Source organism: Neovison vison, chromosome 4 (genome assembly GCF_020171115.1).
Source record: "Neovison vison isolate M4711 chromosome 4, ASM_NN_V1, whole genome shotgun sequence".
NCBI classification, from domain to species: Eukaryota; Metazoa; Chordata; class Mammalia; order Carnivora; family Mustelidae; genus Neogale; species Neogale vison.
In genome coordinates this window covers 208,133,929-208,270,944 of record NC_058094.1, presented here as the reverse complement: position 1 = coordinate 208,270,944, position 137,016 = coordinate 208,133,929, and the positions used below count along the sequence as shown (strand labels likewise).

Below are 137,016 nucleotides of genomic sequence, written 5' to 3'. Positions count from 1 at the left end.
CCATGGGATAGATGCTGTGAACCCTGGGCCTATTAATTTGAATGAAACAGACTCTGAAATTTTTGGTTAAATAAACCTAGTTGAGCCATAAGCCTCTCATTGTCGCATCATGCACGTGAGAGAAAAAGCAAAGAGCCAACGCTTGTTTTTCTGATCGACAGATTTTTCCAAGGCAAAGATCTCTTGGGAATACAGATGTATCAGTTACAACTTTATAACCAGAGAAATAAGTTATCGAGTAAGACAACAGATTAGAATTGTGAGGGGACAGGGGTTGGGGGTTATGCTCACTGTTCGCGGCAATCATTTCTAAAGGCTTGGGAGTCTTATCAGACTCCTTTGTTTGAAAGACATTTTCACAAAGAACATACCCATTTGGTTACTGTTGTGAATATTCACACATCCACATTACATAGATGAAATATTCTTGTGAACGTTCTCCATTTAGGATCTTAAGAAATCAAGTTCTTTTAACAGTTTTAGGGATGCAGAATGACTCTCCTTCCTTCACAGCTGCACGGGAGCAGAGATGTTTCCTATCTTTATTTTTAGAGTTCTTTTGTTAATTATGAAACTTGCAGTTTTTAGGGCAGGCTTCAGCCTAAAATTTCATTTCTTGAGTTTCTTTTGATTTTACTGTCAGCAACCAAGAAAGACCTAAAGAGGATTTTTCTTTTTTTTTTTTTTTTTTAAGATTTTATTTATTTGACAGGCAGAGATCACAAGTAGGCAGAGAGGCAGGCAGAGAGAGAGGAAGAAGCAGGCTCCCTGCTGAGCAGCGAGCCCGATGCGGGGCTCGATCCCAGGACCCGATGCGGGGCTTGATCCCAGGACCTCGGGATCATGACCTGAGCCAAAGGCAGCGGCTTTAACCCACTGAGCCACCCAGGCGCCCCAAGAGGATTTTTCTTAATAACAGCAAAGTAAGGTGCATACAGTGGGTTTCTCGATGGGCCTAGATGGCCCACCAGGAGGAAGTGGGGTGCCTTTATAAGGCACTGACAAGCCTGGCTAACAGACCCTTCCCCCACCCCACGCCCACCCCCCGGCATCCCGTGGAGGTTTTGAGGACAAGGGTGCACTGGTTCTGCTCACGTTCCTCTGAGGTGCTCTGCCTTGGCTGGAAGGATGAGGAAGGTGTGGTGGGCTGTTGGCAGGCCAGTCCAACCAGCTGGCACATGGCAGGGAGTTTAAAGAAAGGTGGACCAATGAGCTGCGACAGCGCTGAAGTTCAAACATCAGTCGTCAGGGCGTCCCCTTCCCCTTATGTGCTGGGGACTCCCTCGTTCAGTTCAGGTGGAATGTGTGTGAGGGGCTGGGACATGACCAGAGGGTTCCTGACATTGGTCTTTCTCCCTCAGGTGGCTTACAAGAGCCGAACCCCACCACCAGCAGTAGCTTTGGGGACCCAGGAAGCTCTAAGTTCAAGGTAAGAGTCAAAATGTTCTGGGCAAAGGCCCTCTCAGATTGGGGATAGCAGGGGTGGGGTCTGCCTTAGAGGAGGCTACTGGGGGGAAGTGATGCCACCTCCTGTAAGCTGGTAGAAGAAGGGGCCCTCCCTGAAGCACCGTTTACACTACATACAGTAGGCTTAACGAGTTCAGGAATCAGGCAAGGGCTGTAATGGAAATGAGGTCCACTGGGACAGCCTCTGAAGTCTCCAGGGTCGCTTGGGGAAAGTGGCCCTGGCGTGGGGATTCCCTCACAAGCCTGGGCCCAAATGCTCTTCCTTCCCAGGACCTGGCCCAGAGAGGAGAGAGAAGACAAGCCCGACCTACAGCCCAAAGGCCATCCACAAGCCTATGGGGGAGGAAGCTCGTGTCTCTAAGACCCTCAGGCCTGCCCTCCCAGGGCCTGTCAGAACCCCAAGATCCCCCTGAGGGGCTGGACAGGAGCCTGGGCCAGGAGAGGGCAGAACTTCAGAAACTGCTGAGGATTGAGATTCCTCAGAGGCAGAGAGAGCAGGAGCCTCTAGAGCAGAAAGAAGAGCGCCCCGGGGGTCAGAGAGGGGAGGCCCCCAGGGGGGAGAGCAAGGAAGTTCTGAGTCCAGGAGAGAAGATACACCAGGGTCAGAGTGGGGAGGCTACTCAGGCTCTGAGGGAGGAAGCCTCCGTGTATCCCGGGGGGAAGGCTCCCCAGAGTGAGAGGAGAGAATGTCTTCAAGGTCAAAGACACAACAGCCCTGAGTGCCAGAGAAAAGAGGTCCTGCAGGAGCCGCAGAAGGAGACTCAGGGTCTGGAAGTGAAGAGCTTTTGGGCTTCCCCAGGCCGAGTCTCACAAGCCTGGGGGGTGGCTGCGGGAGAGGCGCCCACACAGCCCCCAGAGGAAGGCGGTTCCCCGGGAATTTCTAGGGATTTCTGCAAGTCCCCGGGAGAACAGAAGCCTCAGCCTGGGGGAAGGGAGAGCCCTGGCTCCAGGAAAAGGACAACCCAGCTGATGCAGGGCCAAACTGATGGCCCAAAGCCGGCCACAGGAGACCCCAGGGCCGCCCAGGACGGGGCGCGGCCTCCCCTTCCACCGCCCAGGCTCCCAGGCCCAGAGGCCGAGGCGCTAGCGGCCCCAGGCATCGGGGACTTGGGCCCGCAGGGGCACCCCCTGGCTCTCCCAGGGCGCCCAGGGCCGGTGCACGACCCACACGGGCTTCGGGGCCTGGAAGGAAGCCCGGGCACGGAGGAGCAGGTGCCCGGCGGTTCCACTAGGCTCCTGGGCACTGTCGGGGAGCTGAGGGGTGGCGCGGAGGCCCCCGGTGCCTCGAAGGCCGCGTGGCCCAGGCTCCCGGACCGGGAGAAGGTGTCGGTGGCCGTGAGCGCGGCGCAGAAGGAGACTGCCCTGCAGCGGCTGCTGGAGCTGCACCGCGCGGCCAGGCGCCGGGGGCGACAGGCCCGCGAGCAGCAGAGGCTCTGGGTGCGTCCCCGGGCCCCGCCGGGCCAGCCTGGGGCACGAGAGGCATGAGGAACACGTGGGGCGGACCCACGTGGCCGCTGACAGCCGCCTCCCGCAGGTCTTGGAACGCCTGCGGCTCGCCTGGAACCGCCACTGCCGGGTGCACCCTCTGGGGCCCCCGCCCAGCCCGGCCCAGCTCCCGCCACAGGCAAGACTCCCGGGAGAAGACGGCGGGGCCCCCGCGATCCTGCCAGGGCAGGGGTGGGTGGGGGCGCCTCCCGGGTCCCTTCTGTCGTGCGCCGGCACCGACACAGACCAACGGCAGGAGGGGCGCATCTGCTGGGTGCTGCCTCCTGCTGGCTCCCTCCGGCCCGCGGGGCGGGCGCCCGGGGACTCAGCGCTCGGCCCACCGCAGGAGGACGCGGTCGGGCAGCGACGGGCCCTGCAGGAGCAGCTGCAGCGAGGGCTCCAGGAGAGGACCTGGCGGCTGCGGGCCATAGGGGCCAGGTGAGGGGGAGGCCAGGGACGCTGATGGGGGAGGGAGGGTTGTTCCCTTTTTCAGGCCTCTGGGATGACGGGCCACTCTCACCCAGGAACACCCAGAGCTTCCAGCAGCTACTGTGGCCTCCTGGCGCTGAGGAGCCCTTGCCTAGAGAGGAGCGCCCACCCTTCACAGCCCCCTTGAGTCGTTGCTGAATCCTCAAACGGTTGATGAAAAAGAAGGGGATTAAGGAAAAAGCAAGCCAGCAAACTGCAGGCCAGCAAAGGCAGAATAGAGGTGGTTCCAAGAAAGGCCCAGAACTTTGCCTCAGGGCCTGGGAGGCCAGACACACAGACACACACAGCAGCTTTGGCCCCACCAGGAGGCATGTTATTTCTTCTTCCCTCGCTCAGTCCACTGCCTGGCCGCCGTCAGAGAGCCAGGTCCTGAGGGTCAAGCAGCGAGAAGGCCCCATTCTTTCGGAAGAACGATTCAATGCGGCACATCTTACAGGAGACCAGTTCTTGCTTCACTGGGGGGCCTGCGAAAAGATGTCAGAGGCCAGGAATGGGGCCTGGGAAAGGGAACTTGCGGAGCTTGGGAGCCCTGCCTATGAAGCCCTAGGAATCTGCCTGTATTGTATCCACTTTGGAAGTGTGAAGGAATAAAAGGTACTTTTGAGGAACACTGGCTGTGGGCAAACAGGGAACCAGCTGGGGGTCCAGACCAACAGGGACGGCCGAACTGGCCAGTCTGTCACGTGCCATCATTTCTCCCACCTCAGGCTCCTCCACAGAGCCGGTGGCAGGACACCCAGCATTGCTGGTCATGGGGACAGACAAAGCTAGACGGCTCTGGGAGAGAGGGTTTCCTTCTAACTCCTGCTCTCTTGGGACATGCTTCCTTCTTTTGTGGGAAAATTCCTCTTTTCCCCTTCCCTTTAGGACCCTAAGGAAAGTGGGGGAAATTTTTAGGCAAAACATCAGCCGTGTTTATCCCCAACCATCCACCTTTTTCGCCCAGGCACTCAAGCACGCGGGTGGGCGGGGGGCGACGACGACACACACGGACAGCGACCCATGACTGAGCTGCCTCACTTGCAACTCAGGAGCACAGAGAGCAAAGGACACGGCCTCACCCAGCAGTCCTGCCACACTTGCGGGCATGTTCCCTTTCCTGTGCCACTTAACTCTGCATCTCCAGCTACACCACTGCCTCCCCCCTCTCCTCCAGGTGGACAACCTTGACTCTCAGCCTCACAGAGAAAGCAGACTCGGTCCAGATGGACAGCCTTCCCACCAACATCATCTCCCTACCCCTCTCTGTGCCCCCCGTCTCTCGTGTCACATTCCAGCTCCTGGAGTTCCCCGGGTGAGCCGACCCAACCTCAGGCTTTAAATAGCACCTACATCCTGATGACCCCCAAACTTGCATCTTCAGCTCTGACCTCCCTCCAGAGAGGGGACCTCCATACACAGCCGCCTCGTTGGCCCCTCCAGCACGGCCAGGGCCCACCTGTCTTCACACACCCTCCAGCCCTGCTCCTCCCCATCTTCCTTGTCCAGGCGCTTGGGCCCAACATCCGGGCTTTGCCACAGCCTCCTTTCCCCTTCTGTCATTCAGTCCATCAGCAGGCTTCATGACTCCTCCTCCAAAACATAGCCTGAATGTCCCTCGGCTCTACTGCTAATCACCCTCGCCCAAGCCATTGTCCTCTCCTGCCAGGGTGACCCAACAGATGCAGACCTCAGCTGCTAGAGTTGACTCTTTCACAGGAAAGGCCGTTACTTACAGAATAGTTAGTACCCCTACCATTACCATTCACGGGCTTAAAACACTCTGTGGCTTCATCTCCCACTTGGATAAAATCCAACTTCCTCCTTTGTGTCACTTAACTTCTGTTAGGTCCCCAGAGAGGCCTGCCTGGACAATCCAGTTTAAAGCCTCACCCATCCCTTGCCATCTCCCCCATCACTCCCTAGTCTCATCATGGAACTGGTCCTTCTCAAATGGGTCCTTTGTCTTATGTTCACGGCCTGGACACCCCCAACCACGTCTTGCGTGCCTAGTGCTGAGAGCATGGCCTGCCTCTCAGGGCAGGGGCTCTGTGTGCATGAGGGGGATGATTGTGGAGAGGTTGGGGCTCACCCAGCTGCCAGCCGTACGTGAAGCTGGTGGTGATGGGGAAGATGTAGCGCATCTCTGGCATGTCCAGTTTTCGGGTGTTGAGGTAGCGATAGCGCCCCTGGAAGTCGTGGGAGATGCCTTCATACAGCAGAGCCCGGGTGGCGGGCGGGACCGGGTACATTTCTGACTGAATAGTAGGGGTCTCCAGCGCAGGGCTGGGGGCCTTGGTTGGCACAGCTTTGGGGGTTGGTGGAGGTGGAAGTGGGGCTTTGGGGTGCAGGGTGGGCAGTTTGAGGGGCAGGCGCGCTGCAGCCTTAGCCTTCTGCTTGGCCTTCACCATCGTCCCAAACTTGCGGTGCCATTCACAGCGCAACATCTTCTCCCGCAGATACTCCTCCTTCCAAAAGTTCTGCCGCAGCGTATCCATGTTGAGCTGCCGTGACATGGTAGCAGGGGAAGGAGCAGTACCTGGCTGTCTGTCCCCGAGGGGTGAGCAATAGCAAGCACAGTCATTCTGACAGCAGGGGCCGCCACAGGCAGTCACCCGGCAACCAGGCCTCACCTCACACAGGGCCAGGGTTCTACTTGCCCTGCCTGGAGCAGACCTCACACGCCTCACTCCCGAGGCAACCTCAGGCCAGAGCCCATCGGCTAAGACCCTTGATCTCCAAGCCTCTTGGAGGACCCAGGCTCGGTCTGATACCACAGGCTTCTAGGTTTCCTGTGTTTCTGCTTCCATCTGTTGGGGTTAGGTCCTTTCCTAGCCCAAGAGAGACTGAAGTGGGGGAGCCAAGGGCCTGGGCACAAAGCCTTCTCCCATTCCTCCCCACCAGAGCAGGTCACTGTTGATTCAAAAGATCCATCCTTGAGTTAAGACCTCCTGGCACAGTCTTCCTGGTCCAACTTTGCTATGCCTGTATCTTTGGCCAAACCCTTCCCAGCCCTGCCAATCTAATCCCCCCAAGGGCCTCATCCCATGCGTATCCTTTGTAGCACCCAGCCTCAGTTTGGAGAGAAACAAGAACATTACTTTTTTAATTTAACATCAATAATGACACTGTGTAACAGCACAGGGAAGAGGTAGTGGAGAGAAAACACTCAAGGCTTCCTGTTCCCTAACCAGGCTTGACTTTAATGGCAGAGCCTCAGCAACCTGGAAGCCCTTCACTTAGCCTCTTAGTGGAATGGGAAGGGGCAGGGGGCTGGGGCTCACAACTTAGAGAAGGGCTGACGGCAAGCTGGGGAGAAGCTGCCTGGCTGTGGGGAAAGCCCTAGCGCAGGTCCTCGGCCGTGAACATGCCCCTGGCCCTGCGCAGGATGGAGTCCTTGGCGGCATCATAGGGGTGCTCCTTGGACGGGATCTCCAGAACAGCTGGAATGGAGCGCTGGTGGGCGTCGAGCGCATGCCGCACCATCTCTGCGATGTACTGGTTGATGAGGATAATGCCAATGTCATCCCGGTTTAGAAACTGCCTGTTGAGAGAGAAGGGATTCCAGGCAGTCCACTGTGAGGTGGTGACGCTCGGCTGTAGAGGGGAATGGGCTTGACCCAGAAACCGCAGAGTTCAAGGGCAAAGGTTGCTAGCTAAACTCTCTCCATTCTAACCAGGATCAACTTCATTAAAAAATCTAAGGGCCCTGGCTGTCAGGGTTGGCTTCTACCTCCCCTGCTTGGAAGGCTTCCACGTGAACTGGTGCTGAAGATTAGGGCACATGCTGGCATATTCTGTATGCTACGAGGGTAAGAATATGCATGTCTGTCCCTCTGTATGTACATGAAGAAAAAGCAGAAAAAGGTAAATAAGCAATTAAGTGTTTACAGGGGTGGAGAAAGGAGGTAATGAAGTGGAAAAAGACGGGGTGGGATGGGAATAAGACTTTTTCAATGTGTATACCTTTTAAATATGTTTGCAAACCACACGAATACTTTAACTTTTCAAAGGAAAACAATTTTTTTTAAGGAGGCTGATGAGACCACTAAAGGCCTTAAGGTCTATGCTGATGAGGCTGGCGGATGGATCAGAGGGGAAGTTTGGTGTGAGCCAAGAATACAGACAAAAGGAGGAAAATCATACTTTCCCCAGAGAGAAAGCCTAGATTGGGATCTCCCTTCCTTGTGATCACCCATACATTAGTTAATTAAAATATTAAAAACTAATTTTACTGAGTGCTTGCTCTGTGCCAGGCACTACAGCTGGTTAGACCTGATGATCTCTGGGTCCCTTTGGATAGAAGCATGGAAAGTTCTTGGAGTAAAATCTGTCCTTCTCTCATGGTAACTTGGGTCACTTTGCCAGAATGCTTAGAGATCAGGCCAGTTGACGGCCTTTCATACCCCAGGCAGCAGGAACCAGTTTGAGCCTGCATCTCAGGCCTGACTGTGTAGGGAAAAACAGGTGAACGTGTTTTGTCGCTGAGACTTGGCAACAGGGGCCTTAGAGAAGGGGTGAGAAAGCACAGGGGGCTGGCATTCTCAATTCAAGTCTCACTTCCTGGTTTAAGGGGCATGCCTGCATTCACACTAGGAAACTATTACTCTTGTCCCAGGGCAAGAAATGAGAACTTCAAATGCAAGATCTTAGCAGGAAGCAGGACACTGTCCTGGTATCTGCTTGCTGCACTCAGGACAATGGGAAATTCTAAGAGTGAGGGAACTGTACAAGCAAAAAAAGATCACGGTCTTGGGCCCGTGCACACCCACCATTTTAATTTAAGTGTGGATTTGGCTTAAGAGAGTTGGGACTGGGTTCAAACCCTCTCCTTCTCTTCCAAATGGTACTTTAGTACGTAACCTCCCTGAGCTTTAGTTTTCCCACTTGTAAAGGAGAACGATAACCCCTACCTTACAGGATTGTTGTTAGCCTCTAAGGGACGTGAAAACACAAGAAACCTCGACCCCGACCCCACTGCCTAGGTGTTCCCGATGAGTGCGTGGTTCCTTTACATGCCAATCCGCAAGAGCCGAGTGCTAGCAAGGCTGGGGGCGAACGTGGGCGGAGCTGAGACGGGACCCTGGGGCGGCGCCCGTCAGGAGCTCTGTTCCCCTTCTTTCCTGACACAGTCATGTGAAGATGAGGACTTGACATAGCCCGGGTTCTCCCAAGCCCCAAAAGGGAACTTGGAGCACAGAGGCCTCCTCCGGAAGGGCTGTCGGACCACCTTCCTCGACCCTCGGCGTCGGGGTCCGGAAGCCCAGCGCAGGCCCGGCCGCCGGGTCCCCGCGCAGCCCCCGACCGCTCTCCGCACTCCCACCCAAGGCAAAGGGTCCCATTCAGGCCTCGCGGGCTACCGTACCGGAAAGTGTCTTCGATCTCATTGATGGTTGTATCTTTCTCCACCACCAAGAAATTAGGCTGGCGGTTCTTGTTAAGCTCCCCTATGCCACCCAGCAGGAAGCCAGTCACCGTGTCCTCGTCTCCGATCACCGCGATTAGCTTCCCCCTACCCGCCATTCTCGCAGGCAGGTCCGCGACGGCCGGGAGTCACCGATGCCCCCACCTCCGCAGTGCACCGCCTTTTCGACCGCACCTCCACCCCTTAGACATGCGCAGTTCACCACTCCGCCTCCCGGGACATGCGCATCAATAGTAAAACGGTCTCAATCTGAATACGCCTGCGCTATAGCGGCCCGAACCTGGGGACTACGATTCCCAGAAGTACGCGCGGCAACACGGGCTCACGCAAGCGCATTCCGTCGCTGGTCCAATAAACATGTTGAGCCTCCTGCTAAGACAAATCTGGAGCCCGGAAGAGAAGGTGAGGTTTCTGTTCTCCAGGGTAATGTCCAGCTCTGTATCTCGTATGTAAGTATTTAACTATGGCACAGAGTTAACAGCTAGTACATATTTGTTTAGTGGATAAAAGATTGAACAAGTTAATCGTGACTGACTAGTGAGGTAGGGATTCAAGTGAACAGGCAATTACAAAGCAGTGTGTTAATTGCTAAAATGTGACCAGGATCTGGAAGCATCCACCGAAGGAGTAACTAGCCCACTGGGCTGAGGGTGTGCTCAAAGAAGATGGCCAGAAGGATTCAGGAGATAGAAATAAGAACAAGAGGGTGTCCTAGGCAAGAGGAACAGCATATGCAAAGGCTTAGTGACTAGAGGGCATAAGTGCCCTCAAGCAAAGGTATCCTGAGGACTAAGTATCCTGAAGTCGCAGGAAAATGATGTCATGAGATGTATGTTTTAAAGATAGTGCTGTCACAGTGCTGTGTGCAGAGGCAAGACTGGAAGGATATCATTGCAGTAAGAGATAATGGTGGTCCGAACTCTGGTCATGATAGTGAGAATGGGGAGGAGGAGATGGAGTCAAGAGATATTTAGAGCAGAATGGACAAAACTGGTTTTCAGGCTCAGGGGGCTGTGAGCCGGGGAGGTTATGTTCACGAAGAGGCTGGTGGGCCAGGGGGGCCAATTGCGGCGGCGGTGGGCCTCCAAGAGTAGTTCAGGGGTCCATGAGCTGGGAAGCCTGAAGCAGAGCTGGCCGCAGGTGCCGCCGCAGATGGTCGTGGGCCAGGGAGACCAAGGGAAGAGCTCAGGCCAGGGTTACCAGTGAGGAGGCTGGCTCCGGTTGGGGTCCTGAGCGAAGTCAGAACTGCTGGCGGCGCCAGAGCAGATCCAGACCTGACCCTGGCCTTAGCTGGATTGCAGGTTCCTGGGTTTGTGTGGGGTTCTGCCTGCTTGCTGGGTGAGGAACATTTCCTGTTTGAGTCTATGCTCACTGTTCTAAGGACCTAATTTTTTTAACATTTTTGAGATCAGGCCAAAGGGAAGCTGACCTCCCAGGAGCCCTAGGACAGTCTTCCAGAACAGCGTTCACCTTCCTGTCCCAATGGCCAACTCTCTAGGGTTTGGAGGACTAATCCTGGAGGGCCCTGTCATTGGTCCTTCCAGGTACCCTCACAGCCCCAGCCCTCCCCAGCCGGATGGCAGCCACCCGTAGAAAGCACACACACTACAGCCCAGCCTCCGCGACAGGCCGCACTTTATTTGGAGTTTTCCACGAAAGCGACTCCCAGCAGAGCCGCATGGTATGTGCAAAAGTCCCCCCAGAAAGCTGGGCCTCGCAATGTGTAAAAAAGGCCCCCCATGGGGCAGAACTGTGCAACCGTAAAAATAAAAAAAAAGAGAGAGAGAGAGAGAAAGCAGTCCTCCAGGAAGCCTGGCTGGGCAGCTAGAGGTCGCCCAGGGCCAGGCCACGTCCAGCGCTGCTGCTGGGTCTGGGTCTGTTTTCTCCTCTGATTGTGCTTTCTTCTCCAAGTCCTGTGGCCACCAGAGGGGCCAGACACGGTCCTTAGCAGCAAGGTGGTCTGGCCGGCAGTGCAGTTTGAGGGTGACCTCTCACACACACAGACACCCCCAAACACATGCTTCCCGCTGGCCTCAGCCCCACCAGAAAACTCGGGGCTTTCCTTCACCCCCTCCCAACCCCTAGCCCACCCTCGGGTCACATTCGATGGGAGGAACACTGCCCTGAGACAGGGGAGGCCCTCCAAGCCCGGGGCGGGGCATGGCGGGGTGGGGAGGCTGTGCCGCCCGTCCCACACCCCAGGCAGGTGTTTGTGGTCTGATTCTGCGTGTGCTTCTAGGTGTGGTACTTGCGTGTGTGTTTGTGTGTGAGTGTGAGTGCGTTGGCCGGAGGTGGGGGCCGAGGCTGGGGGAGGCACTTCCGGGATTCAGGGCACATTGACTTTGAAGGGGCTTCCAGGGACACTTTCGTCGCCCCACTTGACGATGAGGATGTAGTCCCCTTTCTCCTTGACAGTGTAGGTGACGTTGTAGACCCGGTTTCCCATGTGCTTCACGTAGACCTCCTCACATGGGGTCTTGGGCCCGTGCACACCCACCATCATCATATTGGTTCCTGGAGAAGGAGACAGAAAGGGCTGGGTCACCCCAGGGGCCCGCAGCCCCTCAGCAACCCCCATCCCCCTGTCCCGGTGCCCTGGCCCACCCTGGGACACCACCCCTGTCCTCCCTCAGCATGCCTGCTTTGCTGCAGTCCACAGTGAAGGAGTTCTTCTGGCCCACAAAGGCCTGGGACAGCCCCGGGCCCCGTGTCACCACCTTGCTGGCATCTGAGGAGAACTTAGGGATAGAGCTGTAGCTGGAGCCGCGGCTGGAGGACGACTTGGTCACGGTCTCCACCAGGACCGTAGATGTTTCGTGAAGGCTGTGGCCTCCAGACAGCCGGGGACCTGAGGGACAGAGCTGGGGTAAGCACAGACTGGGGGGGAGGCCTGCCTTCCCCTGAGCTGCAGGCCCTCAGCCCCACACTGACAGTCCCATGGGCCGTGTCCCCTCCCTTGCTGTGGCACCCAGCGAGCCCGGCTGCGTGCGCCAGCTCCGGCATCCTGAAGTCCTGGGTTTTGGGTGGCTCCAGCTCTCACCCTGGTTTGGCCTGGGAACCCAAGTCACAGGGTAAGAGTCTTGCTTTAAAAAGATCACAGATCTGGGGCACCTGAGTGGCTCAGTGGGTTAAAGCCTCTGCCTTCAGCTCAAGTCATGATCCCAAGGTCCTGGGATCGAGCCCCACATCGGGCTCTCTGCTCAACAGGGAGCCTGCTTCTCCCCCCACTGCCCCACCCCCTCTCTCTGCCTGCCTCTCTGCCTACTTGTGATCTCTCTACTCTCTGTCAAATAAATAAATAAATAATCTTTAAAAAAAAAAGATCACAGATCCAACTACTCCTTCACCCTGCTTCCGAAAGGAGAGCCTGCTAAGTATTTACTGAGTTTTGCTCTCTAGAAACCCAGATACCTAGAAGCCAGGTGGGTGGAAAATCAAGTGACGGGCAACAGTAAAGAGAAGGATTTGATCTTTGAAACGGATTCTCTGCGGCTGCACATACGGAGCACAGAGTGAGGGCAGACCTGCTTGTTCCTGCTGAGCTGCCTGTGGTTTTCGCGTCAGACTGTGACTCAATGTGAATGGCGACTGGAGTCATCCAGGCTGGGCCGCAGGGATGCCCCCCACCCAGGGCACTCACCTGTGACTTTGGCCTTGAAGGGGCTGCCCACGATGTGCTGCGGGCCACCGTACTTGATAGCAATGAGGTAGTTGCCAGGGGCCATGGGAGTGTAAGTGACCACGTGGCCCTCAGGACACTCCCGACAGTCCAGCTGTACCTTGGAGGGGCCATCGATGGTGACAGACAAGGCCCCTGAGCCTGCGTTCAGGGTGTTGACGATGAACTCTGATGACACGCCTGGGGGTTGGAGGTAGCAAGGCTGTAGGCAGGAAGGGCTTGGGGCCCGGGCTGGGCCGGGGCCCGGGCTGGGCCGAGCCCCAGGCTCCCACAGCAGACCTCTGCAGGGCCTCAGCCCTCTGGGTCAGGGCAGTACAGGACCAGAAGCCGAGTACCCCAATATCCAGCCCTCTTCCCCAGACCCAGACACTCACCAGTAGTGCCTCCCTCAAGCCCAGGACCATAAGCTGACACCAAGCCTGGGTCCCCAGCCTGGCTCTGCTCCCCAACACGGATCTTGAAGGGACTGCCAGGGATGTGGGCACCGTTGAACTTGACATCAATAGAGTGGACGCCGTTTTCATGGGGGATGAAGCGGATGGCGTGCTTGTCTGTTGGGCAGAGGGCTAGTGAGTAAGCCTTTGTTCTTCCCCTCCCCATCCCCCAGAAGGGCCTGGCATGGGGGGACACGGCCAAGGCCAGCTCACCGCTGTCCAGCTCAGAGACGTAGCACTCCTCCACCGCGCCGGAGGGCGTGTGCACGCGAGCATCGATCACGCCCCGAGCACCGTTCAGCTGCACTGCAAAGGACGCCGGCTGGTTCACCCTGAGACCTGTCTCCTGCAGAGGCCACAGAGGGTGCTCAGACTTCTGTTAGCAATAATCGTGCCTCGGATAAACCTCATTGGCTACGATACTGCCACTGCGCAAAGCTTGGTGCTCAGACTCCTGGAAGGTTCTGGAGCACTGCTCTTGCTGCCCGCCTAGCCTAGAGGCTCCCACCCCTGCCGGCCCAGCTCAGGGAGGTGGGAGGCAGGGGCTGGGCCTGTGGCCTTGGCATCCACCTGCCCGGAGGTGGGCCCACCTGGCTGTGCTGGGCATGGTGGGGGGATGAGCTGACATACCCTGTCTGGCTGAGGGAGTAAGACTTACACCATAAAGCAGGCCAGTGCCTGATCATGCTGTAAGGCCCAGAGGCCCAGACGAGGAAGGAAGAATGGCCTAGATTGGCCTGGGGAGGGCTCCCTGGAGAAGGTGGGTCAAGGGGAAGGACTGGAAGAAGCACAAGGAGGCCAGCTGGGGATGGGAGTATGTGAAGGTGAACCTGGGGGTGAGGCATGGTTTCCCCTGCTGTCTCTTCCAAGGCCACTGCTAAGTCCCTGGACACATGGACCTGCCTTCACTTCCTGCCCAGGTCCTACCCCCAAGCACATACCTGGAGGCTGGTGACAGTGAGGCGGCGAGCGTCATCTGAGAGGGAGGCCACAGGCACCACAAAGGGACTGTCTGGTATGTGCTCATCGTTGAACTTGATGGAGACCTCATAGTCACCTGAGGAGGGAAGGCTGGTCAGCACAGGCCCCTGGACAGGAGATGGGGGAGGCGGCACCTCCGGCCCGCCTCAGGCCAGGACAGGCTCGTTGGGTCAGGGCTCAGGTCTAGAGAGAGTCTCACATCTGCAGCCGTGCGGGGTGGAGGGAGATGGGGCAGAGCAAGAGCAGGCGCCCAGGTGAAGGGGGAGTTCTGGGGCCCCTCTCTCTGCTCTGGTCAGCATCCCAGTCTGAAAGGTTCGGCAGGCTCAGCCTCCCCCTCCATCATGGACACCCACCTGGTTCCTGGACAACATAGGAGACCCCACAGGAGCCATCTTTTCGGTCCTCAAAGGCAATCTCCGCCTTGCTGGGGCCCTCCACGGCAATGGACAGGCCCCCAGCCCCTGCTTCTCGGGTCCAGATGCTGAACTCAGCTGGGGACGGGAGCAGCGCAGAGGCAGCTTGTTAGCACCCTTCCCCGCCCCCTGGCCGCCCCGCCACCCCCTTGCCTGGCCCCTGCCCCTCACCTGGCACGCCGGCCACCCCTCGCTCCAGTCCAGTGCCTCCAGCCCTCACTTTGTGGGCACCGCCTTCACCCAGTGGGCCCACAGTGAACTGGAAGGGGCTACCAGGCACATGCTGGCCGCGGTACTTGACAGTGACTGTGTGGGGCCCCATTTCCTGGGGCACGAAGCGCACGCTGTATGCACTGTCTTCTCCCTCAACGATCTCGGCGGCTTCCATCTTGCCTGACGGGCTGGTCACCTGGGCGGTCATGTCCTGAGAACTGGCCTCCCCTGCAGGGAGTGGGGAGCATCAGGGCGACTGCTCCCCGCCTTGGGCCCGCCCTCCCTCCCCCGTGAAAGCTCTGCTTCTGCCCAGAGCCCCTGCGGCCACCGTGCCGTGCCCTCCCAGTCCTGTCCCGGCCTCCCGGAGGTTCCAGGAGGCCCCTGGCCCAGCACAGCCATGATGCTCACCCTCCTGCTGCCGGGTGATGCTGCCGAAGGAGCCCAGCCGCTCCCGGCCCAGGAAGTCCCCGAAGACGGCAGGGAAGGGGTCGCCCCCAACTTGGGTGGACTCCTCCACCCGCACCTCGCGCTTGGTCTCGCCGCCCCGCGTCTTGCTGATCTCCGTGCGCTCCGTGCGGGTGTAGGTGTGGCTGCTGCGGGTGAAGGTGCGCGTCAGGCGCTCCTGGGCAGACACCATCTGGAACCAGTTCCCTGTGGGACACGGAGCCACAGAGGTGAGCGAGCCAGGACTGCCCCGGGGTGGGCTCTGGGCCCGCCACCCTCCCTGGAGCCCCACGTCGGCTCTTCTGGGCTCACACCTGGGATTTTGAGGTTGAGGTCACAAGTGCTGCCAATGGTGGCAATGGAAGGCGCCTGTCTGCGCCGCGTGATGCTTTCCTTCATGCGGCCCTCGCCGGTCACCTTCACAGTGAATGGGCTTCCTAGAACAGGAGTAGGGGGCCATCAGCTAGCTCAGACCCCAGCCTCGCGGCCTCCCCCTGCCCAGCCATCGCCCAGAGCTTACCGGGCACGTGCTTGTCAGCAAACTTGATGTTGATGATGTAGGTGCCCGGCTCAGTGGGGCAGTAGGTGACTTTGCACGTGCCATCCTCCATGTCCTCGCAGTTGATGTCCACCTTGCTGGGGCCTTCAATACTCAGCCCCAGGCCCCCGTAACCTGGCAGGAGGCCAAGGACACATCTCCCTCAGGCCCTGCCACTCTACTGTCCCCTCCCCATGCTACAGGCTCTGTCTGGACCAGGGGCCCAACATGTATGATAACCAGCGGGCCCTGCAGGAGGAGGGATAAGCCTGGCCCTGAACCAGTCCCTCAGTGGGCCTTTTCGGTTCCAGCCAGTAAGGGAGAGTCAGAAACTCAGGACGGCTGGGCTTCCAAACGTGAGAGATATGACATGGAAGAAGCACTACCCCCTCCCCTGGAATGTGAATCCCCAGGGACTGGGCCAGGAAGTTCCTGTGTGGGGGGGGTGGGCAGGAAAGTTCTAAATCCTCATCAGAAGCACCAGCTGAAACGGGGTGGGGGGTTGGTCCCTGAGGTGAGAAGCACCTGCATTGCGAGTGTCCACGATGAACTCCGCCACCTGGAAGGTCTGTCCCTCGGACAGACCCTTGCCCCAGACGCGCACCTTGCTGGCGTCCCCGATCTCAGATGGCCCCACCAGGATCTTGAAGGGGCTGTTGGTGACATGCTTGCCACTCTTGCGCACGCTTACCACGTGTTCCCCAACTTCCTTGGGGGTGAAGGAGATGCCTGTGGAGAGGGGGTGGTCAGGCACAGGACCCTGGGCCCGGCAGAGCAGCCCACCCCCTCCAGCGGCCCTTCCTCACGGCCCGCACTCACCAATGTGACGGTTGGGCAGGCGCTTTAACAGGCAGGGCTCCTCGTTGCCCGAGGGGGCACGGATGCTGGCGGTCAGCAGGCTCAGATCACTCTCGGTGATCTTCAGGGACACGTCCGTGGAGGTGCCCACGTTCAGCTGTGACGTGCGCATTGAGTCGTCACCTGGTGGGGGAGTTTGATATGTCAGACAGTTAGGGGTCCAGGCAGGCTGTGTCCTCACGGGGCGTGGGAAACCTCCTAGCTGACCCAGCTGGACTCGACAGCTGGGACCTCTCAAAGGGCAGAAAGGCCTGAGAGAGCAGGTTCTTTGGTCGCACGTTGGCTGCCGGAGATTACAGGTGGGCCCAGTACCCCAGCTGCCCTGTGAGTGCTTCAGGCCTGAATGGGCTCAGCCCTGATCTGTGTATTTTAATTGCAAGTCACATGGTTTCGTGGACCCAAAACAGGAGACTAGAGCAGAGGACACAGACTCCTTGGCCACCATGGGGCTCTGATCCGGTGGCTTAGCCTCTCTGGGCCTGCCGACCTACCTGAAGAGATTAGCAGTACCCTAACTTCTCCAGAGTTACTTCAGTGACCTAATATGAGGTGAGGTATTTGAAAGCACAGGGGGTGGGCGGATACCTCCCATCTGCTCTAGGGAATGGAGGGCTCCTTGAATTTGTCCAAAGATGACCCCTTGCACCCAGAGGGGCCCGCACCCTTTCACCCCGGGTTACACGGATATGCTGGGCTTGCCCTCCCAGCTCGTGAGCCCACCCATGCCCCACCTGTGATCTTGGCTGTGAAGGGGCTCCCTGGGATATGCTTGTCATCAAAGCGCACGATGATGCTGTAGTCTCCGGGAGCTGTGGGTAGGTAGGACACGGTGCAGGTGCCATCCTTGTTGTCCTTGCAGGTGATCTCAGCCTTGGAGGGGCCCTCCACGGCCAGGGACAGACCCCCTGGAGGAGGAGGGAGGGTGAGATCAGAGGTCCTGCCCTCAGCCCTGCACCTGGCCTCCTAGCCCAGCCCTCTGCCTCCAGCTCTCCTCACCTTCCCCGGCATCCTTGGTGACAATGGTGAAGGTGGCCGGCTTGTTGACCATGCCGTGGCTCAGGCCTGGCCCGTAGGCACTGACATGGCGGCTGTTGATGGCGTCCACGTAGAACTGCATGGGGCTTCCTGAAGGAGACCAAGAGAAGGGACTGTCAGCAGGGCAGACGGGAGCTGCCTGAGCGCACCACAGCCCCTGGATGTTCCTGCAGCTGCCCTGTCTGCTGTGGGGGGCCTGACTGATGGAAGTCTGCCTCCCATAGTGTCTGTATACAGTCGGCGCTCAATGAATGTTTATTGAAAGAAGGAAGGTGAGGACGAAGCCACAGTGGCCTCCACTCAGCCCGGCCCCAACTTACCGGGGATGTGGTTGCCGTCATACTTGATCCCCATGTGGTGCAGGCCTTTCTCGGTGGGCGCATACCTCACCGTGATGGTGCCGTCCTTGTTGTCGGTGATGTTGGGCCGGGCTGTCTTCCCGGAGGGCATCCGTACCTCCCCTGCGGGGTAGCAGAGTTATGTAAGGGACCCTGTTTTTTCCTAGCATGCCCCCCACTCCCTGCTGCCCCAGGCCCCGAGAGACAGCCCAGAGCAGGGAGATGAAGCCTGCACTGGGGCAGAGAAGGCTTGAGTCTGAGTTCCAGCTGTGCCCAACTTGGCTCTGTAACCCTGGGTAGCTCGCTTCCCCTCTCTGGGCCTGGGGTAGCTGGTTTCTCCACTGGCTTCCGCAGCCCTCCTGTTTCAGGGCCCCAGGACACTACCTGTGAGTTCCCCTTTCTGTACGGTGAAGGGGATGACCAGGTTGAAGGGCCTCAGCATGGACTCCATTGGCTCTGCGGGCACCACTGGCTCTTCTGTGGCCTGTGGCAGGGGAGAGGAACAGTCATTGCCAGGGAAGCCTTGCAGAGCTTGGCCTGAGTCCCAACAAAAGTCCAAGAAAGGGAGGAAAGAACAAGATGGTTAATGGTGAAACCAGAGTGGCAGGCTGCAAGAGAAGAGGTGCCGTGCTCAGCCCGGGACCCACCCGCTTCCCAGTATGGCCCCACACCAAGCCCCAGCCCTGGCCACGGAAGACTAGAAGGAAGAAATGAAACAGCAGGAGGAGGGCGAGGAGCAGCCCCGGTAGGAGGTGGCAGTACCCAATGTGCAGGGTAGGTGCTGGGCTGGTGCAGCACATCAGAGGGCTCCTCCACGTGGGCCATGGGGTCACACGCCTGGGAGGCAAGGCACGGAGAGCACGGGCTATGGCAGGCCAGCTCATGTCAGCCTGAGCACTCAGGAGCTGCCTCCGAGAATGGCCCAGGGACCTGAGATCTTGGGCCGCCCTTGGGGTAGGATGGGTATCTGGTGAACTTTCCCTCTGGAGGGCTGCATCATCCCGCAGGGCCGCCTGGCGGGGGAAGGCGGGGAATGTCTAGGGACTCTGGGCCCGAGAGTTGGAGAACTACATGGCCAGCCCCTCCAGAGAAAACTGACAGACCACTGGAGAGGCCAGAAAATGGGCTGTGCTCAACTCCCAAGTTGGGAGGCTGTGGGAAACCAAAGACTTGACTCCAGAACACTCTGGGCCCAGAATGCATCAGACGGGGAGTGGGTTCTGGGATTCTTTGCTGCTGCTAACAGGGCCCATCTCCCCATCCACTGTCCGGGGCCATGGAGCTTACCAGCACGTGGAAGGGGCTGTTGGGGATGTGCTCGCCTCCGAAGCGGATGGTGATGACATACTTGCCCGGCTCGGGCGCCGTGTAGTAGATGTCAAAGGTACCATCATGGTTCTCCACCACATCCACGTCAAGCTCCGCCCCATCGGGTGTGGATACTGTGCATGTCACCTTGCCCTTGCCTGCTGCCTTGGCATCCACCGTGATCACGGTCTCCTCCCCGATCTGGATGCGGGGTCCCAGGCAGGCACCTGCCACCCAAAAGAGCCAAGTTGATGGTCGGTGGGAGCTGTGCCCGGTCCCTCTCCATTCCCAGCTGCCCTCATCACCTCAGCCCACAGTAAGAAGAGAAAGGGCACTCACCCAGACCATGGCCTCCAATGGACACTGGAAACAGAGAAGAGTGTGAGGCCACACAGCCATGGTGGGGTGGGGCGAGGAAAGGGAGGGTGGGGTGAGGGGAGGGGGGGTAGGGCAGGGGGGCTCTCTGACTGGCAGTCCCCTAGGGACTAGGCCAGGGACCTAGCTGTGAGGGGTACATGACGGTGAGCAGGGGCAGAGCATGGGGGACGCGCACCCACCTGTGACAAGACACTTGCTGGCATCCCCGGTGGGCAGGGCGTGGATGCGGAAGGGTGAGTAGGGGATCTCGTCGCCACCATACTTGATGGTGATGGTGTACCGACCGCTCATGTCTGGCAGGTAGGACACAGTGTACGTGCCATCCCCATTGTCCCGGATGTTGGCCTTCTTGGGCTTTCCCTCGGGGTCCTGGGAGAGAAGCAGAGGTCAGGCCCTGCCTGTGGCCAAACCCTGATGGGGGAGACAAGCTACATAGGGACTCACCAGGATCTGGACGGTGAGCAGACCCTCCCCAGCATCCCGGGCGTCAATGGTGAATTCCACAGGCAGGCTGGCAGGGATGCCAGAGGCGTTGAGGCCGGGGCCACTGGCCCGTACCTTGCTGGCGTCGTGGGCAGGAAGCACCTTGATCTTGAAGGGGCTTGAGGGGCAGAAAGGATGGACAGTTTGCTGGGGGTCTGGGAAGAGTTCCTCCCACACACGTAAGGAGGGAGGATTCTCTGGGGGCAGGGAGGGGGGAACAGACCACATCCCGAGTTTTGTGGGACGGTTACTCGAGGACGCCCAGGATGGACCCTGAGCATTTCTTGTGTTCCCCAGGAAGATGCTGGGGTCAGTTTAAAGAGGAGGGTGCCAAGGGCTGCCTTCAGCCCCCACCTGTCTTTTCCCAAAGCACTAATTTGGTAGCTATGCGGTGGGAAAGCCTGGGCCAAGGAGAGCCCCAGGGGCTGTGCTGCCTCTCTGTGGCGACAGGCAGGGAGCCCCACGGAGGAGCAGGCTGGGGTGGCTGAGACTGAGACCAGCTGAGACCAAGACAGGTGAAAGGGGCACCCCTAGGGCCCTGGCAGGGGCCCGCAAGTATGGCCCCAGGAGGAGGGCCCCCCCAGCTCGGTCACAGCATGGGAGCCCCAAAGTAGTTACCTGCGTGGCACCTCCTGGTCAGCATACTTGACGGCTACTGTGTAGGGCCCATCGGTGGCTGGGGTGTAGTGGACCGTGTGGGTGCCGCCTCCATTGTCCAGTACCTCCACGGGCTCCGCCACTCCTGGGCAAGGGGGGCAGGGTCAGCAGAGCCTCCCAGCACCCCATCCTCCCACCCCTCCTTCCGCCCTGCCCTGACATTCTGTACCTGTGGGACCCAGTACGGCCACATGCAGCGGCGCTCGGCCAGCTTGGCTGCAGTCCACTGTGAAGGTCTGGGGCACTCGAGCCCTGACGCCGGCCCCCAGCCCTGGCCCCGAGCACTTCACCTTCCCAGGGTCCACCACATCCTTCACCGGCACCCGGAATGGGCTCCCTGCAAGGAGAAGGACATCAGCCCCTGTCCACCTGCCCAGGAGGGTCACAGACACTGAGGAGGCCGGCAGGAGGAGGTCTTCCCTGCCTCCGAAATGCCCCAGGGAGGCCAGACCAACGTGTGCAAACGCTTAAGAACTTGCTAAGAAAATGTAAACAGGGACAGATAAACTTGGCTGCAGACTGAGGCTGGGCAAACCTCATGAGCTGAGCCACCCGCCTGGGAGAAGTCCTGCCACTGAGAAGGGTGTAAGCCCGACAATTCACAGGCCTATACCCCTGGGGCTAATGATACACTATGTTAATTTTTTAAAAAGTAATTTAAAAAAAAAGTCCTAACTAAAATGCAAAAAATGGATTTTTAAAAATAAAATCCACTTCTGGGGCACCCGGGTGGCTCAGATAAAGTTAGGCGCCTGCCTTCGGCTCAGGTCATGACCCCAGGGTCCTGGGATGGAGCCCCGCATCAGGCTCCCGGCTCACGGGGGAGTCTGCTTCTACCTCTCCCTCTGCCTCTCCCCTGCTCATGCTCTCTGTCTGTCTGAAATGAGTTGGGAACTGTGTCAGCAGCGCGGACGGGAGCTGCTTAGCCCACCACAGCCCCTGGACATTCCTGCAGTTCTTTCCACACGCACCTGGGATGGGTCGCCCCCCGAAGGTGATGTTGACGTCATAGTCCCCGGCTGTGAAGGGGATGTACTCCACGGTGCAGCTGCCGTCTTTGTTGTCCTTGCAGGACATCTTGGCTTCCGAGGGGCCCTCGATGGCTAGGCCGAGGCCTCCAGTGCCCGCTCCCCTGCAAGGTGACACCCTCCTCAGTTCTGCTAGTGACCGTGAGCGAGTGGGGAGAGGGAAGAGCGGCTGAATGGGGTAAGCGGAGGAAGGAGGGCAGGCCGCCAGGGCCCCACTGAGGAGGGACCAGCTACAGGGGTTGATCTGAGATACTGGGGCAGGAGGGAGCTGGGGGGAGGACAGGTTTGCTCCTGGTCACCCTTGAGAGGGGATTGGCGTGAGGTACACACAGGACAGAGGAGAAGGGCAAGGGGCTGAGATCAGGGTGGCCACAGCCTCAGTATCCCGGCAAGGGGGAGGTTACCTGGTCTCCACGGTGAAGTGGTTGGCCTTGTTGACCAAGCCCCCCTCTAGGCCTGGCCCAAAGGCCCGCACACGAGTGGGGTCACAGCCTTCCGTCACAGCCACTCTGAAGGGGCTCTTGGGCACAGCGACCTCGTCATACAGCACCTCCACCAGATGCACACCTGGAAGCCAGCCACACAGAGCGGGTTGGGATGTGCACGGCCCCACGACTGCGACCGTGCCGGGAGCAGTGTCATCAGATCCCCACCCCCCCACCCCCGCGCCACTCCGCCGGGCCCTCACCCTCCTCATAGGCTGTGTATTGCACCCGGTAGGTGCCGTCCCCGTTGTCCGTCACATAGGTGTCTGTCTTAGCCCCCGAGGGGTTGAGCACACGCGCGGTCACATGGTTCCCACCCGTGGCCGTTAGGGATCTGGCATCCACAGTGAACTCGGTGGTCACCTCACGCAGGACACCTGGGGCCCAGGAGAGGGGCACTCAGTGTGGGGCCAGAGCAGCTCTCCCACGGGCACTCACGCCTCCACTCTCCCCAGCTCCCAGACTCTTCCTTCCAGACACCTCCTACTTCCCAGCCTGAGCCCAACCTCCCTCTGCACACCTGTGCACTCCGGGCCCGTCTCCCATGGCCCCTGCCTTGTGCCCACCCCCAACCCATGATCCTCTATTCACCTCAGGTGCCCCACAGCTGCAAGGGTATGTCTGGGTCTTCTGCCTCCCTGTACCTTGTGCCCCCATGCCTAGCCATTTCCCTGGGGTATCCGAGCCCTCAGGACTTGACGGCTGCCCCCAAACCCTCCTTTCACCCCACCGTGGCCCTCCCTAAGCCCTCAGCCCCACTTCCTTCCCCGCTGCTGCTGACCATGGCTCCCTCACCGGTTCCTCCTCTCACTCACCGTGAGGCTCCACACCGGGGCCTGAGACCTTGACTCCGCTGGTATCGACAGCAGGCTGCACGTGAACGCGGGTAGGGAACTTGGGGACGGGGTGCCCGCCGTACTTGATGGTAATGGTGTAGGTGCCAGGGAAGGCAGGGCTGTAGGTGATGTGGTAGGTGCCGTCGGCATTGTTGTGGATCAGGACCTCGGCCTTGACGCCAGCGTCCGACAGGATCTCGATGGTCAGCTCAGCCTCCCCCGCCTCTGAGCAGTCCACAGTGAAGGTGGCTGCCTCGCCGGCCTTGCCACGCTCCAGGCCCGGCCCGCTGGCCCGCACCTTGCTTGGGTCGAACACAGGCCGGATGGTGGCCTTGAAGGGCGAGCCGGGAATGTGGGCTTCGGCAAATAGGATGTTGATGGTGTACTCGCCCGGCTCTGTAGGCAGGTAGCTGACGGCGCATGAGCCATCGCCATTGTCCTGGCACTCAATCTTGGCCTCACAGGGGCCCTCCACAGTCAGCCCTAGGCCGCCCGTGCCAGCCCCCTTGGTGTCAATGGAGAAGGGTGCCGGGGTGCCTACCAGTCCGCCCTTGAGACCAGGGCCATAAGCACAGACCTAGAAGAGGAGCACAGATATGATGTCCTCACCTCGGGCCCCTCCCGTGCTTGGTCTCCATGGCTCCCCACCCAGCTCTGCCCCTTGGAGCAACCACCACAGATTGAGTCCTTCTTAGAACAATTCCAGATGAGGAAGTGCAGGCAGACGGCCAAAATCATTTATCCCTGGAATTCAAACCCAGGTGCGACCAAAGGCCATGCTCTTAATAACTAAGCTATCTCAGAGGCAGGTCCGGGGCCAGGGGGGGTACCTTGGTATCCCCTTGGTATTCACTCCAGAAACAGGGGCCCTCTGGCCTCTGCCCCTGTGACTCCTCCATCTTCCCTGTAAACCCCTGAATCCCAGTTCCCTCCAGCTCCTGTCTCCTCACCTTGGAGGGGTCAGGGGGCAGGACACCCTCCACAGCAAAGGGGCTGCCAGGTACGGGGTGACCATCATAGGTGATGTCCACCTTGTAGGGTCCCTCCTCGGGGGGCATGTAGCGCACAGCTTGGGTTTCAGCTCCACCCCCGGGCTCCAGCTTGCAGGGGATGGGTCGGCGGGAGGGAGAGGTCATCCGCACATCCAGCTGGCCCTGACCGCCAGCCCCTCGGGTATTCACGGAGAACGCCTGTTCTTGCCCCACAGCCACCTCTGCGGAGAGGGCGAGGGGCACAGTGAACAGGGGCTCCAGGCCACCCCATGATCCCTGTCATTTCTAGGTCCGCTCCCTGCCCCACTTACTGCTGTTCAGGCCTTGAACTTTGACTTTGCTCAGGTCAAGCGGGGGCGCCACATTCACCACAAAGGGGCTCTTAGGGACAGGGTCCCCACCGTAGGTCACGGTCACTGCCATGTTGCCCTGTTCGGTACAAGAGCAGGTCAGAACCGGGTGGCTTAGACAACAAAGTCTGGCAACATGTCCAAGGCCATGGACTCGAGGCTCAGAGGGGCACGGCCACAGCACAGGGGTGGCAGGAAAGGGGCCAAGACTCAGAAGTGGCCCTCGGAGACTGGAGGAAGGAGATGCAGGACCTGTCAGCCAGGATGGGGGAGGCAGGGAAGGGGTGGGGCGCACCTGCTGGACCGCTGTGTACTTGACAGTGTAGGAGTAGTCATGGTTGTCAATGATTTCAAAGTCCCGCACAGCCTCACCCTTGGCGGCCCCAGCAAAGTGCACGTCCAGCTTGGCCTTGCCGGCTCCCTTGGTCAGCACCGTGAAGTGAGTGGGCTTCCCAACTTCCACACCTGGGGGGACCCAGCCGAGATGGTGGTGAGGGTCTGGTGGACATGCAGCCCCAACTCCAGCCCAGCCCGGCCCCTGCCCAGACACCTACCTGTACGGTTCAGCCCGGGGCCCTCAGCCTTGACCTTGCTGGCGTCATGGGATGGGTCCACCTTAATGTGGAAGGGGCTGGCAGGGATCTCCTGGATGGAAGAAAGATTTGGTGAGGGTAAGCAAAGGCAGCTTCTGAAAAAGCCCCCCGCTTTGTGCCTTCTAAGGCACACTGCCCGCACACAAGAAGGGCTTGAGCGATGGCTGTGATCTTGTCCGTAAATGACAGCATGTCAAGCCACTGGCTGAGACTTGGAGGGTGCAGGCTGCCGATGATTGCCAAAAGCCAAGGTGGGGTACCTTGTTGGCAAACAGCACCATGATGGTGTAGTGGCCGGCTCCTGGGGGCGTGTACTTGACTGTGAAGGTGTCATTGTCGTTCTTGATGATGTCGAAGTCGATGTCAGCTTCTGCAGGGCCCACGACGCCAGGGGCACATTTGATGCCAATACTCACATCACCTGAGGTGCGGCAGGCACGAGGCCATGAGTGAGGTCCCAACAACCCTCACCCCCACTTAATTAGTCCCACTTGAACTCTGCCCAGAAACAGGATCTAGCCAGAGCAGGTACCCCACCAACACAGACCCAGACAGACCCTGCCCGGGACCCCACCCCAGGCCGCACGCACCCCTGTCCCCAGCCACAGCCCGGCGCACCTTGCCCAGCCTCACTGCAGTCCACCGTGAAGTAGGTGGGCTCGTTGGCCTTGAGGCCCGTCTTCTCCACGCCCGGGCCATACACCTTCACCCGCTCAGGGTGACTGCCTTCTCCCACGTTCACCTGTGGGGAGGGGGGTCGGTGCTCAGCACACTGCCCCTCCCACAAAGCCTCTTTCCCCAGCACCACCAGCCCAACCCTGGAACCAGTCTTGGCCTCCGTGGGTGGAGAGTGTTGACAAGGGCCCAGGGACAACCAACATCTCCTGCACAGGCCTCTACCCTCCCTCTGGGACCCCAGGGTCAAGGGGCAGGGTAGGAGGACACACCCGGAAGGGGCTCTTGGGCACGTTGACACCTCCCCAGGAGACGATGATGGTGTGTTTGATGGGCTTGGTGGGCACATAGGAGCAGCGGAAGGTGCCGTCGCCATTGGGGATAACGGTGATGTTGACAGGGCAGCCGTCAGCGTCCTGTGGGCAACACCAAGCAGAGTCTCAGGGTGCTCAGGCCGCCTCAGAGCACTGGCGCCCTCTGCTGGCCTCAGGCCGCCCTCCTTACTCATCCGCTGCAGACCTTAGGCCAAGAGAGCCCAGGGGCAGAGCGTACCCAGGGAGCCTGGAATCCGTCTGGAAACCATCTAGGCCCCCTCACCTCCTAGCCTAGGCAGCTGAAAGGTGTTAGTAGGGGAGAGGCTGGGCTAAATCCACGTTTCTAAAGTTGAACAATGAACACTTTAAAGAAAAATCATCCTCTTGGACCCAAGAATACATTCATTAACTTTAGGGATTGGTGGACACCAGTTTGAGGAACTGATCTGGGAAGCCAATGTCTGAATCAAATCATCTTTCAAATAAAAAATTATTAGTGCAACCAAATACACTTTTTGTAAAATATGTTAAGATTATCATCAGAAAACACAATTTTCAGTTTTGCATAGTTCTCCTGGATCCATGAGAGTCAGTCCTGAGATGTTACAACTTCCTCTGCCTCTCACCTGCCCCCACCCTCCCAGGGTTCCTGCCTGGGACAGTGGGGGGTGACAGGGCTAGGCGGTGCCCCACCTGGGCATACAGGTTCAGGTCTCCCTTGCCAGCGGCACGGGCATCAATGGTGAACTCTGCAGGCTTGTCCACGATGCAGCCAGTGGGCTCCAGGCCAGGCCCAAAGGCCTTCACCTGTGCAGGGGGAGGAGCGGAAAGCTAGGACAGGGACTGGAGGAGGGCCCCCTGGCCCCATCCTGGGTCCACATGCAGGTCCCCAACTGCACCTTGTCTGGGAAGCAGTCGGGCACGGCCGGCTGGATGTGGGCAATGAAGGGCGAGTCTTGGATGTCCTCATCATCACAGATGACATGCACGGCATACTCCCCGGGCTCTGTAGGCCAGTACCTCACATCGCAGGAGCCATCCCCCTTGTCATCACACTCGATCTTGGCCTGTGAGGGCCCTTCAATGGAGAAGCCTGTGTGCAAGGGAGGGAAGATGAGAGGCCATGAGAGGCAGCTCGGACACTCCCATCACTCCCTCCGTCGCCCCAGTGTCCCACTCCATCTCATCCTGATGCTACCCAGCATTCCCACCTCCTGTGCCCCCACTCACTTCCCACGTCCCTCCAACATACCACTCCCCAGCATTCGCACCTGCTACAATCCAGCCACTTACCCAGTGTCCCCACCTCCGTGCCGATGGCCTCCACCACAAAGTCGGCCGACTTGCCCACCTGGCCCGTTTTCAGGCCGGGACCCCAGGCCCGAACCTTCTGTGTTCCTGCCTCTGGGCTCACCTGTACCTCAAAGGGGCTGGGCAAAGAGGAATCTGGCGTCCATGCTAGGAAGTACCTCCACTAGAAGTACCACCCTCCCCTCGGAGTACCAGGTAGCCCCTCGTCCTCCTCCCGCCCCGTTAGGGCCCAGACAGGAAGGCACGGGGTGCATGGCTTACCTGCGGGGGATGGCATAGCCACCCCATGTGATGGTCACCACGTACTTCCCAGGCACCACTGGGTAGTACTCACACTCGAACACACCATCCCCGGCCTCCCGCACCTTCACTGGCTCCTCTGTGCCCTCTGAGGAGATGGGGGGCAGAGAAGGAGGTCAGAGTTCCTTAGTTCCCCTCAAGGAGCCCTGGGGACCCAGGCCTAGCCTGAGGGCACTGCTACTAGGGGGCAGAGCTGAAGCTCAGGCAGAGATCATATGTCCTCCCTCTGCACGACCCCCAGGGTAGCACGTAGGGGTGAGAGGATCCTTCCCGGCTTGTAGTCGGGAAATTGATGCAAAAGAAGAGACAATGTGCCTAAGACTCCATGGTGCCTTTGGTCAGCCTCTCTTTGGAGTCTCTCCAGGGTGGCAGGCATGGTGCTAACCATCACTGCCCTCAGGTAGGCAGACCCACTGGCCAGATTTCCTCCCTGCTCTCCCACTCCCCAGTCCTGGGCCCTGGTACTCACTTGGCCCCTTGACTGTGACCTTGAGCTCCCCGCTGCCGGCACCCTTCGTGAACACCTTGAAGTCTGCCACCTCTTTCACACGCACACCCTTGGGCTGCAGGCCCCGCCCCGATGCGCGGCAGGCATTGGGGTTACAGGCTGGGGGTTCGAGAGAGAAGATCAGGGGCGCTGAGGGGCCTGAGATAGAGCCTCAGCCTCTCACCACTCCTCCCCGCCACCTCCCTGGGCATAGTCTCCCTGACATCCTCAAAGGCATGGGCTTGGGCCTCATGCTGTCCGCCTCTGGATCCACTGACACAACCGGGGCCCTCGGGAGCCGTGCCGGGACAGGGAGCCAGCTATAAGAAACCCTCCCCTCTGGGCTTCTCAGCGTCAGTGTTGCCTGGGACAAACACATGGCAGAGCCTGGGCAGAGAGGGGGGCAAAGAGAGATAGGGGAGGGCCCCAAACCACCCAAGGGCACCCACCCACAGTCACATGAGCCTTCCCAGTCAGACCCTCCACAGCAGCTTTAGGACTAAGTCATGCCCCAAAACATTCTGCAGGGCCCCAGAACAGGAGACATCCTACGGAACAGGGGGCCTGCCACAAATCACAGGCAATGCATGGAGATCAACCTGCCACAGAAGGCTACCAATGGCAGTGAACCCAGACCTTGCTGCTAAACACGGGCCAAAGAATGGCAATCTCAGCCTGCCACGGAACACATAAACTGGACTCAAACCCCTTGGGCGGGGGCTGGCATGGGGCACAGGCAATGGCATGGAACCTGGGGCCTGCCACAGAATGCCACGGAAGGGGGGGCAGTTCCACACCGGGCCCTGCCCCCCAGCACAGGTGAGGCGGGTCACCTACGGCCACGCCGGCGCCACCTCTCCCGGATAGTACTAATATGCCACCACCTTCTCAGCCTGGGGGAGGATGGGCATGGAGTGGTCGACTGGCAGCAAAGGCTCTGAGCAGCAGGGAGAGAACCGAGTGGCAGAAGCCCCCACCTGAGGCCTGTCGCCTATGCCCCTGCAACTGTCCCAGGGTGGCCCCTGTCTGACAAGCTTTGCTGTGGTCTCCTGGGTCTCCAGGGGTAGTGTGTGGAGAGATGATGCGGATGAGGCCTCTCCAGATCTACGCCTCTCCCTCCCCGGCACCATGGCTTCTCTACCTATTTCAAAGGTTCAGCTCTCCCGTCCCATCCCTGGATTTGCTCCTTTCTCCCATAAGCACTCCGACCCAGAACTTGGTGGCAGTTCTATGTCCTGGCCTCAGTGAGCGGGACTATGGGGATGAAGGGCCTTTACCTTCTGCCACGTGGACAGGGAAAGGGCTGCGGGTGATGGGGGCACCGGCGAAGGCCACGTGCACAGTGTGGGGCCCCTCCATCACAGGCCTGTATGTGCATCGGAATGTGCTGTCACCCTTGTCCTCCAGGGCCACCTCCACTGTGTCCCGCCGGCCCTGCGGGTCCACGATCACCACGGCAACATCACCAGTCCCAGCCCCTGCCAGGCACAAAGGCTGTGAGCACCCCTGCTCCGGGCACACCGAGCTCCCCTGTCCTGGGCCCACCCACCCCCCTCTGCCCCAGGTCCGCATCCATGTCACCCCATGCAGTCACGGACTGCTGGGCCGCCACCTTGCTGGGGCCCATCCTTACCCGCTGTGTAGATGTCAAAGTAGGTGGGTTTATTGGCCACATTGCCCACAGGCTCCAGGCCAGGGCCACGGGCTGACACCTTGTTGGCATCCCCCAAGGCCATGGCCACATTCACCTCAAAGGGGCTGCGTTCGATGTTCTGGCCGGCAAAGAGCACGGTGACCTGGGGACAGGGGGCAAGCTTCAGCTTCTTGGGAAAAGCAGTTCTGAGGGGGCGGGCAGGCAGAGTGGAGCCAAGATCGGGGGAGGCGGGCCTCTGGGTGTGCTGGGGTGAGGGGTGGTGCAAACTGTGGAGAGGGGGGTCCACTCAGCCAGAGCTAAGCATGTGACTGGAATGGGGAGGGTCTGCTGGGAGCTACCTTGTGCAGCCCAGCGACCTTGGGCACATAGGAGACCGCGTAGGTGCGATTCTTGTCGTTGTTGGGAACCACCTTGGCCTATTGAGAAAGAAAAAGATTAGAAGTCACAGTGGCCATAGCCCCTCCTGCCCCCCCAGTGCCTGGCGCCCCCCACGGTGACGCCTCCTCCAGTCCCCAGCACAACAGCAAGTGCCGGTGGCCGTCTCCAGGCCATCCCTGTTAGCCTGTGGTCTCTGGCTCCAAACCCATGCCAATCCCTCCTGTCCCCAGAGATCTCGGTACCTCCTCAGTGTGGCCCTCGGGGTCCTCGATATAGACCAGCACCTCTCCCACGCCGGCGTCCACCGTCTGCACGGTGAAGTGGGCAGGCTGCAGCACAGTATTGCCGTGGGGCTCGATGCCTGAGGGGCGGAAGGCAGGGCCGGGGTACTTAGGGCACTCCACCCTAGGGTATCCCCAGCCACCCAGGAAGATAGTCAGGGGGCTCAGCACCTACCAGGCCCATAGGCGATGGCCTTCTTAGGGTTCAGCTGCTTGGAGCGAACAGGGGCCCCAGGTTTGAGTTTGGCCTTGGGGAACTGGGACAGGTAAGTCATGACAGAATGCTCATCCACATTGGGGTCCACAATCTCCTCGGGGGCAATCACCTGCCACAGGGAGGAAGGGGGTTACAGGGTGCCCTTGGCCTAGCAACCTCGCTTCTCTCCCACAGCCTGACTGGGCCTCCTCAGAGACCCAACATGCATCCGGGGCCCTCTGGCCCTCTACTCTTCCCCCACCCTATCTGCTCGTGTACCTGGGGCACCCCGAGCCAGTCGTCCGCCTGCTGCATGGCCTCCCGGGCGTTCTGCACGGGCTGGTTGGGGTCCCAGGCCTCCCAGTCAGGGCAGAGGCCTGGAGAGATGGCAGAAGGAGATGACGATTAGTGGGGAGCAGCCAGCCAGAATGCAGAGCATCTGCGCATCCAAGAGTCTCACACGCTGCGGAGTCACACCCACGGCCACGCGGCTTGAGGCCCCTGACAGGCCAGGTTCCTGCTGACCCCCTATGTTCGGGCCCATCGGCTGGGATGCCCGTCACTGTTGAGAGGCGCACCCCCCTCCCGCCCACCCCGAGCACCAACAATGAGGCCTTTCTGCCTTGGCTGACGCAGCCTGGCACCGGCCCTGCCAGTCAGTCTCCTGGCTGCCCGGGTCCCAGCACAGACCCTATGAGGACTCCCCCTCATCCCAGCTGCCCCGGGAGTACATAGGGGAGGGAGGTCGGAGGCCCCATCCTGCACATGCCCCAGACCTGTCCCCCCAGAAGGCCTTCTCACAGCCGGCCTCAAGCCCTAGAGTCCCAGGCCCTTCCCACATCAGCTTTAGGGCAAGAGACACCCTCTCTTTCCTCACTGAGCACTTGGGGAAACTGAGGTGCTTAAGGGCATATTTTCAGAGAATGGGTTCTCTTCTGTGGCCAGCGAAAACCCATCCCTCCTAATGGGAAGAATGCTAAGGTGGCTCCAGATCACTCCTGTCGAGGAGTGCAGAGGTAAGGGGGTGCTTGGTGTGGGCCAGAGCTGGAGAAGGGGTGATGCTCACTGGTTGGGAGGGGGTGGCTCAAAGGCTGGAATCCATGACCGCCGGAACAGCTGAGCTCACCGCTGGCGGCCTCACCAGCTGTGGGCAATGGCTCAGCAGCTGGGAATGCTTCCCAAGTGGCTAGTGCCCCCGCCTCCCACCCCCTGCTCCCCGGCTGACCCTAGGCTGGGGGAGGACTCTCCCAAGGGGCTAGTAGCCCAGCTGATCCAGCCGAGTTAGAAGATGACCTATCTGCTTGGGGGGTCACGGTCAGAGAGGGAGCTGCCTGTGGGGCAGGGCACTATTCTGTGATGCCTCTGTCTCCTCGTGGACCCTGAGCTGCCTCCACCTGACTAGGCTGGGGCCTACAGTGAGAGGGGGCAGGGCCGGGCCACTGGCCACCAGGGGGTGCCCCACCAGCCTCGGCTCTCCTTCAAGCGTCTCCTGGGGTCTCACGAAGTAGAACCTTCTCAGGGTCGAGCTCCTGGCCTTCTTGCTATAAGTTCTACCACACTTCCGTTCTCTCAGCTCAGCAGAAATGGTACCCCTGTGGCAAAGTACGAAGCTCATGGAGGAGGAAGCTGAGGTCTTGGGCTCTAGCTTGGTTCTGCCACAAATAAGCTGTGTGATCTTGGATGAGTCACTGGCCCTCTCTGGACCTCAGTGTCCCTGTCTGTAAAAGGAGGAACGCTGAACCTTTTGCTGCAAACTACGGGAGCTGACACTACCTGTCACGAAGGGCCTGACGCCAGCAAGGACCGCGGCTGGAGCAGGGGGCAAGCCCCCCAGGCGCTCCGACTCCCCCAGCCCTGACACCGCCACTCTGACAAGCACAGGCCTCACCACCACCAGCAAAGGGCTCCGTGATGGGCCCCGCGGCCCACTCACCAGGGGCACAGTTGTCCACCAGGGCGCCCAGAGCCTTGCCGTCCTGCCAGTCGCGGTTGAAGTTGGTGATGGGCAGCTGGGGCACCTTGTTCTGGATCCAGCCGAGCAGACGTTGTTTGGGGGTCTGCTTGCGGGCGTCCTCGTCATCCTCGTCTTCCCACATGGGCATGGAGATGGAGTAGTGCAGGATCAGCGTCCAGATGAGACCCAGGATGAGCTTCAGGTTCCCATCCACGATGGCCTTGCTGTCTGCAGAGTGGAGAGGACAGACAGTGGGGCTCAGCAAGGGCGCTGCCCTCCACAGCTCAGCTCCCGAAGCTGCCCTTAGAGCCCTGGGGGAGGGGGGGGCCGGAATGCCGGATTCTGGAAACTGCCCCCTTCTCTGCCTACCAAAGTCTCACCCTCTGCGGAGGCTGGACCCAGAAGCCTAACATTTCCAGGACCCTCCCTTCTCAGTGAGGCTGCTTCCCAATGTGCTCCCGAAACCCCCAAGGTACTTTCACCTGTGGGACACAAGCCTCCATCAGGCTGCAGGCACCTGGGCGATTATCCGGGATCGTAAGCCTCCTGGGGGCAGAACGCCGTTTTGTTTTCACTTTTTAACAGTTTTATTAAGGTATGCCTGCCTCCCAGCAAATTGCCCATATTCGAGTACACAACTGTACATGCCCCTAACGCCATCACCACGTCATAAACATACCCATCTCTCCCCAAATTTCCTCACACGCGACCCTTTGTGATCCCTCCGGCTGCCCCTCCTTGTCCCTCCTTCCTAGGCAACAACTGGTCTGCCCTTGGTTACTATGGATTCATCTGCATTTTCTGGAGTTTTATACAAATGGGATCCTATAGTATGTGCTCTTTTTGTCTGGCTTCTTTCACACTAGATAGTATTTTATTATTTACTTATCAGTATTTACTTATACTCAATAAATACTGGTTGAATGGGTGCATATCTTAAAAACTTAATTTGGAGAGGAATAAAGCTAACCTGGTTCCAGCAAAATTCTCCTCTGAACACCATAAAAGGCTTTTGGAACAAAGTTCGGGAAGGAGGGAGGGGGTACAGTGCAAACACGGGTAAAGCTTGAAAATCATGTTTTTAAATGCTGGGGCCGGTGGGATTTCACAGGAAGAATGCCCCCCATGTGGACTCAAGTCTGGGAAGCTCAGACTCCCCACCCATCCCCTCCTTGGGGGAATGCCAGAACCCACTCCCCAAGATCTGGGGGACCTAGTTCTCCTTCCACAGACAGAAAGAAAGATCCAGGAGCCAAGGTGGACTAGAGTATAGATCTTTGCAAACCAGCTTATATGTAAGGACAATGCAGGACTGAAATCGTCAGCTTCCCTGAACACCACTTTTAGGAGGGGGCGGCGGGGGGGGAGGCGGGGAGAGTCAGCCTTGTTTACTGGTGTTGCCCGAGAGATAGCAGAGGGTGGGGCTGGAGGCACCCCCGCCCCTTAACACATCTTTTCCTTCTCCTCTGGATATCGGGAGAAAGCAGCTCAGAGACCAAAGGCCTGCGGAACTCCAGAGTCCCCCACCCCACCCCCCACCAACCCCCCCAGGAGGGAGAATCTCAGCCTGTGTGTCCCTCTGGCCCCCAGCTCTAGCCCCCTTGGCTCCCCCACCCTTTCACTGATTCATCCTTCCTTCCCCGGCAGCTCCCCAGCCCGCCCCTACTCCCCCCTGGCTCGGCCGCAGCACAATGGTTTGGCAGCTTTCAGATTCCATGACACACTCCCTCCCGGCCTCCCCGTGCTCCGGCGCGCTCTCGCAAACACACGGCCCGCAAGACTTTCACACAGTCTTGACACCCAGTGCCCTGCCGCCTCTCACCACCCCGACAGCCTCCAAAGCCAGTGTGCACACAGCCGGGAGCGTTTCTTGCAACTGGGGCCAGGTTTCTGGGAGGGAGGCCCTGAGGTTGCTGGGGTGGGAGGGGGTGTCGTTCATATTTGCTTCAGGGAGAAGCTTCTCCCCAGGAACTGGCCCTGGGCCAAACAGCAAGTGGTCCACTTTGGCGTGAGGCAAGAGAGGGGCCTGGAGTCTCGCTCAGGAGCAATGACCTTCCCCTCCCTACCCACCCCCGCCCCCGCCCCCCAGGCCAGGCAGGAGAGGGGAGCTCCAACCAAGCCAGGAGTCCTCCCTCACACCCGGAGCCACCACTTCGTCTCCGGCCTGGGGACACCCCCAAGGGGGTGGGAGGAGCCTGACAGCCAGTCCCCGAGGCCACCCCAGGCCTCAAGTGGAGGGGGAGGAGAGAGGGCCTGGGCGAGGGAGGGGCCGGCACAGCTGCTGCCCCCTCCAGCCCCTCCCTCAGCTGTTGGCTCTAGGAGGAATAGCAACTGGGGAACAGCTGCGGCACAGAGCTCATTAAGCCTCTTTGTTTGGAGGGGCTGAGGGGGTGGTGGGGGCCGGGTCGGGGTGCTGGGGTAAGGGCACACAGCTCGTCAACCTAGGCTGAGCACCCCTTCCTCAGGTGGACTTCGTGGCTCCCAGCTCCCAGGTTAGTCCTAGAAAGAGAAGTGGGGAGTCTTTTTGACCCCCTAACGGGAGCCCAGATGCTCCATTTCAGTCCTGAGACAATGCCCAGCGGAAGCCCCTCCACCCCGCCACCGGCCAGTCCCTTCCCACCACTACATGGGCCAGAAGGAACCAGAGGAAGCAGAATGCCACCCCTGATGGGGAATCCCTTTACATCTCCCCGCAGGGCTGAGCAGTCCCACTGCCGGTGCCCCCTCCCCCCTCACTTAGCCTCAGGCCCGGCCCCGAATTGCTGACAGCTTATCTCATCAGCGCGAGTCAGCCACTTGGCCCAAATGGGGAACAGTTCCCCTTCCTCTCAGCGGGAACGGAGGAGCGTCCCTCCCACCCCCAAACCATCTTTTGCTTCTTCCCCCTCTACTCTGAGCCGGCCTCTCCACACTTGAGCCAAGGGGCCCAAGCCAGGCACCGTCATGGGGGAGGGGAGAGGTGTGCTTAGGAAGGATGAGGCCTGGAGAGGGGCCGGCCACCCCCGCAGTGGGGAAGGGAGGGGAAGGCTGCAGTTTCCTATAAAGTCCTGGTAAGGCCCCAGGCACCCCCCTTGAGACCCCACCTGGGACAGTCAGTCCCGTCATCAAATCCCAGCATTCAGGGGGGATGACAGCCCCAGAGCGAACTTGTCTCTGACTCCCCCCCCCCCGCCCCCGCACACTGTCTGATGGCCCCCAACACACACACACACACACACACACACACACACATTCATGCAGCCCTCAGTCCCACTACAAACACCAGAGCCCCCTCCCCCACCCCCTGTCCTCAGGCTCGTCCTTCTGGAAAGCTCAGAGACATCTGCTGTGTCACGGAGGCAGGGCTATTTCCAGGCCAGAGAGGGTGGGGTGAGGGGGCAGTATTGGGGCAGGAGGGGTAAGGCCTAGAGAAGGGACTGGACAGGGCAAAGGGCCCCGGACTGACTTCAGCTGCTAATTCAGGAGGCCTAGAGATGCCCTGAGGGACAGTGGGGGTGGACAGACATTCAATTATCTAGAGAAGTCTCTGGGGTACCCTGGTGGGGGAAGGCACCTGACCCTGTGTGAAACTCCTCTCCTGGGGCCCTGGGATGCACCCCAAGGGGCCCCTTCTTGTAAATCACAGCAAGACTCGGAAGAGCTCGCCACAGGGTGAGAGGTAGGGGGTCTTCCCAGGACTAGAGGGTAGGGGTCTTCCTAGGTTCCGATCGAGCAGGGAGCTCTGCGGGGCTGGAAGGGGAGGAGCAGCCTCGGGCCACTCAGAGCCCACCCTTAGATCCCCGGCTGGGCTTGGAAGCCTGGAGTGCCTCCCCACCCCCACCACCACTGATACACCTTCCAAATCTGGTTACACTCAATGACTTCCTCCCTTCTACAGGCCTTCTCCTCCCTCCCCTCAACCCAGAGGGTTAGCTACAGCCAATCCCGGCCTAGGGGGTGGGCTGGGGCCTGGCATGGACTTGGGGGAGTACCCTCCGAGGCAGGCTGAAGCAGGAGGTGGACAGGCAGGGGTTAAGATTCTCTGCACTCGCTCAGTGCCTTTTTAGGTTTCTGAGGCTGGGCCCGGCCTGCTCTGGCCCAGGGGCCTGAACCCAGCTGCTGAGCACATGCCTACGGAGGTCCCCCAGCCCCATGCTTGCCTGGCTACCAGCTCTCCCTCTGCCTCCCAGCCCTTGGATGCGCAGTGATTGGGACCTGTCTTCAGCCCGGTCCTTCCCCTGTGGAGGTGCTGGGAGGCAAAGAAGCTATTTGTTTTGTTTAGGGAGTAGACATCCCCAGGAATCAGTAATGGGCACCGACCCTGTCTTCTCAAGCATGGGCTGGGATGGCCCAATGGCAAGAAAGGGGACAATGAGTCCAGTCGGGTTGATGGGAGTGTGTGCAGGAAGGCTGAGCTGGAGGACTTAGGAACGGTAAGGTCGGGACCTCCGCATCCGGACACCCCTGGACGCTGCTCTAGGGACAGACCTGTGTGCAGCAGTGCCCTTGTGGCCTGCGTGGATGGGCGGGGAAGCAAGCTAGGGCCAGGGGCCTGTCTCTGTGTCCCTCTGCCAGGGCGTCTCCCTCTGCTCCATCTCAGCTCCCCGCGCCCACCCACCCAATGTGTCCGCCGCCCCCACCGGCCGGCCCATCCTCGGGGCAGGTCCCCTTCCCCCCGTGCCCGCACCCTGCTCGCCCGCACTGACCGATGGACACGAGCTTGATGTGCTCGCGCTCGAGGAACTCGAGGGCCACGGACACGTTCTCCAGCTTCATCTGGCGGAAGTTGGGGCGCGGGTGGAACTTGCGGTACATGCGCTTCTGGCTGAGCACCTCGAGCAGCGCGATGAGGCGCAGCCCGTCGCTGAGGTCGCGCTGCAGGTCGTTCAGGCGCTTGCCCACGCACTTGAGGTGCTCGTTGCACCAGCGCGTGAACGTGTTCTGCTGGATCTTCTTCCACGGCGCGTCCTCCGCCAGGTCCTTCTCCGTGGACGGCATGTCGTCCATCTCGTCGCCCAGGCCGAGGCCCGCGGCCTCGGAGTAGCCGTTGTTGTTCATCATGCTGGCGCGGGGCTGGGGCGGGAACTGGGCTGCCTGCTGGGCCGGGGCTGGGCTCGGGCCGGGGCGCTGTCGGGGCGCTGTCGGGGCGCGACCGCGGGATTCGCTGCTCTGCGCTGCGCTATCAACTTCTCTCGCGCCCTGGCTGGCGGGACTCTGCGGGCCTCCTCCGCTCCTCGGTCGCGCTCTCTCTCTCTCCTTCTCTCTCCCTCCGGGGGCGGAGCGGTGCTCGGGAAGTGCGGGCCGGGCCGGGGCGGGGGGTTTAAGAAGCCCCCGGGGCCGCGCCCCCCCCACGCCGCGCTTGCGGCCCCCGAGTCCACGTCAGAGCGCCGGCCTCCCAGGAATGCCGCCCGGCCCGCGGGTGGGGGCCGCGCCGAGCCGGCTGGCCCCGCCTTCTGCCTCCCCTCCCCCACGCGGTCCCGGTGGTGGCGGGAGGGGTTCGGGCCCCCCCACCCCCGCTCCGGCCTGGGTCTGCGGCCCAGGCGGGGCTCGGTCCCCGCACCACTGCTGCGCTGTGGACGTGGATCACAGAGATGGAAGGTGAGGGGTGAAAGCACGCAGTACCCCCAAACTAAGTATTGCCCGGGCGAGATGAAATACACCCCTTTCAGAGGCTCTGGGACCAAAGAGATAAATGGGGATACTGAGGCTAGTGGTTGGAACCAAACACACTGAACTAGTGTTGACAGACTTTTCTGGATGAATTGGTGGCAGGGCCGTTGACAGGGCCTGGGAGTCCTGGCTCTTGGCCCAGGCTATTGTCCACCTGCAGGGGAAAGGAAGTGTGTGTGCTTGTGTACAGATGGACTGAGAGGAAGCAGTGACACTGCCCAGGCCAATCAGGGAGAAGGTTTGGGGGTGCTCCACTTTACAGGTAGAAAAGCCTCCTTTGAAGCCCAAACCCAGGGTCCCAGGGGGAAGACTGAGGCTGCCCCTGACTCAGTGTCCCTGTCACCAGCCCAGTTGGCCTCATCCTCTCAGAATGAAGCTGAGCTCAGGAAAAGAGTACCTGGTGAGTCAGACTGTGTCTACCCCCACTCCCCCCATGTCTGACTCAACCTTAAGGTGATGAGAGGGCAGTGAGAGACTCTGCCCCACTGTGCCAGGGAGCCCCCTGGGCAGTGTGCCCATGTGGGCCACAGGCAGATCCTTCCAGCAAAAGGGCGGGTTAGCCAGACAGAAACAGGGAGATCCCAGCCCAGAACAGCCAAGGGGAAACGTGACAAGGCTGGTGGGCAGGGAGAGCCCAAGCAAGCCAGCCAGAAAGCCTAGGCAGGACTGGGCTCAGGGTAAGTCAAGGGTAGCTGGAGGCCTACGGTATGGTGATAGCAAGGAAACTGAGGCACTCGGACAGCAGATCTGCTTGGAGCGAGGCGAAAGCACCACAGAACGGACTTGTGTGGAGAATATATGGTCTGCAGTTCTGTAGCGTACATGCATTTCATATGTCCTGGTGCCCCTTTTAGGCCAAACTTCCTCAGCTGCCCCATCCTTCTTGACCCAGTAAGTTTGGGCCAGATAGTCCCCAACTCAGACTGTGTGGTGATTAGAATTGGGAAGGTTCTGGGACCTTTTCGGTGAATCATTCTTAATCCTCTTCTACCCCCAGGCATCATGAAAAGAGGAGTGAGGGTATCTTTGAGGGCTGTCTCTTCAAGGGCAGAATGAAGGCAGTCCCTGTTCTGGAGCTCAGAAACAAGTTCAGGGGTTTTGTGGGGGGCAGTGCTTATGGTCAAAGGTGTCCATGAATGATTTCTATCCCTTCTCATTAGGTAGGGAGGGGGAGGAGCAGAGAAGGGACCAGAAACAGAAAAGGGACCTGCTGTGTGTGACTTGGGAGGGGGGAAGCTCTGGGGGCCCTGATAGTGACAGGCGAGGTATAAATAGCTTGGGCCCTGCGGCTCATGTTCTGTCGGCTGCCTGTGACGAGGTGCTCAGGAATTCCACTCTCCTGTTGGCACCCCCCATCTCCAGAACGCTCATTCCCCCATGCCACCTTTGTCCCCTGTCCAAAACCAACCCTTGGGCATCAGTGCTGACCGTCTGCTTGAGAGGCTGAGCTCTCCTGTGGAGGGATGCCCGGCTGGAGACACATGACACATGGCTCGGTCTCACAGTGAATTGTGTGCACGCGCGCGTGTGTGTGTAAAACGGTAGACATTTGATACCCAGTCTGAGGTGCCAGCTCAGGGTTCAGTGAGGTTGTCTTTGAAGCCCTGATGAAGAAGCTAAGGTACAGATCTGAAACATCGCTCCTGGGGAGGAGAGGACGGGGTAGGGTGGGTTTGCTTGGAGCAGACAGGCTTTAACAAACTCTACTGGCTCACAGTCCTGTTTTGTGGGCATTACCTGAGGTCCCCCAGTAAGTTAGGGGCACCTCTTAAGGGGTGGGGGGATTTCAGAGGGGAAGCCAGTGAGTGAAGAAAGAACTCCCAAGTATAGCCTCCCCTCTCTCTCCCCTCTCTGCCCTCTCTCTCCCCCTTCTCCTTCCCTCTGTACAAGAGAGGTTTGTGTGTGGCTCCAGGGGAGTAAGTGAATGGTTGGCAGACAAGGGTGCCCAGTGCCAAGGATGGTTCCCGGCATCCTTCTCACCCCCTCCCACAGAAACCCGAACCTCTTGCTCTCCAGGATAAATCGGGGCCTGACTCAGGCCCCAGCCAGCCAGTCACAGTCAGCCTGACCCAGGCGCAGGCTGGTGACTCAGCCCTCAATATAGCCCATGAGGCTGGGCCCAGCCATGAAAGCTGGAACAGACCGTGCACAATGCTGGTCCTGGGGCTGCCAAGTGAGGCCCCCCTCCCTGAGAAGGGCTGATGTGCTCCTCCCTGAGGCAGGCAGGGGCCCAGAGAGGGTTTACAGGGGGTTTCATCAGCTGAGTATTTGGGGAGTGCTGGCTGGGGCCACAGGCCGTTTATAGCCCCCTGACTCACCACCCACTGACCTGTCTCAGGAGACCAGGTTGCCTGGCCATTCACCTGCCCCTGCCTTTCCCATCAAGGGACACCAGCCACCAACACTGGCCATATTTAACTTGGGCTGAGTGGAATCGAAGTGACCAGGTCTAATGGGCCATGTCTGAAAATCTTGTTTTTCTGGAGCCAGGGACATTTCCATAGTCACCTGGGATGATACCAGGTTGGCCAGACTCAAGAGTTGGCACTCTGATCAATCAGTGATACCAACTGTGGCCCTGGCTTACATGCCAGGGACTCTGCTGGAGGCTGGAAAGAGTCAGAGGCTTGTTCTAGCCTCTTCACTTCTGGCTTCTGCAACCTTGGCCAGGTCACAGAATGCTTTAAGGCTTCAGTTTTCTAATCTGTAAAATGGAGTTAATAGTACCCTCATAGGGGTGTTTTGTTTTGTTTTGTTTTGAATTGAAGATGAAAGGAGGTAACATGTGAAGAGAGACCTCTTTACTCTGGCAACAGTGTGTCAATAGGACCAGGAGGCACAAAGCTCCCAGTGACGAAGGGGATGGCTTTCTAAAATGAGCCAACAGGGCAAATGTCCCAATGGGAAAAGTTCTATATTCTAAGCAAAAAGGCTGGGGGATGGGAAAAGTTCTATATTCCAAGCAAAAAGGCTGGGGAAAAGCAGGACCACTTTCCCTCCATTGCTCAGGCTCTTGGCTCAGGCCTGGGAAGGAACTGATAAAGTTCCAACTGGAGGCTAACTACCTACCAGACCATGACCTCCATCTTGGTTTCTAATTCCAAGTGAAATCACTGATCTTCACTGGTAATCTTCTAGCCCTTTCCACCACACGTTCTCCAGCCAACTTCCGGCTGGAGTAAAGTGGATAAAAAAACAGAAACAGGGTCTCACTACACTCAACAGCAAGAGGCCAGTGGTACCCAGTGGGTTGTGAAAGAATTTCTCCAATGTAGGTTACAACTGAGAACACACCACCTAACGTGACTGAGTGCAGTTCTTCTCGAATTTTTACTGTGCATACTAATCAACTGGGGATCTTGTTAAAATGTGGATTCTGTGTCAGGAGGTCTGGGGAGGGGGGCTGAGGGTCTGCCTTTCTAACAAGCTGACCATGCTGGTGTGTGGACCACCCTTTGAGCAGCAAGGGGTGAGGCTAAATCACTATGGTCTTCCAAGAGGAGTCATTAAAAGGGAAGCAAAAGGCTGCCCCAGGGGCAGCCCTGTTTATAGGGGCTGGTCATGATGTTAGCACTGGCCCCAGGCCCCTTAGGAAAAGGCCAAGGGAGAAGTGAATTCGTTTCATGCATAGTGGTGCCCACCACAGTGCCTCATCCTATAGATATGCGTGGCTTTGGGTATCTGGGTTGATGGAACAAGCTCATTTGGCGCCAGGCAGCAAAGAGGCAGAGAGAAGGCGTCTAGGAAAGCAGCAGTCATAGAGCTGTTTCCGCCCACTGTGGCTTATGAATACCCTCGGGGCCTCTCCTATGGACGCATTCATATGGAACAGCAGATCACAAGGGGTTCCACAGAAAGGAAGGCAAACAAGGACTCTCAGAAGTTATCCACATCATTCTGCTTGTCCCCACTTTGATCCACTCTCCATCCTTTGCCCTGCTCTCAATTCCAGGGGACTGACTTGACGTCACCTGGGCTCTCTGGCTCCCAGCTGGGATTAGCCAGTGAGACGTGTCAACAGAAGAGAGGGTGTCAGGCCCTGACGAGGGCTGTACCTCCCTCCGTGTGGGTCTGGGGTCCCTTTCCAGGCCTCTAGGCCTTGCTTCCTCCCCACCCCACTTCGGGCCCAGGATGGGAGACACTGTGGCTGGTGCCCCGGGGACCTCACTATTCCTTGCTGGTTCTCCTAACTCTTCCTGTGTATGGAGTCCCTTCACGAAGCCCTCTTCAAATTCAAGCTGAGTGTGTCACCTCTTCACTGTGTGACCCTACATGATCAGTAAGTCCTGAGAATCCCATGGGGAGTCACAAGGACCGGGCCATGAAAGCTTGCAAGCAGATCTTCTCAGGGCGCTCTTCTCACTGCAGATGGGTATGGGCCTAGGCCCTGGGGCAAGTCATTTGACCCCCCCACACACACACACACACAGAGCACCCAGCTCATTCCATTCCTGTGTCTGGACGAGCCCCTGGAGACAGGGTCTCGTGTGCAGACCAGCGCGTCTGCAATCCAGCTGGCAGCACAAGGACCGCCCCTCCAATCCCTGAGGTCATCTGTAGGGTGAGAAATATTTAGGAACCAGATCCTTACGTGAGGTCCCTGGTAGAAAGGAAACCGCTCTGTCCTGGTTGTGTTCTGAGGTGTTTAACAAAGAAAAAGCAGAGTCTCAGGTAATTAGGTTGATATTTAATGACACAGAACCCAGGTTCTTATACAAGGCAGGAGATGGCAGCCAGCAGCTCCCCATAACCTTTCCAGCCTGGGTGACTGAGGCTAAGGAGATGGGGGACACAAAGGACACATGGGTGGGGTGGGGGCTCTGGCACAGTGTGTCCTGCCCAAAGCTGAGGGTAGTAGCCACTGGGGATCTGCCCCCTCGGCTGGCCCAGGTCTGCCATCACTCCATGAGGCAGAACTCTGACTCCTGCGGTCGCATGTTGGGTAACACATACAGAGCCACAGCCGCAATAGCCAAGAACACCATAGGCTTCCACATCCCAAACATGTTCTGTGGGGACCAAAGACAAATGGTGAGTGCCCGGCCTTTGGAACCCCTCCCTAAGCCAGAGAGTGCCCTGTCTACCGGCACTGGAGAGACATCAGGGACCTCACAGTATGGTCTCTCTCACCTTCTGGGAAACTGGAGTCAATGTGGTCTTAGTTCCAGCGGAGCTAGGTACCCGGAAGTATCACCGGAGGTGGCTATGTGTACTCCCACCCCATGGAATGAGGACAATACCGGTTCCTGGTGCAGGAGTGAGCTCAGGAGGCAGACCAAAGAGCATCCGATGGTTGCAATGAGGAAGGACCAGCGCCACGGCAAGACAAAGAGGGTCAACTGGGGCCTTTGGGTTGACTGGCTGGCTTCCTGCAGGAGCCACAAACTCCGTCAAAAGGATAAGACCGAGGGGGCGGTAAAGAAAGCACGCCACAGAGCGCAGGCAAACAGGAGATTCCTGGGCAGCCCAAACCTTTTTTAGACAATGATGTTGGTTTGAGGAAACTCAAGGAAGCCAGTCATCGGCCATGGGAGACAGATGCCTTAAAAGACCCCTGGGCACCGCTGTACTGACGGACTTTCCGAGCACGGACTGGTGTGCTGAGGCCTCCAGACACTGCCGGCCACAGCAAATCCCACTGACTCATGGTCAACAAAGTAGCATCCTTTAGGGAACATGAAATTGTGGGTAATACCTACTTGGGGAAATAGTTCCTGTTATTACTTTCGTTACTGTATTACTTGAAAGACGGGATTTGGGTTGAGTCGTCAGCTATGGCATACTAACAGGATGATTTTAGGTGAGAGCAGAGCAGAGTACTGATGCTAAGAAGGCATTTGCTCAGAGAATAATGGAACTAAAAAGAGGTTTTTAACCCCTCTACAAAGCACAAAGGAGTCTACGTTTGTAGAAATGGTTACTAAAAAGAGCAGCACAAATGAAATGGAAAGCAAAACAATGCTAGAGGTGGATATACAGAGTAATTTATAAAATAAGTGGAAAGGAAGCTAGAAAAAGCATTTACACGCTCAGATGTGTATGTCCTAATGCACACTGCTGAAAACATCAGTCCAGTGTTTCTAAAGGAGGACAAAGCAGGGTGCCTGTGTGGTTCAGTGGGTTAAACATCTGACTCTGGATTTCAGCTCAGGTCATGATCTCAGGGTCTAGCCCGGTATTGGGCATGGAGCCTGCTTGGGATTCTCTTTCTCTCTCTGCCCCGCTCCTTAAATAAATAAAATTTAAAAAATTTTTTTTAAAAAAGGGACAGAGTTAGACCCATAAATGTGAACTGGTACCCTTTATACCAGTCAGAGGCAAGTTCCGGATGGCTGAGTGGAAGACTGGTCCCAAAGGTGTAAATCACATCAGGCTTTCCTTTCAGACTAGGTTACTAAGTTGACAGATAAAAGAAATGGTTTTGGATTTTATCAAGACATCTGACAGATCTTCCATGATCTCCTTGGAGAGAAGGAGAGGAAGTAAGAGCATGGTCCCAGCACAGGCTGCTGTGTGACCATTTGTTAGGGGACCAGTGAACTGGATAGAAGAGAGCCTGGAGACAACACCCCAGAGGCTAAGCCCTCATCTTTAATGTGCATGAACAGGGTGCCTGGCTGGCTACGTTGGAAGAGCATGTGACTCCTGATCTCAGGGTGGTGAGTTCAAGTCCTAGGAGGGTGTAGAGATCACTTAAATAAATAAAACTTAAAAAAAAAATGCACATGAACATATGAAGGTAGGCTGGTCGCCTTTGAGGAGGATGTGGAGCAGGCAAGGAAATGCATAATTTGAAACTACAAGGTCAAGATTAAAAAAAAAAACAAACCCAAACTCCACATGTTAGTATATCTAATAGGAATGAATAAAAAATTCTGTCTCAGATCCAAAAAGTCAAGTGCAGGGCGAGAATGGGGAGAGGACACTTAGCATATGCGATACACAAAGGGGCCTTATAAACAATACATGCAGAGAGTTAACAACATGACATTAGTTGTCAAGAGAGCTGATGCCACTGGAGACCGTCTGAAGAGAAGTGTGGAGTCTTCCTAATTACGTGGAAGCAACCATGGAAAGCTGTTCAAACTGAGGAGAGACAGCAAGGGGGAAGCAAGGCTGGAATTTTAGTTATTGCTAACATAGGTCCTTAGAATCCAATTCACGATTCACTGGCGGTATGACCTGACCTTGCCATGCCTTAGCTTTATTACATATTAAATGATAACAAAAGCCACCTCGTTGGGTTCTTGCAAAGATTAAATGAGTTAATATATGTAGGGTGATTAGAAGAGTGCCAGGCGCATAGTATGTAGAATGTAAGTATAGGCTTTTTAAATCATTTACGAGGTGTTTTATCATTTATGAAGCACTTTCGTAAACATGAACTCCTGTGATCCTCATATGAGGAAGGCAGAGGTTTTACCACTCTTTGCTGTCATTTGAAGAAATTAATTTTCCCATTCCGCATTTTGCCCACTGGGACTAAGTGGTAAGAGGCAGAGACAGACGGGGCCAGGTTCTCACCTGTCAGCCACACTTCCTACACGCTACGCTGCCTTAGCTCCTGGACTGGGAGTTGCAGAGTGGGGCACAGCAGGCTTCCCAAGAGCACTCTGACCCTGGAGCTCCTTCTCTCACTCTGCATGGGCTTGGCTGAGGAGCAGAAAGCTTATGGCCTAATGCTTTGGGTCTCTTCCTCTAGGGACTGAGAAATCTGGATGCAGACTGGGTAAGAACAGGTATAGGGAAGGACCCTATCACTAAAGGATCAGACTGTTTTGGGGAGTAAGTGCAATGCCTTAAAGAGGAGAAAGGATGAAGAGGGAAAAAATAGGAGAAGGAAGGAGAAAAGGAGGCTGGTGAGCACTACCAACATACACATCGGCCGCTGCCCCAACCTGCGCATTAAGCCAGCTGTACTCCATTTGCAGGGGTGAGAAGGGAGGGAGTGAAGTGGTGGCAGGGGGCAGGGGAGCAGGAGAAAGGAGCCAGAACAGGCCAGGAAAGAATAGTTTATGGGTTCCAAAGACAGGTGGAAGAACCATAGGGCTCTATCTTGGGCCCCAAGACCACATTCTGCCTCCTAAATTTGGTATCCTGTTGACAGACCAGATTACATGGACCGAGGCCAAATGGAAGGTGCCCAGAATATGTCAGCCTTGGTGCCCTGAGAATACTTGCATCTCCTTCTTTTCCCCAGTACCACATTCTGTCCAGAAAGCCTGGCTTGGGAAGGCAATTACAATAGAGTCTGGACCCAAAAGGGATAAACAGAGAACTAGAAAATATTTCCTGGCATTCTGGTTCTGATTCTTCTGAAGACCAGAAGCCCCACACCAGAGAACTACTCAGTAGAAAGAACACAACATGGTAGTGGTCCCTGTTCCATTTTCACCATGTCTGGAGGACAAACTGAGCCTGCCCTCAGACACAGCCCCTGGGCAGGGGTTAGGGTTGCGGCTGGGTCACAGCCCTCCGGAATTCCTCTCTCAACCAACGGGGAAAGCAGTGATGCTTTGTTTCGCCATCCTGGGCGGTGATGGTAGTGAGAGCTTGGTTCTGGGGCCAAACAAAGACAAAGAGCACTCAGGCAGCCTCACAGACATCAGCTCATCAGAAGCAATCAGGCATTTTTCAAAGTAGCAACAGTGCCGAGATCATCCAAAGTTTTCCCAGCCACAGGACAGGAACTCAAACCGTGTCAGCAGTATGCATTCTCACTCACTATATGTTAGGAAGACGTGCTCAGAGGTGCTACGGGCTCTGCAGTAGCCCAAGGAGAAACCAAGGCTAAACCTCAGCCCTGAGTATCCTGTTGCCAAATGCTAAAAGCAAGAAGTAAGCAAGTGAGAGAAAGGGGGAAAGAGGAGAGGCCAGGGCAACCTGCACCCTCCCTCTACCCCTCGGAAGGAGAGGACTTGATACCAGTACCTGTGTTAGGACGACGTCTCGGCCCACCAGCACCAGAGCAAAGCCGATATGACCACCAGGCCTACAAGAGGCAAGGAGAAGATGGGGGGCTCGGGGGCAGGGGATGGCTGCAACATATCAAATGAGAAGGAAGCACAAGGAGAGGCCAGGAGATGGGGGGGTGGTATAAAAAGACAGCAACACATGAGTCCAACGGATAATGAAGATGAGAAAACAAAGGGAAAAGAGAAAGAGATCAAGAGGTTAAACAACAGGCAGTGAGGGCAGCCGTATCTCTCCTCTGCGCCCAGGCCTGGATCTTCCCACTGGCAGCCTGTGGAGAAGGCAGACCTGAATGGGTTAAGCAGCTGCTCAGGGCCAAACCAGGTGGTGGGGCCAGTCTCCTGGCTTGCCACACCCCTCGCACATCTTGTCAAGCAGGGGTGATCTGCACTATAACGTTCTTACAGGTCAGCAACTCTGAAAAAGGGAAGCTCCGAGAGTGAAGCCAGGCTCTCCGCATGAGGAGGACGTATACTTCTCCTGGGTCACTCAGTCTCCTGCCTGGCCGCCTGTCCCTCCGTTAGCCCACATGCTCTGGCGGCTCTCCACCAAATCTCCCACGTCCTGGGCCCTGGTCCCTACGATCCCCGAGGAGTCTAATGCTGTTGTTGTTGAGACAAAATGCACTAGAACAGGCTGACAGTGGAGAAGTGCTAGTTCTTCAACCGCAACGATCTTCCAGAGAGAAAGTGAATTCGCATGCAGTAACGTACACCATTAGAACGGCCCGCAAAAGATGCAGGACGTGAGGAGGCAAAGGGATGCCTCCACATGTAGACACAAGGAATGCGCTTGACTCTGAAGTACAAGGATCCACCTGGCGTTTAGAGATGTGGCACCCAAGGCAAGGAGATTGCAGAGGCTCTGAACCAGCTGTGGTGAAATATGATGAATTCGAAGAAATAGAGCACTGGGGAAGAGGCTGCGGTTGTTCCTACTTTTTACATCCTAAGTAATGGTCCTCTGCCACAAGGTTAACAGAGAACTGCATGCTAGATCCTTAGCCACTGCCGCAGACTAAGCTGCCAGAAAATTCCAGATTTCTCAGAGCTGACTGGGACATCCCACCACAAGAGACTTATTTTCTTCCCCTGGGTTTAGAAAGACGCAAAGAGCCTATACCAAAACTGAGATTCAGGAAGTACTCAGTCCTCAGGGAATCAGAGCCCCCAGTCAACCTCAACTAGTGCAGGAATTCGGAAGTACCAGTAGTTAAAATATAGACATACTTCTGTACAGTTGGCACGTTACCCTGAATACTCTCATCCCAACCTCTCAGATCCAGCAGGTAAAGGGTTAGGGCTCTGGCTGCTGTCCCCAGACTGGCCCACGCCCCTGCTGTGCAGACTAAAACATTCTATTACTTGGGACAGCCCTGCACCATGCCCTGCAATCCACAGAACCCTGAGCCACACCTGCCTCCCCACACTCCTAACAGCCAATGAAGATCAATCTAGCAGGGCAGCTCCAGGAGGCAGGCCCGAGCGACTGACACAGGCTGGCCAAGAGCCTGAAGCTAGCCTCACACCGTGGGCTCCTCGGTGCAGCACCAGGTGAGGGGCAAAGGACCTCCTGATGGAAGGAACGAGGGCGACTGGAGGCGAAAGGAGGCAGGACTGCAACGGCCCCACCCTGGCTCCCAGAAAAGGTGATCTCTGAGATGGGTCCACAGCAAAGTGCTCTCCGCCCACCACCGGCCGTGGAGGGCCCACTTCCAGCACTCCCGGCTCCATCTCCACTCTCCCCGAGCGCGGGGCCTCAGGGCCGGCGGGCCTGGACGCTCCTGCATCAGTCCGTCCTCGGGCCGGGTCACCCTGCCACACCAGGGCACCTGAGGCCCAGAGCCCACTTCCCACTCGATCCAGCCTTCGACCGCGGTTACCTTTTTGCTCTCAGAAAGCTTGAGGGGGTTGTTTCCCTCTGAAGCTTCGGGGCAAGCGTCGTTGTCGCTCTCAACTTTGCGGTCTTCTTCCTTGCCCTCCTGCTCTTGGGACTCTTCGTAACAGCCCTCCTCAGCTTTTGGGGACCTCATCTCCGTAGGCTCTGACGGCACAGAAACCAGTTCATTGCAGGAGTCCTGCTTCGTGTCCTTTTTGATTTCCTCCTCCTTTTCCTCCTCTACTTCCTCTTGTAGTAGACCATCTAAATCCGTGTGGCTGGCCTTGTAGTACAACACCACCTCCAGACTCTGTGGGTGGAGGCAGGGCAGGATGGGGGCTGCGGTCATCGCGAAGATGCCTACCCTCGTGACAAAGCCAGGCTAGCTCGAGCGCTCAGGTCCCCAGCCTGGCACGGTGCGCAGGCGGCACTGCGTCTCTCCCTGTGCGGCGTGTGGAGGGCAGTCATGCCCAGCCTCTCTGGACCCACATGGCCATCTGGCCACTGGCCATTTCGGACAGCCACCAGAGCTACAATCTTGGTCTCTGCCCCTCAACCACCGCCTCTGACCCCTGCAGGGCGATGGCGACTCCTACTTTTCCCTTCTCACTTCTCACATCTGAGTACGCCACTGCTTCGAATACGTTCCTTCTCTTCATCCATTTGGCCCCCCTCTTGGGCATGTAACCCAGGAAGAAAAGGGGCCCCAGGAGATGGGGCTGAGCTCGTGGGAGCCATCGTCCATCCTGGGGGCTGTGGTCCTTTGGGGCTGTGCCCCCAGATATGAGTGGTCTGTGTTCCACTCCCCTTAACTTCATAGGAAAAGGGTGTATGGAATTGCTACCAAGCAGGAACTACTCTAATACAGGAGAGAGACCAGAAGCTTCTCTACAAATACCTCATCTGGCCGGGATGGTGGTGGTGATGATTTTTCTCCCTAAGATCTCCTCTGCCTTTCTGCTTCTCAGGCTCCTAAGGTTATCACTCACCTTTTCGTTCTCACAGCTGCCCTCAGAATCGGCCAGGCTTGGTTTGGTCACCTTTGTATTTTTAACCCCGTTGGCATTTTTGTTCATATTCTCGTTGCCACTTTTCCCCCTGGTTTCTCTGGCAATGGAGGACTTCTTCTCCTTGAGCTGGCGGAGCTCTTCCTGGCAGCACTGCAGCTGGCCCTCCAGCTGCTCCTGCACGGCCAGAAGCCGCCCCTGTTCGTCCATGCTCTCCTGGTACTGCAGCTGCAGCTCCCGCAGCTTGGCCTGCAGCTCCTTGATCTGCGGGGGGGCGGATGGCCGGTCACCTCCAGCCCCACCCGGCCCTTCAGCCGAGGCCCTGCCCTCAGGTCCCTGCCTCACAGTTTGCCCTGCTAAGGCCCACGGGGCAGTAGACAAGAGAGGAAACATTAAACTGTAGGATACTGTGAACCTCTAAGGCCGTTTCAGAAATAGCTTCTACGTGAGGTAGCTGACGATTTACACCCAATGGGGTCAGAAAAGGATGATTTAAATTACGTTTTCACTGGGACCTGTCTGGACGTCTTTTTGACGGAAGAGCCTACTTCGCCCAAGCTATTTCTCTGCCAGGTGCGTCTACCTGAGGAAACGTGCGGTCCACTCCTGAGACTGTGCCTGGGCGCCTGTACCTCACCCTGGAAACAGAGACAAATTCCAACCCTGCTCCCTAATTGCTGGTTTTGTCTTCCCTGACTCCCGGCATCACAGTCTCCCTGGTAGGTGACAAAACTAAGCAAGCGAGGCCCTCGGACTGACTGTGGCCCGAACTCTCCCGTGCACACAGTGAGTTCCGCTGGACTGTGGACTACTCCTGGGCAGAAAGCACGCCTTCTGTCCCATCCCTCACGGATGCAGATCACCCTTCTCGGCATCATAAGGGATCTGAAAGGAGGTGAGGCTCTGCCCTCAAGGTACTTACAGTCCAGTTGAAGAGACAAGAACACCCAAAATAACTAAAGGTGAAAAAATACATCTGTGTAGAAGTGCTCTGGGACACAGCCAAAGAGAGAAGTGGCAAAAGGAAAAAGAGAAAAATTATTCAGAGTCCTGCTGATGAGTACACCTGAACACAGCAAGCACCTGAGCAACGCCCACCTGGGCTACGGCAGGGCGCCCGGCCCCCCAGGATTCCGCCCCTGCTCTGACCAAGAAGGCACCACAACGACACAGAGCAGGCAGCGGGCTCTCGGCCCTCCTTCCTCAGCCTTCCTGAAATGGCCAGGGCCTGTGGCCTGCTCTGGCTCTAGGGACTCCTAGAAGAAACCTTGCCTCCCAGATAGCAGTTACCTCGCTCTTGTCCTTGTCGTTAGGGGAGGCAGTGGGCTTCTCAAGACTTTCCATGCATTCCTTGAATTCCTTTTCACAGGCAGCCAGCTCTTCCTTCAGCTCTTTCTGCCTGTCCACCAGCTTTTGCATCCGGTCTTGCAGCCGGTCGTGTTCCTCCTGGCTGAGCTGGTACATGGCCTGCACGCCCTGCAGCTTGATCACTACCTTGGCGACCATGTCCTCACAGTGCTGCAGAAGGCGGAGGAGTAATGACCACGGGGAGAAGGACCTGCCCTCCGGCCCACTCGCTTCCCTAGGCCCTATCCTGGCTACGGAACAATGCAGCAAGGATCTGAAGCCGCCCCGGGGCTAATTCTGTGTTTGCTCCCGTAAAGCACCATTGCTGTGGTGGGAGCATCTCCGTGTTAGACAGACGGGGTGCCTTATCCATTGCCGGTGACCCAGCTCGGCTCTGACCCTGCCGCCCTCCTCACTTCTCGAACCCTTCCCTGGTGACTTATCTCTTAGTAAGACGGGAGGCTTCTCTCTCCCTGTCTGACCTCTCAACTGGCTACTTTTACCTCCATGTCTTCAGGCTCGTTGGGTTCACCATCGGTGCTGCTACCGTAACTCTTGTGACCCGTGTCCGAGCTAGTGCTGCTGCCGTAACTCTTCTTGTAGATGACGCTGCTGCTTCTGCTGCCGTAATTCTTCTCACTGCTCTCCTGGGCACTGCTGCTGCTGTTATAGCTCTTGAGAAAGCTCTCACTGCTGGCCTGGGTGCTACCGTAGCTCTTGTGATAGCTCTCGCTCTCCTCGATGCTGCTCCCATAACTCTTGCGATAGTTCTCGCTGCTGGAGGCCACGCTGCCATAGTTCTTCTCCAGGCTCATTCTGCTGTGGGGGGACTGGACCTGGAGCAGCTGCATTTCTTCCAGGCAGAGCTGCAGGTCGGCCTGCAGCCTCTTCCGCTCCTCGAGGAGCCTGCCCTGCTCCTGCTGCAGCAGCTCCTGCTCAGCCTGTGTGCCCTCGTAGAGCACCTGCAGAGCCTGCATCTGGGCGATGATCAGCTTGGACTGCCGTGGGTGGGTGGGGAGACATTACCATTACTCCAGACAGTGCCATCCTTCTCGACACACCCCTCCTGGGGTGGATGTGTGAGAGCCCGCGTCAGACACCTGCACACCTACACCCCAGTCTCCCCAGAGCCTAGGTCTTTAATTGCCTGCAGCTACTGGCACGTGTCAGTCACTTGCTCACAGGGGGGAAATCCACTCAGGAAAGATAATGTACAATTTCCAGGCTCCCATTTCTCCTGGTTTCTAACTGTGGTACATCCCTCTCTCCTTGAGGCAGAGCTAGAAGAGTATCAACAACACTCTGGCTCCCTACCCTACTCTCTTCACAGTCAGGCCATACCCATTATCCTGACCTTGGGGCTCAGGCCCTTCCCTTGCCCCCAATTCTAAAATCAGCCCTGGCCTTGATTGTGAGCCTACAAGAATGCCTCCCTCAGAAGATGTGGACCTGGAATTAAGGTCTCACTATGAGTTCCTGTACCTCCTGCCCCAATTCTGAATCTGGCCTCTGGGCATGTTTTCCAGGGCTTCTGGGCCTGGCTTTTTGGCTGCTGATGCCCAGGATGAGATCTGATCAGTTAAGGACATAGTTATACCTGGTTCCTGGTCTCTGTGTTATCCAGGCTGAAATCTGAGGCTCCTGGAATCTGATCAAGTCTCAGTATGGACTTCTGCAATTCCCTGGTTCTCCCTAACTAGGCTAATATTTGAATGAATAGGGCTAGCCTTAAATTGAAACTGTGTACCTGCTCTTCCTTGCCCTCAGACCAAATGCATCCCCCAGCCCCAGACTTATGGGGAAATCTCTACCAGTGCAACCTCAGGGGCATGACCCCTTCCTGGTGCTTGCGATGCATGGATTCTCTAGTCTAATGCTCTTGACCCGGCTGTTACTGCCACCAAAGTTGTAATGAAGACACTGTGGCCAGTAGCAGGAATGCCACAGGCTAGGAATTCTTCCCTTAGAAATGAACGGCCCCAGATCTGTCTCAGATAGAACACCAAAAGGTTATAGATTCTGATGGCTGAAAGTGTACTACTCAATTATCAACCAGCTCATGAGAAAAGGATGATATGCTTACAGTCGGTCTCAAGGAATCCAGACAAACACTAAGTTGATAGTATAAATCTGGAAAATGATGTGAAGGGGCATCAAATTGAAGGGGCATCAAATCATGAGGCGATTAGATCCCTGAGTCAGCCAGGTTCTCAGTGTTCACAGAGCTTCAACTGGGTGTGTATCTGACTGAGGGCCTTAGGCCATAGCTAAAGCCACATCTTCATGAGCCCATGCGTGGCCATGGCTGAAGAAGGAGGCCTTAGTTTCATCCTTACTCTTGGTCAGACAGACCTTCCTAACTCTGACCCGTCCATGGAGCCCTCTGCCCTCCCACACTGTTGGCCCCAGAACCATCTCCCTGCCTCTTGCTCTGTTACCTTGTCATGATCACACTTGGAGGACTTAGGTGATTTGGAATCATCGGGATTCTCCAACACATCCCGGAAACGAGACGTTTTGAAAAAATGCAGCTCTTCATGCAGAGCTGACTGTTCTTTGAGCACGCTTTCTTGATTCTGCACCAGTTTTTTCTGCTCTTCCTGCATACCTTGGTAGAGCAGCTGTAGTTCACACAGGTCTTGTAACTTTGTAAGGAGCTCCTGACTCTGCGAGGTGGAGTGGGAAGGAAGCGGGCAGGAACTGTGGTAGCTACAGGGGAAGACCCGTGCCTCCTTCCTCTGGGGACCCTTCCCTTAGGAGTCTCTGGGTTGGCTCTGAACGGCCATCTGGGACAGGGTCGCAGCGGGGGAGCGGTCTTTTATGGAGAACCGCGAGGTGAGTAGCCACGATCTCATGTGTTTGTAGGTATCCTGTAGTTTACAAAGTTCTCTCTAAGTATATTTTCTCCAGAGGGACTAAATACCTAGAGAGAAAATGCTGGACATATTCCAGACTATACTATGTATTTTAAGACTTTAAACACTTATCAGCTATACTGAACTTGGCTGAGACAGCAAAGAGAAGGTTCAGTCCCCACCCTGTTCTTTTTCCCTGGTGTAGTTACACCTCGGAAGCTTCTCCAAGCAGCTTCTCCCTAGTTAGCCACGGCTCCCCGGCCAGGGTTACCTTCGGGAGGAGCCCAGCTTTGGGCAGTGGGAACGAGAGCCTGTGCAGCTCTTCTTGCAGCTGCCCCTGCTCCTCCTGCATCCTCCTCTGATCCTCTAGGAGCTCGCACTGCTCCATCTGCAGCTGCCCCATCTCCTTCTGGCTGGCCTTGTACTCCTCCTGCAACTCGGTCAGTCTGGACAGCAGTGCGTCACACTGTGGGCGGGGCGGGCGCGGAGGGACAGTTACTCGGTGATCCGCTGCTCCGCCCCATCCAGCGGGCAGAGCCCTCCTGTGCCCTCCTGGCCCTTATGGTTCACCGGGGGCTCCCTCCCTGTACAGTCCCCTTGGACTGACCATCCCAAGCCAGGCTGTGCCCATACAGGCTTAGACACCAAACTTGGGAAACCCCAGCAGGCTTCTCAGGACCATCTGGCTGTGCTTCAGATTCCATCTACTGGTCCCTTCTGAGAGCCCTTTGAGGGGAGTGTTACCAAAACCCCTCCCTTCTCATGACCCCACTTTCCTGCCCTTTTGGCCCTTCCCTGTGATATACACCATTCTCTGGCCCTGCTGGGAATTCTAGTTCCTATCGCTGTCATCAACCCCAACTGGTTTTATACCTAATTATACTCTTTACCAATAAAAACGTCACCTGATCTGTTCCTATTTTTGTTTTCATAATCGTCTTTTTAAATCTCCAGAAGAATATGGGCTATTGCTGAATTTGGGTTGAGAAGACTAAATTATCCCATGATTCCAAGTACTCAGACCTTCTAATATCAAACTGATCTCAATGCTGTTTTTAGGACAAGGGGAAAAGCTGGCTCCGTGTCAGCCTGCTTCTCCTGTTCCACAGCTGCTTCTACTAGGAGCGGAGGGCATGAGCAAAACCAGACACTCTGGCCTCTAAACAGAGGAGAGAGAGAAGGACATGTGAGCCTGGGTGTTGGGAGTGGTCAAAACAACCTCCCCATTCTGGGTCTTCCAGAGGCCCTTCCCCAGAGACATAGCCCGCTGCTGGCTGCAGGAGGAGCCACTGAGTACTCTGGCAGAAGGCGACTTGCTCCACCCATCTTTTGAGAATCTTGTGCCTTTTCTCCATCATGTTTCAACACCTTCCATTTCCTATCAGTGATCAGGAGTTGAAAGTGCTCAACACAGGGTAACTGATAATGGCTTGCATTTTACACACTATGGAAGAAAAGAAAATGAATAAGGAAGGCCTTACTTATCACTACCAGGATTTATTACTATAAGCCAAGTGCGAAGAAAATAGTATTCTGTTCAATTTAAAAAGGGTAAAACTCAAGTTTAGAGAAATTCGCTCCTCTGAAGTCACAGAGTAAACCCTGGAAGCACCTAAGTCCTTTGAACAACCAATCAGCACTCAGGGCATAAGACCACGTCATCTGACAAGAGCATCTGCAACTGCCTGAGAAAACTGGACCTTCTTTTTCTGGGTCTAATGAGAAAAGCTGTATATGTGGGCTTTTGTGTATGTCCTTCTCCACAAATGACAAGATATCACTGAAGTTGTAATAATGAAGGAAAAATGACGACACACATGGAATCAAGTGCAAAATCTTCAGGTGTTCAGACTGGATCCAGCTGTAGTGATCCTATTAAGCTGTGGCTTGGGCCCAAAGTCCAGATCAAGGCAAACTGTTAACAGCTAACGGTGGGACTCTGCCTCTGTTTCCTGACTGGCACACTCAGCTGTGACTGGACAGGGAGCTCATCAAGCCCCTCGGCTGGATGACTTCATCTTTTGCCCTCACACCTCCTCTCTCCAGAGGAAGTACCCAGGAGATCTCACCTCTCTTAAGTACAATTACCTTATTAGCACACTTCCCCTTGTCCTCTGGGATGGGTGTAGTGGTCTTGAGCTCCTTCAGCTCCTGCTGGCAGAGCAGGAGGTCCTGCTCGAGCTGATCATACATGTACTTCTGCCGCTCCAGCTCCTCCTTGCTGGTCTGGTACAGCCGCTTCATCTCCTGAAGCTGGGCGTGCATCTCTGCGTTCTGGGGTAGGGGAGGCAGGCCCCGCCATCATCCCAGGAGCCCCTGCAGCTACTCTCTCCTCTCAGACGGGGACTAAAGGATCTGCTTGGTCCTTTCTGGTCCCAATTTCATCCCACTGGGGGCTTCCAGAGATGGACCCGAACAGGCTCTACACAGGGACCTTCTGGGGTTTCCTTTTCAGGCAGGTGGGGAAGAAAGAGAGCCACCTTTTTATAGTCTGAGTTTCTGATCTAAAATCAAAGGAAGTGGAGAGCATCATGACTCTCCGAGATCACCTTTCTGTTAGGTAGCTCTTTGTTCCCCGCACCAAGGACTGGACCACAGAACTCCTACGAAGCCCCCTCCTCAGTCCTATTGCTCTCACAGAAGATTCCATCTGGCTACATTCTCCCTCACCTGGAGCTTCTTTTACCTTCTCATTGCTCTCCTGGAAGGAGGCCACGATGTCCTTGAGGCGCTGTACCTCAGCCTCATGGTAGCGCAGGTCCCCGCACAGCTGGTGCTGCACCTCCAGCAGCTTATCCTTCTCGCACGTGATGTGCTGGTACTGGAGCTGCAGCTTCTGGAGCCGGCAGAGTAACTCCTGCAGTGGAGGGGGCTGTGGCAGTGGGCGCAGCAGGCCCGCCATGGGCAGCATCTTGGGGGTCAACAACCCGCTCGCTCTTCTGCCCGAGCCCCGCTCGGACACGGCCAGTCTAAGGCCTGCCTTCTCCCTGCCCCTGGCTTACCGGCTGTCCTCTCGTCCGGCTCAGCGCTCGCAGGAGGCCGGAGGTCCCTGTCGGGGGTGCGGCCCGGCTGGCAGCCGCCCTTAGTCTAACTCTGCTCTGGGCCACCTTCCCCAAAACCTCTTAACGCCTCGGTTGCCCCTCACCTCCTTTTGTTGTTACCTTCTCACTTGGGCTTTCTACGCCTGTGGATTTCAAGACTTTGAGCTGCCGGAGCTCAGACTGAAGCTGGAGCTGCACCTTCAAGAGCTCATTCTGCTCATCCTGGCTATCATCATACTTTTTCTGCAGGGCACAGAGTCTGGTCTTCAGCTCCTCGTTCTGTGGTGGGAGGATGTGGGCAGAACAGTTACTCTCGAGAAACAGCAGACCCCTCCACAGACCAGTTTGGGTCCTTTCCAGACGCAGACATCTTGAAGAGCACCCACAGGTCTACGGTCGGGTTTGTTCCGTGAGGCAGACACTCGGTAACGACTACCATCTCTAGAATGCAGCGCTACGTGACTTCTCCAGCTGGTCTCCAGCAGACTATACCCTCGGTTGAGGGCAAGAGTCAGCAGAGCATAGCCTTGCCCTGCGTCCATCCTTCCCTGAAGCCGTGACTCCACAGAGGCCCTTCTGCCCTCCCCGGATGCCCGTCCCCTGGCCATGGTTACCTGTGTGGCATTGTGGGAAGTCTGAAACCGGAGCACCTCGTTCTGCGCGCACTTGAGCTCCCTCTGCAGCCGCCGCTGCTCCTCCTCACTGGTCCGACGATGATGCTGTAGTTCTTGCAACTCACAACACAGCTTCTTACACTGTGCAGGAGACGAAACGGAAAGGCTGACTGAGGACAGGTGCCATGTGCCCTTTGAGAACAGGCTTGGCGGGGGGCAAAGAATATCTTGGAGAGAATATGACCTTCGTCTCACTGGAATATTCACATCAGGCAAGCAAGTGAAACCCCAGGGTACTACCGCCTGCCACAGTGCATGACCCCTTTGTCAGCCCTGTGTCTAAGGAGGCATTTCTACACGGGCCAGGAGAGGATAAAAGAGAAACAACCAAGGTGCCTGCCTTCCCCTACCTTGTTCTGCATGTCATGCATCTGCTCTTCAGCTCCCAGAAGCTGTTGTCGCAACAACTGGGTTTCAGGATCAGGTTCTAGAAAATCCACTTCTGAAGTCTGAGACTCTGCTGACATCATATCCTTTAGCATGTGGGACTCCAGCCACTTTTCTGTTGCTCTTCGTGTCCTGTGAGCCAGAACCCCAGAGCCATGTTTGGGTAAGAGCTCTGCCTGGCATCACCTGCTAAGTGTGCTTGGTCCTGATGTCTTTATTTTAAGCAAAGATGGTAAAGAGCCTTCTACTGTGGTTTATCTCCCAAATAAACATACTGAGAAGGTGAAGAAAAAGGTCCCAGCACCTCAATCAAGGCATGTCTGGCTCTGGGAGACCTGAGAGTGTTAGTCTACTTGGGCTCAAGGCTGGACCTTGTGTCGAGCCAGCTCTAATCTGGAGGCCCTACACCATTAGACTGAATCCAGGCTGTTTAGATAATGAAGGAATCATTTCTGACCAACTCTAGGGCAGAGCAAACCAAACCTCAATCCCTAGAATGGAAGAAAACTACATTTTAGCACCCCAGTCCTGAGACCGTTGGATCTGCATGCCTGCTTCTAGGTGGCATCTGTACCCTTTGAAGAATACCATGGAAAGGACCGCTGTCTAGGAGCAGAGGGACATTCATTAGCCTGACATCTGCCTTCACTAGTTCTACTCAAGAGACAAGCCCAAAATGGAGTCCTGCAGAGTACCCCCAGCCTGCTGGCTGTACCTCTCACTCTCCAGATCCGCAAGCTGCCCTGTGAGGCTACTGTTGCTCTCCTGCAGGGCCCGGTACTCCTCGTTCAGGAAACGGTAGCGTTCCCGCAGTTGCTGCAGCTCTTCTGCAGGGGACAAATGGAGACACGTGAGATCCCAGGGAAGAAGCACTGGTAATCAGCCCCTAATTTGCCTGCATAAAAATCAGACCGCAGAAGGCTAAATAGCTTCTCTTTTCCTAAAGACAGAAGAGACACCATGTGCAGCGGTTTGGAAGACAAGGCCCCCAAATTACACACTGCTCTGTGTCTGTGTCCTCGTTCAGGTAGCTGCCCTTTTTTTCATCTGCCTAGAAGATCTTCCCCGGGTGCCCATCTTCAAAACTTCAACCAAGGCAGAGTCTTGAGATTTTAGGAGCTTGTGAAGGTTTCCACTGAGTTTCTCGGTTGTCGTAGTTTAACTTTCCATTGAACTATTTATGATGACCTTCCCATTACTTTTTCAGTACAAGAGCTGAGGGATGTGAACTGCCAGATGTCACACTGCCAGTCCTGGTCCTCTGGAGACAACACCGGCATCTCAAATATCCTTTTACTTACTCCATCACCACACCAAATACACTAGCCAGCATGTGGTCAAGAATTCTAATGATCTTTTATCTGCTGACAGAAGAGCCCATCCCAACCAGACCCACATATCATCCTCAACCATCAGCACAGATCTCACTGAAATGCCCCAGCACATGTTCTTAAGTACCAGGTACCAATACTTTTTAAAGCTGCAATTATGGGCACCTGGATGGCTCAGTCGGTTGAGCAACTGCCTTCAGCTCAGGTGATGAAACCAGGGTCTTGGAATTGAGCCCTGCATCGGGCTCCCTGCTCAGCATGGAGTCTACTTGTCCCTCTCCCTCTGACCCTCCCCCTGCTCATGCTCTCTTTCTCCAATAAGTAAATAAAATCTTAAAAAAAAAAATAAAGCTGCAATCATATAAACACCCCAACTATTGTTTCTTCCTGATTAAGAAATTATTTATCTTAGGGGAGCCTGGGTGCTTCAGTCAGTTAAGCACCTGCCTTTGGCTTAGGTCATGATCCCAGGGTCCTGGGATCAAGCCCTGCATCAGACTCCTTGCTCAGCAGGAGCTCCCCCTGCTTGTGTTCTCTCCTTCTCTCAAATAAATAAAATCTTTTTAAAAAAATAGTTTCTTTTTTCTTTTCTTTTTTTTGTTTTTAAGATTGTATTAGTTTATTTGACAGAGAGAGAGAGAGAGAGAGATCGAGTGCACAAGCAGGCAGAGCAGCAAGCAGAAGGAGAGGGAGAGGCAGGCTCTCCACGGAGCAGAGAGCCAATGTGGGGTTTGATCATGACCCAAGCCAAAGGCAGACGCTCAACCAACTGAGCCACCAGGTGCCCCTCAAATAAATAAAATCTTTAAAAAAAAGAATTATATCTCTTAAAATACCAATTCTATTGATATTTAAAGAATGTTAACTTGCTCCAAGTTAACACAAGGCCTATCTTATCTGCTCTAAGATTCAATACCCTGAAATTCATGTCTAATGTTCCCTCTTTATTCCAAACAAAAGTTCTTGGAATACTGCAGATTATCATGGAAGGAAGGAAACTAATCTTTAATACAAGCCAACCATGTGCTAAGCATTAGACTTGATGGTTTCAGTCTCACATTCAGTTAGTCTGTGAGTACTTCAACATACTAGGCATTTCATTTAATCCTGAAAAAAGCCCTGTAAGGTTTTCTTTCTCTTTTTTAAAAATAAACTCTTAATTTATAACTTTAGATTCACAAAGATAGTGCAAAAGTCCCCAGGAGGGCTCTCAACTAGTTTCCCCAATTGTTAACATCTTACCATTGGTACATTTGTCACAACTCAGGAATCAACATTCATACATTACTGTTAACTAAACTCAACATTTTATTCAGATTTCTCTCCCGTTTTCCCTAAGGCCCTTTCCTGTTCCAGGATCCCCTTTGGCTGTAAAGTTTTATTAACCAATTTTTACAGATATAGAAACTAAGTTTCAGAGAGATAATAACCAGGCCAAGTTCATCCCGCTAATTAGCACAACTGAGATTCTGAACGCAAGTCTGTTTAACTTCAACCCAAGCTTTCCCACTGTGCTGGCCTCACTCTCCTGGCACCACCAGTCCAAAGGTTCTTCTGAGAAGCTTGTTACAGCTGGGAAAACTTGCAGTTCTTTGATTCCTTGTTGATTGCCTCTGCTTGACCTGGCCTAATACAGCGCCTCCCATTATACCCAGATCATAAATCTAGCCTCAGAATAAAGGCAGACTCTCTGATGTCATGAATCCTAGCAACTAGCTGGGAGACTCATTGTCTGAAAGCAGAACTCTAAGCTTTTTAGTATCTCATGTATTACTGGAAATAACCTCTCTTCCTCTCCAGCTGTCTTGTGCTCTGATTTGCTGCTCCCTAAAGCTTCTACGTTGGAGAGGGCTCAAGGAGCCTAAGCATTAGCATCCTAGGACCTGGAAGGAGGACTGGAGCCCCCCCACCAAAAAAAAAGAAACATGGGCCAAGCAAACTGCCATGCCAGAGCAGTAGGAGTCTCCCAAGGTGATCAGTCCCTTACCCTCCCATCCTGGAACTGGACTTTTTTAGGAAGGGCTTTCCCACAGTCAAATCAACAAATCAATGGCTCTCTGAGAAAAATTCTCAGGGTACATCTTCACAGTGCTATTTCTTATACCATCACTGACTGGTTATGAGACATCTGGGTACATTTTCCACCCTTAGAGTCTTGAATTCAACCTGGAGGTTTTCTCTAGAGGTTCCCAATTCATGATCTAAGACCACCTTCAACCAACCATCTTCTTGGAGACAAACTCCCTCTGCTTGGCTCTACTGATAGACCAGGAAAAAGGCTTGCCTTCTCATACCTTGCATCTCAGAGTAATCGGAAAGATTTAAACTATTGGATGGATCAGAGCTCTTCATTTCCATTTCTGCACGGAGGGAGGTGATCTCCATTTCATACTCTCCCCGAATGCGCTCCATGTCATCGAGTTCATTCTGCATCCGGCAGAGATCCTCCTGCAGGGATGCTATGTCACTCTCATGTTCGGTCGCGGAATCCTCTGCTGCTTGCCGCAGATTCCGGATCTCAGTCTGGGCCAAGTGCAACTCCTGTTCTATTTCCTTAAGTTCACTTTCTTTCTCACGCTCTAACAGGGAAATCTCCTCACGCAGAGACCGCAGCTCACCTGCAAAGCCCAGAGGTAGGGATGGTCAAGAGGATAAGTGAACGCATCTACCATGTTCTAGAGGCAGAAAGTTAAAGGCAGACTTATTATTTGGAAACTACTGGCTCTCTAGTCTCTCTACCCCATTAACGAAGTATGGCTTCATCCGCTATGGAATAAAAGGAATACCTAAGAAGGGAATGGAGGGACTCCATGTAGTAAGATGTGGTAGAAAAGTAGATTCTGGCACCAAAGCAACACCTTGGGCTACTGCAAACAGAAAGTATTAAGTGCTTCTACATTGAAGACCGAAACTCATGTACAGTATTTTCCTGATGCACTGAGTCTTTCCAAAAATTTCCCGACTAAAAAAATTACAGGCTTTCTCATCTATTCAGTCTGGAAGTTTAGAAATCACGGAGCCTCACTGCTCCCATGAGCTGCCTGTGGTAAGTACTGGCCCCTAAATTGTATTTTGAGTTCACAGCTTTTCAGCTGTGTGATGTAGACTCATCAAATGGTAACCAAACATGGTTATGTCCTTCACTTCCCTACTACATCCTTGTTTGTTAGGGTTCTAACTTCCCTTATGTTCCCCTCTAAGGTCTGGCCCTATAAAAACGGCTTTCTCAGAGCCACTGGAGAATGGAGGAAAGTCTCCCGCCCCCAAGCGAGCTCATAATTCATAGCGCAAAGGGGCAGAGCCCGCCCAGGGTGGAGAGGCGGGGCTTGGAGGCCCGAAGAGGAGGGGCTTGTCGAAAACTGGGCGGGGCGGACCCTGGCCGGGAGTTGGGAAAGTTGGACCCGGATTCCGAAGACCCAGCGCCGGTTGACAGGGGGTTTGGGTCCGTCGGGCCAAAGCCGAGGGCTCGGGAGATGGGCTGTGGGACAGAGAAGCGGGTTCCTACTTACTGGTTATGGCCTCCATCTCGTCGGCCCCCCTGCAAGCGGTCTCCCTGGGGGGCCCCCCCGCCGCCGGCCGGTCCCGGCCCCCGCGGGGCTGTGGCGGCCGGAACGGCCTGTCAACACCAGCTACCTCTGAGGCCGCGCGCGCCCCCTCTTGGCGGAAACGGGCAACGCGCGTGCGCAAGGACGGTCTCTATTTCCTCCCGCGGGGTGGGGCTTGGGGGCGTCTTCAGCAGCCCTGCAGTCCCTAGCTTGCTTGAGGCTCAGCAGAAACAACCCTACTGAGTAAGGAGTCGTTTCAGAATTTGTTTTCCCAAGTAGTTGCCTACATGCCTCTCTACGGACTTCCCTCCTCTTTGTGAGGGAGTATGTCCCTTCCCCAAGCGAAGGTCTTTTTCTGCTCTACTGGATCGTTTCCTTCAATCGTACAAACATGATCTAGTGTAGTGAGTCCTATCTTAAAGCCGCCCCCAACAAACTCTCCCTTGACTTCATTTGCATTCCCCTTATTTCTCTGCTTGTCTTCAAAATATGACTACTGTAATGATCTATTACAGTATATCTATAATGATCTATACTCACTTCTCTATTTTTCCTCCCCTTTCCACTTTAATACCAATCCGATCAGGCTTCCGTCTTCCCTGAAATATCTCAGAGCCTTCCATCTTGCCAAATCCAATGGCCATCTTATTTGATTTAGCAACTTTTGACATTGATTGTCATCTCCTTGAAGCACTTTCTCCTCGTGGTGGCCAGGGTGTGAAATCCTCCTACATCAGTCTCTTTTGTTCCTATCTCCTCTACTGGACCTTTAAATATTGGAATATCCCTGGGACTGGGCCTTTTTCTCTTCTTCCTGTACCTCCCTGTGATTTCATGGTGATCTCTCAGGGATTCAAATGCTTCCCAAATGTATATCTCCAGCTTTGATTTCTCCCCTGTTCTAGATTCATATATCCAACTGTTCCCTTATAACATATTTATTTAGATGTCAATAGTCATTTCAAATTCAACATGTAAAAAGATGTCTCCAGTGGTTCCCTGAGCCCTCAAAGGCCTAGTCTTCCCCATCCCAATAAATGACAGCACTGTCCATCCAGTTTCTCAAGGCGAAGTCACCTTTCACGTCTCTTCTATTCCCACCCCCCCCAACACCCTCCACCTTATCCATTTCATCAGAAGTCCCGAGGGCTTCACCTTCAATATAAGACCCTCCCATGTCTCTTTTACTATACTTAGAATAAACACCAAATCTCCCAGCCAGCCTGTAAGGCTATTTGTAATCTGGCCTCAGCCTGCTTCTCAGAACTCTCTCTTACCAGGGTCCTTCACACCCACTCTGCTTTAGCCACAATGGCTTTTGTTCCGTCCTTCAAACACATGAGGCTCATTCCTGCCTCTGAGCTTTTGCAGTTGCTGTTGCTTCTGTCTGGTATGCTCTTCCCTCAGATTCTTCTCATTATTCAAGTCTTATTAGCTCAAATGTCACCTTCCCAAAGAGGACTTTTCTAACTGCCCCATTAAAAAAAATTTCCCATCTCATTCCATCTCTGTGTATCATATTGTTATGTTGTCTTCATAGCATTTATTGCCACCTGAACTTATGTTGTTTATTTTCTGCCTCTCCCCATTAGAATGTACTCTTCATTAAGGCAGGGATCTGGTCTGTCTTATTCATAGCTTGTCCTCCAAGTATATAGACACTCAATAAATGAATGATAAATAAATCAGCACCATTGTACAGATAAGGAACTGAGTCTCAGAAAGATAAAAGTGACTTGCTGGGGGCGCCTGGGTGGCTCAGTGGGTTAAAGTCTCTGCCTTCGGCTCAGGACATGATACTAGGGTCCTGGGATCGAGCCCAGCATCGGGCTCTCTGCTCAGTGGGGAACCTGCGTCCCCCTCTCTCTCTGCCTACTTGTGATCTCTATCTGTAAAATGAATAAATAAAATCTTTAAGGAAAAGAAAAAGTGACTTGCTGAAGATCCTAAAGCTTGTAACATGGCAGAGTTGGACCCAAGAATCTAGGTGATTCGAGACCAATGCTCACAGTTTTCCCAGCTACAACACATCTCCAGCCATTTCTCTCCTTCACCCTCTTCCCATTCATTGTCTACTTCTCCTGCATCTACCTTGCCTTATATCTTTCGCTTCTCTTTTCCTCCCTTCCTACACCTTTGCTTGTTCCTCTCCAGGCCTGGTTCCCAGCCTTGCTTTTTTCTCCATTTATATTTCTCTTTTGGTTTCATCTCAGTTCTCCTGGGAGAGTCCCTGCTGTTTTCTAGGGCAGTTCCCCTAAACCTTCTGGAAGTCCATGCAAGTAACAAAAGCTGCCTCTTTTTTTGGTGGTGCAGTGGAATGTGGGACACCTGCCTTGCTGCTTTCCAGAGACAAAGGGATGTGGGTGTTAGAAGCAAGGGATTTGGGGCCATAAGCTTGGTCCTAGGGAGCAAGTTCTCGCCTGCTTCCCTTAAAAGATGCAGAGTCCCTTCAGTCCCCTCTCATTGGCTCATTGCTCTTCCCATGGTGTCCTTGTAGGGACAGGGAAAAGTAGTCTGGTTTGGTATTCAGCCCTAATTACCTGCCCCCCTCCCCAGAACAAAGGGAAAGGGATATAGGTGTAAAGGGAGGAAGCTGGAGGAGAGAAAAGGGAGCTTGTCAGCCAGAGAGAGATATGAAATAGGAGGGCAAGAAAGGGCAGGGGAGGGCAGAAGAGCCAGGCAGTGATGCGAAGAAGAGCAGCTACTAGGTAGAAAAAAGAACGGAGAGAGGAGAAAAAAAGTGAGAATAGTAAGCAGAAAATGAGGAGAAAGGACTGAATTAGTTTATATTCGTCTGCTAGGCTTCAGCCAAACCCTCAGGACAAAAGCACTCAGATACACCTGCCCTCCAGCCTGAGTGCTGGGAATTACCTTGGAGCTGCTGGATCTGCTTGGTGAACACCTCTGCCTGCTGGGCACTGGCCAGCCGTTCATCCTCCAGGAGTCCTGCAGGGAGAGGGGGAGCAGGCGTGATCCTGGGATCCAGGGAGCCCAGGGTTTCTGGCCCCCTCCCGGGCACTCACCCTGCAGCTCCAGGGAGTCATCCTCATGCTGCCCCGCCAGCTCCCGGGTCTCCTCCAGCTCTGCCACCAGCTGTAGCACCTGAGCCCTCAGCTCTTCCAGCTCTGTCTCTGTGAGGCTCAGGCCCCGGTGCTTGCTGACAGACAGGGAGCTCACGCTGCCCCCTTTCTGCACTTGCTCTTCCTCTTCTTCCACCTCTTCTTCCTCCTCCTCCTCTTCCTCCTCATAGAGAGCAGGGAGCAACACTTCCCCTGGAGAAGAAACCCATCCCAGGGGCTCAGAGTCAACTTCCTTTCCAGAGTCCTTCAAGGAACTCTGGAAAGCTCATGGTCCCAGGGCAGGGATGGTATAATAGTGCCACCTGGTGTCCCCCAAGGAGCCCCTAGGCAGGACCTGCACTCATGATGAGTCCTCAGGTGGAAGGTCGCCCAGCCTCCACCTGGCCCAGGCTCTTTCTGGACCAGGACTGTACCAGGTGGCCTCCTATTACTGCCTTTGGGCAAACTGAGCAGCTGGGGGCAGGTTAGCCATGTGAGCTTGCACAAGGATACCTGCTTCTTCCAGTCCTGGTGGTCCCTGCGGTGTGGGACAAGTACTCAAGAAAGGATTCAGACACTGGGTATGCCTTTAGGCTGAATGGGGCAAGGGTCACAGTTCAAGGTTTGTCCAAAGTTAAAAAATTATCCAGGTGGCTTGGGAAAAATTAGCCTTTCCATAATTAGAAAGAGTTAGCTGCCTATCAGTATTTAGAGAAAGAAAACCTCTGAATGAAACGATTCTAAATATTTCAACGGACAAACCCTGGGGCCCTTTCAAATGTATTTTCACGTAGCTTTTTGAAATTTTCTGCAAGGTCCACCTTTCTTTTCTCTGCAGAGTGTCAGGAGGCCTCACCCTTCCATGAGTGTTATGAAGCCCCTCCCTCCACGCTGCCCATAGGGCAGTTTTCACATTCAAGTCCAAGGTTGTACTTGTGTGTAAAAGAAATCCTACCAGGGCACCTGGGTGACTCAGTGGGTTAAGCCTCTGCCTTTGGCTCAGGTCATGATCTCAGGGTCCTGGGACTGAGCCCTGCATTGGGCTCTCTGCTGGGCGGGAGCCTGCTTCCCCCATTCTCTCTGCCTACTTGTGATCTCTCTGTCAAATAAATAAATAAAAATCTTAAAAAAAAAAAAAAAGCCTATTATTTTAATGCACAAGAACCTGGGGTAGAGTGGTCCCTAGCCTCTGGTTGGTGAATATCCCCTCCTTTGCTGCAATGCAGTTCCTTGAAATAGCAACATTTTATCAGAACACTGATTATTTGCTTTGTTTTACAATTCTGAATCCCTGGTCTCACAACAGCAGCCCAAGGTTCATCTGGGACCCCTTGTCTGCATCATCTGTCCCCCTTAGGGGAGCAGGGTTGCCCACACAATGTGCACATGGACCTGGGGACACTTCACAAGAAGTCCCGGGAAGCGGACCGGCATCCTCTCAAGGGCCTGGTGTTGGCAGCAACTGCCAAGTCACAGGGGTACGGTGGGGATATGTGAGTGTTGGAAGGTTGGCCTTCTCACCAGCCCCCTCCCAGGCAATTCTTTCAGGCCAGAAGAGATCCTAGAGAATCAAAGCCAAAAGGCTTACATTCAAAGTTAGTGGTGGTGGCACCAGAAAGAGAATGCTCACTTCACATGCTCACTTCCCTGCTTTTCAAAAATATGAGACAGCTTGGGATCTGGGTCGGGTGGCAGTGAGAACAAACCCCCTGCTGAAAGGCTGCTTCAAAGCTTTGTCCAACAAGGCCTCTTTCTCTGTCTGGCAGCTCCCCCAGGACACACAACCTGGTTAGCTGGTGATTAGGGCCCCAAAGGGATGTGCCCAGAACCTCCCTCAAAGCCGGAGCGCTGAGGAGGGGTAGAACTCAGACCTAAAGGGTGGAGGGGGCTCAGGTGAACTAGAGAAAGGGCTCTGTCCTGGCTGGGACTTCTAAGGACCAGATGGGGTAAGGAGGAGGGAAGGGCAACTGACTAAGGGGAGAGAAACAAAGCTTTTTTTGGAAAACTCACCCTCCATTGCTTGCATCCCCCGCCGCTCCAGGGACCCCCAGCGTTGGCCTTTCTTTCTTTCACAACCCTCAGATGCCTCATAGGAGCCTAAAGTGGTCACTGTGGGTCCTGTGAGCAGGGAGAGAGGAGGTACAGTGGGCTGCTAGGGGGATTGGGGTGCCCGGGAGAGAGAAGGGGACGTGCCTTCCAGCCCTCTGGAGCCCCGGACTTTTTTTTTTTTTAATCCCGGTGGAAGTGCTTGGCTCACTCTGCCCAGACTGCAACTCTCCTCTCTCAGCCGCCCCTCGAGCGGGGGGCCTCAGGGGACCCCCGCCCTGCGCTGCCCAACGCTCACAGCCTCCCCGGCTCCAGGCTCCTTTCCCAGCCTCGAAAGAAAGGGTGTGTGTCTCTTTAGCGGGGAGGGGACAGGGAGGAGACCGGCAAGGATGGAAGCGAGGGCAAGGGCCCGGGAAGATGAGGCTGAAAGGGTGAGGTGGTGCGTGGAAGGGGAACGAGGTGATGCGGAGGGTGGGGAGGGGCGTATGGCAAGGGGTTCTGGGCCGGAGCCGCTCCCCTCCTGTCCATTCTCCCCCTGGACCTCGTCCACCCCAACCTCGCCCTGCGCTCGAAGCCTTCGGGCCGGAGTGGGCTCAGGGTCTGGGGCCCCCAGAGCTGGACGGTTTGGGGCGAAGGACCGCCGGGGGGAGGATGCGACCGGTGTGGGGAAGACCCAACCCGGAAAGATGGAGACCGGGCCCGGGGTGTGGGGCAGGATTGAGGGAGGAAGACGGGACGGAAAGGTGGAAGCAGCAGAGGGAGGGTTGGGGGGAGAATGAGAGGGTCTGGAGGGAGGAGAGATGGAGAAGAGGAAGGAGTGGCGGCGGAGAGGTGAGGGAGGGGCGGCTCTGACCTGGGCCCGGGCAGCTCCAGCCCGTGGCGCCGGCCCCGGCGCCCGCCCCCATGGCCGCTCACGCCGCCGCCGCCGCCGCCGGTAGGAGACGCCGCATCCGCCAGGCCGGGGACCCGGAGCCGGGTGCGCAGGGGGAGGGAGGGCGGGCCGAGGGGGCGGGGCCTTGCCGGCCACCTGACACCGCCCCCGCCCGGAAGCCCTCCCTGCACAGCGCTCCGGGACCTGGTGGAGGCGAGCGGGCGCAGAGAGGCCAAGGGAGCCAGTCCCCCGACACACCCCAGGGCCCGGGCGTGGGAGAGGGGGAGCGGACGGGAGCTACTCGGGGCTTGAGGTTGCCTCAGGAGTGGCCACAAGATCCCCTGGTTCTGGCGGAGGGTCCTGCCCCCAGTCGGCTGCGCTCTGGGGGACCCCTCGCCGCCCGGAGTCAGAGCCCCGTCCCGCGCAGCGATGGGGGAGGAGGAGGACAGAGCGGGACGAATCCTCTGGTCCTGTTTCCTCCAAACGCTCAGACACACGCCCACCAAGCAGGACCCGAGTCCTCCACCTCCGCAATGGACGCGGACCCCAGGCCACCAAGCCCCATTCCTGTGCGGTGGCCTCTTGCGTCCCAGGATTGCGTGAAGGCAGGAGAAGGGAAGTCAAGGCGAAGATCCGTGAACTGCAGGACCCGGATCTCTCTGCTTTCCTCGCGCGCCCACCAAGCCAGAGCCAGGGACTCTCAGGAGGGCTGCTCCTTGGCCCCACGCACTCCTCGCTGCCTGAAGACCTCTTCTCTCCACCGCTCTGCCTTCCCATCCTGCCCCACACCCTCTGAGCTTCGAGCCACCACCCCTGCTCACCCTGCCTCTGTAGCACTACTGATTTTCGCTCTCACACGAAGGAGATGTGGAAACCCAGAGGGCTTATTTCACTTAGTCATTCATTCAGGGAACATCATCTACCTGGTGAGTGCGATCTTAAGGAGGCAATTGTTCTCACGTCTCTCCAGGTCTCAGCCAGTAAAGAAGTGAGTACACTCGAGAACCAGGCAGTCCGAACACATCGAGAAGTGTATTAGGAGATGCTTGAGCCAGGCATACACATCAATCCCTTTCCTTCCATATCCACTCACCAGGTTATGGACATACATTGTCTGTGTTCACACCCACGGGCGTCCAGGTTCACGAGCCCTCCATATTCTTCAGGAAAGAGGCCCTTTTTTGCCGGGACATCCCTACTTATTCTTCAACCATCCATGGGGAGTGACCCCTAGCAGCCTTCCCTGATGCCCACCCTTAGACCAGTAGAGGCCAGCAGTGCCCCTCCCATCCTTCCTTTTAGGGCAGCCCCTGTCACTTTCAGGTGTCAAGGTCAGGTGTATACTCCTGTGTCTGCCCAACTTCTGGAAGACTGGGAAGTACTTTAGTCATTTTTGTATCTCCAGCATCTGACGAAGTATCTGACACAATGAATGAGAAAGGTAAATCTCTCACCTACCCAGTGAATGCTGTCTTAATATTCAATATATGATTTCACATGGAGTTAAATGTGACCTATTAAGCATAACGTTGCCCTATAAGTGTCTCCCTCCCCCCACCTCTTTTTTCCTCCCTCTCAAACTCCCCAGCTTGGTGCTCTGAGAAATGAGGAGCTCAGATCAAGAGGGTTTCATTTGCTCCTCAGAAGACAGGATTACACCCCAGATCCTGTGGTCATGGTGATCCAGGTGTGGGGAAAGGCTGTTGAAGAAGCCCACAAAGACCCCATTCAGGGAGTCTGCTGCGGATATTGGGCCTGGCATGGCGGTGGCAGGGTGTCAAGATGGGGGCATAGAGCTCTGGAGACTGATAATCTGGAAGGTCGCTGTTTGCTCTGCCCAAACACAGCCCATTGTAGTCCTGGCTCAACCAGCAAGTTCAGTTAACAGTTGACCTTGACTGTCGACTTCTTGGTTCATGGAGGGAGGGGCAGGAGAGGAAGTTGTCCACTTTGACATCCAGTGATCTAGGCTTTCCTCAGGGAGTTCTGATCCTGAGTATTAGGACTAATCTTTCCTTGGGTCCTGGGGTGCAGGTCACTGTTCACCCTTGATTTGGGGAGCATTCAGGAGAGACCTGAACCACTCTGTTTTCAGGACCCAAATTTGGGCAAATCCCGGCCAAATCAGTAATGGGTTGAGGGTGGGGGTGAAGTTAGGAGGCAGGAGGTAAAGACTTAGCTGGCATGGGCGGAAGGGGACTGTGGTCCAGGGATGCATATGCGAAGGGCCCTGGAGTGGTGGGGATGCCAGCCAGGTAATCAGTTTAGGGGGGATGATCTGAATTAATCCTTGTAATCCCTGTACTCTGGCTTCAGCCTCCCCCTAATCCCATCCCATCAGATCATCCCCTCTGGGGATCAATGCAGCCATTTATCCCCCTTTACCCTTATTTTGAAAGGCCCATTAAAAAGAAAAAAAGAAAGTGAATATTTCAAACAGGCAGAAAAGCACAGTACAGAATATAACAACAAATAGCCATATACTCACCACTGAAATCCAACAACTGTTCCTTTTGCCGTATTTGATTCAGAGATAGCCCCTCTATTTATGGTTTTACAGGTTTTTAAAAAAAATTATTTATTTATTTATTTGACAGAGAGAGAGATTGAGATCACAAGTGGGCAGAGAGGCAGGCAGAGAGAGAGGGGGAAGCAGGCTCCCCGCTGAGCAGAGAGCCCGATGCAGGGCTCGATCCCAGGACCCTGGGATCATGACCTGAGCCAAAGGCAGAGGCTTTAACCCACTGAGCCACCCAGGCACCCTGGTTTTACAGTTTTACTTTATATGTTTATATCCACAAACAACAAAATATCGATTCGTGTATTTTAAAAAATCTCTCTGGGGGCTCCCGGGTGCCTCAGTTGGTAGGTCATGCAACCCTTGATCTCCGGGTCCAGAATTTGAGACCCACTTTGGGCCTAGAGATAACTTTTACACATTCTGCAAACTTTCTTCTTCTCTCCACATTTTTTTTAGCATATATCTGTATTTCATTTAGCTCTAATTAATGAATTTTAACTGCTGAATATTATTTCAGTGTTTGAATATATCACAATTTATTTGTTCTTCTGCTAATGGGCATCCAGGCTGTTTCCAGTTTTTCTGTGTTAGAAAACAACACCTCAGAGGTGCCCAGGGTTTCGAGATTGGCCCACATGGGCTCCTGCTTGGCTCTTGGTGGGGAGGCTGCTTCTCTCCTTCTCCTTCTGCCCCTTCCCTGGCCCCACTTGCAGGTGCGCTCTCTCTCAAATAAACAAACAACAAAATAAATAAATAAATAAAAAGAAAACAATGTTTTAATGGTCAGTGCTGTGCCTGTGTCTCTGGCATATACGTAAGCACTTCTTTAGTGTAGATACCGAGAAGTAGAATTTCTGGGTCATGGAATATGTGCACCTTAAACTTTACTGATTTTTACCAAATGGATCCATAAAGCGGTTGGACGAATTTACGTTCCACTAACAGTAGCTTTCAGGGCTTGTTTAAAGTCACTAACGTATTTATAAATTTCTCTGCTCACCATTCCTTCCTGCATTTCACTCCTTCCTTATCTGTTCCCTTCTTATGAAGGGTATATTTTAGCAGCATTTCAGTGAAAGTCTTTGATGAACATTCTCAACTGTCTTTATTTAATACAATTTAAATAGAAATGTAATGGGCATAGAAAGGCAAGCTTTCTCTTGGCCTTTGGAAGATATTCTCTTTTATTTTTTTTTTAAAGATTTTATTTATTTATTTGTCAGAGTGAGCACAGGCAGGCAGAGTGGCAGGCAAAGGCCGATGGAGAAGCAGGCTCCCGCTGAGCAAGGAGCCCAATGTGGGACTTGATCCCAGGATGCTGGGATCATGACCTGAGCCGAAGGCAGCGGCTTAACCGAGCCACCCAGGCGTCCCTATTCTCTTTTTTTCTATAGTCTTTTGTTGCTAATGCTGTCTTATGCTTTCACTAGTATCTTTTAACTATTCTTCCATATTTCATATCTCATCACTTTCCCCTCTACATATTTTGAATGATTTCACCAGCTCTATCTTCCCATTCACTAATTCTCTTATCAGCTGGGTCTCGTTTACTTTTTAATGCATCATTGAGTCTAATTTCAATGGTATGTCTTTCCTTGTGTTTTATTTTTTCCCTAAATAAGGTGCTTTTTTTTTTTAACAGTGCAACATTTTCATTATGGTTTATTTTCTTGTCTTTAATAATTTTAAGTATACTTACTATATAGTGTTTTTCATGTTGTTTCCTTATGTTGCTGACTCTTCCTTATGGTGGATTGCTTCCTTGTCTAGTTTGATATTTTATTGTGAACACTTCTTCAGTAGGTGTTTGTTTCTTCAGTGAGAGTTCCAATGCCCTATGTTATGAAACATTGCAACAAAGCACTTTTTTTCTTTTTTAATTTTTTAAAGAAGAAAAGGAATTTTTATTTATTTTAGAGATAGAGCAAGCAAGAGCAGGGGAGGAGCAGAGGGAGAAAGAGACAATCCTCAATCAGGTTCCCCATGGAGCCAAGTACAGGACTTTATCCCAGGACCCTGAGATCATGACCTGAGCTGAAATCAAGAGTCGCTGCTTAACCAACCGAGCCACTTAGGTGTCTCAATGACAGAGATCTTTCTTGCTTCTGTGGGGCTATACGGTATTCCAGGGGTATTGAACCAGGTTTAGATTTAATTTCTCTGCTTGGAGATTGAGTGTCATAAAGGTAACATAAATCCAATGCAATACAAGCATCTGCTCAGGCTCAAGACTTTAATTTCTAGGATGACTTGTGTTTCTATTCCTTTTTGTTGGTTCCTTGGACTGGTGTGCATAATTTTTCATCTTTTTTCCATGGACAAAGTAGATCTTTGATGTTCTAAGCTTTGTGTAGGAGGTTCAGATCCAGCTTCTCATCTCTGGTGGGCTGAAGTAATGTATCTTATAACTAGAAGCACTAAAACACAGCCCCAGGTCCCTGGGTTTATATCTGTTTCTGAAACCCACCATGGGCCACTGTGACAGCTTCCTCTTCTCTTCTCTTTTGTTTTTTAAAAAGATTTTATTTATTTTTAGAGAGAGAAAGAGAGAGAGAGAGAGAGCAAGCATAAGTGGTGGGAAAAGAGGGAGAGAGAGAGAATCTCGAGCAGACTCCACACTAAGCACAGAGCCCCACTCAGGGGTTGGTCTCACAACACTGAAATCATGACCTGAGCTGAAATCAAGAGTTAGTCACTCAACTGAGTGAGCCACCCAAGAGTCCCCTACTTCTCTTTTCCTTGGCTTTGTATTCCTTCTTTAATTCTGATATCTGGGAATTTCCTTCTTTTTTTTTTTTTTTCAAGTAGGCTCCATGCCCAGCATGGAGCCCAATGTGGGGCTTGAACTCATGATCCTGAGATCAAGACCCGAGCTGAGATCGAGAGTTGGATGCTTAACCAACTGAGCCACCCAGGGAATTTCTTTCTTTTTTTTTTTTTTAAGAAAAATTGTTACCCCATCCAAATATTAATTTTGTTTTAATGCTCTTTTTTTCTTTTAATTTTTAAAGTAATCTCTACACCCAGTGTGAGGCTTGGACTCACAACCCTGAGATCAAGAGTCACATGTTCTATCAACTGAGCCAGCTAGGCACTCTGATACTAATTTTTAAATCCTATTGTATTCAACCTTTCTGTGTGTGTGTTTTAGGGACACTGGGTGAAGAGATAGCTACATTAGTCTGTTGTGTTTCCAGAAGTTGGTCTCTACATTTACTTTTTTTTTTAAGATTTTTTAAAAAATTTATTTATTTGACAGACAGTCATCACAAGTAGGCAGAGACAGGCAGAGAGAGAGGTGGAACCAGGCTTCCTGCTGAACAGAGAGCTGGATGTGGGGCTCCATGTGGGGCTTGATGTGCGGCTCCATCCCAGGATCCTGGGATCATGACCTGAGCCAAAGGCAGAGGCTTTAACCCACTGAGCCACCCATTTACTTTATCTTTAGCATTATTTAAAATAATCCCTATGTCTGTAAGGTGCATTATAGTTTGTAAAGGATTTTCGAATACCATTTCTGCTTTACTCCTCCCAAAAACTCTAAGAAAAAAAAGTATTACTGTCCCCATTTTACCAATGGGAAACCTGAGACTCAAAATTGTAACTTTAATCCTACCTTTTGGATTTCGAATCCAGTGCATTTCATAGCTTGAATTTTATACACGGAGCTTGTCTTTCCTTGACCTTGGGCTCAGACCCACCCCCCAAAACTGTCCTGGTTATTTACCCTTCACCTGAGGCCCTCTAAAAGGCTCTTTTTGCCTAACACAATACAACTCTTTGACTCTTACCTTCTCTAGCTCAGCTCCTGATGCCAGTCGCCTCCCTCCCCATTTGGCCTCAGAGGAAATAATGGGGTATATGTGGGCCATGGCTAATGGGGAGAATGACTGGCAGCTTGTCCTTAGGGTCCTTTATTCACTCACCGCTAGGCCTTCTTTATGCCTCAACCCTAAAAGGGGCAGGCAGTGTATGTTGGGGTGCAGGAAAAAAAAATCAGGAAAATAAGGGCTCGTCCGGGATTTGAACCCGGGACCTCTCGCACCCTAAGCGAGAATCATACCCCTAGACCAACGAGCCACTGATGACTATGTCTGGCCAGATGTGCCTTCCCTGCCACATCAGCAGCAGGCTCGGTTTGTGGTTCTTGGAGGTGGAATGTTCTCCCAGGCTGGCAACCAGCCCAGACGGGCTGTACTCCAGCAGGCTTTGCCTCTCTCCTGGCTCTCTCTGGCCCTCCCTGGCCTACTGCGGAGCCATGCACCAGCTCCAGGCAGGGCCCCCTCTTCAGGACCAGCCGGTTCTTCCCCCGGGCTACCACGTGGACTTTGGTGGGGGTGCTGGTGAGAAAAGGCAGAGAAAAAGCCAGGGTCCAGCAACCTCCACTTTCCCAGGCATCCCCAGGTCAGAGGGAGCCCACACCCCATGAAGAACAACCCTTCTTTCTTTCCTCGTGATCAGACCACCAGAAAATAAAACCTCTACATCATCAGCCTCCTAGATGAAGAAGGAGAAGCCTGACCCACATCACCTTGACTGGAAGACATTTGCCGACTTAGTTTCTTCATCGGTCAGTCGGGGAAGGAACACTTGCCTGTGTGCCTTGCAGTGTAATTTGGGGAACAGGCAAGATGATGTCCATTGAAGGCGGTCTGCAAATTGTAAGATGCTGTACAAAGGAGAGGAGGGTGGGGGGAAATACTTAATAGGAGAGTTGTTCTTTAATGCTTAATATGGGCTGGGTGGTGGGTTCTGTGCTTTGCTGATTTTTTTTAAGGCTTTATTTATTTATTTCAGGCAGAGAGAGAGAGAGAGAGAGAGAGAGAAAGAAAGAAACAGGCGGAGAGCCTGATGTAGGTCTCAGTCCCAGGACCCCAAGATCCTGACCTGAGCCAAAGGCAGCCACCCAGGTGCCTTTGCTCTGCAGATCTTATCTAACCTTCTAACAACCATGTGAGATAGGTCCTGTCTCCATCACAAGAATAGGAAATCAATCTGCATTTGGCTTACAAGAGGCACATTTATCTAAATCTGAAGGCTGTTTTAAACACAGTAGACATTGCTGCCCAGACTTTCTAGAAAACTAGAGATGGAATACATCCTGTAAATACTCACACTCCCTCCCACACCCCAGCCTGCCCTGCTCATCCTGCCCAGGAGGCTTCAGGAAAAAAACCTGCCAACAGGCTAAGCGTGGCTTGGGTGGGTTCCTTCTGGCTGGGAGTTTCCCAGTGAGAGTGAGGGGGAGGTTCAGAAACTGGGGTCTTGTGGGCGAACCCAGTGGGCCCTGCCAGGTTCTGTCTTTCATTCTTGATTGTACTATAGCCATCACTTTGCCTCCCCACCTACTACCCCCGGGCCCTGCTTGGCCACAGAAGGCAGAGCCCTGTTTTGCTGGTCTTTGGGGTCTAGCCTCATGTCTGGCACTTAGCAGTCCTGCTGACAAGAGACTCCCAAGTGTTCCTATGCGCTGGACTCTGTGTAATCACTTCACCAAATTAATCTCACCTTCTCAGTACAACTGTTAGTGTAGACATCACTTAGCAAATGTCTGTGGAATGAATGAGTGAGTGAGTATGTGAAAGAAATGTCTCAGGGGAGTACACAAAAAAATCACTCGTGGCAACAAATATTTGGGCTGATCCTCATCTCTTGGCTCTGAGTGGAAACCATTAGCCCAAAGAAAGCCTCCTGCCTTCCATCCTTTTTTTTTCTTTCTTTCTTTCTTTTTTTTTTTTTTTTTTTGCCTTCCATCCTTTTAAGCAGGCTTCCTAATGAGCCCAGCCCCATCTTGGATAGGCAGGAAGAATGGCCCCTCACTTTAGAGAGAGGATTAGCCAGCGTTCGTTTGTATCTGGGGAAGTTTCATGGTCTCGATCTAGGAGGGCAGGTCCAGACAACCGGTTCTGCTAACTCATCGTGGCCAGGGACAAAGGCAACAGCTCATCTATTCTAAACCAAAGAGACTTTTTTGGGAAGCTGTTCCCCAGCTCTCAACTGCCTTATAAATAATAGCACAGTCGACAACACGTCATTCCATTGCCTCAGCAAGCATTCCCCAAATTTCTCCTCTTGGTAAATGTGCCAGGAAGTGAGGTGGCTCCAAGAGAGGCTCCTAGGGGCTAAGAATGTTTCAGGGATGAGACGGGGCTTGGATTCCAGCCAGTGCTTCTCTTTAGGGGTTGCTGTTCGAATTAGAGGCAGGATCGTTCTTCCTTCTGTGGCCTGTCTGGAATAGTGTCTTGCCCACTAAATACCAGTAATCCTTTCTTCACTACCGAGACAGTCATAAGCCACCGCCCCCCCCCAACACACTCCGCCTCCTCCAGGATGGCAGGGGTCTGGGGAGAAGAATCCACTGGCTCCTGCCATACGCTTTTTCCCCTCAGGCTAAAATTACTGTGGCTCTGCTGTGGGCACTGGGACCTTGGGCCTTCAATGACTTGATTGTCTGTGCTTAACAAGCCATAGATGGAATTCTCTGGGGGAAAATCGTGGCTCTTGGAGCTTCCTCCCTTTCTTCCCAAGAAAGGGTGGCTTTTCTTGGGAAGAGGTCAAAATCCTCTGATGATTCCTCATATCCATGTCAGCATGTAGACCTTTTCTCCTATCTACTCATTTGTCTGGAGAACCCTTATGGGTCTGTATTCAACAGATTTAACATTGTCACAACACAACATCTCAAGTTCACTGTCACCTCCTACGTATCAACAACGCAGCGAAAGCCAACACTGGTTGCCTTGGGAGAGGGAACTGCATTGCGAGATAAGCTGATTTTCACTGTATATTATTTTGTACTTTCTGAATGTTCAGTCCTGGACATACCTGTAATCCACTCTAGCAGCTAGAAAGCATGAACGTGTGGTCATATTTCAATTTAATTCCTGACTTTTGAACTCCCCACTGTTGTTCTCTTCTTTTTGCTCCTACATTTGATTCATGACTTCTTGTTGTGTCCCACAGATTCCCACAAACTTCCCTTAAATTGCTTTTGGAAAAGGTAGGAGTATAAATGAATGAATGAACTGAAAAGAATAGGGAAAAAAAAGGAAAACAAAAACACTGAAACTATTCAAAAAGTATCCTCTTTTGGGGGCTCCTGGGTGGCTCTATCGGTTGGGGATCCGACTCTTGGTTTTACCTCAGGTCACGATCTCAGGGTGGTGGGCTCTAGCCCTGCATCAGGCTCTGCGCCCAGAGCACAGTTTGTTTGAGATTCTCTCTCTCCCTCTACCCCTCCCCAGCTCCTCTCTCTCTTTCTCTCTAAAATGGAAAAATAGGGGCACCTGGGTGGTTCAGTTGGTTAAGTGTATACTTTTGGCTCAGGTCATGCTCTCAGGGTCCTGGGATTGAGTCCGCATGGGGCTCCTTGCTCAGCAGGGAGCCTGCTTCTCCCTTTGCCTCTGCCAGCAGCTCTCCCTGCTTGTGCTCTCTCTCTGTGTCAAATAAATAAAATCTTTAAAAATAAATAAATAAAATTGGGGTGCCTGGGTGGCTCAGTGGGTTAAAGCCTCTGCCTTCAACTCAGGTCATGGTTTTGGGGGCCTGGGATCGAGCCCTGCATTGGGCTCTCTGCTCGCTGGGAAGCCTGCTTCCTCCTCTCTCTCTCTGTCTGCTGCTCTGCCTACTTGTGATCTCTGTCAAATAAATAAATGAATCTTTGAAAAATAAATAAATAAAATGAAAAAAAAAGTCTTTATAAAAATCCCCCTTTTCGTGGGGCGCCTGGGTGGCTCAGTGGGTTGGAGCCTCTGCCTTCGGCTCAGGTCATGGTCTCAGGTCCTGGGATCGAGCCCCATGTCGGGCTCTCTGCTTGGTGGGGAGCCTGTTTCCCCCCTTCTCTCTGCCTGCCTCTCTGCCTACTTGTGATCTATCTGTCAAATAAATAAATCTTTAAAAAAAAATCCCCCTTTTTTAGACAATGAGAATGACTGGGAAAACAAATTCCCTCTTGACCGTTTCTTCCATTTGGTTCAGGACATTTATATGTCTAAATCTAAGTCAGTGGTTCTTTTTTTTTTTTTAAGATTTTATTTATTTGACAGAGAGAGTGAGGGATCTCAAGTAGGAAGAGCAGCAGGCAGAGATAGAGGGGGAAGCAGGCTTCCTGCTGAGCAGAGAGCCTGATGTGGGGCCCCATCACAGGATCCTGAGATCAGTACCTGAGCCGAAGACAGAGGCTTAACCCACTGAGCCACCTAGGCGCCCCTAAGTCAGTGGTTCTTAACTGGAGGCGAAGGGGCAAAAGGGAGTGATTTTGCCTCTCAGGGGATATTTGTGTCTGGAAACATTTTGATTCTCACAGCTGAGGCAGTGCTGGTGCCACTGATCTGATGGGTAGTGACCAGGAATGCTGTTAAGCGTCCTACAATGCTCAAGATGGCCGCACACCCTCCCCCAGCAAAGAATTGCCTGATCCAACGTATCACTAGTGTCGAGGGGGAGAAGTCCTGGTCTAAATCTCTCTGACATAATCTTCTGTAAAGCCTTTGTATACTATCACTTTCCCAAACTAATAAAGTGACTTTAAACCTGAAAAGGGCACTGTGTATGTCAAATGTACTCAAAATTTCTCCCGTTTTTGTATCATTACCCTCCACCTTTACCCCATGCCCCATTCTCAAAATCTTCCTGCTCCCTACTCCATGGCTTTGCTGACTCTGAAAGTCTGTTGTCTCCTGCGTCAGTACCAATAAGACCCTATACTTGGGTAAGGCTCTATCTGGCCTGAGCTGTCGCCACCCTTCCCACCCCTGAGTGCTGGGCACCAGCTCCATCTTACCTAGGGCTGAGTTGCTCCCAGCTTGGGCCCCTTGGCCCTCTATCTGAGGTTGGGTAGAATAAGGTGGGAAGGGACTATTTGGAAAGGTTTCAGGATGGACCTAGGAGAGGCCATGTCTAGCTCAGGATTCAAGGGACATAGATGTTAGTCCTAAGGTGTGGCCTTTTGGAATTTCAGATGGAAAGCCAGACGGGTTTGCCCTGCTCCTCTAACATGGAGGAATCGAATCCAGACTCTTTCTCTGTGGCCCTGGATAGCAGCCCGAACCTCTGCTCAGCTTTCAGACGCCCCAGCTCCTACCTTTTGCTGGGCTCCTGGGACATTTCTCCTTGCATAGTTCAGCAGGCAGGCCGCCTAGGATTGGAGGGGAGTTTGTGTGCGGAATTGAAGGCTTCCTCTTCTGGGGCATCCTTCCTTCCAGGGGACCCACCTTCCATCTCCAGCTACTCTGGAGTTCCAGACTCTGTCCTCTGACTCTGGGTGGAAAAGTCTGGGACTTTCCACTGGAGTTTCAGCCGTCCCCTGCCCCTTTAGACTGGGAAGTGCCCTCAGTAGATAATCCATTCGCACGTAGATGGTTCCCTTCATTCAATCAAGGATTGGGTCCTTTCCCATGCTGCCCTGCCTTGGGGTACTTGATTGCGCTTTCCAGGAGTCGTTTTTCATATTTTGTTTATAATTTTTCCCTGTGGGGGGATTCATGGGATACAAACAACGGTGCCAACAGGGGCCACTTTTCACTTTCCCTTATACCTATATTTAAAGTGCATCGCTTTTATCTCTGGGCTCAGGGACTGCTGAGCGGGGGCAGGAGACACATTTACAGGACTAAGGGCAGAGCTGGCCTCGCTGGGGCAAGCTGCACCGGCAAGGTTTTGAGTCCGGCTGTGAGAGCTGAGCAGGACCAGCTTCTGTCTGAGACCAGACAGGGCAACACGGTGGTGACTTGGGCACTGCTGAGTTCAAGGTGGGGGGCCAGCGAGCCAACCAACCTCAGCCTGGCTGGGAGTGGGGGTTTCTGAGCAGAAAACCTCCCTGCGTAGACTCCACATTAAGAAACAGCGGCAGCATTGTCCCATTGCCCCTGTACTGATCTGTGAAGGCCCTTCACTGAGGTGCTCCCACCCCAGGTGCTCCCCATTCCCTGGCCCTTCTGTGGCCCAAGGTTGCTTCCCAGGATGGCTGTGAGCCCAAGATCTCTGGAGGGGCAGTCTCAGGGGGCACCTTCCACAAGGGAGCAGAAGGGCACAGAAACGTATAGGGATATATAGTCACTCCAGAAGCCAAACGGAAAGGCGGACCCTCAATAGTTCCATTGAAAGGACACACACACACAGAAAGTGGACACATCTCTGCTAAATATGGGTCAGCACGCATTTAGCACTCAGCTGCCGTGAGCCCACTCCTGTTCATTTCAGCACCCAGCACTGCCTGTTGATTCTGAGTCCACTATTTTATCCTCCCCAGAACACACAATCGGCTTTGGGGCCACAAAAGGTTTATCGTGGGGCTTGCACATCTCTAATCTCAAACTTCATCCTTAGGAAGCTTAGGGTCAGTACTGATCATTCAGGGAGCCCGAAAGGGGCTTTGGAGGCGGGGGAAGTGGTGGTGGGACAGTAATCTATAAGAGGAATCAGAGAGGGTGGGGGACATCCTGTGAGTAAGATGTCAGGGGAGGAGGAGTTTTATCTGTTCAAGAACATCTCCTTGGTGGGGCCATGGGATGGGCCTCAGTACCACATTGCCCCGGTCTGGGCCTTCCGCCTCCAGGCAGTCTTCATGGGCTTTGTCTTCTTTGCAGGGACACCACTCAATGCCACGGTGCTGGTGGCCACCCTCCGCTACAAAAAATTGCGACAGCCGCTCAACTATATTCTGGTCAATGTGTCCCTGGGGGGTTTCATCTACTGCATCTCTGTGTCCAGCGTCTTCATCGCCAGCTGTCACGGATACTTCATCTTTGGGCACCTTATTTGTGCTTTGGAGGCCTTCCTGGGCACTACAGCAGGTACTGCCAGGGAAGGAGACTTGGGGGAGACAAAGAACTGCTTCAGGATCAGAAGCAGGGGCCAGAACGTTGGGTTAGAGTGGGCCCCTAAAAGAGGAGCCGGGGAAAAGAGAGTTTGGTGTTCTTTATCATTGGGGTACAAAGCAGCCGGGACTAGAAGTTTAACCAAGTCCCAAACTCCACACCAACCATTAGTCCAATCCCTTCTTTACCCCTTCTTGCTCCGCCGTCTGTAAGCCACTCTGCTTGCCAGGCTGGGTGGGGCTGTCTACCCCAACTACTCTCACGTTTCACTACAGGTCTGGTGACAGGCTGGTCACTGGCCTTCCTGGCCTTTGAGCGCTACCTGGTCATCTGTAAGCCCTTCGGCAACTTCCGCTTCAGCTCCAAGCACGCACTGATGGTGGTCCTGGCTACCTGGACCATTGGAATTGGCGTCTCCATCCCACCCTTCTTTGGCTGGAGCCGGTGAGGGTGTAGGGCAATGGTGCTGAGCTAGGAGCTCAGGTTGATGTGGGTGGAAAGAGTTGGGTATGACCTTAGTCTTTGACCTTTAAAAATTTTCTTTTAGAGAGAGGGTGGGGGTCGGGGAGGGTCAGAGGGAGAGGGAGTCTTAAGCAGACTCTGCCCTGAATGTGGCACACGATGTGGGGCTCAGTCTCATGACCCTGAGACCCAGCCAAAACCAAGGGTCAGATGCTTAACTGTGCCACCCAGGCGCCCCTAACTTCCACTTTTAAAGAGCTGGTGGAGTAGGTGAGGCTGTGGGAGGCAAGTGCTAACGTTCACCCTGCAGTTGGAATTGCTATAGCCTCAGCTGGGAAGGGCAGAAACTGCCCCTGCAGGGAGTCCTGGAGCATCCTCTAAGTGGAGAGCACAGTCCAGAATCTCAGCTCCCACTCCACTCATTCTTGTGGTGAGCCCCGCAGTGGGTAAGTGCTTGGTCCCTTGCAGGTACATCCCTGAGGGCCTGCAGTGCTCCTGCGGCCCCGACTGGTACACCGTGGGCACCAAATACCGCAGCGAGTACTACACCTGGTTCCTCTTTATCTTCTGCTTCATTGTGCCTCTCTCCCTCATCTGCTTCTCCTACTCGCAGCTGCTGGGAGCCCTCCGAGCTGTGAGTGATTTTTGTGAGGTTCAGGACGGCGGCGGTCATGGGGCCTCCAAATGAGCGGGAAGAGTGGGTGAGGGCTTTAGAACAGGAGACATCTGGAAACGTCCCCAGCCAGGTAGAGGGGATATCTAAAAGCAGTGAAGGAAGTGGGGGCAGGGAGTATGATGGAATGGTGGGAAGAGAAGGGCTCAAATGTGTGGCAAGAGATTCATGTGATCCCTTCCAAAGTCCCAGACCAGAAAGCCGTCTCCACTCACCTTCCTCAGGGAAGGAGAGCAAGAGGCACTAGGCCAGAAGCTGGGACAGAAGAGCGGCCATTGGAGGGGACGCCCCCCTGGTAGGAAAGGGTGATGTGGGAGTTGAGGGCCAAGGAGAAGAGAATATTCCTCTGTGCTCTGCCCAGGTTGCAGCCCAGCAACAGGAGTCTGCTTCAACCCAGAAGGCTGAGCGGGAGGTGAGCCGGATGGTAGTGGTGATGGTGGGGTCCTTTTGTTTCTGTTACACGCCCTATGCTGCGATGGCCATGTACTTGATCAACAACCGGAACCACGGGGTGGACCTACGGCTGGTCACCATTCCTGCCTTCTTCTCCAAGAGTGCTTGTGTCTACAACCCCATCATCTATTGCTTCATGAATAAGCAGGTAAAGCTCTCTATTTACACTCCTATGAAACCCCGTTGGTAAGACCTGGTTCTTTTCTAACAACTTTTGATTCAGAGCACCTTAGACTCCACTCAAAAGGTTCTGAGGGGTGAACAAGGGAAACCCTTGGTAAACACAGGGAGATGGGTGTGGTTACCGAGACAAGGTAACAGAATCCAGAGAAAACATAACTTGAGCCATAAAAATCAGTTTGCTCTGAGGGGCAGGATGTGAAGCGAAAGTTTTTCTGAAAAACTAATAGATTAACCATTCTCCTAAATTCCTAGTCCTTCCATTTCAGAAGCTCAAAATCCTTTCCCTTCCAACTGCCAGCTTGCAAGAGTGTATGCAAAAGCTAAAGAATCCAACACATTCATAAATCTCTAACACAGCTCACCACCTAAAGGTACCAAGTGGCCTCCTATCCCAAATTCTGTATCTGAGCTAATAAAAACCCAAACTTAGACGAACCTAAGAGAGTTTTTTTTTGTGGGGCAAACTCCCTGCCTTGAGAATTAATAGTTATTTTGTTTCCTCAGTCCACAAAGATGGATTCAAAACTTCTGGATGGGAACAAAACTAGCAATTCCTTCCAATTGGGAGCACCCCCTAATAATGGTGGGGTGGGTGGGCAGGCCTACTCTGGCCTTGCTTTTGAGTATTTTGATGAGGCAAGTGCTGCTTGGAGGTTTCCTGACAGTGAAGCCTCTGAGCCAAAATATGTAGGAATTATTAATGTAGACCCAGGAATAGCTCTAAGGGTTAGGCATTTGTATTCAAAACCACCTGAGGAGAGGCCACCTGGCTGGCTCATTCAGGTAAGCGTCTGCCTTTGGCTCGGGTCAGGATCTCTGGGTCCTGGGATAGAGCCCCGTGTCAGGCTTCATGCTCAGCATGGAGTCTGTTTTTCTCTTTCTCTGTCCCCCTCCCTCCACTCGTTCTTTAATAAATAAAATCTTTAAAAGGAAAACAAACAAACAAACCATGTGAAGAGATCCTGGGTGTAAGGCATTGCACAAGGCTTTGGGAATACAAACAAAGAGATCTCTTTGTCCCCTGTATTTTTTTTTTTTTAAGATTTTTATTTATTTCTTTTGAGAGAGAGAGAGAAAGTGAGAGAGAGCATGAGAGGGGAGGCCAGAGGGAGAAGCAGACTCCCCATGGAGCTGGGAGCCCAATATGGGACTCAATCCCAGGACTCTGGGACCAGGACCCGAGCGAAGGCAGTTGCCTAACCAACTGAGCCACCCAGGTGCCCCCCCACCCCGTATTTCTTGATGTCACTTCCTCTGTACTGGTCACAAGGGGCTAGCTCTAATTCTGCCCTTTCCTTCCAGTTCCGAGCCTGCATCATGGAGATGGTGTGTGGGAAGCCCATGACAGATGATTCTGAAATGTCCAGCTCCCAGAAAACAGAAGTCTCTTCTGTCTCTCCCAGTCAAGTTGGCCCCAACTAAGGAGCCATACTGGCTTATCTGCAGCAATTAGGATTTTACATTTAGAGAAATTTCTTCTCTCTCTCTCAAAAACCAAACTAACAAATGCAGAATAAGATGGGAAGGGAATAGTGGGAATTCAGGGATCAACTTTCCATTTTCCCTCTGCTCCTTTCCTACCTACAAAGCTATTGTTCCAACTGGGTCTACTTCAGGTCACTCCAAAGGCCATGTCAACAATCCTCAATTTCTACTCCTAAGTGGCATCATTCATAACACTTGGGAGAAGTGATTAAGTATGAAGTCACGATAAAGGAGTATGGATTTTTCAGTGTATGGATAAGCCACTAGGGAAATTCAAATCAAAACCACATTGAGATATCACCTTACACCAGATGGAATGGCCAAAATTAACAGGATAGGAAATAACAAGTGTTGGAGAGGAAGTAGAGAAAGGGGAATCCTCTTACACGGTTGGTGGGAATGCAAGTTGGTGCACCCACTTTGGAACACAGTGTGGAGATTTCTTCAGAAATTAAAAATAGACTTACTCTATGACCCTGCAATTACCCCAAAGATACAGATATAGTGAAAAGAAGGGCCATCTGTACCCCAATGTTCATAGCAGCAATGGCCAACTGTGGAAAAAGCCAAGATGCCCTTCAACAGATGAATGGATAAAGAAGATATGGTCATTATATACAATGGAGTATTATGCCTCCATCAGAAAGGATGAATACTTAACTTTTGTATCAATGTGGACAGGACTGGAAGAGATTATGCTGAGTGAAATAAGTCGAGCAGAGAGTCAATTACACGTTTCACTTACTTGTGGAGCACAGGGAATAACATGGAGGACATTAGGAGAAGGAAAGGAAAAGTGAAATTGGGATAAACCAGAGGGGGAGATGAAGCATGAGAGACTGCAGACTCTGAGAAATAAACTGAGGGTTTTGGTGGGGGTTGGGGGTGGGTATTAAGGAGGGCACATATTGCATGGAGCACTGGGTGTGCTGCATAAACAATGTTGGAATGCTGAAAAATATAAAATAAAATTAAGATGTTAAAAAATTTAAAAACTTATCTTTTTTTGTAAAATTTTTTCCCTTATTCTGAGATGATACCTTCGGAATTAGAACAAACTTAAACACCCTAGAAATGGGAGATATAAAGAAAAAAACAAAACCTTGAGTAGGCCCCAAATACGAGTTTGAAAGACCGTCTTTATGCCACCACAGCCAATAACCCAATAGTTCTGGCAGGGACAGCCATATCCGGAAGCTCCTGAGCCAGCATGAATTATTCGAGCTCCTCCCACCGAATTTGGCTAAACGTATACATCTGTCTTAAGCTGCATTATTTAGTAAAGTTAACAGTTAATTCCCTTCATGTTCTCAAAATGTCTATGTACCTCTTAATATCATCTATAAGCTATAAACCAAAATGTTCAAAAAACCGTTTTGCTTTATACTTTATGCTTCCCCTCTGAACCCCCTGAAAAAGAGCCTTGTTGAAATAAAAGTCAAGATAAATGCTGTGTGTATGTTCAGGAACGGCTTGTGTTTGGTATCAGTTAATTCTGTAATGAGCAGCTGGACTCCCCTCCAGTCATATGGCCTGAGGAAAGCAAAGAAGGGAAAGAAGGGTTACAGCTGTAGTGAGAAAGATGCCAGAAAATTTCAGAAATAAAAAAAGAATAGCTAATCTGGGAGAAGGCAGAACTTCTCTGGGATGGGGAGCAAGCATGGTAAAACTTCTAGACCACCTTTTCTTGACATTTTATAGCACCCATCTTTCTAAGCAAGAATTCCATTTCTTAAGAGAATAAAGGACATACTCATACCCCACCATGAATGTAAACAGTTTTATTTAGAAACAGATAGGTACCTGTTTGCATTATAGAATATAAAACTTGGTTTACACTCTATAAAAAATAACCAGTATCCAAATTTAAGAGAGCTAGCATTCACAGAACACACAATGTGGGTGTGTAGCTACTGTTCACCAGCCTCAGGCTTGACTGAAACCAAAAAGATAATCCGTGGTCATCAGAGGTTAGAGTATGCTTGCTGCTGAGCACCCAGTATCCAGAACTTGCCATTTCAGCATATGAAGGTTTGCTTTCTAAGTGCATAACTTTAACATCAGGCCTGGGTTCTCTGTACCTAGTGAGCTGCAAGGCCCTCCTGCCGCACCATTCATGATGTGCCCTCTCTAATCCTGGGTTGATGTTATCATCTTTGATCTTCTGAATGATAAAAATGGGGAATCTGGAGAGCAGAGAATTTACATTCCCCTATACTGGGGTTAAAAACAGTGCATCCACTCTCAAGAGCTCAATGCAAAGGCCAGGATCAAATTACGTTATAGTCTGGCTTTTAACCAGGCCAAGTAGTCCACTTCAACATGATCATGGAAGACCAAAGGATACACCTAGGTTCAGATTATAATAATCACCCAGCACCACCTGAATGTATTATCCAGAAAGATATATGAAATAATAAAGGTTAGATATACATATATTTATCTTAGTAACCTGAGGGCTAAAAAGGTTTGGAATACAATAATTCTTCTCAAAAGAGGTCCATCTGTAAGAAAAGGACCAAAAAAGACAGAGTTCGTGTTACATAAACTATGGGTAAAGGTGAGTTGGGAACAGAAGGCGGCTTCTTCAGCTCTTTCTACAACGTCCCTCTCTTTGACAAGGATTGGCAACCTGCTCATCCACGATAAACTTTTTTGGGGGCAGCGCAGAGAGGGGGCAATGGGTCAAAGGCAAGAAGGTTGAGCTACGGTCCTCAAACCAAAGAGTCCTCTCTGTAGGCCCTCTCATCTTTGAGTCTGAGTTCAAGCTCTTCAGCTGACACAGAAATAGGCCTGGTAGTAAGTGGTTAGCATTCTGAGGTATGAGGATCCCTGGTAAATTCAGCAGCATGTGGTTTTTGGAAACCAGCCCACAAGATAAGAACACTGCAACCAAGCTCCTAACTAATACTGCTATTTAACCACTGTCTGAAAGAGAAAGGGAAGAGAAGGAAAAAAAAAAAAAAATCCCCCAATACATTGGGAGGTTGTAAGCTTCATATAAGGTGGCCCAAATAAACTCTTTATTTCATCTCAGGGTTTCTCAAGAAAACCCTCATTTGGTGATCATTTCTCTCATTAAAGGCACTTTCAATGAAATGACATAATTGGAAAGGAGTACATTTTAACTGTAGTGAAAGCAAGATTAATTCCTAGGAACACCTGGGGAAATAGGAGCTACACGGGGCACTCTTACAGTGATTCAATAGGCAAGACAGTCTTGAGCACTTCAACAGATGCACACCCTAAAGAAAGTGTGTGCCCTGAAAACACTTGTACTTTTCCCTTAGTTTTCCAGCTGTTTCTATGTATAGCTCTGTAAAGAGATCACCTCACTTGATTGATTTTCAAGACACTGGCCCTAACTCTTCCCACACAGCTGTGCCTGGCAAAATTAGCAAACAGCTAGTCCTACTGGGGAGAAAAACACTGAACGAAATCAAGTCGAGCCAAGCTTTCTGACAGCACAGGGATCTGTCCTCGCCCAGATAATGCCACGATCAATTGCTGGACTGAGAGCAACTGAATGGAATATGTGGCCCCTACTACTTACGAAACACTTTTCAACAGGCAAGATGAAGTGTTGTCTCTCTAAATAAAATAGTGGGGTGTATTTTTTCCCTTTTCTTTCTCCTAAATATCTCTTATTGATCTCAGGCTTAAAAAATTAGTTAAGTCAGAATTATAAAAATTATATGGCAAGGGTTGAGAAAGAGTGAAGGGCTAACGTCTGCCTAAGCGTGAGTTGAGGATGTTGATCCTTCATATCATACTCCCAACCAGAGAACAGATACAAAAATAAACACACCATGTTATACATAATACAAAGTGTAAATCTACAAACACAAGTGTACTAATTAGAGTTGTTCCTCAGAAGCACAGTTCCCTCCAGTACCTCGAAGAGGAGGAGGAATGGGGACGGGATGGTTTTCATTACACCTTTTCAGGTCTTAAAGTTTGTAATAACAGTCTCAGTAGCGCAAACAATTTCATGTGAAACCAGAGGCTGTAAAAATAAATTACTTTGGAAGAAATGTGGATTCCTCTGTCTGCAGCTCAGAACTCATCATGTCGTACTAAGGCCTCACCAAAATCTGTGGCCTGGCTGCCCACAAACAAATCATACTTGTCAACAATCTCCTCCTTGGTAAGCTTGCCGTCCTGAAATTAGAGAGAAGAGTAAATTGAGGAAAAAACGATTTCCCATTCCCAATTTAGCAACACCGCTATAAAACAAAAGGGGGTTAGTCAGGATTTAAGATTCAAATTCCTACTAATTCCAACCCTCCACAACATACAAAGAGGGAAGAAAATAGCAATTAACACATTTTTCTTATCAAGAACGTTAAAAGTGGAAGGGTGGAAATAACATAGCTCAGTAACTTAATGCATCAAGCAAAATGTGGGCCATCTCCTATGTATAGGTAAGAGACAGGAAGAACTGGGGAAAATACTTTAAAGTGAATCCAGTCATTGCCTAACAGGAACAATAAAATCTGCTAACGTCCGCACGAAGTTTTCACCCCTGCTATGCCTTAGCCAGCAACAGATTCCAGACACAACCCCCAACAAAGGCTCAGACACTCAGCTCAAAAATTATCTAGGCCGGATTCACAAGGGATGACCTTGGGAGTTTCCTTTTCTCACATATCTCGAGACACAGCACCTGGCTACTGAAGTGACTGCAGCAAGAACTCAAAACAGACTGTCCCTTAAAATGGCTCAGATGATAAGACACCACATTTGAAAGCAAAGACTGGCCTAGACTGGAGAATGTTCAGAATACAAAACCCTCCATCTTTAGATCGATTTTCAGCCTACTCTAGGCAGAGCATTCAATTGTTGAAAAGATGACAGCTTAGTGAGACTACCACTCTTTTTATGAAACAAATGCCTCAGATAAATGATCAAGAAAACTTTTAACAACTCCAGATAAATGCTGATTTATAACCTACTACAAAGAACTTAATTTTAAAAAATGTATTTAAGAAGGAAATGACCAACTCTGAGCAAGCAAATGAGCCTGTAATAGGTAAAAGCACAAAGGAAATAACAAAGGGAAAAAAGCAGAGAAAATTTCTTGGGGATCCGAAGATAACAGATGATGCACACTGGACACAGGCTATATACAGAGGTTCTATCCTGAAGCCAAATGCCTCCAATGGTGTGAACACCACTGGGCAAAGGGGTTTCTAAAATGAGATCACCTAGCTAGCACTGCCCTGTAAGTTTTCAATTGTCGACTTAGTATTTGTAGCAGACTTAGACCAATGAAGACCTTACACGCTCTATGTACCTCAATAGGAATGTTTTAGGCAATTCCCTAGAAACAGACTTCGATCACTACCAGGTTGTTTGGGCCTCGCCAGACTTACCTTGTTCTGGTCGGATTCATAGACTAGGTGCCTGGCTTCTGCCTCTGCATGATCATAGTCTGAGGGGAGGATCCAGTCTTTGGTCTCTTCCTTGTCCATCTTCCCATCACGATTCTTATCTCGAAACTCAACAAACTGTTCTCTTTCTGTCTTTACCCACTCCGGCTCATCAGCATTTCCATCATGGCTGTACATGTCACCTGCACACACATGTACATAATGCAAAAGGTAAGTTTGTCTTTTTCTCAAGACTGCCACATGGTAATCTGGCTTAACTCTTCTTGCTCATCCATCTGCCTGGAACCTAGTAGCAATTACAAAGGTATTTTAGGTCAGAGAAAGCAAGGCATTTTCCTGAGGCTTACTCAATGACCTTATAACAAGAATATTTCCAACTGCTTAATATACTTAATAGCCAAAATATGGAAAGAGCCCAGGTATCCACCAACAGATAAATGGGTAAGATGTGGTAAAGTCATACACCGGAATGTTACTCAGCCAGCAAAAAGAATGAAATCCTGCCATTTCCAACAACTAGAGAGTATTACGCTAAGCAAAATAACTCAGAGAAAGACAAATACCGTATAATTTCACTCATATGTGGAATTTAAGATACAAAACAGATGAACATAAGGCAGGGGAAGGAAAAATAAGATAAAAACAGAGAGGGAGGCAAACCATAAGAGACTTTTAACTATAGGGAACTGAGGATGGGGGATGGGATAATGGGGAGATGGCACTCGACACAAAGAGCACTGGGTATTATATGCAACTGATGAATTGCATAAATTCTGCCCCTGAAACTAATAATACACTATATGTTAACTAAACTGAATTAAAATGAAAAAAAAAAAAAAAAGAAGAAGAATGTTTCTAGTTCCTGATTGTAATATGAGTGCAAAGAGAATCCCTAGCCCTCAAGAAATGCAGAAATAAAGGGCAGTGACTAGCATCCAAAAAGATAAAGATTAACTTTTAAAAGATAGCTGTTCCCGGGGCGCCTGGGTGGCTCAGTGGGTTAAGCTGCTGCCTTCGGCTCAGGTCATGATCTCAGGGTCCTGGGATTGAGTCCCACATCGGGCTCTCTGCTCAGCAGGGAGCCTGCTTCCTCCTCTCTCTCTCTTCTCTGCCTACTTGTGATCTCTCTGTGTCAAATAAATAAATAAAATCTATTAAAAAAAAAGATAGCTGTTCCCTACATTCCATTTCCACCCAAGGTAGCTAGCTAAACGTACTGCTACTAGAAAGGTGCTATTCTGAATAAATTCTCAAGAAAACTTTAGAAGTGTATGCTAGAAACCCAAACTGTGTATAACCAATTACTAAGTACTTTTAAAAATGTATCTCTAAAAATGATGGCTATATATACGCTATAATGTCCATGATCACATTTCAAAAAATCAACTTTTGGGACTATTGAATACTCAGTCCAAATGTGACTTTCCTGGGGCGCCTGGGTGGCTCAGTGGGTTAAGCCGCTGCCTTCGGCTCAGGTCATGATCTCAGGGTCCTGGGATCGAGTCCAGCATCGGGCTCTCTGCTCAGCAGGGAGCCTGCTTCCCTCTCTCTCTCTCTGCCTGCCTCTCCATCTACTTGTAATTTCTCTCTGTCAAATAAATAAATAAAATCTTAAAAAAAAAAAAAAAAAGAATTCAAATGTGACTTTCCTAATGATCTTCTGAAGTTGGTTTGTTCAGAGGCACCTGCAAAGCTCAGTTGGTCAACCATTTGACTCTTGCTTTCGGCTCAGGTCATGATCTCAGGGGTGTGGGATCAAGACCAGAGTCAGGTTCTGTGTGGGGCATGAAGCCTGCTTAGGATTCTCTATCTCCCTCTCCTCCCACCAGCCCCACCTCCCAACTAAAATAAATAAATAAATAAAGTTGGTTTGTTCAAATTACTTATATGAACACTATAGGCAAGAAGTTGCTATGGTACTTGAATTTTACTAGATTTATGTAAGAGTTAAGGTACTTTAAAATTCAGTATTATAGCCAAGAGAGAGATTCTTCACAGTTGTTTAAATGTCTACTTAGGGGCGCCTGGGTGGCTCAATTGGTTAAGTGTCTGCCTTCGGCTTACGTCATGATCTCAGGGTCCTGGGACTGAGCCCAAAGTCAGTCTACCTGATCGGCAGGGAGTCAGCTTCTCCCTCTGCCTCTCCGTACCTCCACCCCCACTTGCTCCCTCAAATAAATAAATAAAATCTTTTTTAAAAAAATATGAACTTCTACTTAAATACTGTAGATGCCAACTTTAAAATGTATAAGGGAATACTGTTTGGCAAAATTCTTTCAGAATTATGTGAGTGAAGAAGTCTGAAGACTACTGAGTTTACTACATTGAAGTGTATGTGCACTGCGTACAAGGTACGGGAACACACCTAATATATGTCTAGCAGTTCTAAGGAAAGGTAGCTATTCAGTTGTGATAAAGCTAATTTATACGTTGAAACCCACAAAATAGAGGTTGCTCAGGTAGCATGGCCCACACCACCGATCTGAACCCAAGTTAGCCTGCGCTTAGGGGAAATACCACCCTGCAAGGAAATTTAACATATGCCAATCACAATTCTCCAATTGCACAATTGCAGCTTACCTGACCCTAGAAAACAGGAACTGTCAGCCCTATAAGGAAATCCTTACCCTTCTAGCCAATCATATCTGTTTCTGTTACTACTTCTAATGCTTTATAAAACTCACTTTTGCCCAAAATCCCTTGGGAAAAGTGCTCCACTGCTTGTTAGGCACTGCAATCCCCAATCCGTGGACTATTTTCCCTTGAATAAAGGATGAACTTGTTACTAAACTATATTATTGTCATTTGGTATTGTTGTCTTTCTGAATTTGAGGGCTAAGAGTAGACCTTTTTTTTTAAAACAAACAAACAAACAAAAAAAAGAAGGAATAACTCAAAGTAGGACTTCCTAGTTCTTTATCTATGTTACAGCACATTCAGAAAATGTTTTTGTATGAGCTACTGGGCCAGCGCCCTGCCTTGGCTCTCCTGCGGGTCAAGAAAAACTTTCACAGTACACCTATGAGGAAATTCTGAATTAGAGAGGGAATAAATGTGTACTTAAGAGACATACTTTTGAATAAATGAATGAAAAAAAATACTTTTATGTATTTTTATTTTTTTCAGAGATTTTATTTATTTGAGAGAGCAAGTGAGAAGCAAGCAAGGCAACAGAGGGAGAGGGACAAGCAGATTCCACACTAAGCGCACAGTCTAATGAGGGGCTAATTTCATGACCCTGACCTGAGATCACTACCTGAGCCAAAATCAAGAGTCTTGATGCTTGAGCCCCTAGGCACTCTTTGAGAGACATACTATTAACAGTATTTTAAATACTATAAAAAAAAAAAATACAGGGGCGCCTGGGTGGCTCAGTGGGTTAAAGCCTCTGCCTTCGGCTCAGGTCATGATCCCACGGTCCTGGGATCAAGCCCTGCATCGGGCTCTATGCTCAGCAGGGAGCCTGCTTCCCTTCCTTTCTCTCTGCCTGTTGCTCTGCCTACTTGTGATCTCTCTCTGTCAAATAAATAATCTTAAAAAAAAAAACATAATTTAAGTACATTTTAATGCTAAATAAGTAAAGATGACAATAATATTGAATTTTCTATTTAAGAAAGATTTAATCCGGGACGCCTGGGTGGCTCAGTTGGTTGGACAACTGCCTTCGGCTCAGGTCATGATCCTGGAGTCCCGGGATCGAGTCCCACATCAGACACCCAGCTCCTCGGGGAGTCTGCTTCTCCCTCTGACCTTCTCGCTCATGCTCTCTCTCACTGTCTCTCTCTCAAATAAATAAGTAAAATCTTAAAAAAGAAAGAAAGAAAGATTTAATCCTTTTTAAATATAATCTCAAAATTTTTTTGAGATTATGTAAAAAAATTTTTTAGCGATACATAACCCAATGCTTACAGATGAGATGAGATGATGACTGGTATTTATTTCAAAAGAATTTTAAAAAGGGGGGGGGAGGGAATAGTTCAAGATTTAAAAGGACTGGCCATGGGCTGATGGCTGTTAGGGCTGGGCACAGGTACACAGGGGTTCATTATACTATTCTAATTTTATGTGTTTGCAATGTTCTGTAACAAATTTATTTTTCATTTAAAAAAAAAATTGTATTTACTTATTTGACAGAGTGAACAAGCAGGCGGAGCGGAGAGGGGGAAACAGCTTCCTGCTGAGCGAAGAATCTGACACGGAGTTCAAACCCAGGACTCGGGAATCACAACCCAAGCCAAAGGCAGACGCCTAACGAACTGAGCCACCCAGGTGCCTCTACAACAAATTTAAAGACTAAAAATACTCAACAGTGTAACTCCAGGGACGACTTATTAATGCTAAATATGAGAGACAATGATCGTCTGGTTTATGATCTCTTTCCTCAACAGGGTAGAAACTAGCACAATCCCCACAAACTGGGAGACACTGTGGGGGAGACTTTCAGGTTCACAAAGTCTTGCAACCTCAGTGTAAGTGTTTACATTAGTTGATCATTTACAAAAGAAAGTAACAAACATACATACACACAGTTGATAGTTTTAATAGTTTCAAAATACAATTCCTCTGCCCTTGGACCTGTATGATAGAGATGTAGAAAGAAGTATCTATCTCCTTATTTGACCTCAGTGCTTGATAAATGATGGTACTTAACAGTTATAAACCTTAATTCCTCTCCTCTGGAGGGTCAAATGAGTTCCTCAGTTTTAGCAATGGTGATAAAATGGCAAGAGACAAGAACGAAAGATAAAATAATTAAATATTTAAAGGCCAAAATAGTCAACTCTGAAACAGGCTCAGTAAGTGCACCCAGACATTTATTTCCGCTGTGCTGATAAACTCCATTAAAAATAATCATTTTGGTGTTTAAAAATAAAAAAATAAAAAATCTATCTTCTACTGCTCATCTCTCTTTTCTAAAAAACTCAAAACACATCAGTGGGTCTTTGAAGAAAAGAAGGGTAAATATTCAGGGAGTAATTTAAGTAAATAACCCTATATATAAATAGCAAGTGTAATTAGATAAAAATCTGAGAAAAGAAATAACTTGTTTAATTCAAAGGACATATTTGAAAAAAAAGGAGACAGAAGACCTAGACAGAAAACACAACAGAAAATCATGAAAAGGAACAAAGAAAGGATCTAAGAGAAATCAGCAACTCGTGGTCATTTATTTACTCACCGATCTTTTTAAGATTTTATTTATTTATTTGACAGAGAGAGATCACAAGTAGGCAAAGAGAGAGAGAGAGGAAGAAGCAGGCTCCCTGCTGAGCAGGACTCAATCCCAGGACCCCAAAATCACGACCCGAGCCGAATGCAAAGGCCCAACCCACTGAGCCACCCAGGCACCCCACCAATCTCTCTTTTATTCTACTCCCTACCTTCCTCTCTTGGGTTTCCTAATGCCAGTCTAGGCTCCCTTGCAACTCTTTACTGTCAATTCCATAGGCATCTGGGATGCACTGTATCACTGCTATCTAATATGGTAGCCGCTGGCACACGGGGCTATCATGAACTTGAAATGTGGCTTGTCTGAACTGAAATGTACTGCAAGTATAAAATATGCTTTTGAACACAGAATAAAAAAAATCCTAACCTTATATTGGTAACGCATAGAAAGCATAGTATTTTCGAATATTAGGTTAAATAAAATATATTATTGAAAATAATCATGTTTTAAAGAAATTTTTTTGACGTGGCTATTAGAAAAGTACAAATACTATGTGGCTCACATTTACATTTTGACTGGACAGTGCTGCTTCAGATGCTTTATCACAACCCATTATTCCTCATGCTCATCTGGCCTTAATGACACGCTAAGGGTTGACCCATGGGGTAAATTATTTCTATGCACTAACGCACTTCCACAGAGCTTCTCAGCTTCTCCTAGGAAAAACAGTAGAAACAGACTTACCAATATACTCTTCAAGATCTATGAAACCATCAGCATTCTTATCTATATCCTCCATTGTTTCCTAGACAGAAGAGGAGACAAAGTATCTGGATGAGATTTAGGCAATACCTTAGCATTCATTAAAACATAAACATATATGTTTATGTGTGGGTATGATTAGACCACAGGAAACTGCCATTTCCCAGATAAAAAATGGTAAAACGTCACTATTTTTTATGCTTCAACCCAAAATAACTATGAATCTTCTTGGGAAACACTGGTACCGTTTAAAAATGACTATCCCACCAAGCCCATGATGATGTGGAATAGCCCGAGTCATGCTGAAGTCATTCTAACAGGAGATGTGACCAGTATGTCTATAACTATAGTCCATATTTTATGTTTACAAAACTATAAAGTCTGTAGTTTGTTTTATTGGTAACTGCCTTCTGTGAGAATTCTTCAATATTACTGCTATTAGTGTCTGATCACTGGTTATGGGACATTTTTAAAAACAGGATTTTTGGTTGCTGGGGGAAGGGGGGTAGGGAGAGGGTGGTGGGGTTATGGACATTCGGGAAGGTATGTGCTATGAAGTGTGTAAACCTGGCGATTCACAGACCTGTACTCCTGGGGCTAATAATACATTATGTGTTAATTAAAAAACAAACAAACAAACAAAAAAACCCCAGGATTTTCTTGGGGCGCTAGCTGACTCAGTCAGTACTGCATGTGATTCTTGATCTCAGGGTGGTGAGTTCAAGCCTGACACTGGGGCTTAGGGCTTGCTTAAAAATAAATGCAAGTCATTCTTTCAGATACAGAATACAGAATAAAGAATAAAGAGGAAAAACAGTATAAGCAACAAAAAGAGGAACTGGGTTTCCGTTGAGAATCACTACTCCCCACCAACCTGTACTACTATATCTTTCATGTAGTCATACTCCTCAGGGTGCAGGAAAGCTGTGAATTCCTCCTTTGTGGCAATGAGGTCTCCATCCTTATCTGCCATTTTAAATCTCCGCTCATCTCTAACCATCATCTGTTTATAGTTAAATCCATCATCAGGGTCTGGATCATCTAGAAAACAAAACGTTTAGGTCAAATCATAAGACTGCCACAAACATGAAAATGTGTGGACTGAGGAATCAATTTACAAGAAAGATAAATCAAGCAATGAAGAAATAACCCAACTACACAGGTAAAATTGTAACAGTGCGAAAACATTCAGTTTTGGTAGTCAAAGTCAGGTGCAAATTGAATGTAAATATTTGCCATTCCAATGGAACCCTGGCTCCTTGGCTATGTAACCTACTATGTGACACTTTGCTACTTTTTGTGTTAAGGTTACTAGAAGGTTCAAGCTTTCTGGTTATATCTGAGAGACAGTGGTTCTAAAGTCATACTATTTCAGTTTCAATCCTAAACTCTACCACCTTCTAGCTGTGTGACTGTGGGCAAGTAACTAAAGTGTGCTTCAATCTACTCATCTGTAAAATGGTAACAGCAGTGCCTGCTGCTCAGGACTATTAGGAGGTGTGCGTGAGCGAATAAATCTAAGTGCTCAGAATAGTGCCTAGCTTATAGTTGGCTCTCAGTAAGTGTTAGCTATTGCTATTTTTATTGAACATTAGGCTCCCACTGAGAAGCTAGATATCAAAGACCTCCTATCTCATATTAAGGCCACTTTGATTCAAATCAACAGAATATTATCCTCTGAAGGTCACACTTTAGTTTTTTCAGCCAACTCAGATCTACCATGAGTTATAAGTACTGCTTGCCAACACCCCCCCTCCCCATTTCTGTAAGAGTATAGAATGCAAAACTAATCCAGAGTTATAGAAAATAGGTCAGGGGTTACCCAGGGATAGGGAGAACTATAAAGGGACACGAAGAAATTTTTTGGGTGATGGCTATATTCATTTATCTTGATTGTAGTGATGGGTCCATTGGTATATACCTATGGCAAAATTCATCAATTGTACATTTTAATTATGTGCAGTGTATTATTTGTCAATTATACCTCAATAAAGCCATAACAAAAAATAAACATTAGATTACAACCAAACTGAAGCTGGACCTAAACATCTGTTTGCTGAACTACAGAAGCAGCAGTTATTTAGACTCTATAAGAATCTAGAAGAATGAAATTCAGTTTAAGCTGAAAAAAATGTTAAGGAGTTATCTGTAGGAAAAACAAAACAAACAAGCAAAAAACCCCTTTCAATCTGCTGTGTGGACCAAAAGGAAACATGTGAAGATATTATGAAATGTAAAAGACATCACATTAAACCTAAGAAACAATCTTTCCTACAACATACTGATCAAATAAAAAAAGATACAACACTAGTTTTATAAAAAGACCCACAGGACCCCTTTAACAACATCACACTGCTGATTGCTGATACTGTTGTTCAATCCTTCCATACATTAAGCACAGTTTAGAAAACAAAAACAAACTACTGCTATACTTTGAGAGTTGGGAAGTTTGAAGCTTCATTCTTTGTCAAGTGTCAAAATTCAGTAAGATGGCTTATTGAATCATGAGTATCTGTGATAGTCAAAACCGTAACAGGTTGAAGATGGAGAATTAAAGGAAAATATACAACTCTTTAAAGATACTAAGTCATCTCCTCTAAACAAATGAAGTTTCAGTCCTAACTACGTAACAAAAATAAGAACAGAAGAGGTGCCTGGGTGGTTTGACCCCAGGGTCCTGGGATCGAGCCCTACATCGGGCTCCCTGCTCAGCGAGAAGCCTGCTTCTCTCCCACTCCCCCTGCTTGTGTTCCCTCCCTTGCGGTCTCTCCCTGTCAAATAAACAAAACCTTAAAAAAAAAAGGTAATAGAAGACAACTTATACATTAAGACTAGATTCTTAACAAAGAGCCCTCTTCTCTGCTTAGGGTAAAATATGGTGACTGCAATCATGGATATACAGAAGGATTAAGAAGGAAGATAAAAACTTGACTTTTAATAACTAAACTCCTATGTTTGCTGTCATTGCTTGGAGTGCCAGATCTATCCTAAGTATGTTTTCTGTGCTATCCAGCCAGTATCATTTGGGGCAGGCTCTTGATCTAGTTTTGGTACAGCCAGAATGGATCTCAGTATTTTTAAATTTTTAATTGTGGCAGAGACAGAGTTAACCTTCCTTTTGTGGAGAGCAGATTCATTAAGACAGATTTTAATTAAAAGCTGCGATGATTTATGCCTGAACTCAAAAACTGAATCAAGAATATACTCACAAAAAGCCCCTCAGCACTTCTGCAAGTCGCCTCATTACCCCAGCACTAACCACCCACATGCCTTGAGGGAAAGATGCCTTATAAAGATACAGCTTCTCTAGCAAGGGCTTCAGCATACGCAGTCTCAGTAGAAATACCCATTACATTGAATCATTTGACCTATCCAGCAACAGAGCTCTCAGCAGATTTCTACGCACATAATCATACAAAGAGTTTAAGATTCATTCTGGATAGCAAGTGAATGCCTACGTAGGTCTGAATGGAGATTTATTAACACACCATTTTGTTTAATCACCAACAGCCTACCCTTCACTCTATTTTTATAAGTCCAAATAACTCAGGAGGGTGTTGGCTTTCAGCCAGAAAGCAAGAAGCACGGGGTGCCTCTCCATCTGCACTGACTTTTAATATACATGTTCTTAATTGGTGAAAGATATGTTTGGTTCTTGGCTAAGTGTCAAGCATGAAGAGAGACTGCCACTTTAATCTTAGGAATGAGAACAAACCCAACACAGAAATAAAAGTTTCTTCACTAGAAATGCATGCAGTCCTGTAACTAACACAGACAGCTGGCTATCCAGTGGGGGAAACAGACATATTATACACTCACTGCTTGTTCATCAGTGGTGGAGAATGCCTGCTTTAACTTCCAGGATAAAAATGCAAGAAGTAACATTTATACATTTCCATCTCAAATTGTAACCAAGTATAGGAATCTCACTAACAAAAACATCCTAAGTCATCAACTCGGTAAGACTGCCACCTAACATTCAGCAATAGGCAAATGTAGTAAGAAAAAGAAAATTACGAACAGGTGGCCCAAGCACATAAGCTACCAAATCAACAGAAAGCAATCAAAGTCACATTTATTTGCCTTGAAGCATTTGCGTAGCAGGCTGATAAACTCATGTGCCAGAGAAAACAAATGGGAAATTTTCATTTCTAAACTTTAGTTGGCAGACATACTAAAATAAAGGAGTTAAATTTTATCAAGGGAAAGCTATTATATTTGAAATTTATTTTATTAAGGAAAAGACAGTCATTTTTCTATTCCCATGAGTTACAAAGGAATCTAATTTGGTTTGAATTTCAGGTCCAATACTTAAAAAAAAAAGTATTTATATTTACATATTATTTATATATATTAAAAATTATATATTTATAGATTATTTTTAAAAATTCAATTTATTAATATATAGTGTATTATTACTTTCAGGGGTAGAAATTAGTGATTCATCAGTTGCACGTAATACCCATCAGGTCCAATACTTTAGTGTGACTATGTCAAGAGACATCTCAAAGTCTCTTGCTTTTGCATTATTGAAACAATGCAGCCTTTTAGATGAGATCTACTCAAAAATGGTCTCTGAGGGATCACAGAAAGAAAATCTGGTGAAATAATATTATCTGGAATGCTAAAGATATAGAAGATGCCAGACCTTAGAAAACCAAAATTAAATGAAATACTTAATATACACATTGAAAGTAGTAAGATAAAGGGAAATCATTCAGCATTGGACTATTTAAAATAAGCACTTTCCTTCACTGTGTGACCCATTTGTTTCTTTGACTCAAGACCATGGTCTCTATCAGGCTGACATCTTGCCCCTTACCCAGGTAAGTGCCATAAGTCACGTTTCTGTACTCATCCCAGGAGATTAAGCCGTCTTGATTCATATCAAACTCGTGCCATTGGTTTTCAACATTGTCATATATGTATTTCTTCTGGGCGTGCTTAATCCAGGATTTCAGCTCCCCCTCCGTCACAAACCCATCTTTATCCACGTCTATTTTATCTACAATCATTCTACAAGACAAAACAGTTACGTTTCAAGGTGCCAGCTCCATAAGGCTTTTTCCCCCAGATAGCAGGGACCTACCTAAAACGTAGCCGTAGGTGGCATTTTTATACTCCTCCCAGGAAACGAGGCCGTCCTCATTGAGGTCATGCCCCTTCCACTGTCGCTCTACATCCTCGTAAATCCAGCGCTTTTGTGCAAATTTAATCCAGTCTTTGAGTTCATCCACAGTGACAAACCCGTCCTTGTCGCCATCTATTTTACTTACAATCTTTCTGTAGAAAATGCAGAGAAATCCAGCAAGAGGTTAAAAGGACACAAGGCTCCCTCTAGGCTTAAGCCAGGTGTGTGCTGTAACCAGAGGTGTTGCCCAGGGCTAAAGCATGGACATAAAAAAAAGTCTCCAAAAAAACCTTCCAGACAGGCAACTGAAAGTATTTCTCTTAAGTGACCTGTCACTGGTCTGAAATCAGCTCTCCAGATAAGGCAAGCACAGTCCACGGCTGGTCCACTTATATCCAAAAGCAAACCCAGTCTCATCCCTTTAGGGGTAGGTTACTGTCAGCCAACAGTCAGAACTCAGGAGTGACTATCCATTCCTATCTGCATTCTCCATTCTTTGCATCAAAAAACACGCAAATCTTGATGTTTTTCTTTACTGCTTTTAGAAGAATCTCAATTTCTTGATAAATAATCACAATCACTGATATGGTTTTCTAGAAATTCAAAAATTTAAACCAGACTTTAAAAAATCCAGTTGCGGGGCGCCTGGGTGGCTCAGTGGGTTAAGCCGCTGCCTTCGGCTCAGGTCATGATCTCAGGGTCCTGGGATCGAGTCCCGCATCGGGCTCTCCGCTCGGCGGGGAGCCTGCTTCCCTCTCTCTCTCTCTCTGCCTGCCTCTCCATCTACTTGTGATCTCTCTCTGTCAAATAAACAAATAAAATCTTTAAAAAAAAGAAAAAAAATCCAGTTGCTTGGGCGCCTGGGTGGCTCAGTGGGTTAAGCCGCTGCCTTCGGCTCGGGTCATGATCTCAGGGTCCTGGGATCGAGTCCCACATCGGGCTCTCTGCTCAGAAGGGAGCCTGCTTCCCTCTCTCTCTCTCTCTGCCTGCCTCTCCATCTACCTGTGATTTCTCTCTGGCAAATAAATTAATAAAATCTTTTAAAAAAATAAAAAAAAAATTAAAAATCCAGTTGCTTTTTAAAAAAAGGTTAACACTTTTGTTAAAAATATAAAGATACAAAGATAGTTCTGGGATCACTTCAAGTTAAGATTTAAAAACAGAAGCCAAAAACCCAACACACACACATACACACACACCCCAAAATAGAGGGGAAAAAAGTCCACAAAGTTACACAAAGACAGAAGGACAGATGCATGTTTATTCTAAAAATAAACTAGCAGCTAATTATACATTATGTTGAACTTTCACATATAACCACAAAAACAGAGAACTCCGAGGAAACGATGTCATAAGAAAGTCTGCCCCAAAATACATGAGCTTAGGAGAATGTTAATAAGCTGAGAGGGTGAGGATACAGATGATAAAGCAAAACTACAAAGCTAAAGAATCAATATACTTCATCCTTCATGAGCTTTTCTTCCAGGCTTGCCATCTCAAGTTTAATTAAGAATTTTGAAATGTGTGCATGACATATAAACCTCTAAGGATGCAACCACTCATTTATAGAGGCGCAGACAACCTATTTAGTGTCACCCAATTAAGTGGCCCAGTTTGGAATGGGAACTTCAAAACATCCAAGAGATCTGAAATCTTGGCATACTCCTATGCCCTACTATTTGCAGGATTGAAAAAGACTGTCACTTGGTAGCAAATAATGTCTTTTCCCACTCTGCATTCATTTCATGATACTGGAAAATGATTAAAATCACAGAGTACTACTGACACTATGAAAAGAAATTCATCTTGATATTGGTATGTTGTTAGCCTTAACCATCTAATCCTTAAACTCTGTAATTTTTCTTCAGGGAATGTGTAATCTAGCTTTTGCTCTAAAATGTTAACAGAAAAGGTAAAGTAGTAAGAAACTAAAATACCCTCCTCTATCTACACAGGCATAAGACAAAAAAAAAAAATTTTTTTTTTTTTGCAACTTCAACCCTGGAGGAGTTTAAAAAAATATTAACACATTAAGTTATACCAGTACACTATACACCTCTGCATTATCTACAAATGAATCCAGTTTATATCCAAACGGTATTACTGACTACCAATAGTGCCACTGTACCATTAAGAAAAGGGTAAGGTATCAGAATGCCTCCCATTCTCAAATGAAAATTTTAAACTATTATAAATGGCCTAAAGAGAAGGATCATTCAGATAAAGAGGCATTTGACTGCTCAAGATGGGCGTCTGTTAACGAAGCTGGCTGAACTCCTCTCTATTCCCACAGACATATCTCAAATGCTTTAACCCAGAGGTTGGCAAACTTTTTCTGGAAAGGGGTAGATAGTAAATGTTTCTTATTTTGTCAGCCACATATGGTTCATCACATATCTCTATATTTTAAAAACCATTTAAAAATATAAAAGCCAGGCGCGTGGGTGGCTCAGTTGGTTGGCCACTGCCTTTGGCTCAGGTCATGATCCTGGAGTCTTGGGAGTGAGTCCTGCATCGGGCTCCCAGCTCCACGGGAAGTCTGCTTCTCTCTCTGACCTTCTCCCCTATCATGCTCTTTCTTACTCTCTCTCTCTCAAATAAATAAGTAAAATCTTAAATATATAAATATAAATATATATGTGTATATATATATATATATATATATATATGCACACCATTCTTATCTTGCTGGCCATCAAGCCTGTAGGCGGCTGTAAAAGTACAGTGTAAGTGGGGATATCCTATTTTAGGCACTGAGCTCTAAACTCTGATCTTTTAAAACCTGTGCAAATTTATAAAGCTAATGGTGTTTTTCTCCTGTGACACTGAAGGACCCTATAGATGTAGTTATGATGCCACCAAATAAGCATTTATTTCAGGATAGACATAATGTACTTAGTGGACCTCATGTTATTTCTCGTAAGAAGTAATACATGCCTCTACATTTCAAGAATCAAAAAGCAAATCCTTTGGGTTTTTTGTTTTGTTTTAATGAACCCAAGTAAGTAAGCTCCAGGAAGATGCATAATATTCCTGAAATTTTTAGCATGCAAAATTTTATATATATTCATATGTGTACTTTTCTGAGGTAGTCCTTTGCTTTCCTTAGACTCTTAAACGGGCTGGTCTGTGATCTAAAGAAGGATGAGGAACTGCTCTAGTTCGTTTCTGAAGCAAATATGCCAAGAATGAAAACTTTTGAGTATTAAGGGCCATCACCTCAAAACAAATAAACCTCATTTGAAGGACACATAAATGAAAATTAAGTACACTTAAGACTCCTTTGGATGGCAGAAGGAGAATACACACATAAGAAAAAATATTCTATCTGTCAACATTCTTAAGAAAAAGGGAAAACTCTATTAAATAAAATGTTTTTAAATACAAAATTTAGAAGCAAATACTATTCGCTCATACATTTTATGAAAAGCATTATCTTAACCATCTTATTCTAATCAAATACAAAGTCTGCTCATGTGCTGACATTTCGCTATTTACTAGTGACAAAAAGGAACATTCTCTCCACTGAAAACTGCTAGCAGAGCTCCACTACCTACATACAGCCAGAACATACTGACTGACACAAAGGCTAAATGCCTTTCATTATTTAAGAGTAATTCTATGAACAGCCATGTGCAGACCCAAATGTGGGTCAGACATGCACATTATTATAGGTAAGACATGAACACTGAGGACACCCTCATGCATCCCTATTTTTAGCCCAAATGTTAGCAGAGTTATAAAATTAAAATTAAAAGTGAGCATGGTCTCTTAGTTAGAAAAGCAACCTAATAGAAGACTGACTCCTTAATGTATTTGTTTTTTCTATTTTCAAATGTTTGTAGTTTCTCATTCTACATAGCAAAAATCTTTTGAGTATTTCTGTCAGTGTTTAAGAATAAAATAGTGTATCCTTTAGTTTGCAGATAATCCAATAAAAGGATAAAATAAATTTATTCTGAAGTATCACCCAAAACAAACTGTTATGTCTTTAAAACAAACAAACAAACAAACAAACAAACATTTATTTGTTGGAAAGAGAGAGCGAGAGAGAAAGCACAAGCAGGGTGAGCGGCAGGCAGAGGGAGAAACAGGCTCCATGCTCAGTAGGGAGCCCAATGTGGGACTCGATCCTAGGACCCTGGGATCACGACCTGAGCCGAAGGCGGACACTCAACCAACTGGGTCATCCATGCGTCCCTCTATAACATCTTCTACTCATAGTCCTATCCAGGATGGCAAAATACTTTTGGAAATTCTTACATAATACAACTTTCCAAACAAATCTCTTAAATATAGTTCAGAAAGTTACACCAATGGTGCTCATTAAGGAGAAAATGTTCACTAATAATGCATTTTCTCAAAAATCAAGGGTTTGGACAAGCCAAAAGAAAAAAAAAAAACAAAACAAAAAACACACATTCTTAGATCCTCAGAAATAATCAATTGGGATTCCACCAAATCAACTCACTAGGTTAAAAGATGCCCATTGAGAGCCACAGAACCCAACTACAGCCCACCTGTTATTAAAAAAGCAACATAGGGGCACCTAGGTGGTTCAGTTGCTTGAGTGACTGCCTTTGGCTTGGGTCATGATCCTAGAGTTCTGGGATCAAGCCCCAAGTCAGGCTCCCTGCTCAGCAGGGGAGTCTGCTTCTCCCCTTCCCCTTGCTCATGCTCTCTCTCTCTCACTCTCTCTTTCAAATAAATAAAATCTTAAAAAAAAAAAAGAAAAAGCAACTCACACTCAACATTAAGACTGTTACTTATTGGGGTGCCTGGGTGGCTCAGTGGGTTGGGCCGCTGCCTTCGGCTCAGGTCATGATCTCAGGGTCCTGGGATCGAGTTCCACATCGGGCTCTTTGCTCAGCAGGGAGCCTGCTTCCCTCTCTCTCTCTCTCTGCCTGCCTCTCTGTCTACTTGTGACCTCTCTCTGTCAAATAAATAAATAAAATCTTAAAAAAAAAAATGACTGTCATTTATTACAATCTTCTAAAAGGCTTTTGTTTTTAATTAGGCAAATACCTGAGAATGAAAACAATGAGGGTGAAGGATATTCTCAGAAATCACAAACTATAGAAACTAGCCCACGGGTCTCATTTGCAGTTTATTTTCCACTCAAAGGCTTGGCTTGAGGAACAATGAATAGGTTACAGATCATTTTTTAAAATTAAAACTATCAGGGATAAGAGGCCCCCCATGTAATGTTCCTTTGGAAATAAGATGCATTTCAATTTGGGTGCGGTAGCATTTGGTACTTTTAAGAAAAATGACTTTGCTTTGTAGAATGAGGTAAAACTGTTAGTGCAGAAATTTATGAAAGCAAGCAATTAATTAAATTTTAGTGGTAGAAATTCTGTGGTTAGCTTTCGGAAAATGTAGTTCCAAACAGTCCTACTGGGTGGCCAAGCCAGAAGAAAAAAAAAAAAAGAATGAGCCAATTTGTAATGAAATGTAATTACTTTAGCCCCCTGAGAGCTGGTGCCTTACCCAAGCCTTTCCTTGCTCTCTTCAGGTGTCAGCTGATCAAAGGTCTTCGCTTCTTCGGCACCCAGGAAGGCATCATGGTCATAATCAAAACTCTGAGCATCATTATGAACTTTGTCGCTGAGCTGAGGCTCATGGTGTACACGGTCCTTCTTTTCTGTGGGCTTGCTCAAGGCAAAGGCTGTGCACAGGGACAGGCACATAAGAAACTGTCGCAGGTCCATGATAATTAGATCTTAAAGAAAAACAAAGGTTAGTTAATTCAGAAAACAGTGTGCTCTATAATCAAATAAGAAATTAAAAGCTCATATCCAGTTATTAATCTGATATTATCCCAAATATTATTACTTAATCCAAAAAATAAGAATGGTAGAATATCACTTTCTAGTATTATGGTGAGGAATTTTCACCAGTTTCCTTCATGTGATTGGAAGCTGACAAAGAATCAGTTAAAATATCCACCCTGTAAGTAGGCTCCCTTTTAAAAACACATTAATCTTCTTGCCCAAATTCTTACTACTAAAAGCGAAAGACCAACTTTATTTAAATTCAGACCTACTGACTACAAAAAACTTTACTTTTTGTACTACATCAGGGATCTGGTCTTTAAAACTGGCTGGTTATTAGGATCACCCAAGAAGCTTTAAAAAAATTCCCCCATTCAATTAGAATTTCTGAAGTTGGATGCATGCACCTGAAGTTGTAAATTTCTCAGGTGGTAATAGCGATCATTAGATCAGGAACCACAAACTATTTGAGCAGATTCTTTGTCCTATATATAGAAGGTCGATCTATTTGTGCTGAAATGGAGAATTCGTGAAGACATGTTAAGCGAACAAAAGAGCAATTTGCAAAACAATGCTAAGATTTATGTAAAAAGCAAAACCAAACAACCTCTGAGGTTGTTTTTATTTGTATAAAATAGAAGACATATGTGCAAAAATGGCGTGGAAGAATAAACATCTATATGAAAAGAGCTGTAACCCCCAGATTCAAGGGAGAAGAGATGGGGTGGGGTGGTTAGGCTGGTGTGGAGTGGACTTTAATATTGTACTCTGTTGTCTATATTTGGTAAATGAATACACACTGTGTACCACCTCTGTATATTACTTCTTTTTTTTTTTAAAGATTTTTTAATTTATTTATTTGACAGAGAGATCACGAGTAGGCAGAGAGGCAGGCAGAGAGAGAGGAGGAAGCAGGCTCCCTGCTGAGCAGAGAGCCGGATGCAGGACTCGATCCCAGGACCCTGAGATCATGACCTGAGCCGAAGGCAGCGCCCCAACCCACTGAGCCACCCAGGCGCCCCTGTATATTACTTTTTAAATATTATTAAAACTCTTTTCAATACTAGTTGCAAAGAAAACATTTTCAAGCTATTTCTCCAGACTAAAAAACGAGACTGAAGAAAAATCAAATACCTTGGGGCGCCTGGGTCGCTCAGTGGGTTAAAGCCTCTGCCTTCGGCTCAGGTCATGATCCCAGTGTCCTGGGATAGAGCCCCACATTGGGCTCTCTGCTCAGCAGGGAGCCTGCCCACCCCCGCCCGCCTCTCTGCCTACTTGTGATCTCTGTCTGTCAAATAAATAAAATCTTAAAAAAAAAAAACAAAAAAACAACAACACGTACTTTTTCTCCCCCGCAAGATTTTATTTATTTGAGACAGAAAGAGAATGAGAGAGAGAGAGAGAGGCGCACGAGTGGAGAAAGGTCAGAGGGAGAAGCAGACTCTCTGCCTATCAGGGAGCCCGATGTCGGACTCGATCCCCGGACCTCAGGATCATGACCTGAGCCAAAGGCAGTCGCTTAACCGACTGAGTCACCCAGGGACCCTCACATATCTATTCTTAAGACATACACTTTTTTTTTTTTTTTAATTTAACAGAGAGAGAGATTACAAGTAGGTGGAGAGGCAGGCAGAGAGAAGGTGGGGGAAGCAGGCTCCCTGCTGGAGCAGAGAGCCTGATGCAGGGGCCAATCCCAGGACCCTGAGATCATGACCTGAGCTGAAGGCAGAGGCTTAACCCACTGAGCCACCCAGGCGCCCCTTAAGACATAAACTTTTTAAAGTAAAACATGCTGCTCTAGAATAACTCTTCAGCTTGCCCTTCAATAATTCAACTGATCCATCACATCAGTGAACAGAAGAAAATTAAAAGATTTAATGGCTCTCTTAAATGCCAAAATGAGTATGCCTTTATTTTAGGGCAAAATAAAATTTCCATCTCTAACTACAAACAATTCTCTAGACCAATAAAACTCTTTAAGGACAAGAAACAACTTTGTTATTTTCCACAATAAATATCTATTTTGTGATACATCCAAACAGTATCTGTATGTTAGTGGTTTAAAAAATCAAGTAAAATCAAGTCACTGCAACAGTAGATTTTCTTTTCTTTTCTTTTTTTTTTTTTTTAAAGATTTTATTTGTTTATTTGACAGACAGAGATCACAAGTAGACAGAGAGGCAGGCAGAGCGAGAGAGAGGAGGAAGCAGGCTCCCTGCTGAGCAGAGAGCCCAATGTGGGACTCGATCCCAGGATCCTGAGATCATGACCTGAGCCGAAGGCAGCGGCTTAACCCACTGAGCCACCCAGGCGCCCAACAGAAGATTTTCTTTATGCCTATTAATAAGGGAACTTCACATTTAGGAAAATTTTATATATAATTATTTACATCCTCAGAATAAAATGCCCTAACAATTCTTGCATAATTCCATGACAACCCCTGCAAACCCCAAATATTACAATAGGAATAAATGCCAAAGCCCATTACCAAGGCTGGAAAAGATACTGTACAAAGTTTTGATACATGTAACATGCAGAAATTAACAGTAGCTCGCTGATTTAGAGGCAAAACTACATTTAAGTTTGAAGTTTAACATCTTGATAACAAGGATAAGAGAATTCCAGAGTAAAAGTCAAGAGCTTCTGCTTTTTTATTTTTTAAAGATCTTATTTATTTGACAGAGAGAGATCACAAGTAGGCAGAGAGGCAGGCAGAGGGGGGAAGGGAAGCAGGCCCCCTGCTGAGCAGAAAGCCCTATGTGGGACTCGATCCCAGGACCCTGAGATCATGACCTGAGCCGAAGGCATTGGCTTAACCCACTGTGCCATCCAGGCGCCCAAGAGCTTCTACTTTATCATCTATCCATCCCTTTCCCTTTCTCTTTCCATTAACCTTCCAATCCCATGCCTCTAAAGGCTCCTTTCCCTATTCTTTTTTTTTTTTTTTAAAGATTTTATTTACTTAACAGACAAAGATCACAAGCAGACAGAGAGGCAGGCAGAGAGAGAAGAGGAAGCAGGCTCCCCGCCGAGCAGAAAGCCCGATGCCAGGCTCGATCCCAGAATCCCGGGTTCATGACCCGAGCTAAAGGCAGAAGCTTCAACCCACTGAGCCACCCAGACGCCCCTCCTTCCCCTATTCTGTCAATCAACACTTCTCAGGTCTCCACAATCCAAAATCCGTCTTTCCCAGACCTCGCTATTCATTCAAGGTTGCCCTTCCCTTTGCTTCTCCCATAGGAGTGTCTATGTTGCTATCTCTGATCCTCACTATCTACTGCCACCCTGAAATCTTTTTTTTTTTTTTAAGATTTTATTTATTTGTCAGAGAGAGAGAGAGAGACAGAGCAGAAGCAAGGAGAGCTAGCTACAGGCAGAACAGGCAGAGCAGGCAGAGGGAGAAGCAGACTCCCCACCAAGCAAGGAGCCTGATGAGGGACTGGATCCGAGGATCAAGTCAACCGCTTAACCAACTGAGCCACCCAGACATCCCCGGAAATCTAGCTTTCCATCTACCACTGATGAAACTACTTAAAAAGGTCATAAGGACTGCGTGATGGACAAAGCCAATGGTCCTACTTTCATCTCTCTGCAGTGGACAATGAAAAACCCTGCGTTTTAAATAACTTCTAAAAATAAATAAATAAATACCTTCTAAAAAAAACAAAAACAAAAACAAAAACACTCTTTGAACCCACATATAATATACCGACTCCTGACTATCAGAAACTTTCACACAAGCCTCTTGTTCTATGAATATAGACACTAAGAAGAAAAAAAAAAAGGTCTGCACTAGATTTATCTAAATCCATACAGTACATAAAAATGTTCAAGTAGAAACAAAGGATATCCCCCAAGACAAAGGTTATTTTATATGGGAAGATGTGAGAACAGTATTAAACAACTTTTCACACAAGGAATTTTAAGAACCACGTTAGTGCAGTTATTTCTGAAGCATCTTTATCTTTTCAAACTGAAACCAAATGATGGAAAACTAAATGGCCCTTCTCTTTCTCCTTCCCTCATCACCACAGCTACACATCAATGGAAAACAGGACATCAGGAAAACATAAATACTTAGTTGCATGAACTTTTATCATGTGATCTAGAAGGTAAATCAATGGCTGTAGAAAAAGCATCTCCCCATCTCCTATTTCTCAAATGACCTCTAACTTTCTCTTTCCAAAATTCTGTCCCTCCTTTGCCAAGGGTAACATCTAATTTTTTTCTCTCAAAAAAAAAAAAAAAAAAATCTAGGGGCGCTTGGGTGGTTCAGTCGGTTAAGTGTCTGCCTTCTGTCAGATCATGATCCCAGGGTCCTGGAATTGAGCCCCATGTTGGGCTCCCTGCTCACTGGAAAGTCTGTTTCTCCCTCTCCCTCTGTCCCTCCCCTGGATCCTGCATGTGCGCTCTCTCTAAAATAAAATAAATAGAATCTTTGAAAAAAACTCTAGACCTGTAGTGTTCAGGATAATAGCTATGAATCACATGCAGCTGCTAAGTACTTGAACTGTGGCTGGTGTAAATTAAGCTGTGATCAAATGTCACACTTTACAAAGAAAAATGGCATTCTGTATGTACTGGATTAAATTATTAAAATCAATTTAATCTATTTAACAATTTCAGGTGAAACTATATTCATGTGACATGTACTATATTTCTACTAGATAATGCCATATTAGAGACATAAATTAAACAGAACAGGAAAAATACCACGTAACTATCATCCTTTTGAAATATCTCACCAATAATGGTTTTCCACAGTTACTTTCATGGACTGCTCCAGTTAATTTATAAGGAGAAAAGATTAACAGCACAAGCCTAAATTTCTTTCAATAACAAAGACTAGCCTTAAGAATGAATTTATTTTATCCATTCAAAAATTTCCTTGAAAGCTCTAAATTCTTGCCATATCCCTCCCTTTGTTCCCAGTCATTGGTCACAGAACACTGAAATTGTTCCAGGAAAATTCAGATGTCTGGATTAAATACAACTTCTCAGAACATCAGCATTGAGTGATCCCACAGGTATTTTGGTTGACCAAAGACCCATTGCTCAAAGTTAACAAGTGGGAGAAATGGGTGTGGTAGTAAAATTCCAGTTCTCTGAGCTGGATAATCAGCAAAAAAAGGGGCAATCCTCTATAATGCAGCAAAAACAGGATCTCACTCCCTAAGTGTCTACATCATCTTGGGTTGGGGGAAGAGCCTAACAGCAGTGTAAATGTACTAAGGCTGTTATGAATGTTATGAAATATAGAAATTAAAGCTATCTGTTTATCTGACATTCCTCACTTACAATTTTAGTGCAAGCACCACAATGGATTATCACATCCAAGGAATAATGTCATCCTCTGTGATCTGATAAAAGTTATAATGAGAAACCATTTGTTCAATATTTCTCTAGTGACAAAGCAAATTTACATCAGATCATGAACACATTCTAATTAAATTATTTGTGGTATTGAGAACACACATTTATATGACAGCTGAGAATACAAGAACTGCAAAATTTGCCTAAAGAAGAGCTTTGAGAATGACAAACCATTACTCAGGTTTCCTTAGTTTTATAACCAAAGCAGCTCAGTACAAACTTTCAAGTTTTCTCCTTACAGAGTGAAAACATTAAGAAAAAAGTTCTAAAAACTCTGGGAGAAAAAAGTTTCCTTTGAGGCTGATGAAACTTTAACACATAATTAATGGCCATAGGAATGCCCTGCAAAACGCAGAGACAGGAGTTTTGTTTTCTGGTTGCAATGCTGCAGTACATGCTTAACACACATGAAGTCCTTGAGAATTTGGTATTTATTTTAGCTCAACCTCCCTTTGGTGCCAAATGTCTATAAATTTTAAAGTCCTAGATGAAAAGACATATCTACGACAATTACTCCATCTGGAAGTAATCCGTACCCATTCCTTTCAACTTTTATAAAACTTGTTTGTACCACTCTACAATAATGATCACAGGGTACTTTAAGTTGTCTCCTTAGCTCTCCTATAGACACTACATTTTTAAAAGGCAGGACTCTCAGCTATTACAAATTAGTATCTTTCTACAGTTCCTAATACAATGTCTTGCATTTTTTATATACCAATATATTTTACTGGATTAGTTGGACAGTACTTGGCAGCAATGCAGTTCCTGCCTGCTCTCCAACCCCCAATTCCCCTTACCGGAACTGGCTATCAGGCCAACAACAGGCAAAGTGTTATTTCAGCTGTTTTAACTCTAATACATAAATTACAACATCAACCAACACCCGTATTTAAGAGTTCACAAAGGATCTAGGATGTTACAGCCTACCATCTCCAGTGGCTATACCTGGCTACACCTCTGTCCTTCTAACACCCCGACATACCCACATTATAGTAAATTTGTGTTAATATCAGTTACCTATCTCCTGTACTAGTGTAACATATAGAAAATGCCACAAATACATATCTTGTGACACATCATTAAATGAACAAAGCCAACAACTATATTGAGAGTTATCAATAGGAGTTGATGTCAAAGCTGCAATCAAGTACCATCCACTTAGGCATGCCCAATTCACCTTTATCAGTTCATGGTCTTCCTAGCTGCAATCGCCCCCTCAAAAAATCCTACTGGAAACCCCTGAATCACTGTAAAACTCAGATTAGGCCTAGGCAACTCATCCTCTACCCGCAAATACAATTTACAGGTTTGCACTATAATACTTAAATTCTTCAGCGATGGCCATTGTTACCTGGTTAACTAAATTCAAGGAATGAGGTCAGACATGTATTTGTCTGTGTATTCCACTCTCAGGCAAAAAATAAATTTATCAGAGATTACACGTCCTCTACTTCGCAACTACTAAGCCATATTAGAAGCAACCTTATTCCCAATTCATTAACGTTGACTTTATGGTACATGTCACCAGGAAGTGATCGCAATTCAATTCTCAGAGACATTACTCTGGGAATTTATACAATCAGGAATTGAGATCCTACAACTTTAGTAGGAAACTTCTGCCGCGGTGCAAAAGCTGCTTTCAATACCGACCACCTAACTATGCTCTTAATCAGGGCAGCTGTTGGAAATTAACTTTACTTCTCCACACAGCATGCCAAAAATGAGAACTAAGATCTACAGCTAAAAGCAACAAAAAAGGTAAAATACAATTCCCTACTAAAGCTTTAAAAACTAATTCCCGTCGCTGACAGAAGTATGCAGCCAAACATGGAAGCTCGAAGCAGTCAGCTTTTCTTTAAAATTGTATCAGTTTTTTGTGTTTGTTTTAATCACATAGTGTCTTCCGACTTTCTCCCCGACCCCCTCCCCCAGCCCCGTTTCTACATCCTCAAAGTCAGCGAACACGACTTTCTTGGCAGACGCACCCTCCTCTCGGGATGTGGCCTTGGGGCTGCGCTGGAGAACACAGGTAGGCCGGCTGGTGGGAGGTGGCAGAGAACTGTTACGATAACACTACCCCACAGCTCTACGCCCTTCCGTAGGCAAACAGGAGGGACTCGGTGAGAGACGGGGCCCAGGCGCGGACGTGGCAAGCCAGGCACAAAACAGTACCCCCCAGAACGCAAAACCGGGAGCCGGAGTTCCCCGAGACCCAGGCCCCTTCCCAGCGCTCGCGGGAGGGCGAGCAGCGACCTCCAACTCAGACGGCGCGCGGAGGGCCCCGGGGTCGCAAGCAGGCTCAGGGCCCGTACCCCGCGCTAGCAGAAACAAGGGCCCCGAACGAAGGGGACCCATGTCGCGTCGCGAGCGAGGGCCGAGGACAAAAAGAAAGCGATAAAGGACGAAGCTGCAGAAGAACCGAGGGCCGCTGTACCTACCCTTCCTTGTAGCGCCCACAGCCCAGGGTCCAGCGGCCGCAGCTCACCCACCGGCTCAGCTCACGCGCGCAAGCACCGCCCAACCGGAAGCAGCTCCGCGCCCCGCTCCCATCCGCCTCGACGGCAGCCTTCTGACCAATCATCAACGAACCCGCCGCTGACGTGCAGCATTCCCGGACATCCATTGGCTCTACAGTCGCGTAACCGGGATTGGCTGGAAAGCGCCACGTCCCCGCGAGCGCGCCGAGTGCGTGGACCGGATTCCCGCCCAACCCGGGTTCCCGGCCCTGTGGGGATGGCGGGTCCCAGCCCCTAACTCCGGGTGGCGTGTGCGCGCTGCTGTCTGGCGGCCACATCCCGGTTCACAGCGCGTGACTCGGCCTCCACACGGCTTTTTGGATTACCCTTGTAGTTATCTTCAAGCCCACAAGCACGCCGGGCCGAATTAATTCGACTCTATCAGTCGCCAATTGTATTAACAATCCCAATTTATTTCCCGTCAGCGATACCGCCCTGATGTAGCCTACGAGAGGCTCTTCACTCGTTGGCTCCAGTGTAACTTTCAGCTTTATCTCCTACCAGTCCCTCCCACTAGGCTTGTGCTCTGGCCGCAACCCTCTCGGTGTTTCCTAACAACCCGCCCTTTTACATCTCTTTGATCTGTATTTGATTTGATCTGTCTTTATCAAGTGATCTCCTCTGCCAGGACTAAGTACGTTTTTCTGATTTTCCGCCTAATGAATGCCAATAGAAGTCCCGGTTAGCTTTTGAAGTCAAACCTGACCCCGCTAGACATAATTCCTCTTTTATTTGCCTTCCTAACACTTTGTATCTTCAATACAATTTGCCAAATTTTGCTAGGAAAAGCTTTTTATCGATATGTCCTCCTCTAGGCTAAGCTCCAGGGTAAAGAGCTGCCTTATTCATCTTTTTTTTAAAAAATAAGATTTTATTTATTTATTTGTGTGTGAAAGAGAGAGCCCAAGCAGGCAGAGGGGCAGAGGGAGAGGGAGAAACAGACTCACTGCTGCCTAGGGAGCTGGAGGGGGGCTGGATCCCAGAACCCTGGGATCATGACCTAGGCCAAGACAGACACTTGACTGAGCCACCCAGGCCCTCCTGCTTTATTCATTTTTTAAATCTACAGCTCTGACCTTGCTGCCCAGTTCATAGCAAAAGCTCAATAATTTGGGGTGCCTGGGTGGCTCAGTGGGTTAAAGCCTCTGCCTTCGGCTCAGGTCATGATCCCAGGGTCCTAGGATCAAGCCCCGCATCGACTCTCTGCTCAGCGGGGGCCTGCTTCCTCTCTCTCTCTGCCTGCCTCTCTGCCTACTTGTGATCTCTGCCTGTCAAATAAATAAATAAAATCTTTACCAAAAAAAAGCTCAATAATTTTATGAGCTGAATGGGCGGGGCCCACAGCATGTCCCTGATTTAAGAGGAATACAGGAAATTTTTCACTTACTCATTCAACTTCATGTCATGAAACTCAAACATTGAATGAGGACTACTATGTTTGCAACACAAATGGAACATAAACTTACTCTGTTCTTAGCACATAAAGCCTCATGCTTTAACATCCAATTGAAGCAAGTAGTATGCTGATGAAAGCTTTAAATACAAAGCAAGTTAACCCACTTTTAAGTGCCAAGGAGACACTGATAACGAATGCTTTGGGAATTCAGACAAAAGAGTGAGGGTGACCCTTGCTGGTAATCTGAGAGGTCTTCCTAAGAAGCTATGACTCAGACTGGACTAAGGAATTCCTGAATGCAACTATTTAGCAACAGCAGTAATGAGGAACAAGAGAAGGTGGGGGACAGATGGAAAGGGGTAAATTCTTAGGCCAGGTAGGGGATGAAGGTGGTTAAAAAAAAAAAAAAAAGGTGGGGCTGGGGCATGAAGAGAAAGCATAGATGTAAGTTTCTCTAAGTAATATAAAGTCTTAATCTGAGGACCCTGAGCTGAAGGCAGAGGGAATTATGGGTCTTTTGAAGGTTTCTAAATTTGTGCCTATGTGGGAGGTAGAATGAGATTGAAAATTCTAAGTGTTCTTTGTAGGAGGGGTTCTTTCTAATAGGGATTAACTACAGAAAAGACTGCATCAGAAAGTGTTTTTAACACTTTAAGAAATGCCTCCTTGAAGTCAAGCACCGTGGCAGGTGCTGGTAAACCCACAATGAATAGAACATGGTCCGAGCCCTCAACAGAACATGGTCCGAGCAGTCCGGTGGGAGAGCCACCCATCTTGGAAGTGTCCTAGAAGAAGCTGGATAAGGCAGTGGGACTCTGCCAGTGATGGGACCCTCCACCCCTGTGATTCCCTGTGGGTAAGGGCTTGGCCTAAGGCAGAGCAAGGAAAGTGGAAAAAACTCTTACATACAAGAGGAATTTTTAAAGTGGAAATAAGTCCTGAGTTTAGTGATTGCTTACATGAAAGAAATGAACACTCAAAAATTTAAATTATTAATCATAGGAAACTGGGAGAATGAACTAAATGGGTGTAAGAAAAGAGAAATGAGTTCAAGACATGGAGAGTCTAAGACAATGGCAGAATATCTTAAAAGAGTCAGTAGGGGCCTCTGGGTGACTCAGCCGGTTAAGTGTCTGCCTTCAGCTCAGGTTATGATCTCAGGATCCTGGGATCAAGTGCAGCATGGAGCTTCCTGCTCAGCAGAGAGTCTGTTTCTCCCTCTCCCTCTGTCCCTCCACCCACTTGTTTGTTCTTTCTCTCTCTCTAATAAAGTCTTCAAAAAATTAAAAAGAGTTATTAGGCTGGAGGAGATACTCAGAAGGATCATTGACCAGGAGGCAGCCAAGTGAGCCATGAGAATGAGTGAGCTGAGGAAAGAAAAGTGCATTAACCCTCCAGGGAGCCCAGGATTTAGAAAGTAGGTGGATGAGGAAGAGGGCTTGAAGGGTGACACATGTAAGAAATGTCACCTTAGCTGCCCCCAAAGCCCATGAGTCCCAGTTGCTGTCTCTCAGAGAAGTACTGATACTGTTTATGGCAAAAGGCTGATGTTCTTCAAGCATGATGTTCTTCAGTGCTCCTGAACATTTACTCCACAAATAAATGGATTGTTTCCCATGTACCAGGCACTGTTCTAGCACTGGGGATACAGCACTGAACAAATGGACTGAACTCTCTCATGATGCTGATATTCTGGTATGTAGCCAATAGTCCAGATAAAAAAGCAAAACATAGAGAATGAAAGGTAATGATAGGTACCAAGGAATAAAATAAGGCAGGAAAAGGAGAGAAGTGAGGGCTGGGACTTTCCAGGCATTGCAGTCTTTAAAGAGTAGCCAGGGAAGGCTTATAAAGAGGAAGGCATGTAATATCCAAAGGTGGTGAAGAACATTCCAGGAAACAGGAACAGCAAGAACAAAGGTCCTGACTTGAAGCATGCTTGGAAGTGTTCAAGAAGCAGCGGGGAGTCAGTGTGGCTGGACTGTGGTAATCGAGTAAATGAGGTCAGAGAGGAGGGAGCAGAGATGCGGACAAGGAGCAGAAGGACACCATGTAGAGCCTTTCGGCTCTTGTAAGGGCTTTCACTCTACTATGAGAAGGACTATGACTAGGACATGGAAGAGATTGGCTGTTGACCAGACTGTTTCCTACTCTGGACACGGCTGGACTACAGTATGAATGGGTAACTGAGCTCTGGCCAAAGGAAAAGTAGCAGAAATGAGGTCTACCACTTCCAGTCCTTGTCTTACAGACCTGCTATGATCCATTCTCCAAGCTCTCTTTCTGTGGCAACCCTAGAAATCATGTATACAGATTGCCCATCACAAGATGGAAGGAGCCCGGGTTCTTGTGGAAAAACCACTCACTGAACAGGAAAACTTTTTTGGACTTTTTCTGAGTGAAAAATGAATTCTGTGGATTATTTTCTACCTCTGATATATTGGGATTTATCTCTTTCAGAGCTAACATTACCTTAACTAATACAGATGGGAAGACATTGGAAGGTTTTGAGTGGAAAAGTGACATGATCTAACATTGTAAAGGGGTTACATATGACCGAAGGGGGTGAGATTAGAAACAAGCCACCCATTTAGGAGGCTTTTGCAACAATCCAGGTGATGACAATGATGAGGATGGCTTGGTCCAAGGTGGTTAACAGTGAGAAGTGATCCTGAAAGTAGCTTAAGAGGATTTCCTAATGGGTTGGAAATGGGGTGAAGAGAAAGAGAGAGTCAAAGATGACCCCAGAGTTTTGAGAAAGCAGAAAAATGGAGCTGCCATTGACTACAATAGAGAAGACCTTGGAAGGAGCAAGTCTTGAGGGATAATATTGAAAGGTTAGTTTTGGACATGTTAAGATGCCTATTAAATATTCAAATAGAAATGTCAAGTAGGCAATTGGATGTGTGTCTGTGGAGTTCACAGTGTTCTGGACTAGAGATATAAATTTGGGAATAATTGGTTTATGTGTGATATGCAGCCAAGAGTTTTGATTTGGAGCTGGTAGAAGGTGTTGATGAGAATGAATCAGCAAAGGAAACTGAGAAACATCAGTGGAGGAGGAAAGCCAGGAGAGTGTAGTGTTCTAAAAGTCAAGCGAGGAAAGCATTTCAAGGAGAGAGGAGTAGTCACATATGTCACATGCAGATAACAGTGAGAGGAGGACTGATTAGCCATTGGCTTTAGCAACGTGGGGATCAGGTTTGGTGGGGTAGTGGGTGCCAAAACCTACCAGAGGGGTTCAGGAGAGAATAGGAAGCAAGAAATTAGAAACCCATTTAAGGAATTTACTTTAAAGGAGTGGAGAAAATTGGAGCAGAGGGGTAGTGGGGCTAAGGAAGGTTTTGTTTTATTTTCTTCTATTTTAAAATGGAAGAAATATGTTTAGCAGAAATACCAGCTTGTTGCAGATGGAAAGGATCTAGAAGTGAGGATAAAATTGATGTAGGAAAAAGGCAGAATTGCTGGAGCAACGTCCTTGAGTAGAAGAGATAGGATAGGATCTAGTACAAAATGGAAGGAGTTAGGGCGCCTGGGTGGCTCAGTGGGTTAAGCCGCTGCCTTCGGCTCAGGTCATGATCTCAGGGTCCTGGGATCAAGTCCCGCATCGGGCTCTCTGCTCAGCAGGGAGCCTGCTTCCTCCTCTCTCTCTCTCTGCCTGCCTCTCTGCCTACTTGTAATCTCTCTCTGTCAAATAAATAAATAAAAATCTTTAAAAAAAAAATGGAAGGAGTTAGACTTTGCTTAGAACTGACACGGTTCTTCCACAGTAATAAGGAGAGAAACTGGATCTATGGGTCTGGTTCCAGGTAAGTGGTGATCATGGTGGAGAGAGCTTGGAGTTCCCTTTCCATTGCTGTGATGTTCTCAGTGAAAAAGGAAGCACTGTGAGGCACTGGGGGTCTGAGGGAGGAGAAGATGTGAGGTAGCCAGTCAGGAGAGAGAACAGATGAGGGAGCATAGTGCGATCTCCAAGCAACATTGAGGACTCTCCTAAAAACTGAGATGACTTTGAGGTAATACATGTTACTATATCATGTGCTTTTCTCCAGCCAAGTTTAGCGGCATGATGCAGGCATGGATTTGGTGGAGAGTTGGACTTGGCCAAGTAAATAAAATCACGTGGAAGAGACACAAAGGTGTTGAGGGTGCATGGAAGGGAATGGTGAGAATAATGACTGATCATGGAATCTAGGCTGAAGGGGAAGGAAATGAGGACGTGAGGAGTGTGAGGGACAGTGAAAACCCAGAAGGAGCAATAGATTGTGGGATTAGTGGGTGGAAGGATTACTGGACTCGGGGAAAGACAGGAGGTAGTGGAGCTGGAGAGAGGGATTCATGGAGTGGGGTGCAGTTATTAACGACAAACTCTAGGATCAAATCACAAGAGTCAGTGGCTGATGAGGGTAGTGGGCAGGATTACTGGGGTACAGCAGCTCAAGGAACCTCGACCAGGGCATGGGAGGTTCATCTAAGTGGATACTGAAATCACCAACAATTAGGACAAAACCCATCCCTGGAGAGAGTGATGGTGATCCAGGACCTTACCTTTTAGCCCTCCAACCCTTTTAATTACTCCAGTGTTGGAAAAGACCCTCGTAGCCTATCTTAAATCAGAGCAAGACATCTGAAAAATTGGAAAGTTGGTTGAAATATTCATGGTCTATTTTTTACTAAATGTGAAATATAGTGTATTTTATTTTTTAAATTAAATTAAATTTTTAAAAAAGATTTTATTTATTTGACAGACAGAGATCAGAAGCAGGCAGAGACACAGAGGAGGAAGCAGGCTCCGTGCCGAGCAGAGAGCCTGATGTGGGGCTCCATCCCGATGCGGGGCTCCATCCCGATGCGGGGCTCCATCCCAGGACCTTGGGACTGTGACCTGAGCCGAAGGCAGAGGCTTTAACCCATTGAGCCACCCAGGTGCCCCTGAAATATTGTGTATTTTGAATAAAATGGCCAGTCTGTGAGCCATGAGACAGACACTCTTTGGTGACTCCCTTGATCTGTAAAGGCTTTAACCCATTGAGCCACCCAGGTGCCCCTGAAATATTGTGTATTTTGAATAAAATGGCCAGTCTGTGAGCCATGAGACAGACACTCCTTGGTGACTCCCTTGATCTGTAATTTGTGAACCTCTGATTTTACCTTTACTCTAAGCCTGGAGCCTCTGACTTACTTATGTTTTGAGGTAGGACCTCCTCTCTGTGGAATCACTGGTTTCATAAGCACTAACAAGGTATGTCAACATTTAAAGGGGGTATCAGATGCAAAAGAAATTGAACTAGTGTCTGTGGGACTGAGACCACAGCCAGCTTAGAATGTTGGACCACAAAAGAGAAAGTCCCCCTACCTCACACACCTTGTCTTAATACTGCCTCCTGAGAAACCTTTCTGCAGCCTCAAACCCAAACCTTCATTCGAAACACCAGGGCCAGGCTAGCAAATCCAAGTTAGGGAATGTGCTTAGGAAGAAGATGTAAAGTTTGAATCAAAAGAGGGACTAACAACAACAAAAATAAAATAAAATAAAATAAAATAAAATAAAATAAAAAAGGAAAAAAAGGAAACTTCAGGAGAGGCCCTTGGCTGGAATTGTTTTTAGTCCCTCATAGTTATCCAGAATAATTGGCACAGAGAAGAAAACACATTTGTTTGGGTATATGGCCTTACTTTCAAGTTTTAAATTAGATAAATAGAAGCTTCGTGAGGCATCTCTCAGTGGTGTATTTCTTCTCTTTTCCTCTTTGGCTTCTCATTCGGGTCCCTTCTGTTTATTTCTGTTACCGCCTTTCTATGAGATCTCCCCTTTCCTCTGACTTCCTCCCTCCACCTCCTCACCACCGCCATTTTGTTCTCTTCCCCTCTCCGTCAGTCCTGCTTCCCTTTCCTTTCTTCATCTCCATCACAGCTTCCTGTGTCCGCCCTGGTGGTGATACCGGAGGTGAGGTAGGACGGTGGTGGTGTGGACCAGAGTTGCATTGAGGAATGATGTTGGAATGATGCCCTTACCCGGAGCCATGCTCCCAAATGGTTCTCCAAGGAAAGGCTATGCTGTCAACATGAGGAGACTCTCATTTTTCCTTAGTTGTAGCTTTCTCCTTCCCTACATCAGACAGAGTCCCTCAGAAAGCCGAATGTGAGTGGTGTTGGCGAGGGCTGCATAGATTCTCCCCAGTGCGCAAAAGGGGTTCAGATAGAATTTCCTGTTAGCGTAGGGGAGAAAAATGTCCAATGAGATACAGCTTGCCTAAAAAACTTGTCTGTGGACACAAAGATACTTAAGGTAGTTTTTTAATTGTCAACTCTTAGTAACAGGCATCTCATAAGGGTAAGTGTTATATTGATATTATTTGGCTGGAGAAAACACAAGCCACTCCTCCCTTCTTTAGAGATCTCCCTCTGGTCAGACAGAGGCACACAGGAAGTACTTAATGAGTATTGGCCAAATGAATATATGGATGGGGATGAACATTTGGCACACGGGAAAATAAGGGCTGGGCTCCAGAGAAGTATCACCCCCTAGCCCACGCTTTCTGGCCTAGTTCCTTCTCGTTTGTTCTGTTACAGAAGGTTGGAGCTCCCCAAGAGCTCTGGAAAGGAAAAGGAAGAGCCAGCTTCCCACTCCCTCAAAGAAGCCAGAGGGAGGGACTGTGCTGCGGAGGAGGACAGGAGGACACAGCCCCTCCCACACAGCGGGGAGAAAGCAGGTCTAGCCACAACAGTGTTGTCCTGGTCTCTGTCCCTTCAGAGCCACTGGTAAGAACTCCCAGGGGCCTCTAGCGGGGCTCTGGAGCTGCCACATTTCGGATTTCACTCAACCCAGTTGGAGGTAGAGAAGAACCGGGAAGGAACAAACAGAACGGAGGTGGCTTTGGCTGGCACCCCCCACTCCCACCCACCACCTCCTGGAATCACCCCCAGGCCCCTAGGACCTGAACCCAGGCCTGAAATGGGACTCCAGGGCTGTCCCATGAAGGCGGTCAGATTATTTCCAACACAGTACCTATATGAGCGGGGCCAGCTGTAGCCCTGTGGAGGCTGCCAGGGTGCTGAGGAGTGAAAGGGGCTGCGGCCCAGAGGGGTTCTCTCTTTCCCACTCTCCATAAGTGAGCGAATTTCTCCAGCTGAGGTCACGGATGCAAGGGATGCCATCCTCTCTGTGAGTCTCTCTCTCTAGGTCATAAAGGGAATGCATTTGTTTGTACCTTTAATTCACAGAGCAGTCTTGCAGTCATGGCCCAACACGGGTGGGGTGCTTCTTACGAGCCAGGCTTGGTCCCCAACCATCATGTGCCTTAAAGCTCTTTTAATTCTCACAAGGAGCTGGAGAGATCAGCGCTGCTGTGGTCCCCATCTTACTAGGACTCTGAGGCCAGCGCAGTTAAGTCACTTACCCAGGGTCATATAATGAGGAGCCAGAGCCAGAATTCAAAGCCAGGCAGTTAGAGCCCATGTTTTAACTATTCTATGGTTTGAACCAGGCAGTGCCAGTAGAAGGAGGGAACCAATACGGCTTGGAGAGGATACTGAGTGAATTTCCCGGGGAGATTCAGCTAGCTGAACTGGTAATGGCTTTGAACCCAGATGCCCTTCAGCCTGAGCCTGTCCTCAGTCCACTTGGCTTCAGGTACCGTAAAGGTGGCTTGCAGCCCAACAGCTTTGGCATAACCGGAAGCGTGTTAGAAATGCACAATACTGACTTAAAATCTGCATTTTAACAAGCTCTCCAGGGGTCTGCTTGCACACTATAGTTTGGGAAGCACTGCAGTAGGGCCACACTACCCACTGATGGGGGAGTTGAAAGGTTTAGCCACACAGGTAAGCCTTGGGACACTGGTTTTTCTTTTCATCCAGAAGTTCCCAGAGGCTGGGGTATAATTGTCCTTCCAAACTCAAAGGGTATACTATCTGGACCAAAGAGTTGAAAAAGGGTTCCTTCAGTTCCGAGGAAAGTAAAGGATCCTGGGGACATCCTAGGATGATTCACTGAAATCAGCCTTAGGACAGCATGGGTGTCGTAGTTCCCGTGAAAACACATACCTCATGATTCTGAAATTCCAGCTGTTCTCTCGAGTCCTAGAAATAAGTGTGACTTATTCTGTCTTCTTCAACCATAATCTCATGGGGTATGTTTTGAGTGTGTGTGTGTGATGGAATGTTTGTGTGAAAACAGTAATGCATCATCATTGTATCATTGCTCACATGACGTGAGAATGCATTCTCAGGCTTCGGGGACTATGGACCCGGGTCAGCTCTACCCACCATTTAGAGCAGGGACTGGATGACCCGGCAGCCTCCAGGCTGAATTCGCTCCCCAGATAGGTTGTGTTTGCCCACTAAATATCAGCCTGGACTGTGTTTTAGTTTTTATGGGGGAGGGGCTGTGTTACGTAAGAATCCAGATTTTTGGCTTTTCTTGAGAAATCAGAGTATCTGGCAATACCAGGCTTGTGTTCCACCATGGTGAATACTGAAGGCTTCATGGAAACCTTCACTTTCTTGATGCTACCCTCCCCATCACTTCCTACTGCCTCCTCAGTGCTGAAACCAAGGGTCAGTCCAGCTGGGGTGTAACTCACAATGGGGTGCAGAGAAAAGTCAGCCATTTCTTACAGGACACCTAGACTCCCTACCCATTCGTAGCACCTGCAGACATTTGAGTTGCAATCCCTGGACTGGACGACAGTCGGCAAAGCTTCCCTGAGATCTACGCATTCCTCTAAATTCCCTAAATATAACACGATATTCTGGCCACCTCCTGAACCAGTTGGGAGGAATAATTTATTAGTGGTGTGGCGCGTGGATATTTCTCGAGCTCCCTTTGCGTTCCTAATCCTGGGCTTGCCACTGCAGATAACTCAGAGGCATGAGAAGAATGAATATTGGTTGAAGAAAGGAGGCTTAAGCCTATGAAACAAGTAGGGAATAATGGGAGAGAGGTTATGACCAAGGAAGGATTCGTCTGGAAAGATAGGTAGGATTGCGGGTGGAGCATCAGGGGGAAGGAAGCAGACGGGATGAATAACACATGGGGAAGGATAGCTAAGGCTTACCTAGAGCAGATTTGGGCTGGAGAAAAAGATGGGGCACAGGGCTTCTATTTGAGGGGGAGAAAGGGATAAGGTGAGATGGGGAAGGGTGGGAAGTTTGCACAGGGTCATGCACGCCAAAAGGAGTGGATTTGGGGTAAACTAGAACCTGGCAATATCTAGGGAACCGGCTGCTGTTTCCAGAATGTGTCATGTACTTTCACACAGACTCTGACTCTCAGAAGGCTCAGCCTCCTCTTCTTCGGCTGGCCCTGCCTGTAGCCCTCCTCTATGACTCAGCTCATAGGCCCTCCCCAGCAGTCTCCTGCAGGGAGTGAGGGACCCCTGTCTTTGTGCTCCCGAGATACCCCAGGCATGAGTTCTGAATGTTTCCTAGAAAGAGAGGTTTTGTGATTTCAGGATCTACCCATCTGACCACCAAATTATAAACCTTTTTGAGGGGATACTATGTCCTCCTTCATTGGGACTTCACAGTGTTGGGCACTTACCAAGGGCTCCCTGCATGTTTTGGAATGAGTAAATGAATGAATGAACTAGCAGATGATTACTGGACGGGCCAGGCATGTGGTGATAAGGCAGATTAGGGTAGAATCTGTGGGAGTAGAGCTGAAGGAAAGCATATCAGAAACATTTCAAAGAGAGAAATCACTAAGACTTGCTGCCAAGTTGAGCATGGGGGCCAAAGAGCCTAGAGGAAGTCAGACTCAGGTATGGAAGGACAACAGAGATCTGGGGACGCTGGGATGGGGAGCTGGAGGGGACCTTCTTCCTACATCTGTGGGGCAGAAAGTTCTCCGAGACATGGGTGCCCTGTTCCCTCCGTTACCTGAGCTGTCCTTTTTGGTCTGTGTCTTTTTGCTGCTCCTGGAACTCCAGCCATTTCAGGATCAAGGAAACGAAGGTCAAAAGGAAAAGAACAGAGCATGAAATTCTCATTTCAAATCTTGTTTCTAGTCATATTTTTCTTGATGCAAAAGCTTTAGAGGCAGATATAAATATGAAAAAGGCCAGCTGCGGCTACCCTGGTAACAAAGTACCAGAAGAAAAACTAGGGAAGGGGTAGGGGAGAGGGGGGTGGGGTGGGAGCAGAGCCCTTGCTGCTGCTTTTGCTGAGGAAAAGTGGGTGCGACTCCATCTGTTTGGTCCTTTGTCTCAGCCTTTCATTTTATTTGCTGTGAGTTGCTTGTTGTTGCCAATGTGCAAAAACTGATAGAATTGTGACCAGACTAGAACTTGCCTGGATGAGGAGAGAGAAACCATCACTGGGGGCTTCATTCTGGGAAATTAAAGAGAAGACACCAAATGTCCATCCAAAGCAATTCCTGAGAGGACAGTGAAGCAAAAATTCATTTCTCCCTGTTTCTCACAGCCCTCTGATTCATTCAGGACATGACAGCCCAGATGAGGTTGCCTCAGTTTACTGGCCAGCCTCTTCACACCTAGGCTCCCTCCCTTCAAATCAACTGTCACCTGGACAGCCAGCGTCACCTTGGATCACGTCACTTCCCAGTTTAAAATGAGGCTAAGGCTCCCACTCCACAAAAGCCTTCATTCACAGGGCTTCCCAGGCCCTGGCTCAGCTCTGCCCACTTCTTCCATCCTCCCACCACCGCCATTTCTGCACTGGCCCACCCTCCCTTTTTCTAAACTCACCCATCTCTAACCCTTAGGATGAAGCCTCATTTGTTCCCTCAACCTCTGCAGCTTTCTCCGCCCTTCCTCTGGGTAGAGCCTATTTCTCCTTCTGGCCTTAAGTCCCCTCTGACCTTCCAGAAATATTAAAAGTTGCCTGTGCCAGAGATTGACAACAGGCCCCTCGACCCCCTTCTTCCTTCCTTCTGTGGGCGGCAGAACCTCTGACTTTGTGTTGGGCACGTGCCTACACACATGCTGGTGAGTGCATTTCCCAGCTCCCTTGTAGCTGGGTGTGGCCAGGTGACTGAATGGTGGCCAGGAATATAAATAGAAGCAAACGGTAATGACAAAAGAAAAATCCATGATTTCAGATTTTGAGAGGGTCAGGAAGTTGCTTCAATATATCTTGCTCTACTAGAGTCCAGGGGTCTCCAGTTCACCAATGTGATATCTCACCCAGAAATTTCTTAACTACAGATCTCTGTAGTTAAGCCTTTGATACATACATAGAGTGACAACTTCCGGTATAAATTCTTAGGCAGTGGGCAACTGACACATCTTTCTCTTGCGCGAATACTTTTCTACTTCCAGCCCACGTTTGAGTTAATAATACAAGTTAATATTTATTGAGGATTTCCTCCGTCCACCTCTGAATCTGCTGAGGAGCATGCCAAGGACTGATGTGTATGAGCTCATGTCACCTTACGCTATCTGGGTGAGGTTGGCACTACCATCATTTATTTCCATTCTGCAGATCTTCACCTTCGGACCAGAAAGGTGAAGCAATGGGCCCAAGGGCTCACAGTCAGAGCAGTGCCTGGGGCCCAGGGCTGGGTGAGCTTTGAACCACTGTAAGAGATTGTCCCCTCTAACTCTGCTGGTTCACTCCCGGCACTGAGAAAAAAGCCTTTCTTTCCTCTCCTCGTCCTCCTTTCCTTTCTTTCATTCTTTCTTTCTTCTCTCTCTCTCTCCTTCCTTCCTGGTTTTTCTCTTCTGGTGTCATTTCCTAACTTACTTCTGTCCTCCCTTTTCTTTTAAACCACAAATCAAGATTGCCAGGACCCCGATTCCCACATCATCTTTGCCCTCTGGTCGCAGTGCCCTGTGGTCTAAGTGCTCTCAATGCCTGTCAGCCCTAAGGCACCTGCACATACAGGGATATTTCCTCAGGCACAGAGAACATGGGCCAGTACAATGGAGTTTTCCAGAACAGATGATCCATTTAGAAAGCAACCACAAGAGCTTCCTGAAGGCTAAGCAGAGGCTTAGCTAGCCAGGGGAAGAGGTAAACGAACTCAATGAGTAGACAATGTTTTCGCTTTTTCTCCCTAAGGACTAGGAACGGGGTTAGAAATTAGGTTTTCCTTTCCCACCTATGCTACTAACTTACTCTTCTTATCAAAGAGTTACTTTTTATTTTGTACAACATTCCTCTGGAGTCAGGCCCACCGTGCAGGCTGTGTGGAGGAGACTAAGGCAAAGAGAACTGGGTAAAGGTTATTCTGAGTCAAGGATAAAACCTGGATCCTGAGTGGCAGCATTTCACGCTCCTCCCTTTGCTTGGTTTCTGGATCTTAGGGCCCAGGCCATCTGGGCTGTGGCAGGGACGGGAGGCTGGCCGATTTAAGGCACATACCTGAACTCATCGTGCTGGTGCAAGTCAGCAAAAATCTTAGAGAGCGCCTCACTCTCCCCCTTGGCCATCAGCTGCATGAGGCTCTCGCTGGGATGGGAGACTTGGGGTTTCTTCTGTACTGACTAGATGGAGGAAAAAAACAAAGCCAGGTGGTTAAGGCCTTGGGGTCTCTGCATTTTCCTAATCACGGTCCAGACATGAAAATGCTGGAACTGGGGCTCTTCCTCTGGGCTGCTGGGTCAGCTGCTCAGAGGGGCCATTCTGAGGCCCTCTCTGTTTGTTTCTGTCCCTTGAATTGTTATAAATAGCCTTTGGTGCCTTAAGGATAATACTGTCATTGAAAACTTTAGACATAATTTAGTAGATCATCTATTCGTCTTTTTAAAAAATTTTATTTATTTATTTGACAGACAGAAATCACAAGTAGGCAGAGAGGCAGGCAGAGAGACAGGGGGAGGCAGGCTCCCTGTTGAGCAGAGAGCCTGATGCAGGGCTTGATCCCAGAACCCTGAGATCATGACCTGAGCTGAGGGCAGAGGCTTTAACCCACTGAGCCACCCAGGTGCCCCTAGATCATCTATTCTTATGAACATACCTTCATATGTTCCTGAAGAGCCCATTCTTATAAATTTTAAATAAAGCTTCTGCTACTTAGTTTTATATTTAAATGTAGGGGGATCAAATATCTGTTGTAGGAATTTAATAGATGTTTAAAAAATTACTTTCTCGGGGCGCCTGGGTGGCCCAGTTACTAAGCAACTGCCTTTGGTTCGGGTCATGATCTTGGGGTCCTGGGATGGAGCCCTGCATTAGGTTCCCTGCTTAGTGGGGAGCCTGCTTCTTCCTGTCCCTCTGCTGCTCCCCCTGCTTGTGCTGTCTCTCTCTGTGTCCAATAAATAAATAAAACCTTTAAAAATTTAAAAAAAAAAATGACCCAGCCATTACATTCCTTAGAATCTACCCAAGACAAATGAAACATACATCTATGCAAAAACTTGTACACAAATGTTCCCATCAGCATTATTCATAATAATCAAAAACTGGAAACAATCCAAATGGCCAACTGGTGAATGGACAAACAACACGTGATAGATATATCCATACACCGGAATGCTACTCTTCAATGAAAAGGAAAACGGATAGTCTGTGACTGTGCAGAAGTGGCCTCATGCTACAGTCTAGATGAGCCTGAAAAACACCATGCTAAGGGAAGGAAACCAGGCACAAAAGGCTAGTATCGTAGGATTTCATTTATACAAAATTTCTAAGAAATAAGAAATTATAGAGACTGCCTAGGGCAGTGGCTGCATAGGGCAGGAAATAGGGATATTTGAAGGACTGAGCATGGGCACAAGGGAATTTGTAGGGTGATGGTTGCCCAACTCTGTACTGTTACTGAGAACGCTGTGCAGTACGTTTGAAAGGACTGGGTTTTATGGCTGTAAATTATGCCCCCAATAAAGCTGATTAGCAAAGGTCTAAGGCAGGGATCGCCTTCACGGTGTGCTCACCTATGAGCTCACCTACCAGCACACCTAAACTCCACAGTTTGGCTCTGGCCTTTGCTGGAGGGGGCAATGGTGCCCACTTACATGAGAGTCTCCTGAGGGGCTGCAGCTGATCCTGGGTACCAGACAGTGAGTGAAAAGGATCCTTGGGTCCTTGGTGGTGATGGACAGCCCCGTATGCAGAATTTGCACCAGCCGGATCCAGAAGTGGAAGACAGTCTCAGGATGGTCCTGGTGGAGCCTCAGGTAGTAGATCTTCTCGGTGACTGTCCTCAATCGCAAGATGCGTTGAAGCCGGTCACAGACCTGGAACTCCACGAACTTCAGTGGGAGGATCCTGAAGCCACAAGAGAAGACACACGTGGCAGCCCTGTGGCTTCTGATCCAACCCAGTCTTCGTTAATATGAGGAGTGTCTCCTGCAGGACTGAGGCTTTCGGGGGTAGGAGAGAGAATGCTCAGCACCGTGGTGCTCAAATTTGCAGAGACCAGATTCACCTGGGGAGCTTGTTTAAAACGCAGACACCTGAAGAAATCCCCTGCAACTCAGATTCGGTGGATCTGGGGTGTCGCCCTGAAATCTGCCATGATTCTCAGGCTGGTGTTCCCTGGGATCCTGCTTGAGAGAGATAGCCCTGGGGTAAGGTGGCTGGGTAGCAGGGGTTTCCAGTTTCTTTCTTGATAGCATAAAGGAACTGCCCTTCTCTGCCACAGAGTGGCGCTGTCTAGCCTGTCTGTTCATTGACCCCAGTGCTTTCACTACTCTTCCCAAAGGGGTTGGGAACTAGGAGAAGGAACTGGGCTGGGCCTTCTATAGGTACGCCCAGAACAATAGAGGCGAGGTATATCACGGAACCGACATGGAGAAATGAAGGGTTTGTCTGGATTTCTGGGAATCTCTAGAGATTCTTGAGATATCCTACAGATTACTTATATGAAAAGGGGCTGTTTCTTCCCAGAGGAGTCTGAGGTCACTGTATGTTACAGTTTTAAGGGAGACTTAGTTCCACTCGTTTTACCAGTAGGAAAACTGGGATGAGGCAGATAGCCTTGAGACTCAAAAATGATTCGAGTCGTTGGCTACCGAAGACTAGAACCCGTGTCTCGTAACTAGTGCTCTATCTGCCGGACCTCACTGCTTCCTTGCCCCTTGGCCCAAGGCAGGAAGACTTCCTATGGATTCAGTGGGTGAGAGCATCAAGAAGGAAAGTGGGCATGCTGACTGGCTTCTCATTGCTGACCACATAACACTTCTCTTTTCCACCCCATCCCCCCGCAACCTTGGCCTTAATGCTTCCAGTGCACGCCCTGTCTTGGGCTACTGTTGTCTAAAAAAGTAATGTCACTGCCAGTGACGTCTCCGTTTCTCCCTACTTTGAGTTGAGTCACAAAGCAGCCTCTGCTTTGGGTCCACCCCTCACCGCATTCATCCTCTCTTCACATCTCTATTGCTTACCTCTTCAGCTTGATGTTTGGGGCCGTAGATGGTCTGTTCCATGTCTGGCTCTGTCCCTGGTGCCATTTGACACTAGCCATGAGGAGGATATTGGGAAGGGGCAAGCAGGGCACGGAGGAGGTTACCCCAAGGGCCATGGTGTTGGAGGGTTTGTAGATGTCTATCCAGTTCCTGCCCTTTCTGACCTGCAAAGCAGCCCGAGGGGCACAGCCTGAGCATTGGGCAGAAGCAGCAGTGTATTCTAGGAGAGGTGGTCTCTCAACCTCAGTCCTATCTACATTTGGAGCTGGCTAATTCTTTGCTTAGGGGAGGGGGTTTTCCTGAGCAAGACAGGATGGTTACCCCGTCTTTGTCTCTATGCACTAAAGGCTAGTAGCAATCCTACCCCTCGCTGCGCCTCCCAAGTTGGGACCATCAGTAGTATCTCCAGAGGTTGCCAAATGCCCCCTGGTGGTGGCCGGTGAAATCAACACTTGTTGAGAACCACTGTTTAAACCTATATGGCTTCAACAACTGGAGGAGTATTTACCCCACCTCCTGTTAACAATTGCCCACAAGAACTATAACCCAAGAGTTCCTGGTCCTGTGTCACATTTCTGTGACTCCTTTCCACACTGCTTCCTAGATTTTCTTTGAAAAATGTGTCCCTACCCCATTTTTTGAGGGGCCCTATTGTTTCCTGCACTTTCCCTTGCAGCTCCCAAGGTCTGTTTACTCTGGGTTCCATTTGGCCAGAGGAAAGGAAGAACAGGCAAGGAAATAAAAATGCACAGAGAGGCCCCGGGGTGGCACGGTTGGTTAAGAGGCCGACTCCTCATTTTGGCTGAGGTCACTATCTTGGGGTCCTGGGATGGAGCCCATCCCACCCCCTAGTTGTGGGCTCTGTGCTCAGTGGGGAGTTTGCTTGAGATTCTCTCCCCCCTCCCCTATGCAGAGCACTCACTCGCACATGCTCTCTCTGTCTCAAATAAATAAATAAATCTTTATTCTTTCTCTCTCTCTCTTTCTTTTTTAAAGATTATATTTATTTGACAGAGACAGCAAGAGAGGGAACACAAGCAGGGGGAGTGGGAGAGGGAGAAGCAGGCTTCCCGCTGAGAAGGGTGCCTAATGAGGGGCTCGATGCCAGGACCCTGGGATCATGACCTGAGCCGAAGGCAGATGCTTAACAACTGAACCACCCAGGTGCCCCAATAAATGAATTTTTTAAAAAAATGCCCCAAGTGCCCATTGTACTTGCGCCTTTGCTTCCTGGCTTCACATGTAACAACCAGCTTGGTCCAATCCCTTTTATAAATAGAGGAAACTAGGATTCAGGGCATGCAGATCATTTGCACAATGACGCCCCTTAATGAGAAGGCAGAGACCCTGAGCCCTGGTCCCTCCCGGGGCCCTGCTCCTGCTCTTTCACCAGTCAGCATTTCTGCTACGAAGCCTCCCAGGGAAGCCTCCTTCACTGCCTCCTCTTTGTTCCCCTCTTGGGCCTGACAGCCCGGAAAAGGAAGCACACTGAGGGGTTCGGATACCCAGTCCTCTACTCAGAGCAGAGAACACCTGACCTCTGTCCCCACAATAACAAGTGTCTGCGGAAGAAGCTCTGTGTGGGGCTCAGCAAAGTCAGGGTGAGCTGCATTCCAGGCCCACTGACTTCGCCTTGCCTCAGTGCTCACTCCACTCCAGGCCCTGGGACAGACTCTCCCAGCCACATCTTGGGAACAAGTTGAGAAGAATCAAGGAGTGCCATTGTGAGCGACCCAAGGGTACCTGGACAAAGTTGCTTTCAAACACCACTGAGTCAGGAAACAGGTTGAATTCTGGAGAACGAAGCATCTGGCAGAGAAGTCCCTCCTCCACACCCAGGCCCACTCCAGGGTTTGGCTCCCCATCCACGGACAAGAGGCCCCTGACTTCTTCCCAGGCATTCAGGGAAGGGAATGTTGGAAAAGATCTTGTGACTTTTACTATCTTCTTTGATTTCCACCAAGTCTTTCTCTGTGGAACTGATGACAACATTTCCGCACATGCTCAGGGGCCTGCTGCAAGTTTGGCCTGGTATCTCTCTCTTCCCTCCTGGCCCTGGGTGGCTGGCCAAGGCCTGGGACCGCCAATCAGCTCACAATGATGAATGGATGACATCATGAAAAAACCAGGGCAGGCCTGTGGGAAAGGAAAATGCAGAGGGGTTTCTCTTTTCCTCCAGAGGGCTTGTTTCTGCCCTGATAGTCCCCAGCCCCTGTCCGGAACCCGGGGACATAGTGCCCCCAGAGGTTGCTGGGAAAGGGGTGAGCCAGGCAGGAAGCAAGGAAGGAAAGATACTGGGAGGGTATTTTCTTCCCTGCCTTTCAACCCTCCCTTACTCTTTTTTTTTTTTTAAGATTTTATTTATTTATTTGACACAGAGAGAGAGACAGTGAGAGAGGGAACACAAGCAGGGGCAGGGGGAGAGGGAGAAGCAGGATTCTGCCAAGCAGGGAAGCCGATAAGAGACTTGATCCCAGAACTCTGGGAAGGCAGCCGCTTAACTGACTGAGCCACATGGGAATCCTTAACTCTCCCTTACTCTTAATGCAACCTACCCCAAGCAGTTTCAAGGGCTGTTGTCTATTTCAAACCCCGCCTTTCCCAGCTGTGATGAGGCTGCATTTATCTGGAGGACACTTACCCGTTTTGGAAGGAATCGCAGGGCTCTGCTCAGCGCTCTGCTCTGCCTGGGTGGTTACTTCTGCAGGTCTGTTTCCCTCAGGAGGTCACACAGAAGGAGGAGTCCACGTAATTAGTTTCTTCCCCCAGAGGCTGGCTCTGTGAGGGTGCCCAGCAGAGAACAGTGGAACCGTGCTGGGGCAGTTCCGCTAGATCAACAAGACATTCCACCTCTCAGAGAGTGACAGCATTCCTCAGCCTGGAGTCGGAGGAAGCAAGAGCTCCAAACCCTGCAGTGGCTAGGTCAAGGGCAAAGAAGGAAGCAGGCTGACCACTATTTAAGTCTGCTTCGGGGAGAAATCATATTCTAATTTGGACGAAATTCCGGAACTTACTAAGCTATGTATTATCAAATCAAAATAAAATATGATCAACTCAGAAAAGTAATCGGACAACCAGTGCATGTGATGTACAAGCGTGAAGAATTACTTCTGCATTTCGTTATCAAGTCAGAGCGGCGGCTGAAAGGTCTCGAGGCTTTGCTGACCTGGTTCCATCTGCCCCTCACCTGGTGGCTTCTAGTTTGCCTGTTCCAGCACCTGAAACCACTCCCTGGTTGGTAAAGCAACTGCCGCGTTCATGTTCCTTGTTTTCTTCTGTTTATCATGTGGGACAAATGTCCTCTATGGAATGGTCTCTAGGGATGGGGTCAAGAGACCCCGTTCTGAGGTTGACATTTCTCTGGAAGCAACACACAGTCCAAAAGTGATGGCAGTTAACACGCTGAGATGAATTGAACTTGCCTGCTATGGTCTAGCTGATTGGTCTAGATATGTAGTTTGTATGTATTTGACCATTGAGACAGCCAGAAGTCCCCTTCAATGGGGAAGATGGCTTTTTCTGTTTTCTCTGCAAGCCTGTTTAGCCCATTTCTGTGGTATGTGGAAGAGGTTTAGTGCCCAGTCTAGAAAGCTAATTACGAGGAAGTGAGCTTTCGGCACTAAACAGAATCTAAAGCAATAATCAAATGTCTTTAAGATGTCTACCCTTCCTATTTGCCCCCATCAAGCCTCAAAAGCTAGCACACCAAATCTTTCTAAAAACCATCTTATAGATGCTCAGTTGCCTTTTTCAATATCCATTCTCTCCATTTCCTTATTAATGGTGGAATGTCTGATCTTTAGTCGGGCACAGTTTTCTGGAATAAAGATTACATTTCCTGGCCTCCCTTACAGGTAGGGGTAAGGCCATGTTGTGGCAACAGAGATGTAAGCGCAACCTGCATCTGTGGTGAAGAGACACAGGAGGAAAAGGCATACTTTTTATCACTCATTATTTTTTTCCTTCTGGCTGGAATAGAGATTTGACAGCTGGAGTTTGAGCAGCCCCTTTGGGCCATGATGTGGCATTCTGCTGATGGTAGCATAGAAAGATAAAAGGGCTCCAGTTCCTTGATGATCATAAAATGGCCATACTAGTCCTTCCTGGACTGTGTACCTCCAGACTTCCTTTATATATGAGAGAAATAAATTTGGGTTCTCTGTTATACCAAGTCAGGCTTAAAAATTGCTGATACAGGGCACCTGGGTGGCTCAGTTGGTTAAGCATCTGCCTTCGGCTCAGGTCAAGATCCCAGGGTCCTGGGATCAAGTCCCGTATCAGTCTCCTTGATCAGTGGGGAGTCTGCTTCTCTTGCCGCTCTGCCCCCCTCTCTCTCACCACCTCAGTGGTCTTGTCTCCTTGACAGTGTTGATAGTACTTTGGTTTGAGGCTAAAATCATTTAGTAGTGTTGAGTATCACTTCAAACTTGCTCAGGAGTGACCAGGATACCTGATTGCATATTCAGTTGGGGCTAGACCAGGGTGCTGTGGA

The 137,016-nt window shown here is 50.2% G+C and overlaps 8 protein-coding genes, 1 long non-coding RNA gene, 1 other non-coding gene and 1 pseudogene across 16 annotated transcripts in view; 3 read left to right on the top strand and 8 right to left on the bottom strand.

Annotated features, from left to right (window-relative positions):
• LOC122905444 (basic salivary proline-rich protein 2-like) overlaps positions 1 to 2,952 on the top strand; it is a 5,203-nt gene extending 2,251 nt beyond the window's left edge. The window contains exons 6-7 of the mRNA XM_044247027.1: positions 1,362 to 1,429; positions 1,738 to 2,952. Coding sequence (XP_044102962.1) covers positions 1,362 to 1,429; positions 1,738 to 2,952 — 1,283 coding nt within the window. The remainder of the gene's footprint in view (positions 1 to 1,361; positions 1,430 to 1,737) is intronic.
• A 358-nt stretch (positions 2,953 to 3,310) lies between these two features.
• LOC122905052 lies at positions 3,311 to 4,049 on the top strand. Its single transcript, XR_006384309.1, has 2 exons — positions 3,311 to 3,390; positions 3,477 to 4,049. It is a non-coding gene; the product is annotated as an uncharacterized LOC122905052 (long non-coding RNA).
• ATP6V1FNB (ATP6V1F neighbor) lies at positions 3,728 to 6,322 on the bottom strand. The gene is made up of 2 exons (XM_044246533.1): positions 5,513 to 6,322; positions 3,728 to 3,905 (listed from the first exon to the last, which is right to left on the bottom strand). Exons 1-2 carry the CDS (start codon positions 5,934 to 5,936, stop codon positions 3,796 to 3,798), a joined length of 534 nt encoding a protein of 177 aa, XP_044102468.1. The 5' UTR covers positions 5,937 to 6,322; the 3' UTR covers positions 3,728 to 3,795.
• A 175-nt stretch (positions 6,323 to 6,497) lies between these two features.
• Positions 6,498 to 9,054, bottom strand: ATP6V1F (ATPase H+ transporting V1 subunit F). The gene is made up of 2 exons (XM_044246531.1): positions 8,786 to 9,054; positions 6,498 to 6,964 (listed from the first exon to the last, which is right to left on the bottom strand). The coding sequence occupies exons 1-2, from the start codon at positions 8,941 to 8,943 to the stop codon at positions 6,763 to 6,765; spliced, it is 360 nt and encodes a 119-aa protein (XP_044102466.1). The 5' UTR covers positions 8,944 to 9,054; the 3' UTR covers positions 6,498 to 6,762.
• A 1,409-nt stretch (positions 9,055 to 10,463) lies between these two features.
• On the bottom strand, positions 10,464 to 37,744 carry FLNC (filamin C). Its single transcript, XM_044246530.1, has 48 exons — positions 37,124 to 37,744; positions 32,418 to 32,666; positions 30,764 to 30,861; positions 30,464 to 30,614; positions 30,250 to 30,368; positions 29,968 to 30,045; positions 29,609 to 29,771; positions 29,253 to 29,453; positions 27,958 to 28,095; positions 27,450 to 27,576; positions 27,171 to 27,307; positions 26,777 to 26,970; positions 26,571 to 26,684; positions 25,836 to 25,979; positions 25,507 to 25,630; positions 25,149 to 25,309; positions 24,850 to 24,940; positions 24,591 to 24,760; positions 24,257 to 24,374; positions 23,904 to 24,166; positions 22,933 to 23,530; positions 22,321 to 22,494; positions 22,037 to 22,199; positions 21,576 to 21,736; positions 20,774 to 20,941; positions 20,566 to 20,689; positions 19,909 to 20,065; positions 19,644 to 19,833; positions 19,426 to 19,449; positions 19,066 to 19,313; positions 18,541 to 18,615; positions 18,163 to 18,262; positions 17,761 to 17,901; positions 17,402 to 17,530; positions 17,137 to 17,310; positions 16,367 to 16,528; positions 16,073 to 16,276; positions 15,530 to 15,682; positions 15,324 to 15,446; positions 14,974 to 15,216; positions 14,524 to 14,793; positions 14,293 to 14,430; positions 13,900 to 14,015; positions 13,172 to 13,304; positions 12,899 to 13,075; positions 12,486 to 12,704; positions 11,484 to 11,693; positions 10,464 to 11,359 (listed from the first exon to the last, which is right to left on the bottom strand). Exons 1-48 carry the CDS (start codon positions 37,476 to 37,478, stop codon positions 11,172 to 11,174), a joined length of 8,157 nt encoding a protein of 2,718 aa, XP_044102465.1. The 5' UTR covers positions 37,479 to 37,744; the 3' UTR covers positions 10,464 to 11,171.
• Positions 13,284 to 13,398, bottom strand: LOC122905669 (annotated as a pseudogene).
• A 5,015-nt stretch (positions 37,745 to 42,759) lies between the features above and the next one.
• CCDC136 (coiled-coil domain containing 136) lies at positions 42,760 to 69,140 on the bottom strand. Of its 6 annotated transcripts, XM_044246523.1 has the most exons (18): positions 69,084 to 69,140; positions 68,195 to 68,302; positions 66,149 to 66,397; positions 65,997 to 66,071; positions 61,875 to 62,198; positions 58,965 to 59,076; positions 58,213 to 58,381; positions 57,803 to 57,943; positions 57,309 to 57,467; positions 56,834 to 57,004; positions 56,236 to 56,421; positions 54,419 to 54,613; positions 53,731 to 53,958; positions 51,796 to 52,290; positions 51,236 to 51,463; positions 49,928 to 50,209; positions 48,943 to 49,248; positions 42,760 to 43,096 (listed from the first exon to the last, which is right to left on the bottom strand). In XM_044246523.1, the coding sequence occupies exons 1-18, from the start codon at positions 69,133 to 69,135 to the stop codon at positions 42,986 to 42,988; spliced, it is 3,591 nt and encodes a 1,196-aa protein (XP_044102458.1). In that variant the 5' UTR covers positions 69,136 to 69,140; the 3' UTR covers positions 42,760 to 42,985. The 6 variants fall into 6 exon arrangements, with proteins under 6 accessions (XP_044102458.1, XP_044102462.1, XP_044102460.1 ...); XM_044246524.1 differs by lacking the exon at positions 42,760 to 43,096 and having other exon boundaries at positions 49,018 to 49,103; XM_044246527.1 differs by lacking the exons at positions 48,943 to 49,248; positions 49,928 to 50,209.
• OPN1SW (opsin 1, short wave sensitive) lies at positions 69,134 to 85,870 on the top strand. Its single transcript, XM_044247026.1, has 6 exons — positions 69,134 to 69,414; positions 82,069 to 82,415; positions 82,715 to 82,883; positions 83,370 to 83,535; positions 83,936 to 84,175; positions 85,513 to 85,870. Exons 1-6 carry the CDS (start codon positions 69,134 to 69,136, stop codon positions 85,630 to 85,632), a joined length of 1,323 nt encoding a protein of 440 aa, XP_044102961.1. The 3' UTR covers positions 85,633 to 85,870.
• TRNAP-AGG lies at positions 75,631 to 75,702 on the bottom strand. Its single transcript has one exon. It is a non-coding gene; the product is annotated as a tRNA-Pro (tRNA).
• Positions 85,871 to 87,461: 1,591 nt separating the features above from the next.
• Positions 87,462 to 115,840, bottom strand: CALU (calumenin). Of its 2 annotated transcripts, none has more exons than XM_044246521.1 (7): positions 115,740 to 115,840; positions 107,642 to 107,873; positions 102,110 to 102,303; positions 97,895 to 98,061; positions 97,003 to 97,063; positions 91,071 to 91,270; positions 87,462 to 89,856 (listed from the first exon to the last, which is right to left on the bottom strand). In XM_044246521.1, exons 2-7 carry the CDS (start codon positions 107,860 to 107,862, stop codon positions 89,752 to 89,754), a joined length of 948 nt encoding a protein of 315 aa, XP_044102456.1. In that variant the 5' UTR covers positions 107,863 to 107,873; positions 115,740 to 115,840; the 3' UTR covers positions 87,462 to 89,751. The 2 variants fall into 2 exon arrangements, with proteins under 2 accessions (XP_044102456.1, XP_044102457.1); XM_044246522.1 differs by lacking the exon at positions 102,110 to 102,303 and adding an exon at positions 101,843 to 102,036.
• Positions 115,841 to 124,222: 8,382 nt separating this feature from the next.
• On the bottom strand, positions 124,223 to 134,516 carry FAM71F1 (family with sequence similarity 71 member F1). The gene is made up of 6 exons (XM_044247025.1): positions 134,268 to 134,516; positions 132,504 to 132,688; positions 131,129 to 131,385; positions 129,541 to 129,658; positions 127,096 to 127,133; positions 124,223 to 124,392 (listed from the first exon to the last, which is right to left on the bottom strand). The coding sequence occupies exons 1-6, from the start codon at positions 134,514 to 134,516 to the stop codon at positions 124,223 to 124,225; spliced, it is 1,017 nt and encodes a 338-aa protein (XP_044102960.1).
• Between the last annotated feature and the right edge of the window lie 2,500 nt (positions 134,517 to 137,016).

Excerpts from the sequence above, each read along its gene's own strand:
- OPN1SW (XM_044247026.1), top strand. The coding sequence starts at position 69,134 with ATGGCCGCTCACGCCGCCGCCGCCGCCGCCGGTAGGAGACGCCGCATC. Across the intron at positions 69,415-82,068 it reads GGAGCTACTCGGGGCTTGAG|TAAGATGTCAGGGGAGGAGG; the intron begins GTTGCCTCAGGA and ends ACATCCTGTGAG. Across the intron at positions 82,884-83,369 it reads CCCTTCTTTGGCTGGAGCCG|GTACATCCCTGAGGGCCTGC; the intron begins GTGAGGGTGTAG and ends GGTCCCTTGCAG.
- ATP6V1F (XM_044246531.1), bottom strand. The coding sequence starts at position 8,943 with ATGGCGGGTAGGGGGAAGCTAATCGCGGTGATCGGAGACGAGGACACG. Across the intron at positions 6,965-8,785 it reads GAGATCGAAGACACTTTCCG|GCAGTTTCTAAACCGGGATG; the intron begins GTACGGTAGCCC and ends CTCTCTCAACAG.
- FAM71F1 (XM_044247025.1), bottom strand. The coding sequence starts at position 134,516 with ATGTTGTCATCAGTTCCACAGAGAAAGACTTGGTGGAAATCAAAGAAG. Across the intron at positions 132,689-134,267 it reads TTGAAAGCAACTTTGTCCAG|GTCAGAAAGGGCAGGAACTG; the intron begins GTACCCTTGGGT and ends GCTGCTTTGCAG. Across the intron at positions 131,386-132,503 it reads CCAAACATCAAGCTGAAGAG|GATCCTCCCACTGAAGTTCG; the intron begins GTAAGCAATAGA and ends TTGTGGCTTCAG.
- CCDC136 (XM_044246523.1), bottom strand. The coding sequence starts at position 69,135 with ATGGGGGCGGGCGCCGGGGCCGGCGCCACGGGCTGGAGCTGCCCGGGC. Across the intron at positions 66,398-68,194 it reads GGGGATGCAAGCAATGGAGG|GGGAAGTGTTGCTCCCTGCT; the intron begins GTGAGTTTTCCA and ends TTTCTTCTCCAG. Across the intron at positions 57,944-58,212 it reads TGCATGACATGCAGAACAAG|TGTAAGAAGCTGTGTTGTGA; the intron begins GTAGGGGAAGGC and ends TCTCCTGCACAG.
- ATP6V1FNB (XM_044246533.1), bottom strand. The coding sequence starts at position 5,936 with ATGTCACGGCAGCTCAACATGGATACGCTGCGGCAGAACTTTTGGAAG. Across the intron at positions 3,906-5,512 it reads CACGTACGGCTGGCAGCTGG|GCCCCCCAGTGAAGCAAGAA; the intron begins GTGAGCCCCAAC and ends ATCTTTTCGCAG.
- CALU (XM_044246521.1), bottom strand. The coding sequence starts at position 107,862 with ATGGACCTGCGACAGTTTCTTATGTGCCTGTCCCTGTGCACAGCCTTT. Across the intron at positions 97,064-97,894 it reads TGAAAGATATAGTAGTACAG|GAAACAATGGAGGATATAGA; the intron begins GTTGGTGGGGAG and ends TCTTCTGTCTAG. Across the intron at positions 91,271-97,002 it reads AGATCTTGAAGAGTATATTG|GTGACATGTACAGCCATGAT; the intron begins GTAAGTCTGTTT and ends ATGTGTGTGCAG.
- FLNC (XM_044246530.1), bottom strand. The coding sequence starts at position 37,478 with ATGATGAACAACAACGGCTACTCCGAGGCCGCGGGCCTCGGCCTGGGC. Across the intron at positions 30,046-30,249 it reads CCGAGGGCCACACTGAGGAG|GCCAAGGTGGTTCCCAACAA; the intron begins GTACCGAGATCT and ends CTTTCTCAATAG. Across the intron at positions 28,096-29,252 it reads CCCTGTCCACGTGGCAGAAG|CCTGTAACCCCAATGCCTGC; the intron begins GTAAAGGCCCTT and ends TCGAACCCCCAG.